The following is a 144,179-nucleotide window of genomic DNA, read 5'->3' as shown; positions in this document are numbered from 1 at the left end:
AGTATTTTGGGTTGAAGTTAGTTAGTTTCTACAGGCCTAAATACCTAGAAATTTGATTTTCTTTAATTTTCAGGTAGTGGCATTGCATACCATGCCAAGTTTATAATGTCTTTATACGATGTGGGCCTTCCTTCTGAACATCTCACTTAGCCTCACTTAACCTAACATGTCATGTTTTGATGTGATTCAGTCTCGAGTTCTAGAAATGTGTTTTGTTAGTTTCTTCTAGAGAGAGCAGGAAGAATATGATGCCAATTTTCAACTCTGAGCAACTAGTGTGATTAAAAAACATGCATACTTACAGTACCATTCTGGGGACACTAGTATGACCTTCATGCTATGCAAATTTGAGCTAGTTTTCACTGCTGTACTTCCCTTCTCCTTTTGTCTGTTGAGCAAAACTTGTAGGCATTTATAAACTTTATGGTGTTAAAGATTGTGGGGAGTACAAGTGCTAGTTTAGTTCTTTATCGTGCTGTGGGGGTTTCCCCTCTACATTTTGCTAGTTTTTTGAGACTTAAAAAGATGAGTATATGGTTCACAGCTGGAACCAGAGAAACGGATAAAGAGGGTGATTAACCTGGCATATCCCATCTCCTTTTGACAAATGAAAATGCACATCTACATGATAACAGGTTTTTGTTTTAACTGTCCTTCATTCAGAATGACTAAATACATCACCGGACTGCAGGGTGGTTTGTGGTTTTTTTCTGAAGATTCTGTTTTTCAAACCCTTATACATTACTCCTTTTTTTTGATTGTTGAGGGCATTCCAGTTAATTTTGCTTGGCTGCTGTATATTATTTAACTAGGTGACTGTCGAGGTCTGTCTGTTAGTTCTTCATATTTTTGTAGTTACATTCCAGATTCCATGATCTATAGACTTGAACCTGTCTAACTGGAAAATAAGACATGAAAGATACTATGTTACACCTTGCAAAATAGTCTTAAAATGTACATCTTTCAATTTGCTTTGTCAGTTATCTAGGTTTTCATTGGCTTTGCCTTTGTTGTGGGTATTCTGCTAATAAAGACTGGCATGCCCTTTTTTTGGTTGTCAACTTAAGACAGACACTAGCACAAGGCCAAAACCCCAGCGGCCTTCCTTGAGCAGGTAAAGTTGGCAAAGCTGAGCATTAGGTTCAAGATCTGAGGATCTGCCAATTTTCCCCGGTTAATACCTAACAACAAGCCAGGGATAATAGTCTTTTCTACCAGTGAGCTAGTAGAGACTGGCTGTCCACAGTACTGTTTTAGAGGTTAGCTTCTCTGGTAACCTGCATTTACACCAAATTAAGGTGAGCGTGAAGCCACACCTTCAGGCTGAACTACTCCTGTAAATGCACCCCTGTCCATTTCAGACAAAGTCATCCAGGTTAGCTGAGCTCTGTTTGCTTAATCTAACCTAGCTGACTTTACTTGAAACACAATGGGAAATGCTCTCTAAACAGACTGCATAGGCGAGGATTGGTGTTTTCCTTGATGAATATTTGAGGAAGACACACTGGGTAGTATGGTACAGCCGTTTTCAAAGGCATGTTTGTCTGTACTATGAATCACTGTGAGAAGAGGTGCATCTTGGGTTTTCTCCATCTGGAGACCACTGTGCTTACTGCACTGCTATGACTAAGTTTCTGTATCCAGCATGAAGGCTGCTTAGACTTGTGTTGTATTCTAATTGGTGGTTTTCAACCTGCTATAGAGTCATCCTTTGTCACTTTCCTAGAATGTGGCAATAAGCTTTACAGAAGGTCAGAACATCTCAGGACTTAGCTTTGAATGCTTTTCTCAGAGACCTGACTGTTGAAGAGTGCTCAGATTTTAAACTGGAAGATTTGGCCCACTTTAGAGAGGAAGAGTAACAAATAGAACTGGAAGTGGGAAGATCACCTTTAATAGCACATGAACTACTTCTTAACAAGCTTTACAATTGCTTTGTTTCTTCCTTTCCTAGTGCTGTAAACATGACTGGCCAAAGGAAGACCTTAGAAAACAACTCAAGGAAGCTACACGAATGCTGTTGAGAAAGCAAAGAAGCCAGCTGGACCGGTCAGTGTTAAACACATTTTCTAATAGTTGTAATGGATTGATTTCTCCCGATTTCTCAGTAGCTACACATCACATATTTTGAGCTGGTACAGTGAGGCAAGTGAGGGCATTCTCATACAGAAAGCTCACTTTTTAATGCATAATAATAAGCTAGGTTCTATCTGTAGTCTTTCTAAATCCCTGGTAAATAGACGGCTGCTTAGTACAAGGTTGAACAGAAGAGGAAGGTTTTAGCACATCCTTTTTTCACTTAGAATTTAGCTGCTGGGCTTTCTGTTAAAAGAGGTGCTCTCATTTTTCCTGGTTGGGGCACAGTTACTATAGCAAGCATATTTTTCAATGAACTGAGAAATGTGTGTGGTTTTTACGTAATGTCAGGATTCTGAACTTCATGCTTAGGAGGCTGTATTGTTTAGAGGTTTATTGCTTGTGGTTTGCAATATTCTATACTTGAAGAGTCAAGGAGATGGGATAATATTGACAAGTGAAAGGTTAAATCGCTTAGTGAGAATAAATTTGCACATGTCAAATTTAACTCTTCCTAGTTTGTGATGTCTGAAAGAGGTGTTGGGACTAGGAGGTATGATTGGCGAGTGCAGGTGGTATATCTCTGTCTGTAATTTGAAGTAACCATTATGTATTTCCAGACTACCTATTACCAAGGTTACTGTAAGGTTATGTGACATCCATGATCCCTGTCCTCCTGTTGTAATGGTGCATCAGTAGCAGGATGAGTTGTTCAAAAAATACTCAGTGCCTTTGTTGTCCAGGGTGGTCTGCACAACATTTGCACTATGTGCAGTGCACAGTGGAAGGACTTAGTATTTCCTGGTTCCCTGATCACTTTCCTTTCCCTTTCATTCCTCCACTGGGCAGCCCGTGTTGGTCTCCACAGTGTATTAAATCTTGCTTGCAGACAAACATGGTCATTTGGTACCTGTCAAAGAACAGCAGTAAGGGCAGGTGTTCCTCTGTCACTGTGTTCTACCTCTTTCCACTGTATTTAATCTCTCTTCCTCAGTATTTCACACTCCCATTTGAAGTCCAAGAGACATCTCTGATGTAAATCAAAGGATGTTTTATTTTCCTGTTGTGTCTTCAAGAGCCCAATTCTCCTTGCATACGCTAACTCCCATTTGTAAATAGTAACTCTGCCTCCATGGTTGGTTAGGTTATTGAACTACACTTCTCATTCTGCACTTCATTTTTATTTTCAGAAAAGCAACCTATGGCTCTTTACATTAGGAATCAAGGGAAGGTTTTGCTGGAATATGTTTTGCAAGCTGAAATGTTTCTGACAGTAAAACAGAATTCTCTTCTCTGTTAAAGGCTTGGATACATTTAGAATATAGTTTTATCCAGAAAAAATTATCTCAAATTGGAGGGAAATTTGAATTCTGAGGTGACACAAAAGTGAAGTTTAAGTCATATGTATGCACAGCATGAAAAAAAGGAAAAGGTTCTTTAAGAGAGAGAGTAAAACTGAGCAGGTAGGAAGAAGGAGAATGCAGATTTTGCAGAGGGAATGGGAAAGAAAAGCCTCCTGTGTAATCAGTGTAGCAAATCAATAATAATAACAGAGACTTAAATGTCGCAAACAAGAAAGGATTAAAAAATGTAGTTACACTTGCTGAACTGATTGGGTTAGAATTGCCTTTGTATTATCTACTGTGTTGCACTTTGAAACTGAAGAACATTAAACAACAAAAATAAGAAAAATGCCTAGTAAACTATTTTGACTTTGAACGTTTGAGCTGTGAAATGCCTTTGTTTCATGTATTTATTTGTGATGTTATCTACAAGCAGTGACTGATTTCTTCCTGTACAATATCCATTCACTACAACTAAAGAGGGATGGGACATTCAACCTTTGTCTTTGGAGTGAGAAAATAAATTGAACATGCAAAGAGAACGGATTATCTCTATTATTGCTATGTCTATCCCAGTGCTTCTGTATGAAGCTGTCAGCCTTTATAAGTTTTAAATGTCATATAACTTTTTCTAGATTACATTGAATAACATTTCAAATTATGGTCTAGTGATAAAAGTTAAAGCTGTAAACTGAGGTTGACCGTAGAAGAGTAAAGGAAAATGATCTCATTTTAACTTGCTCTGTAAGTTGTACAGTGCTCTGTAGAATCTCTGAGCCATTACTTGCTCTCTAATTGTCCTTCATTTTCTTGTGCTGAGAAGCTATTAGTGCAGGATATAAATTGTGTCTGTACTAGATTTCTGCAGCTAACTGGTAAGGAATCGAATTTTAAGAATGTCCCATAGAACTTCTCAGACACCTCTACAACTTCAGACAATAAAACATTCTAAAACTTAAGGGTTTTGGAATTGCCCATCCCCCCCCCCCCCCCCCCCCCGAGAGTGTTTCTATTTTAAAGGCTTTTTTGTTGATTCCAACTTAATGATACATTTTCTATCCAATATACTGTTACGAGCTCATGGATTTTTTAATTAGTACGGAAACCAAATTCATAAGGGCATTCACCATTTAAAGTATCACAGTTCAAGCTTAAATGACAGTTCTTTACAGCAATAATACTTCTTTATCTTCAATACAGTAACAAAAAGTGATTTTTACATGTTGTGCTTATTTGATTCAAGGGAAGCCATGGTCCCATCATGAATCCTGTAGCTTTCTTCTGTTCTGCTTGCTTGCTTGCTTGCTTTGTCACAAGCCACTTTCTGCTTAGGTGGTTAATTGTAGGTTTGCTTTGGAAGAGTGTTGGTTCTGGCTTATTGTCTCAAAAGCAGCAGTCTTAAACTGAACAGGATATAGCCTGGAATTGTTGAGATCCTATTGCTTCCAGTAACCTTGAGAGGGCTCATAAAAATATGTCATGAGCTCTGGAGAGAGAAATGGAGAGACAATTTTCTGGAAGAAAAATTTTCTGTCCAGAGCAGGTTACTAAGCTTCGTGTCTCCATTTCCAAAACCACCTCCAAATAAGATAAAAATGATCCCTAGGATTTGCTTTAGCTATTACAATCAGTGTTTTAGTTTGCTGTAATTTTTCATTGAATAGCAGAAAATGGTTTTGATATATTTACAAAATTATTCTTTTCCTTCATTGTGATCTTTTTGTATTCTCAGTTGGGTTTTTTCTTCTTTTCTCCTGTGTCTCTTTCTAGAAGTTCCCCTCTTGATTTTCTGAGTTTGTTTCTCGGGAATGCTGTCAGGCAAAAATTCACAATGGTACGAAGTCAAATAGATTATCTTAAAAAAAAAAAAAAAATTATTTAATATTTCTTATTCCCTTCATAGTCTTTATATGTTTTAGCCAGCTTGGAGAGGTATGGCATTTAAATGCATCATTAGTGAAGATCTGTGTGTACATCTGAGAGCAGAATTGGCTTAAAGACTGCTTCAAAAGGAAATTGAGTAGGATCCTGCAATCCCAACCTGTTTCCCTTCCCAATAGCAATGAGCTGAATCAGAAGGGAACTAATGAATTCTGGTCGATTTCCTTCAGTGCACCAAAGCTCTTTTAAGGCATACTGAAGAAGGGAAATGAAGTAGGATTAGTCCATTTCCCTTTGAAGCCAGCTGTCTGTTCACAGTGCAAGTACTGGAACATTATTTCACTTGCCACTTTCTGGCTATGGGCCAAACATATAGTATCATCTTGGACTGATGCAAGATCCGAAAATACGTAAACACATAGACTGCCTCTGGACAGGAGGAAATTGGTATCTGCATGGTGAATTGGCTCATGTTGTTATTCTTCAGTTCTTTACCTGTTTGGCAATGGATCACCTAATTTTTTATTTTTTTTTCCATTAGCTTTGCCATGGCCATAAGCAGTTATCGGGCCTTGTTTTCCCTTTTAAATTGACTTTAAATGGGAGTGTGAATTTTTAATGCAAAGTTAAGACATTTTGTTGGTTTTTTAGTGCTATTAAGTTGTGGTTTTGAGGGAGGAAAGTCCCACATGTTTCATCTTACACAGGGTGTGTTTGGGGAGGAGGGATGTTTGAGGAGTTGTATAATACTGGAAGTTGTATATATATGTGACTCATGCAAGTACTAACTGTTGTTCTGCCCAAATAGAGCACCTTTCTTTCCAGAAGGTCTCAAAACATTTTGCAAGTAATGTGATGATTGCCTAACACATGAAACACCCAGGGACCGAAATATCCCTTTTCACCAAAAGGATGAGACTTCATCACTATGTTTGTGTTTACTGTTGCAGAACTATGGCTACCACACAGTTGAACAGTTCTGATCTTTTGTGTAGGAGATAAGCAAAAAAAAAAAAGGGAAAAAAATAAGCAAAATCTTACCCACAGCAATATACACATAAAGTACACTGGAATGAAAGAAAAGTGGCTCCAATCTCCTAACTACTGTGCCATTGGGAAGAATTGAAACATTTGGGCTGGGACCTTTCTTCTACAGAGCTATGGGTCTCTGTGTCTTGCAGAGTCCTTATTGTAATGTGTCCACAGACATTGGCCCTGGTCTTACCTGTTACAGGGCATCTGTGATTTCTATGTTTGTCCAATGCCATTGTGGGTTTTGCTGTTTAATTACAGCACATTACCGAAGGCACAAACTAAGCTGACAAATGTGCTGTCCTGGTGGCACAATGGCATAAAGGAAGCTGAAGCAGGCATTTACTGGTACGGAGTCAGCTGGAGGTTACATGTTTTTCACAGTTTGTATTGACATAGCTATGCTGGCAGGAATTTGTCATGTAGTGCTGACTCTAGGGATCAGTGCATAAAGATTCTTGGCTGCCCTTAAAGTAGAGGAACACTAACCAAATTAGGGATTTGTAGATTAGGACTGGGACTCCAGACTTGGTCCAGAAGTGCGAGGAGGATCAGTGGAATACCCAAAGCACCATAGCAATATTGGACTCTGTCAGGCTGAATACAGTGCAGCTTTTCCCTGAGGTTCAGTTTTGCTTGCAGGTTGAATGAACTGCTGAGTTGGTACCAGAACTGACAAAAGGCAACTAACATAAGCAACCTTCATATTAAAAGCATGCTAACAATGAATTTAAGGAAGCTAGAAAGACATGTAAGGAAACTTGCTTTTAATTCTGACTGCTGTTTTTTTGCCTAATGACAATTCTGTCTGTAACAGACAGTGAAGGTTTGTGGTTGCAGAGCTGAGTTCAAACCACAAAATCTGAATCCATATGGGCCTGCCTTTTGAGAAGATTAGGCACTCCAAAACTAAATCCATGGATAAAACAGTGATCTTTCTTCAGGCTGTGTAAAAACCAAAGGAATTTCTTAACTTCGCTGTTCTTTGTTCTCAGGAAAGCACAGTGAAAGGAGGGAAAATAAGAAAGGCTATGTTTGCATTCCTAAAGAGGCTTTAAAAAAAAACCAAACACCCAGGCAGTAAAGAGTCAGGTAGGAAAAGATGAATGGCCTCGAGAATTTACATGCAAAACTGCCCTTATGGGAGAGCTACAGGAAAGCTTAACAGATCTCTGTAAGTACTATTAAGTCAGCCAAAAGCTAACAGAAAATTGTCGGAGTTCTGCAAAGCCCAGTGAACAGTCCCAAATGCATGCATTAGACACGCATGACTTCTGGGGGCCCTGAGGTGGAAAGGGATGCACCCGATCAGGAGAGTGGGGAAAAAATAAACAACAAAAAAGTGCAGATAATTCAGTACTCCCTAACCCTCTACTCTGGAGATGTTCCCTTTTGTATCTAATACAGGAGAGGTAGAAATTAGGCCACAGCATCACTGGAGCAGACGGGCACGCTCTGTCTGTGCAGCAACAGCATGTGCTTCTTTTCAGGGAGTTGCCCGGCAACGGAATGCTGTCCGCCCGAGCGGCTGCGGGAGCCCATTGACACCCGGCACGGCAGAGACGGGGAGAGAAAGCAGACAGGGAGGAGGAGGGGGCAGAGTGAGCTCACCAGCTTGGAAATTTCTGGCAGCAAAGCGAGGACGCTAAGAATGAAAGAGGAAAAACAAACTAGGAGAGGGGAGAAAAACTCTTGCTATTCAAGAGTAAATCTCTTCAGAGATGTCTAATTTTATTTCGTACATGTCAGAGAGGGATTTAATTTCACGGATTTTATAGAACATGTGAGGATGGTCACACCCAAAGAATATACTACTTCTAATATGTAGAATATGCATGCTTCTAAAAGCAAAAAGTGATTTGTGGAAAGCTGAATGAGCATACACAACCTTTCTGCAGGTAAGGAGAGGCATCCTCCACTGCAACTACTTCCCTTGTGTTCAGCTCCAGGTGACTGGGCTTTCAGACCAGTGAACTCAGCTGCTATTAGCCTGCCAGGACAGGACATGTGAACTCTTATAATGACACCATTAAATGCTGTTCTGGGGACTGAATCTATTATAGTGACCAACAATTAGATTGCATCATTGTGCCAAATGACTAATTTCTATTAGTGTGGGAATTAGTTAAATATCACTTCATCTGGGATTTTAAAGAACCTAAGGGAGTCAAGTGTTTAACTCTATGAATTTCAATTGCATATCTCCCAGGGAAAATTAATGAGCTGAGTCTAAGAAGCCTTGCTGTTTCCAAAGGAGCTTAAATGTATTGTTTGTTGTCCAAGTCTCTTTCCCTCCTCATTTATAGTTGTGGAGTATTCATATTTTACATGCAGGAATATTTATCAGAAATTTCCGTTATTAACAGTTTGGAAATTTGAAGTCCTTGCTTTTATGGACAAGCTTACAAATGATTCTAACTAAGTTCTGTCATCAGGGATGCGAAGTAAATAGTTGTGAAACTGATATCTTGACCACTCTAAGTGTTAGCATCTCACTGAACTAAATGGTTAATTCTCTCAGAAGTCAAGATCAGATTCAGGAAATGAGCAGTGAAACAGGCTTCACTGGAGGCTATTGCAGTATGCTTTCTTAGTGAAAACTCAAACCCTGGAGAAAATACTGGAATTAGGTAAATACCCAAACAGGAAATGCTGTATTAAATCAGACCAATGTTTCATCTGATATGAAGCCAATTTTTGATGGTTACCAGAAGCACAGGAAAGTGTATTATGAATAATTTTGAAAAGGATTGCCTGTAAAGGGAATCTCTTTCAAACTGTAATCTGTTGATGGTAGGATTATTTTTTTAAATGTAAAGGTTAAAGAAAATATATGTCAGTGTGATTGGTCATTATAAGAACTCTAGAGAGCTGTAAGTTCCTACAGACAAATGCATCTATTATAAATTTGAATTATTTTTCTACAGTGAACAATTTCTATGGTGCAAGCTGCCAGGAACTCTGCTCACACTAAATTGTTCAATCTTCTTTGGTTGTCCTCTAGGTATGTTTAGGAACAGTAGTATGAATGTGCTTAATATATCCAAATTAATTGGACAGTTATTATTGTATCTGAGAATGATGAGATGTTAGGGATTGAATGTACGCTCCAAGAATATGGATATGCTATTATACAGTCCTTTTTTGTGAAGGAAACTGTTCTGCAGCAGCCAACCACTTCTGAATTTCAGGAATGATATGAACAGACTCAGGTGGAAGCAGCACGTATCTTTTCTCAGTTACGTAATTGGTTGATGTTTTATGGTGAGTGCAGAGTAAACTTTATTTGCAAAAAATACCCAAAGAACTGGGAGTAGTATTTCCGTTATATCTGACAAATCCTGTCCTATGAGGTAACAAACCCAGACAGTTAGACTTTTCTTTTTTTTTTTTTTTTGCATCATAAGGCATGAAGAGGAGCTATAATAAAATAACATGTAGATAAAGAAAATAATTTTGTTTCATTTGGAAACCAGAATGTAAATTAGTGGGGTTTTGTTATCTCTTAATAACTGTAATGGTCTTTTTAGCAGCAACTTAGAATGTCTGCAGAGAATGAACTATGCAGGTAATGGATGGTTGTGACAGTTACAGATGTAGCTTACAGGGCACTGAAAGAAGCTAATCTATTGGGATCAAACATCCTGTATGCTGTCCCTATGACATTCATACTTTAATTCAGACATGCAGTGTTCTGGTTTATTTTTTAGATTCTGTGTTGCTGCTGTCATCAAGCATATCATTCCTGTTATTCTCAGTTCACTGAGTTGTGCAAGAAACAGTTTTTCTCCCAAAGCCCAGGAAATGAGCCATGTTGATTGTTCATCAGAGAATACAACTGAAGTTTGGCTTTGTGTGTGAGTGCAAGAGAATTTTCTGTAGTCAAAAACTGTGTATCCATTCTGTGTCTGAAAATGGGATCAGAAATTCCCAGGTTTTCCAGGATATGTAATTATTTCAGCCATTCTGATACAATAAGACTGGGCTCAGTCTTTGCCTTTCTCTTATCAGATTTGCCATACTCTACAATACAATAAACGCCCACACAAAAAACAATGTTAAAATAAGGTTAAGGTGAGGACATCTACTCACAAAGGAAGGAAGTTCTGAAATACTATTTTCATTAAAATCTTCACTCAACAAGCAGAATGTTATCAAAAGATGAAGGGTCTGTGGCTGAGGACTGAAAGTATTCTGAAATTTTTACTATTGCATATGATCTTTATTGTACAAAATAACGCTTCAGTGATCTGCCCCAGGTCGATAATCCCATCCACTATCAAAATGAATGAAATGTTATTGCAGTTGATTAGTTGCAATACTTACTGCTGTATATTTTTGTGCATGAGTAGTTTTCTTCTTCAGTGTCTAGAGACAACATTCAAAGCTGAGAGCCTATGTTCAATTCTGAAATTCTCCACGTTTTACAAACCTCCTGTGATCGTTCTGTTATGTCTTTTAAGCTCTGAGGTGCCAGCTGGAGTAGCTGATTTGGAGGTTGTGCTGTCAATTGTTAGTCGAACTTTCACAGACCCACACTGAGCTATTTAGTTTTGTCAAGACATAGGTTTCCAAGCATATTTACTCAATTTCACTTGGACATCACAAAAAATGCTTTGGATATGTATCCTGTTCACTTCGATGAGGTTTCCATAGATTCCACAAATATGATTTGACACCTAGATTTTTTTTCTTTATTGACTCCCTCTTATGCTTGCCTTTGTTTTGGCACAGTATCATTCCTAAATAGCATTTAAAAATCATCTAGATTAATTTGAGGAATTTCATGCTGTTTTTTTCTGAGATTACTTTAGTGGAAATCCATGATGTATTTGAACTACTATACCATATTCCAGTGGCAAAATACTATCAGAAATGTAAATAATAATTTTCCGTATATTTTTCCTATGGTATTTGCTATCAAGAAACAGAATTTTTCAATGAATTTAATATAATCACCCAGTAATTATATTGTGATGATAAAGAGAGTCAACTGGTAATAAAGACATGTCAAGCAAAAGCTACATTTTGTTAATTTCAGTAATGAGATAGTATGGAAGTATTGGGAGGAAACTATAATGACCATACTAGCATCAAAAAGTCACACCTTTTGCAAATGTTCAGTGCCTCCAAATGAACAATGAACAAAAATACGTGGGGTTTGTTGAGCTACTTGAACAGTGTAGGAGAAACTGTGATTTTTTTTTCAGAAGGTTCACACATACGGGAGACCTGGTTATCTGAGACATGGAGGAGGCTGAGGTACTCAATGACCATTTTGCCTTGGTCTTCACTGGCAAGTGCTCCAGCCACACCATCCAAGTCACAAAGACAAAGGCAGGGACTGGGAGAATGAAGAACTGCCTGCTGTAGGAGAAGATCAGGTTTGAGACCATCTAAGGAACCCGAAGGTGCACAGGTCCATGGGACCCGATGAAATGCATCCGTGGGTCCTGAGGGAGCTGACACACGAAAATAGCTAAGCCACTGGCCATCACGTTTGAGAAGTTGTGGCAGCCCAGTGGTGTTTGCACTGACTGGAAAAAGGGAAACATAACACCCATTTTTAAAAAGAGAAAAAAAGACTTGGGGAACTATAGTCTGGTCAGTCTCATATTGGTGCTCAGCAAGATCATGGAGCAGATCCTCCTGGAAACTGTGCTAAGGCACATGGAAAATAAGGAGGTGACAGTCAACATGGCTTCACTAAGGGCAAATCATGCCTGACAAATTTGGTACTTTATACACTGGTGTTACAGCATTGATGGATAAGGGAAAGGCAGCTCAGGTCATCTACCTGCACATGTGCAAAGCATTTGACACTGTGCTGCATTACATCCTGGTCTCTAAACTGGGGAGGCATAGATTTGACAGAGGGACAACTTGGTGGATTAGAATTGGCTGGATGTTTACACTTAAAGAGTTATGGTCAACAGCTCATGGTCCAAGTGGAGACCAGTGACGAGTGGTGTTCCTCAGGCATCAGCACTGGGCCCAGTGCCGTTAAACATCTGTCTCGGTGACATGGACAGTGGGATTGAGTGCACCCTCAGCAAGCTTGCCAACGACACCAAGTTGTGTGGTGCAGTCGACCTGCTGGAGGGAAGGGATGCCATCCAGAGGGGTCTTGACAGGCTGGAGAGGTGTGCCTGTGTGAACCCTATAAAGTTCAACAAGGCAAAGTGCAAGGTCCTGCATGTGGGCTGGGGCAATTCCAAACACAAATGCAGGCTGGGTAGAGAATGGATTGAGGACAGCCCCAAGGAGAAGGACTTGGGGATGTTGGTTGATGAGAAGCTCAACATGATCCGGCAGTGTGCGCTTGCAGCCTAGAAAGCCAACTGTATGCTGGGCTGCATCAAAAAGGAGTGTGGCCAGCAGGTTGAGGTGATTATCACTCTGCTCTCGTGAGACCCCACCTGGAGCTCTGCATCCAGCTCTGGGGCTCCCAAACATAAGAAGGATGTGGACCTGTTGGAGCGAGTCCAGAGGAGGGCCATGAATATGAGCAGAGAGCTATGAAGTCTCTATGAAGACAGGCTGTGAGAGCTGGGGTTATTCAGCCTGGAAAACAGAAGGCTCTGGGAGACCTTAGGACAGCCTTCCAGTATCTAAAGAAAGGGGCCTACGAAAAAGCTGAGAGGGACTTTTACAAGGGCATGTAGGAAAAGGACAAGGGGGAATTACTTTAAACTGAAAGAGGGTAGATTTAGATTAGAAAGAAATTCATTGTGAGGGTGGTGGAGTACTGGAACAAGTTGCCATAGGAAGTTGTGGATGTCCCTTCCCTGGAAGTCTTCAAGGCCAGGTTGGATGGGGCTTTGAGCAGCCTGGTCTAGTGGAAGGTATCCATGCTTACAGTAGGGAGATTGGAACTAGATGATCTTTAAGGTCCCTTTGAACCCAAACCATTCTGTGATTCTATGCAGGAGACAAACTATTAACTGTATTAAAACAATTTCTGAGGATTCGATTGGTACTGCCACTCTTGAGTGGGTTTATTCTGTAATGTCTATACACGGAGAGTTTGTATTTCTGGAATTTTTAAGTAATTGTTCTATTTCGAACATATGTCTTATTTCTATGAGGAAGTTTAGGCAAGGCCTTAGCTTTTATCAAGGTGCCATTCTAGTATATGCAGGTTTTTATTGCAAGTTGCTATGGAAAGTTATGGTGCAAGGTAGAATATATTCAATTTAAAAATTCTGTAGAAAAGACTGAGTTTGTATGTGTGTTTATAATCCTGTACTCAAGATACTGCTGCCGTGAGGAGGTCTGTATTTTTTCTCATTTTACTGTTGTTCTTGTTTTCTGTTTGTGTTTCTTTTTCCTACTCTGTTTTCAATTTTTTCTTCCTCATGTTAGACAATAACATCAGTAAATCAACAGGACAAAAACCCTTATAAGGTAAAATATTAACAGATTTTCAGTCATAGGGAGCATTTTTGTTATTGTGAATTGGGATGTGTTTCTTTAAATGAGCATAATGAACTGTCAAAATATGATGGCTATCAGATTAAGAACAAATCTGATTATCTGTATATACGTACAGATCCTTTACTGTCTAAGTTGTCATAGCTAATGGCTTGTTGAGTGTGATTTGTTACTCCAGCTGGGGAGTGGCCAGTGTAAGAATATTGATGGATCAATGGTTCCGGTTTTCTTTCATTTTATACTTTCCCCCCCTAGATTTTCCTTGATTTTACTCTCCTGTGTTTTCCTCTGTATTTTTCTCAGCCACATGGTTATTTAGGGAACAATCATAGTGCTTATAGGGTTGTTTAGTATAATACATGTTTTCACGTTTAGTTTGGTATAAAATTTATGTATGGTTGGCAGTGCTGTGTCAAATGGAAGTAAATCCTAAGGAGGTGCCCCTTACTTAACCCAGTGTCTTGTGTTATCCAAAGAATAACTTCAAAGCTGATTATTTTACCAAGAGGCACCACATAGGGCAACCCTTTGATTTTCTTTTTTACTGCTCACAAGCTCTGATAAAACAAATTAAAATAAAATTTCTCAAAGACTTCTTCCTTATATTTTTAGTTCCCCAATAAAAGAGATCACCTCCACATTTTTGCCTGTGCTGTAAAATGCTTTTCTGTTGAGCTAGTTTGATTACCATTTAGACATTCCTTAGTTTAAAGGAAAAAAGAAAGCTTTATAACATGGAGCCTGTATTACACAGCCCTGTCATTGTGTTTAATGTGATTCAGTACTGCAGCTGTTTATTCCCTTTTTTTCTTTTCTCCAGCAACAAACTAAGATTATTTTGGTTAAAGTGAAATCATGTTCTTGTTATTCACCTGTATTATAAGAATTTATCATATTTGAAAGTGTCATCAGTTCAGCAAATGTTTGAAATTGTGTTGAGAATGTAATAGATATGAGCAGATGGGTTCCCAGTTTCAATCCCTATAGTGAAAGATGTGTACTGCTAAGAACCTGCCTTTAAACAATGACTATACCATATGTTGTTGTAAAGAAATACATTAAGGTTTGGCAAACTGTTTAAAAAAATACTTCATATCATTCAACCTCTTATTTTAAGTTAAGATACTAAAGTTGTTTCAAAACATGGAACAAGTTATTTAAATTAAACACTTTAGTAGTGCTGATAAGCATTTAACCTGGTATGTCCTGAACAGCTATGTGGATAATTGAGAAAGACTTGGAAAATGCTAGTGCTGTATCAAATTGTATGTTGGCAAATCATTTAACTGGGCTGTCCTGAAGTTTTGTTTGATATGTGAGAACATAGCCATCTCACACTGGTTTTATTATGAATGCAGGAAGTAATGGTTATTAGGGCCTGGGAATCCTGTTAAAACATATACTTGAATTAACATGTTACCACTAATAGTAGGCTTAGCAAAGGAAAGAGCTTGAACTATTCCAGTAGTAGACATATTAAAAAAGAAAAAGGTGCAACAAAAAAATAATGTATTCAAAAGTAAAATAAAAGATCAAGTCAACAACCTATCCTTTAGTGCATTAGAAGTAGCCACACACTTAAGTTGTGAACTCAGTTAATTTACAACAGTTGGAAACAGCAAATAAGAGAACATGAAGTAAGTCAAGGCTTTTATGAAGAAGTAATATCTTTTACTAGACAAATTACTTAAGTGATATAACAGCTGGACTTTCTGGGGTATAAGCTGCTATTTAGGCCTGAAGTAAAGCAACTACTGAATATGTTATTTTGTCTAGTAATCCCATGAACTATCGCTATACAGCTTAAATAATTTCTATGCATAGGGTGTCATATTTGCAGCATTATTGCTACTAGAAACATAATATATTTATGAAATGATCTTTTTTTTTTTCCTAGTTAGCTCCATTCTGCTTCATAAAGTGATTCTTCTGCTTTCTGGGAGGGAACTCAGACACACAGAGTGCAGATTCAGTAGTAGTGCCATATGCTGTGCAATCTCAGTTAGAAGTGGTATGCTTTGAGATAGAGATCCTTAGATGCAGCTTGCATGGAATTACCATCGGATTCCATTAGATATGTTCCAAAGTTGTGGCCCCAGTGTTTGCTAGAGACTGTTCTGCTTCTGTAGTCTACAGCTGAACATTTATCCTCCAAGGCTGAACCCTGGATAACTCGATGCAGTTCTAAGTCACAATGTGTAGTCTTCACAGAGGGAAAACACCAGTTATAATTAATATTTGGTATTTTGAACCCTATTCTGAAGTCCTTAGTAAGTTCTTATATTTTACTTTTGAACATATCTAAGATACGTGGTGAGGTTTATGGTGTACCCTGGCAATCTTTTCAGATGGAGAATTGACTCCTTTGTTTAGGCTCAATGAGCAGTTGTGTTGAATCATGAAATCTAGTAGGAACATGCTGTCTGTACAGTTTTTGCATCCTGGCTAACTATGTAGGGGCACTTTAGATTTTGTCATTGCTTACTAAGATATTTAAAGCAAGGTAACTGTAGTATACAGTTTTGAAAGACTTAAATTGGTGGTGAAGGAATGCATGTTTAAGGATGTAATAGCGTGATGCAACATATGGATGGTACAAGCACATCCATTATTGGTAGTAGTGCTGTAGTTATAGTAATCTGAGAGTACAAAAGTACAAGCAAGGCCAGGCTTCTAGGAAGAAGCAGAATCTTATCATACCAGTTTTCAGCTGGAGAAATTTATAAGCTTTTGAGAATGAATGACAGGAAGAGACATGGAGTTGAAGCAGTAAATGTCAAACTGTATTCCATTTGTGAATAATTGCTTTGATAATTTAGATTACCTAATTATATTAAACAGTTTGAAGGAAAAAAGCTGGCAAACTGCTGTGGCACAGAGAGAGATGGAAGAGTCATTAGTCACTGGGAGACTGAAGGGTGATGACAGAAAACTACAATAAAGGGAAAGTTTAGAAGCAACTACAAGAAAGAAAAATACATAATCTACTGAGGTAGAGAGTTTAGTATAAACAAAACCACAGCTATGCTCTTCTAAAGTAATCCTGTGAATTTCAGTAATTCCTTGTGGGTTTGTGTCAGAACAGAAATTCTCCACCAGCATCCTTGCTAGACTGTAATTTAATGTAATTATCTTCATGTTTGTATTTAAAGTAACTAGGTTCTTTCTTTGTTCTTTCATTTCCTTAAATTGAATGTTTTCTCTCTGTAAGTGTGACACACTTGTTCTTTTATTTGGTGAGAGAATCAAAGCAACTGAGATTGCATAGCATTGTCTCTAATCAAATGAAAGGAGATAACTCTGTAGTTTGAAAGTGAAACCCAGCAGCAGTTCCAATGAAAACAAATCTCATTAAGTGTTTCTGTTTATTTATATTGCCTTGTTTTCTATCTCCTTGCAAATTGCTGTTTCTTCGTTCTTCTTTTGTAGTTCTAACAAACCAAAATGAAACTAAATGTGCTTTGATTGCATTTACAACATCATCCAAAAAAAGTCAGTGACTTTCATATCATATGAAAGGTACATGTTCTATTTTTTTAAAGACTCAGTTATGTGAACTTTGTAGAAAGTTTGTTGTTTGGTATTATCAATCAAGAACAAATTTGTCTGAAATGCTTTCAAAAGAAGATATCTTATAAAATTTCAGAAGAAGACATGGTTGGAGTCCTACTGAAGTGTTTCCCATAACAATATGATTCTCAAGCAAGTCTTGATTATTAAATGCCTTTGTTAGTGCATACAATTTCTTTTTAGTAGTGCTGAATGTAAATGTTTACAAAGCTTCTCTCTTTGCCTGTGGAGTGTTCTACCAAAATGGAATTACAGTTCTGCTGTGAAACAGAACAAGACTTATGGTTAGCATTGGTCACTTTTTACTGCAAAAATCCCACAGAAAGTCTTCTAAGAAATTGTATCTCACATTACTAATACTATACATTTTCTATTATGAAATTGATAGACAGATACTGGTCTGATTGGCAATATATATCATAACAGAGAACCAAATACCTAAACCAGTTTTCAGAATGGCGCTTGTAATCGTTTGTGAATGCTAGCATTTGCACACAACATAATTGCATATGCAAAACCAGAAATTTATGTCTTCTAATCAAACCTGTACCTGCAGAAGAGGTCTCATACGTAAATATGAAAGTAGATAATTTGGAAGGACTATTCCTTTTGTAGCTCAGTACTTCTAATATCAGCAGAAGGTGAGGACAATACGAATTGTGTCATGTTAATTCATTAAGCATTTCTGTGAAAAGTGTTTGTGGGAAAATAAAAGGGTTGTATATCTAATGGACTCCTAACATTGCATATTGAATGTACTTAGTTTACAGTAGGCATTCAAAGGCAGAAAGCCAAGTTTTTTGCTAATAGAAGTTAAGCTTTATTTTTTCAAAAATGTTTTCTTCTGAACAAACTGGATTCTTCTGGATCAGATGATGCATGAACTGCCGGCTCCTTAATAATGGCAGCAAAATATAAGATATACTAAAGTAATAATCTGTGATTTCAACCAGTGAAACATACACTTTTATAAGCAACTGTGTTCTTTAAAGTAGGATATAAAGAAGTGCTTACGAGAAAATATGCAGTAACGTTTTACAAAAAGATTGGTGAAATAAAAAATTGTCTTAGCAATTTGGAAGGGAAGGGATCATTCCAGACTGAAGATACTATAAATTAGAATAGGTCTATGCTCTGTTGACTTAAGGAGGGAAAGTTAAAAAGAGGACAGAATAGTGAGAGGATAAGTAAGATCAAAATTACAGCATGTCTTCATAACTAGTAAGCAGAAAACTTTGGAAATCAAAGCTACCATAGTTTCAAAAAAGATATGGAGATGACACTTAGACATCTGGTGCTGTTGAAAAAGAACTGATAATCAATGGAAATTAAAGAAAACTCCTCAACACTGGTATTTTCCACATTCACAGAATCACAGAATGGTTCATGCTCGAAGGGAGCTCTGGAGGTTTTCTAGTCCAAAGTCTCTGCTCAAAACAGTGTCAGCTAGAGCAGGTTGCCCAGGGCTGTGTCCAGTTGGGTTTTGCATATCTCCAAGGATGGAGCCTCCGGTACTTCCCTGTGCAGCCTGTTCCATTTCATTATCACATTCACAGTGAAAAATGTTTTTTTCTTATGGTTAAATGGAATTTCCTGTATTTCCATTTGTTCTCATCAAGAAACTAGGCACTAAACCAACTGACAGTCCTTAAGCACTTCATTTTCTGTAAGGAATGATTAATTTCTTTTTCCTGCACTGTCTTATATAATACTAGATTTTGAGCATAAAATTACTTTTTCCTTATGTAGAAGAGTTCGACCTTTTGAGGAAAAATCTGAAAGTTTCTGTACAGAAATGTATTTTGATCAGCTGCCACTGAATGACAGCAACCTTTTGAGTGACTGCTGCAGGATACTTCTTATAAGAGGAAAGCTACTGACCTACATAGAAGGTTGTACTTTCAAAATTCATACTAGTCTCACCTCTGTTAGTATTGCTAGGGTATAAGTGGCTAAGGGTAATCAGTGTCTCAAGATTCGGATCTCCTATCAATTTTATTTTGGATAATTGCTTGCTCTGGACATCTGGCATATGATTACTTCTATCACATTGCTTTTGTCTCTGTTTCCACCAGACATCTGCCATACAGACGTTGTTTTTGTTGCCAAAAAAGTCTAGAAAACCTTAGTCTCAGCTAGAGAACAGACTATAGACAAAATCTTAGTGAATATAAATTGGTTTGTGGTATTCATAGTGTTTTTAGCTTGTTATATTTCACCTGATAATTTAGCTACAATTGTGAATTTTGTCATGCTCACTAAGATTTCTCTCAAGCAAGAAGCGCTTGTTTTTTCTTAATTCTCTAGTTGTAAATTTTGCGAAATGCAACTCGTCACTAGGTTGTACTGTGAAACAACGAGAACTGTTTCTCTAACATTGACAAAAGGCCATCGTCACAAAGATGTTGCAAGAAGAGGACTTCAATTCTGAATACTGATAATAAGAATATTCCTTCATTTGCTGGGTACTGACCAGCTGATGATCACTTATATAATAATTTTCTGTTTCTGTTCTGTAGAATGCTACATTTGAAAGCTGTGTAAAACAAATCAACATATTGGTTCTGCTTTTATTTAAAATAATTTATTTAACTATCTACTGCAAAAATTAAAATAACATGTTATGAATTACGTGGCATCACAAGTCCAGATCTGGATTTAGGGAAATGCAGGTCTCTTCACAGTTCTAAATTAGTAACTGAAATAGACACTCAGACCTGAAATCTGTGCATATTAGCAATATGCAGTATTCCTTCCTCAATGTGGGTATTCAATTGGCTGGAATAAGTTGCTGAAAGAGGAAGAAAATCTCATTGTATTTTCGCATATCAAATTTACTTGACTATGTCTAATTATATTGTGCTTGACTGTCAGCAGAAAAAGTGCTTGGGTAATCTTTTCCAAGGGCATAATAAAAAGTAAAGAAAAAACCAGCAATACTGGGTTTTTTGGTTTTTTGTCTCTATTCTGTTTGCTGTGATAGTGATGTTTCCCTTTTAGGCAGTTCCAGTTGTTTCCATTTTTTTAATTGTAAATTTGAGCTAAAATGTTGCATTTTCTACCTTCCCCATTTTGCTCTACCCACTTAGAGTTTCCCATGCCAGACTGCTTTTACTAGGACAATCCCACACAGTTCAAATTCTAAAAGATACATTTATGGAATTTTGAAGGGATACATTTATAATCTGATCCTGAAATGTTGTAACTTCTTCCACTATCTCATGTAAGATATGTAAAATATAGCCTGCTTTTCCACTGTATTTACTTGAATCTGTATACTCCACAGTTGTTGCCTTCACAGTAGACCTTCCAAATAAAGTAGCTGCTCATATAATCTAGGAGCCACAGAATGTCTTCTTTTTTATATCAAAGATCTATATACCATAAATATACAGTATTTATTTTCTATCAAAAGAAGAAAAAAGGTTAGGGAGCCATCTCAGACTTTTGCTGAATGCTGTTATTATCAAATTCATGCTCAGAACAATAATGATAGTACTAATAACATTATTTCAAAGGGTTAATTCACTTTTCTCTCTTAGTCTTCATTTATTTCCACATTGTAACCCATTTAATAGGAAATGTCTTCACTTTGTTGCAGCCCAGTATCACTGTTTGCACAGGATTGTGCAGTTCAGTCTTTCTGCTATCTTGACAGTCAATATCAGAGGTTCTTGCAGTGGCAGTTGCTCATACTAAGTTATTTTCTATCCTTAATTTGGTAGCTGACAGGTGAAATGTTTTACAAACTCCACAGTCTATTTTGCACTTCTGAACTCTTTAAGACTCATGGTCAATATATAACAGTCTCTTCTGAAGCGCAGACCATGATGTGGTCTGCAACCCATTTTGATTTTATTTCTACCAGATCTTATGTGCCTGGAATCAATTCCAAATGGTGGGATCTATCCGTCAAAAGGTGGAGGCTTGTTCTTTCGTGTCACAGAAGACATACTAAGCCTTGGGAACCATTCCCTTCCCTTGAAAGTTTTCATTCCAAGCATAGAAATATGATACTGAACTGTGCACCTCCAGTGGACATGATGAACACAACATTGCTAGGAGTCAAAAGTTTTCACTAGGTAGTGGAAAAACCACACACTGTTAGCAAGGGAGTGTTTTGTTATCTTCAATCACTGCCTAGGTCATCAGCTGTGCACACTTCTCTTAGCTCTGGCATTTGGACAGTCTATTGACACAAGGTCTTTCCTGAGGATAGCAGTCTACATAGAGATTTTGTATGAAATTTGTAATATTTTCTCCATTTTACGAGGGGTTATAATAGTAACAGCAGATAGCACCACTAATGCATTTTGCATTAACATACAAAAATAGCTTGGGATCCCCTTTTCTCTGCCTGTAAATGTTTTGACATTGAATCTGACTTGTTCAATACCAGGATGCCTTGACTATTCTCTCAAGAATCTTAGACACATTACTGTACAACATGTGCTGCTGAAGTCTGATGAATTGCAAATGAGAGCTGTGGAGCAATTCTCAAAGTCTTCTTCCAGGATTTGTGGGTAACTTGAAAGTGATCTCCTTCCCTTCTCCTTTCCCTCCTGAAAGAAAAGCCACTCTTTCTTTGGCAGACTCAGACTGTCTTCTAATTTCTTGTTATGCATATTCCAGCTGCTGAGAGGGAAAGTATCTCAGATCTTCAGCTCTGTGTGATGATCATTTGGAAGATAAAGCACAATGCAAACAAACTAACTACAATAAGCTAGGGTTGGCCAAAGCTATTCTATTCCTGAATTTGTTCCAGATCTTCAAGGAGGCATGCAAAACCTTACCTTAGTTTCCAGACTTGCCTTCACACTATCTCCACCTGCACCTGAAGGTTGTGTGCCAATTGCTCTTAGGGTTATTGCATGCTGGTTCGTCTCTGGTAGGACCTAGTCTCCTTTCAGCTGTTATGAAGGATATCTGATAGGCATCTATGTTCCCAGGGTGCTGTGTTCCCCGTATGGAATTTAGCCAGGTCCAGTCTCAGCCAAGGACTCTGGCCAGCATAATTATGGATGATTTTCTGAATTTGAAAAACAGAGATAATCTCCATTAGTTGGTTTTCTAGCAGCTTTTTCTGCCATGTGTCTTCCTAAAAGATTCATAGTCTGTGTTCTTCCTTCCTGTAATCTCCATGTTTCTAATATTCTGGTTGTGGATTCCCAAAGTGAAAATAAAATGGATTTACATCCTTCATTGGGAGAGCTGTTTGAGCCGCGAGCTTGTGGACTTCTTTTTATGAACAACAATATTAATTGTGCCTTATACTTCCAGAAGTAATGGTAGAAATTTAAACCATGTTACTTCCTACTCAACTTTTCATCCTGGCAAAATCTCTCAAAATTCTTTTTTTGTTCAGGGTAAATCATTATTTTCAGTTAAGTCAAAAGATTATTTTGCTTGAGTTTCTTCCAAAAGTATGCACTTGAAAAGGTGAGGGACTGCTTCCTGCTGTAGACTTTGAATGCCACCTTTTTGTTTAAACAGACAAAAAATTGTCATCTCTTGGAGCACCTTTAAATTGTTGGAGCTGAAAGCAACTGAAGGAGGGAGAGTACAGTTTATGCTTTTGTGACTGTGTGTGCACAGAAAGCTGTCATTAAGTCAAGCACATTCTCCTGGTGTCATAAAGACAAAAAAAGCCTCTACTGTTTCAAAGATGGGGTGTTTACACAAATAATTTGAAGAAGTATTTGGGCAGTAGATGTAGAAGGAAACAAATGCCACTTACTAAGGAAGAGGTGGTGGAGGCCAAGCACATAGAAAAGTTGTCTTGCTTACTTACACGTAGGCAAGCTTGTTTTTCCTTTGCTTTCTCCCACTTGTGTAAAATGTTGCTGTATTAAAAAATGATAGTAAATGGAAGAATGTGATAATGCCCTTAGCACTTCTAAATGCATTGTCTTTGTATGGTGTCTCTAATCTTACTTGTGATAAGGTGTCGTGTTTTTAACTTTTATATGTAAAATAGCTAATTAAAGACACGCTTTCCTTTCTCCATTTGTATGCTAACATTTTCAGTTTTCACACTTACAAGTGTAACTGATTGTTTCTAACACTTTGATCATAAACTCCAAACAACACCTAATCTCTGTAAGTTAGTTTGTTTGTAGGAAGAACTATAAGAATAATTAGAAATTTACATGCTGCTGAAGTAAAATATTTTTGTGGTAAGTATAATGTACTGGTCACGACTGAAGTCTGTGGTACATTTTTTCCTGGGATAAAATGTCTTTTATCTCTCTGTCTCTGGTCCTGACAGTACTATTAATGTTGTTCTTTTTTTCACCTTCTTTTTTTCAGGACCAGAATATTTAAATTTATCTTCTCGTACTGGTCTTTTCATACCGGTTCCCCTTCTTGTTGGATAGTCTGCCTGTCATCATCCCTATGCTGTTAACTGTGGACACTGTGTGCTTCCACAATCAGTAGCTATGTTTTGTTCTTGGCTGTGATAACTATTGTAATTGAGGCTTTTGCATTTTCCTAAGTTGTTGATAATACATTTTTAGAAATGGCTAGTGATTGAGGGAGCATACACAAACATTTCTTTTAAAGGTGCTGAAATTATTGATGCTGAAAGTGAGACACAGTTGCCAGTCCAGAGAAGGGCCAAAGATGACCAGAGGGCTGGAGCACCTCTCCTGTGAAGACAGGCTGAGAGAGTTGGACTTGTTCAGCCTGGAAAGCAGAAGGCTTTGGGAAGACCTTAGAACAACCTTCCAAGTACTTAAAGGGGCCGACAAGAAAGCTGGAGAGGGACTTTTTACAAGGGCATGTAAGGATAGGACAAGGGGGAATGGCTTTAACCTGAAAGAGGGTAGATTTAGATTAGAAAGAAATTTCACTGTGAGGGTGGTGGGGTACTGGAACAGGTTGCCCTGGGAAGTCCCATCCCTGGCAGTGTTCAAGGCCAGGTTGGATGGGGCTTTGAGCAGCCTGGTCTAGGGGAAGGTGTCCCTGCCCATGGCAGGGGGTTGGAACTAGATGATCTTTAAGGGCCCTTCCAACCCAAACCGTTCTGTGATTCTGTGATTCTGTGATTTTGTGACTCTGGACAGTCCAAGTAAGTCTAAATAAATTAAAACCCCCTGATGCCCATTGTCCAAAGTAGGAGGGCAGCTATAATGCTACAGTCTCACTACAGGAACGCGTTCTGCCATCAGTCTCAGCTTCATTAGCTTTTCATCTAGTGCCAAATCTGAAGCAGAACTTTATTCCTGCTTTCTGTGCTTTCTTATGAGATTGCTTCATCCTCTCTCACAGAACTCACAAACGCAGTTTCTACATTGCTAACTTTTTCAGCTGTTAAAGTAAAAAAAAAAAATTAAAAAAAAAAGGCACTTCTGGTTTCATGAATCTCTGTGTTTCTAGAGTTACAATGGCTGAATCCTTATAAACATTTCATATTCCTAGTTTTCAAGCTAATTCTCTATTTTATTTGAATCTTTAAGCTTTTGGTCATAGTTCTTTTAATTTTTAAAACAATAATTACCTGCAGTTTATCATTTCAGTGTTCAACATTCAACAGATATATCAGGACAGAAATCAGGTGGACTCTCAAGAAAATACAAATGTTGCTAAGTATTAATATTTTCTTATCTCTGAACTCTCCAGTCTATGTATCTGCCTGGCTGGGGTTCCTCACCGCTTACCATACCTTTATCTCATTAATGTATTCAGCCATTACTCTCCCTTCTCTTATCCTGTGAGTTAGCTCTTTTAGTCTAGTACACTGGTTAGCCTCTTGACTAAGTGGTTTGTTAATATGCCACTCTTTTGTCTTGATAAACTGTTCTTGTGACTATGTGTGCATCATATGTAAATGTATGTAAAGCATCTCATGTAAAGCAACTCATATTTATTTGTGTTAAATAAAAGATGTCGCAAAATTATGTTTATTACACAGAAAAATTAATGCAGGGGGAGAGGAATGCACTTTCCTTAAAGGATCTGTAGACAGGAAAATTAATGTGTCATGTAGGCTGCAGCAGAGTAAGCACACAGGTGCTATCAGGTGCTTGTGGGAGGTTGCAAGCTGTTTGACTCATTTAGTATTCCAGACCAGTCATTGTACTTGAGTAAGCCACTGCAAAGCCCTTTGGAGACAAATACCTTGTCTATGTGATGGAGAATCAAATACTGCAGCAAAAAGTTCCCAAGAAAACATAAAGCTAGGAAAAAGAAAAAGAGAAAATTACAAAAATGTATTAATTGGAAGGAAGTTCCTTGGTTCTTTTTAAAAGAACTTCACTTTTTAGAGACTTGTGGCAGAATGTTTTTAGACAGTTCTAACATACTCTATTCTCCCTTCATCTCTTTGCTGACTATTCTTAATACATTTATTTTTTCACCTTTTCCTTTCTACTTTATTCTTTACTCTCCCCATCCAGCCTTTGATGGTTTATATTTACCTTTTCTTTGATTGAAATTATGCAACTACTTTTGATGTCTCATTAGCACTTTTGGAAGCTTTCTTCTTGCCTTCCACTTTCTGGTTACAGAAGCATGACAGTTGTTGTGAAACCATTACAGTATATATATAGTATGTTTGTGTATTTGATTAATAGCTAATATTAATTTCCCATAATTAAGTCAATTGAAAAGTTTTTTAGCATATAAATAAAACCGCACTGTCTGCAGTTTAAACTTAGGAAGCTGCACCCTGAAGCTGCACACAGGCATCTTCAGAACAGCCACAAGCAGAGGTGCCAACAACAGAATCAGATATCGCTGCTGGGAAGAAATACATTCCTGGGTTTGACATCTGGGTCCTGCAGCTGGAGTGACTAAAAGAAGAAAGGAAAACAGTACAGACTGTCATCAAAAGGAGGTGGTGGTGCCTAGTGAGCATGGAAATTACATACAGATGCCGCTTTTTTTTTACTTAAGCAAAGTAGCTCAACTGTATAAAAAACCAACAGCAATAACATCCAAAGATGTGCTTTGAAGTGCCTGTTGGGTAAACGAGCATTGCATTTTGTAAATATAGCTGGCTTATAACTGGAGATGTGAGATTTTGAAGTTGAGTTTATAGTTGGATACATTTTAGCGTTTGTACAAATATGCTCGAAAGCATTTTAATGTGTAAAAATGCAAAGAACAAACATAGTGTTTTCCAGCTGTTTTCTGAGTAACTCATTGTATTAGCTTTTTAGCCTCACACTTCACTTTGCAATCTATCACTCTTGCTCAGCGCATCAGTTAACCACACAGGGCGCACTGTAATGACTCTTCTGAAAAGCCCTAACCGTCTGACACAAAAATTAATCAGAATTACTTAGGTAGCTATGATGGCAGTAGAAAAGAATTCAGAAAGACAGCATGCAAGAGATCCTGCATTAGTGTCCGGATCCAAAGCATATCATTCTAGGGAGAGTCTCCACTGATTTTAGCAGGTGTTTGAGTAAAGTTCTAGTCTAATGTTCTTCATTTCTGTTGAAAAGGATGAGTGAGGGTATGGTATCTGGGTTGACTGGCTAATATGAGATGTGCTAAAGAGAAACATTGTACCTTAGTTCTGCCTTTTCTTTTTTAAGATTGCAGGAGAGTGGTACTTTAATTGGACCATTCTGTTCTGTCTCAAAAGCTTGATTATCAATAATTTTAATGAAAAAGTTATAGTGGGATCCATTTTATGCATATAATCTTCACTATACCTTGCTTTTACTTCTAAGTGATATATCATATCTGAATTCATAACACTATTTGCCTGTGTACAAAACCCTTGAAATAATTTATTGGATGGACTACCTTTTTTCATTTCTTTGTGGCTGGAGTTAGGTGACAGAAATACTTTCCTTTTTTTTTCTTTTTTTTGGTTGCAATTTTTTCCTATTTTATTTTAGTATGTCTCTTGTGTGCATATTAGTCATGCTCTGCTTTCTGTCTTTTCTTCAGTCAAAATACAACTTTCCTAGAACCATGCGATTTAAGTATCGCAACAGAGAAATAATGTATTTTCACAAATAAAATGGAAAAACTGATCTAGATTTAAGGTGTTTTAGGAGTTGCTTGGCTGATGAATATGATCTTCTGGGGAAGACAGATAATCAGGTATATCCACTACCATGTATGTAGTGCTGTGTGATGTGTGATACCTGCTGTGAATGCAAAAATACTGTGTGCCCTTTTTGTGGCGGAAACTGTGCACTAAGGGCAATAAGAAAACAACACAATAGCGTAAAAAATCATTAGGGATGCTCTGACTAGAAAAAGTACTAGCAACACCTTTAACTAGACTGTGACTGGAAAAGACACTAGATAGATAGATAATGCTGTAGAAATAAAGAAGAAGAAGGAGGAATATTGTTTGGCTCAGAAATTTTGTAATGGGATAATGAGCTACTTCTCTTTGAGATCCAAAAGTAATCTGTCTTGGAAATAGTTAACTGTCTTGAAATTAATGATCTAAATCTATTGTCCAATGGACACATTTTCATATCCTGGAAGCACTTATACACTGTTGATAACCTCAGCAGGAAAGCTGGATAATCTAGGGATCCTAAGGATTTTCCCTTGTTTACAGAGATAGTCCCAGGAAAGTTGTAACATCTTCAGTGCTGCAGTTTTTCTGTAAATGTGTACAGCTTGTACAGACTCCAGGAGCATTAAACCAGGGATCTTCTACAGAAAAAAAAAAATAAATCAACCTTTCTTAATAAAACTGTGTCATTGCCATGGTGTTTGATTTTAGAAGTAGAGTGAGGCTTCTCTTTCTGTTACCAGACCTTCAGCTTCTGAAGGAGATTTCAGGCTACTTTTCTAAGAAGAGTAAGTGGGAATGCTTATTTGGGGAGTAGGCAATTGTGTAGGTGGTTTCGAAATTCTATCTACTGAAATACTTGAGAAAAAAGGTGATGTAGTTTGGCAGCTAAATGTCTTGTTCACTGAAGGACACTTTACATAATATACTACAAATAGAAAGGAAAAAAGCTTGAACCCAAATCAATCCTATACAAACAAGACCCTTTCTTGTTTAGCTTGTATTATAACTTGCTGTCTTGGTGCTATGTGAAGCAGCATCAATGGGTCTTGCTACCATTTGGGAAACCTGCGTGTATTTCAGTCACACATTGTTCTTGCAGGATTTCCTTAGGCTAAGCTGCAGAAGTGAAAGAGCTCCATTTAAGAGAGTCCGTGAATAACTAGGAAATGAGCATCAAACTAGGCATTATCTGAAGATGTTTGTTAACATGCAGGATGTTCCTTAAGGCCTCTATCTTGAATGAGAAGAGTTTTTATACAGGATTGCTTTTTGAAAAAAGCAAGTTCTTTTGTATGCATGTCACTATAGGCCCTACTCAGGCAAAGAATGCTATTTGATGCTCTTGGCACATGTCTACCTCTCTAGTTTCCTTGGATATACTGCTATATGCAGCCTTATTTGGAAGAAGATTATACCTTTTCAGTAGTGAAAATGGGTACAATTTATGGCCTTGCATACTTGCCTATAAACTACTCATTTTCTATTGTAAAGTTGTAACAATCATAAATCAGAACAGGATTTCTACTGAGGGATCTCTAAAGGGGGAAAAAATTGTGGAGAGAAGACTCTGCACTTTCACTACATCAGCTGTTACCCTTCCCTTGTCTTGATAAAATACTACATATTGTATCGAGCTGAGAAAAAGGAAATACCTTTGTAAAGGCAGTAGGCTCCGCTTCCTAGGGAGTGCTTGGCAAAATGATTTTTTATTATAAAGTGGAATAACAAGCAGCTAGAGAAACAAGTTTTAGAAGGGTTCCAACTCAAAAGTACAGCTGTAGAGATAAATGAAATTGAAGTTTTCCTGTCAAAATATAAGATTATGACGCAAAGTATAATCCGTTGGATTTATATGTGTATGCCTGTGTGCTTGCATATAGGAATGAAGCAGACAAATGATGTATCTTTTCAAAACAGTGCTCTTACTTGAGGTGAGACCAAGCCATTAAGAGAGAAAAATTAACTTTAGACTGTGAAATCCTCAAACTGTGAAAGCCATCCACTAAAAGTTAAGAAGGCATAAAATGTTACCTCATTAATTCAATGACAAAAGGGATCCATTCATACATTCAGTCTTGCATTCTTTGTATAAACATTATCCTCCTCTCTAGGGAAGCAAAGACTTAGAAGAATATACATGCTATATTCATGTTTATCTAATTAATTTATAGAGAGATGCCTAACTCAGCAGACAGTTTTTGTATATCAAAGTCAAAGGTCCTAACATATGTCAGCCTTCTTACACAGATGTTATTCATTTGATATCTAATAAATAATTTAACACTGGATTCAGCAAAGCTACACAGAATATAGATATGGACTGTTTAATATTTGGAAAGCAACTTACCTTTTACAAAAAAATATAATTTAGATACAACAATGATTTTAATAATGCAAGGTGAGTTTGTTGACAAAATTAATTTTGGAGGCTATGTCAGTTTATGTTAATTCCGTGCAAAATCACATTAGGATAGCAAATACATTAACCATTTTCCGCTTTGTGCCCACTGACTTGTAAATCTTGAATTATTAGCTTTTTACTTCTGATGGTTTTATCAGTTGCCTATTTTAGATGGAAAAAAATCTTTAAAAAAAAGTTAGAACAGCGTAAACTGTCCAGTTACACAGTCTTCTCAGCTACTTTAAATTACAAGTGAAGCTGTCGTGTACTGTATATGAAGATACCTGCGGTTCAAACCCAATAGGAGTGTGGCTGAAGTGTGGCTACACCAGCATGTGTGAACTAATTTCTCATCCTTTCCAAGTTGTAAACAATTAACTGTTTCTTTTCCGTAAACCCTGACTATCTATTGTAATGTAATGGAACAAATACAATGCATCTGGAAAGAAAAGAATTATAATCAAATTAGTCCTTCCAATTAGAGAAAATTATGGGCCTTTCCTTTGATTCAGAATTATAATAATCATTTGTAATCTGATTTAAAAGGGGCTTATGGTTGCATTCATAAAACTGGGAAACATTGGGATTCACATGACCTCTTAGATATCTAAAGAGATTATAGGCCTACAGAGGTAAGAATATATCATTACGTCCTGAGCTGACAGCATTTTTTATTTCTACTGACCTTTAGTTGGATTAAGTCCAGTCATCAGAAAATAATTCCATTTTAAGCAGCTGAGAATTATTATTAGGTTTTGCTGATTCAGGATTAAGTGTACCTCAGCGGCTGAAGAGCTCATTAGGACGAGCTGTCCATTCGTTCATGGAGTTTGTGGAAAGAGTAAGGAGGAAAACATGTTATAGTTGCATTCTTTCTGTGTAGAGCTTGAATTACTGATGTATGAATATCATCTTCAGCTCTGTTTTGTTAATGTGGTAGAGTTCTGTAGTGTTCTAGACTCCACTTACTGACAGCTAGATTTACAAGACAAATTTAAATTTCTACAAATTATATGGACACTTAAATCTAAGCAGAAGTCTTAAAAAGCTTTTGTCGATTTCTAGCAGATCTAAATACCTAAATATCTAGTGCTACTAATGTACAGAATCATTTCGGACTTGACAGTGCCAAATGACGAAGTACTATCTGCCTAACTCCCAGCAGAAGTCATAAACAAAGCACTTCTCAGCTTTTTTCAAAGGACAGTGCTTACTCCTATAGGTGCTTTTTTAAACGTACACTTAATCCTATACAAAACAGTGACGAGCAGGGGGAGGAGCCCTCTTGCAAAAACAATGTCCCCTGTCAAGGGCTGTCGGTGCAAGAGCTCTGGTTTCGTTGTAGGCTGAGAGCACGCACTCTCTCCTGGGAGAGCGGTTAATCGCCACGCTGTTGTATTTGATGGGGTGCTTTTGTCTTGTGAGTCCTTCTGAAAATGTTTAACTTTGCATAAATAAATATTCACTGAGTCAGAGAGAGAGATTAATTCTATAGCCCAGTGGTCAGAACAGTCAAGATGGATAAAGGGACAGGTAATCACAGCTGCTTCTCTGGCTGCACTGATTTCTGAACTCGGTTAATACCACCAAACAGTACCACTGTCAGCTCAGTCAGTGTAACCTCAACTTTTCAATACCATGTTCCAGCTCAGGTAGATGTACCTTCATTTTCCTTGCAGGGCATGGCTTATAGTGGGCATAATGGGCCCCAGTTTGGCCAGCAACTGAAAGAGTACACGTAAAGTGTGTGGTACTAAGAACAGAGGATTTTAAAATGGATTACCTTTAGAAACTGAAAGTATTCTAAAAAGAAATAAAAATCTTTATTCTGATTTTTAATTGTTATGGATACTGGGGAATGAATGAACAGGATCTCTTTCAAACACCTGGCTATCAGAGTGGTTCTTAAATATCACAAAGGATCTTGCATCCTTCATCTGTCACAGTTTTTATTACAGAGCCCCCACAAAGTGCTTGATAAGGGGACAAAATTTCTTAAAAGTCCCTCTATATTAGCTTTTAGGAAAAAGCTAGAGTGAGTAGATTCAAGGATTTGTAGCTCTGTTGGCTGTTTATTCTCTGGCTCAAGTATGGTTTGACTGTTGGATTGGTGTACACTACTATGAATATTCATGCAGTTGCTAGGCTCCCCCATTCATTGCAGAATATTAGGAGAGTCATATAACTCCACACATTCAGACTATACAGTCTGAGCATATTTAGTTTGGCTTCAACACAACTGGGCTGACTACATTTTTTCAGTGGAACTAAGTTTGCATTTGAGGCAGGGATCTAATGTTTTTCCCTAAGCAGATTTCATACGAAGAAGCTATTTCTTCTTTCCTTAATTGACAGGTTAATTCTAAGGAGAGAGTCACAGCATAATACTTAAACTAAATATATATATATATATTTTTTTTTTTTCTTTAAATGATAGTCGAATAGGAGAAAACCTGCTCTGTACTTTTCAAGGATTCTCCTTTTAATAATCAAACAAACATCCATCACATTCAAAAAGTCCTGTGGACTATAGATATCAATGTAGATTTACAGTGTGTCTTAACAACTAGTAACATTAAATCTGATGAGCAATATAGGTTATAATCCAGAATATGATTAATCGTGCTATTACAGATCTCTTTAATTTAAAATACTGCTATTTGAGACCTCTTTCTTAAGCCTTGTTTCAGGTAAAGTCCTCTGCAGGACCATGGCCATATAGTCAACAGGTAATCATATTTTGGTTATGGAGGAAGCAGGGCTCACTTCCCTTAAAGAGAGGCATCTATTCTCTCCATACCTATTCAACCTCTTACCCTCCACCTGAGAATTGGTTTATGTTTATTAAACAGTTTGGGTGTTTACCTAAGGAAGTTTTGACAAGATAGCTAAACCGGTCTAACTTGCTGCTTCCAAAAGACAGAGTCCCGCTGCTTTGCTCCCCCCACAGTTCCTAGGTGCATGATTCCACCCTCGCTCTTGCAGTTGCTCTGTTTTTTGACTTCTTAGTGAGCCAGTTCGCTTCATTATGCTGGCTGAAATTTATTCACTTTAGTTGGTTCATTTTCTGTGGCTGGTGGACTTCACAAATACAGGGAGTCAAATTAAGAGCTCACTGCTGCTGAAAGAAAAAGTCTGTGTTAAAACTTTTCTTTCTTCACTGAGCCATGTGCCTGAGTGTTTAGTTTTTTCACATTGGATGTAGTCAGCCCTCTTTCTGAGCTGACTAATTTCATTAAAATAGAATAAAATAAATTAGGAAAAAAAAAATAGACACTGTCTATCTATTTAGTCAGTTAAGTCTGTTAAAAAAAAGTGTGACTGATTCAATAGATAATGCACAGCAGGAGACAGGTCCACAGGGCTAGGAATCAGAGACTATTGAAGGTATCAAATGAAAGGATTAGGAGAGGAAAGGAGGAAGGGAGGGCAGCTGAAGAACTTCCCAGCAGAGAAAGTTAGATTGCTTCAAATTCCTGTGAAACTCCAGTCTTCAAGAGCTGAACCCTGAACCGGCTTGCCATCACAGAAGCAGCAGAGGTTGAAGGGTATGCATAGTAAAGGAGAGAAGGAAGAGGACTGTGAGGTGTGAGACTATCCTTTCTGGTCCTGCTGATTAGTAGATCAGCTCAGTTGCCTTGTGTCAGCGCAGTAGTGCCCAGTGCCACACAGGATACCACAGATAAAGAATCACCACAATGAGGTTGGGAGAAAGAGAGCAAGAAAAGATGGGGGGGGGGGCATGACCTGAAAGGAAGGCAGTAAATACTAAGGAGTAAGGGAGGGCAGGAACTCATTAAATCTACTTTGTTGTCAAGTTAAATCTAACATGAAACCATGCCCTTGTACAATAATCCCTTCTTCCCATTTATTCATGTTAGACTCGAGCTTCTCTTACCAATGCATTCCTGTAGTGAGTTCCAACAGTGCACTTAACACTTGTACGAGAGATGTAATTCCTCCCCAGAAGAGCTGAAATAATAGATTTCAGGCTTGCAATGAACCTAATCCTGGCAAGACATATCTATTGCTGTCCCATTAAAACATGCCTATAAAAACCTGGAACTATTCTCTTACTTTCCACAGATTTTAGAGACGGAGTTGATCTGTGGAAACTAAGGTGTTAGTTTCATCTTCTACTATCAGGCATACCAAGATTTCCCTCTTTGGTGAACTCATGTAGACAGACTTGTCAGAATGAGTGTTTTTAAAGATATTTCAAATACTAAATATTTTCCCCGGGGGGGGGGGGGGGGGAAGCAAACATTAGCCTAAGCGGGAGCAATATTGAAAAGGAATACCCAAAAGAAAGATGACAAGTGGGATGTCCAATAAAAGGTTGAGTAGTTGTGAGAGGAGGGTTAAGGAAAGATGTTCTATCTGAACTTTCCAGGTTTATTTTGCGTTATGTCTGTTGAGGAGTGTCATGCTCACCTTTGGCAAGGTGATGTATCAGGAGTGTTACTGGTGATAATTATTGCTGTCTGGTCTTACTGTAGCCTTGCAGAGTGGATCAGTAGGGAGAGCAAATCTATGGACAGCCTGTGTTCTTGTAGATGCGTTGGCATCAGCAGTGACACTGACAAGCAGATGAGGGGTCCCCTCAGCCTTTCTTATTCAGACCTCTCTTGGGGAGATCACTTCTATTCAGAATGCTGAATAGAAAAGAATCATAGAATCATAGAATCATAGAATCGTAAGGGTTGGAAAGGACCTTAAGATCATCTAGTTCCAACCCCCCTGCAATGGGCAGGGACACCTTGCCCTAAACCACGTGGTCCAAGGCTCTGTCCAGCCTGGCCTTGAACACCGCCAGGGATGGAGCATCCACAACCTCCCTGGGCAACCCATTCCAGTGCTTCACCACCCTCACTGTAAAGAACTTCCTCCTTATATCTAGTCTAAACTTCCCCTGTTTAAGTTTGAACCCATTACCCCTTGTCCTACCACTACAGTCCCTAAGGAAGGGTCCCTCCCCAGCATCCTTGTAGACCCCCTTCAGGTACTGGAAGGCTGCTATGAGGTCTCCACGCAGCCTTCTCTTCTCCAGGCTGAACAGCCCCAACTCTCTCAGCCTGTCTTCATACGGGAGGTGCTCCACCCCTCTTATCATCCTCGTGGCCCTCCTCTGGACTCGCTCCAACAGCTCCATGTCCTTTTTATGTTGAGGACACCAGAACTGTACACAGTACTCCAAGTGAGGCCTCACAAGAGCAGAGTAGAGGGGCAGGATCACCTCCTTCGACCTGCTGGTCACGCTTCTTTTGATGCAGCCCAGGATACAGTTGGCTTTCTGGGCTGCAAGCGCACACTGCCGGCTCATGTTAAGCTTCTCGTCAACCAACACCCCCAAGTCCTTCTCTGCAGGGCTGCTCTGAATCTCTTCTCTGCCCAACCTGTAGCTGTGCCTGGGATTGCCCCGACCCAGGTGTAGGACCTTACACTTGGCTTGGTTAAACTTCATAAGGTTGGCATCGGCCCACCTCTCAAGCGTGTCAAGGTCCCTCTGGATGGCATCCCTTCCCTCCAGCGTATCAACCGAACCACACAGCTTGGTGTCGTCGGCAAACTTGCTGAGGGCGCGCTCAATCCCACTGTCCATGTCGCCGACAAAGATGTTGAACAGGACCGGTCCCAACACCGATCCCTGAGGGACACCACTCGTTACGGGTTTCCAACTGGACATGGAGCCATTGACCACAACTCTTTGCGTGCGGCCATCGAGCCAGTTTTTTATCCACTGAGTGGTCCATCCATCAAATTGATGTCTCTCCAATTTAGAGACAAGAACCAAGAAAGTAAACAAATGTGTGCTATGATTACGCTTCAAGAAACTTGAGAATAAACCCAACCTTTGAGTTCAAACTTTTCATAAGATATAGAAGTAATTTATCTTTTTGCTGAAGAAAAGCAGATGTTGGAAGGGAAATGCACATGAGAAGACATAGAAACTGTGATGAAGGCTGTATTTTTCATTTGAGCAGTCCCTTTAGTTTTTCTTACTTGTCCAGAGTGTTGCGTGTAGTCTTAACAGAACAGAGCCATTAAAAAATTCTATAATGGTATATTTTTGAAGGAAATGTCAAGTAAAATGGAAGGTTTGAGAAGAGGGTAGTAGAAACAAAAGGCAGCATCAACAGCAAAAAAATCCAAACCAAACCCAAACCAAAACAAAAGCCAAAGAACTCTTCACAATGTAACCATTCAAAAAATCCCTCATAATTTCTACTTAGACACGTTTGTGTGGTGAGAATCTGTTCCTGGTGTGAATTCCAGAAGATAAGGATATTTTAAATGTTGACATATTTCTTTCAAACTCTGACACTGAAGACAAATTACTGTCAGACTGGTGATAGCTGGGTATGCAAAGCTTACATGCCTTCAGTAAGGGAAAACCATTTTGCTGAAAAGTTATTTCTCTTATGTTCAGCAGAACAATTCCACCTGCTCCATACAGAAAGATTTCATTTCTTGTAGATCTCTGACTGCAGCTGAAATCAGAGGAACTTGTAATCATCATTTGTAATTGATTTGGGCTATAAGGTTATACACTTTAGGAATCATAATTCTCTAGGTACCCTGCTGCCTCTGAATTCAGTGGGAGTTTGTCACTGAAGCCACCTGTTCTTTTAAGAAAATAGTAATTTTAATCAATACCTACTACATCTGTAATGAATCCTGACTCCTCTGAAGTCAGTAGTAGCTGTGCTGGACCCTGGGTCGCTTGTATCAACAACTGAAAATGGTGCTTGTAATCTACATCCTTATATATATATGTAGATACAGTTATGTTAAAAATATATACAAATAAACACAAAGTATGTGTATAGTCAGATGCTATAAAAATATGTTTTAAAAAACAATAAGCATAGCATTGTTTTACTGTATGTCCTGTTAGAACTAGAATGGTGGGAAGATAGTAACAGAGCTGATGTTAAAACAAATTATCTTTAAACTTCATCCTATTAAAGATTAAAGATTTTCAGAGAAAATTAAAAGAGTGGCAGAAAATTTGTTGCCTAGAGAGAAAAAATCTTAAGAAATCTGTGCTTCTCTGTAAGAAATAATCCCAGTGCTCCTGTAATTTCAATTGAGACATGATTTATGGCTGTGAAAAAGAGTCTGTAAAAGAGTGCTTTCAAAACATAAAGTGAGGGAGTGGCATCCTTTGAGCAAAAACTCTGGTGCTCTATCTGCTTAAGTGTTTCCTAAGTTTCAGCACTATGAGAATATGAGAATACTCCATTGTTAAGGGATTTTGGAGGCATGCCTGGATCAAGGAAGTACTTCCTCGTCATGCTGTTTCCTTTCCCAAACAATGTAAAAAATGCCCTTTTCAACCAAACATCTAGAGGTGGTCACTTTGTACATTGTCAAACTAGAGCTGAACCATCGTAAGATAAACCATTCACTTGTATGAATGGCTTCATGTTATTACTGTTACTTCCTTTTTATTTTCATGGTGATTTTGTTTTGATTTATATATATATGCATAGAAGTTCAAGCCCCTGTATAATGATTGTGTCATAAGACTAGCCAAGAAAAGACAAGGAACTCCACCTTACTCACTGCCCTCTATAGCCTGCATACATTAGCTCCAACACCCGCATTACCACTCCTCATCTTTTCACATGCTCCTCTAATGTGGACTCTGTACAACCTGATTAGACAGAGTAAATATATACCGTACAAATAATGGATTATAGTGTCATTTTACCCCACTGCTGTAAGTATTCTAACTTTACTTCCAAACGGCATTTCAGAGGAAGCAAAAGTAAGCTCACATACATGTTCTGTTCTTGGTTTAGCCTTGCATGATCCAAAGGATTTCTAACTAATCTTAAACACTCAAAATGTGTGCATTATAGTATTAGGTGAATATTCGTGGTTTAGTCCAGTGTTGCTGTTAGCACTTTCTAACAACCATGGCAAAATACTTAGTGCCTGAATTCTGTGGAAAGAGTCTTTGTAAATACATTATAAATCTTTTAAATTACCGTGTAACAGTTTTAACTGGTTTGTAACCAATACTCACATTTGTTTTCTGTTCTGTATCTTGAGTTGCATGTTTAAAATTACTTGGGCACAGCTATTATTTTACAACTCTCGGGAAAAGGCTGAGACTATACCTTGAGTATGTCTTGAAGAATGTTGTTATGATCGTTCTGTATACTGGAGAGGAATAATTTGGAAAAATATTTGGAAAGTCTCTTCAAAAACTTTGGAAAGTTCTTGATCTATGTGGACTTGTCCTATGTGTAAATTACAAAATTAGGTCTATTCACCTTTGTTACTGAATTTACACTTTGAGAAATGCATTTACTGGGACTACTTCTGACTCACGAAGATGTAAAAGTCATAGGCTCAAGAAAAATCAGCTTAAAGGTGATTTTGTTTTAAAAGGGAATAAATTCATATTTTTTACCAGCATGGTATATTTGGAATAGCTCAGTGGCTTTAGAAGAAATATGCCTTATTTGCTCTCAGAGGTAAAAGGACAGAACTGGATTTGTAAGTTCTTACTATGTTCCGTCATGACAACTTCATTCAGTTTGCAAGTATTTGCTTTGTAAACAGTACAAATACATGTTATATTAATATTTTAGATAAATAAAGTTATTTTAAAAAAATACATTTTGCTTTTGACTAGTGTTCCTTGCTGGAGCAAAACCCTAATGATCTTGCAACTCCTTTTTAACAAGTTCTTCTGTCCAGTTTCATTAATTCTACTGAAAACAATGACAGTTTCATACAATTAATGTAGGTCTCATTCCTCTTGGGCCATGGGTTATGTTTTAATTTTGCTGATTTATTTTTTAAGCAAATGCTTTCTGTTCCTTGGTTAGTGTCCTTTTAGTGGTCTTTGGCAGTAACATGGACTGCTGAGTTTATTCTGTTTTACTCTTTTCTGCTAACTCTCTGCTTGAGGTAACAGTTGGCTGAGTGAAGAATAATGGGAATAATCTAAGTTAATGCTAAAAGGCTCTAAACATTTCCTCTACAAATAAGCAACAGTGTGTTGATAGCCAATAAGTATTTTATAAGTGCAATTAAATCACAGTGATTGATTGGGCTAGGTGAAAATCAGAATCATTTAGAACAACAAATTCTTCATGGGGAAAGCCTCACTAAATTAAGAAAACACACAAATGAACAACAAAAATAAACCACTTAAGAAGTTCTGCCCCTATACCATGTTTTCCTGATTTCTCAACTCTGTTAATGAGGAACAACTTGATGAAAGTGAGACCTTTTGTTTCTTGAGAATGCATCTTTTCTGTTGTTAATTTATGTTGAGTGAAGATACACATTAGAGGTAACTGAGCTAAAAGTTTAATTGATAAAAGGAGGTACCTGCTTCCTCTTCCTTTTATCTCACTTTTCTCTCCCTGTGCCTGGCTCCAGGTTACAGGGTCTTGCACTTTCGTAGTGCTTGTTGGGTTCAACTCACTAAATTGCTGGATTTTTTTTTTTCCCCGTCAGATTACTTTTGTGTTGGTTCAGCAACTGAATCAGCTCAACATAGAATCAGATGACTGCTACCATCATTGCGAAGGAAAGTGTGCAGGATGCAACCAATGTTGCAGTCTCCTTACGGGGGAGGGAAGTTGAAAACTGAAAGGTCTTATATTTATGAAAAGATCTAAAATAAACCATGCAATTTAATATACAGTTTAGTACAGTAGTACATGCTTCACAAAATCACTAGAGTGCTGTACTCTTAGCATATTCTTTCTGGGTAATATCACTGCAATACCCATGTTGTTTATTCCAGTTCTGTGTGACTAGTTGTCGTAGTTTAAGCCCAGCTCAAAAACACAGCACTGCACCAGCTACTAAGAAAGAGAAAAAATGACTGCTACTGCTGAATCCAGGACACTAGTAGGTTTTTTTCTTTTCTTTTTGCCTTCCAAACTGTTAATTATTTCTAAATCAGTAACAGTTGTTTGGTTTTTTTTTTTTTTAATATAGGAACATACAAGTATTCTCCATGGCTCTTCCTTCTTGGGTATTCATTGCTTTTGAATGCACTCTACTAGCAGCATAGAACTAACTTAAGACTTCAACAATTATTGGAAATTATAGTCTGGCTGATTCTTGGTTTAAAAAAAAAAAAAAAAGGAGAACTGGTACACATCCTGGATTTTTCAAAAGAATGTTAAGATTATATTAAGAAAATCTGGATGTAGACAGGATAGGGAAAGCTCTATAGAGAAAAAACTTATCTTTCACAGAGGAGATGGTGGTGAGGCACTGGAATGGGTTGCCCAAGGAAGTTGTGGATGCTCCATCCCTGGTGGTGTTCAAGGCCAGGCTGGACAGAGCCTTGGGTGACATGGTTTAGTGCGAGGTGTCCCTGCCCATGGCAGGGGGGTTGGAACTAGGTGATCTTAAGGTCCTTTCCAACCCTTACTATTCTATGATTCTATGAGATACACCAATAACCTAATTTCTAGTCCAAACACAACATCAAATAGCAGAATGGCTTGGATTCAACTACTTTTGATTGCTATTAACATGTGAAACTAAATTTGGAAGCACAGCAAAAGGCAGAAGAAATGCAGGATTGACTTCATATTCATGGCATAAAAGTTAGTCATAGGAAGTAATTTTAGTTAGATTCCTAAGAGGCTGTAAATTTTAGCAATTGCTTAATTAGATTGGTTTTCATTTCATGTTTTGCCCTCAGAAGGTTTCTGTTTAAAGTGATAGTTCAAGTCATTCTAAAGATAATGTTAACTAGATCAAATGTATTGTGGTGAAAAATGAATTACTCAGAACTCACAGGCGTCAACTGAATAATCCATATGTACTGAAATTAATTTTCCTGGTTTTCATACAAGAGCCATCAATTTTCAAAGAAATTATTGTGCATTGAGAATTGTAAATAAAAGCACTGAGAAGAACATTTAACCAGAAATGAAAATACCACTCAGAGTAACTTTTTGTCAAATATTTTTATTTACCTTGAACAGAAAGTTTTGCAAACCATCAATTACTGAGAATGGGGGAAAAAAACCCTAGCATATAACAGAAAAGGCTTTGGTTACAAGTGCCATTTCTACAGCAGAGTTAAGCTATTGTAAACCAAATGTCTTGTAGTAAGGTAAAAATACACAGCCAACTTTTTAAGAATTTAACAGCAACATTGAAAACATTTACATATAAACAACAGAGAAATATTTTCTAAACTTTTAACACTCACTTTGCTACAGTCCAGAAGTGTTTAGTTCACGTATCTATACATACAAACAAGCACTAAAACTTTTGTGAACTAACCACTTGTCCACAGGACCTGCCTAGACAGTTTATCATCAATATGAAAGGTTTTTTTTATATATATAAATAAGTCAATTAAACTTCACAGAAACTAAAAGAAACAAAATAAAATCCCAACTGTAAATAAATCTGTACATTATGGTCAGTCTTATTTTTCTGAAATCTTGCACAACTTTAAAGTGTCTATTTATAAAATCATGGCAAGGAGCAGCGTTAGCTGGAATGGAAACTTGAAGACTCGGACTCTGTAGAAACAGAAGAGTGTCCCCCACGTTTGCTTTTTGAAAGAATCTTGAGACTTGATCCTCTGCTAACTGATGTCAAGGCATTTTGTGCTGATGTTTTGAATTTGGCACCCAGGAAGGCATACAGAATTGGATTCAGGCAACAGTGGAAGAATGCCAGGGCTTCGGTAATGGAGATCCATTTATGCACTATTGTCTCCAAGCTGCAACGGTGTCTGATGACTCCTAGCAAGATGAATGTGTCAATGCTGATGCCAATATAATATGGCAGCCAGCACGCAAAGAAGGCGAGGATGAGGATAACCGTTGTCTTCAAGGCTTTGCGCTTCTGGTGGCCTTTTGAATGTGACAGCTTAGATATTATAATACAGTAGCAAGTCAGGATTATTAGACCAGGCAAGACAAGTCCTACCAAGATATGCTGAAATCTGAAAGAAATCAGCCAGTTTTCGTGAGGGTACATGCGATCACATAGATATTTTCCTTCTACTTCACTAGTACTGGCAAAAATTATATCAGGCACTGTCAAAAGCACAGCTGGTAGCCATACACCCACATATACCACCTTCTCAGCCAACAGCTTTCGTGGTCGTTGGCTGTTGGTAGCATGGACTATTGCCAGGTAACGATCTAAACTTATAAAAGCCAAAATCAAGACACTGCTATAGAGATTGACTGTGTAAATGACATGAACCGCCTTACAGAGAACATTTCCAAAGTACCAGCTGATGGCTGCATCCACAGACCAGAATGGCAAGGTGATGACGAAAAGGAGGTCAGCCACAGAGAGGTGCAGCCTGTATTTATCAGTCATGCTTCTTTGTTTCTTCTGGTAGCCCATAACGACAATAACCAATCCATTGCCGATTATTCCCGTTAGGAAGATGATGGAATAGATTGTTGGCAAGAAGATCCGGTTGAAATCGGCATTCTCATGCTGAAAGCATGGCTCTCCGTAGTCTCCATAGTCACCTGAACCAACCTCATCCGTGCCATTATCAGAAAATTCAATTATTAACCCAGAGGACAGCTAAAATATAAGAAAATAAAAAATATATTAGATGTTAGCTCCTTTGCAAAAGCATACTCTATATGACAGTATGTTTAGAGTTGCCTGAGAAGTCTCTATCATCATGATTAGACAAACTTTTTGAAAACCAGATGAAAAACCACAATTTATATATATACACACACATATATTTAAATTACACAGCAAATAAGAAGAAGGAAAAAAACTTCCTTTGTCTTTCTCTAAGGAGCAAGATCTTGTAACTAAGGACAGGAGGTGACATGGAAAAGAGAAGTAATGGCTACTCCCAGAAATATTGTTGTTTCTGGACAGTTCAGTGCTCTAATCAGACACGTACTACAAATGGAAAAGCCCAGAAGTGCCAGATGCAAGAGGTTAGTCTGCACAGAATATTACCAAGGATGTTTAACTCTTACAAGAGAGAGCTATAAAAAACATTAGTGAGAAATAAATGCTGCTGCTCCAAAGCCTCTTCTGATTAAGGCGATGGGATCAAGAAAAAATGCAGAAGGTACCCTTGGCTGATGTAATAAAAGATAAATAATAGCAAGAACTCCCTGCTGAGAAGCAATTGACAGCTTCACACATAGAGACAGGAAAAAAAAAAGGCCCCAAAGCCCATAAAGAAAAGAGAGGTGACCCTAGGCAGTGGAGCTCAAAACCCCATGGAGGGCCATCCCGATGGGCGCATTGCCTGCCCTTTCCGGTGCGGGGCAGGGGCGGAGCGGGCTTAAGTAAGTACGGCAGTGGAAAAAGGAAGCGAAATTCTGGTGAGGGCATGAAAGCACATCAGGAAACCACCAACGGTTTTGGCCACCGCGCTAAAAAGCAATGCAGGCGGGCGAGTGCCACCTGGCTATGTACAGTTCCTCAGGTTTTCAGACTGTAGTTTCCACGTGTGCCAGGAACTCCTGACCTCCGTGCAGGATGCACCCCGAGGACCCGCACACGCGGGAGCACCAGCTCCGCGCGGGCATCAACCGTGGATTAAAGTTGGGACTTGCCAGAGATCTCCGTTTACTCCTAACTACTCTCAAAGCCCCGTGGCAGAATAGCTGCCCCCAGAAGATCGGGAGATGGATGTTTCGGCCGGAGGGGACGGCCGCGCGCTGCCGCTGCTCGCGGCCCCACCGTGCCCGCGTTCAGGGCGGGCACCGGGCAGAGAGATGCCATTCCCTGGAGTCAAGATGACTTCGAACTTCATCGCTTGTTTCCCCCCTCCCTTATCGTTTCCACGTCTCTAACCGCTCTACTGGAGTGTTTCAGCCCACAGAGGCGCCGCATGTCATTTCAGCTGACGGCCAAGCAGAGAAGCCCGAGCAAAGAAGCGGGAGACCAGCAGTGGTTGCAGCTGTAGCAACGTCCGAAGCGCTACAGCAGAGGCAAGAGCTCAGGGACGACCCCTGTCCGTTTGCACCCACGGACCCCCGCCCTTACGCGGGCTGGAAGGCGGGAGGCGGCGCCCGGCTCCGCGCCCCCCGTTACCCGCCCGCCGACGCCCACGGTCCCTGCCGAGGGCACCTTTGTTTGCAAACAGCGCGCACATGTGCGGGCGCGGCGGGGCGCGGGGGCTACCGCTCCCGCGGAGCTGCGGCGTCGAGCAGCCACCAGCCGCGGCCCCGCCGGCTGGCCCGGCTCCCGGCACTTACATCCAGGCTGTCGAGGCTGTTGTCCATGCTCTGAGCCATCTAACGGTTCTGGGCTCTCGAGTTGTTGCCGCCGCGCCTCTCCGAGCGCCACCGCTCGCAGCCGGACCCAACACACGCCCCGGCTCCTGTGGCGGGACGCGGCTCTTATAAGTCCCCCCACTCCCCCCCCCGCCCCGGGGCAGCCCGTGGCTGGCTCCTCCCCGGCGGGTGTCACCGCGCACCCGTGCTCCGGCGGGCGCCTCGGTCCGCTCTTTGTCTGCCGCCCCAGGGCATGGGACCTGCACTTGCCCCAAGTGCCCGCGGGGGCATTGCTCCTCACAGGGGCGTTTGCCACCCTCCGATTGATGTGTTCATACAAGCAGGGTTTTGAATTTCCCCTCAAGAAAATTCTTTGAAGTGTGTTGCCGGGCCCTGCGTTGCCGTGGGTACGCCAGGAATTGGGATGGTGGAGGAGGAGAAGTCCTGTATACCCTTCAAAATATAGTCAAGTCAGACCTCAGAGTTGTCACTCATCCCTGCTGAGGAAAGAGTTTACTGGGAGAGGCAGGAAGAAGGGGATGGTACCTACCGAGGGAAGAGAGGTTCTACAGACTTTTCAGGGGCTGCAACGTGAGTAGGCTGCAGGCTGCCCACTGGACTCCTTCTGGCGTTTGTGGCTTTGGGTGAGAAGTCTGGTGAGGAGCTGTAGGTGCTTCGTCAGCATGTCTGAGATATGATGATGGATCATTATTCCAAAAAGCTTTGGAACACTGCAAGAAAGATATTAAGGAAACAATAGAAATCAGGAAGAAAATAAACCATTGCCAAAATAGTGATGCTGCCAACTTAATGTAAAACCAGGGATTTGCATGCTCAGTGTCTTCTCATCAAAAAATAGCAAACAGAGCTCTTGCTTGGTAAATCAGTTGTTGTTATTGTTGTGTTTTGTTTTCTGGTGGGTTTTTTTTTTTTTTCTTTTTTCTTTTTTTTTTTTTCTTTTTTAATGTGAAGGGGAAACCCAACCCAAATATAAAGAAAAATAAATCAGAATAATGCATTTCTTTTACATTTGTCTCTGGGTTCTTAGTACTGTTGATATTCACACAAGCAAACTAATTTGCAGAAAATATTTTTTTAGAATAGGGTGTTGTCATCTGTGTCCCCTCCTCAATCTCACAACTCACGCCATAGCAAATAATTATATTGGGAAGAATTGATTCAGTTACATAGATTTACCCTTGGAATTTAGAGTGGAAAGAAGAAGGAGGGAGAAGGGCATTCTTTATGTAATAACAATATGCTCAAATTACCCTGGAAGCCTCAAGGGATGAATAAAATGAAAGTTTGACAATAGTTTTATTCCTAAATGCCCCTATTACCAGTTTCTATGCTCCAAATTAGCCATCAGTTTTAGATGCAAAGATCATTTCCAGGTATTTGATAAGACTTACTCTCTTACTCTTCCCCTAAAAGCTTTAGAACCCCTTCTCATACACTGCAGTGAGTATGAGTTTGGTTATGATTAATAGCACTGATTATCTTTCTTCTTTGTTAAAAACATAGTATGTAAGGTATGACCTATAATGCAATTACGTACTTTAACTACATCTTAATTTGATAGTAATTCATATTTTGTTAGCAGGTCTGGAATATCACATACAAGTTGCATTAAAATCAAACTTTAATAACTCAGGAATTAGCAGTCTTCAGAAAATTCAGTATCTACTTTGAGTTTCTATCCACAAAAATTTGAGAGGGATGCCATGCTAGAATTCTACAGAAGGAATGTATCTTCTACTGAATCCCCATTGTCAGGTACTAATCCAAACCTTATGTTACCATAATTCTACTCTCCTGAATTTCTTTAAAAGCAAGTGTGACACAATCCTAATTATTGCTATTTGTTCCTTGTTTTCCATAGAAGCTGTGATGTGTTCGCTACTTATTAGACATACAAATATGAAAATACGTGCCCCAAGTAATCTGCAGCCCAACTATATTGGTCATCATTTATGAGCAGGCAGATAAATGAGCAGATAAGGGGTTTTTACATATGGATGAGTAGTATCATGTCCATATAATCATCTTTCACATTTTCACTTATGGAGGATGTCCAGCTCATGGCACCAGCAATTGCTGTGCAGTTTTCAGCGAGGGTATGTTGCTTGAAAGGCTCTCCAGCCTCCTGAACTTGCAAACATGTTTTTCAGAAATACGCATATTGAGTAGGTACTAAAAAACTAATCAGGACATGGAGCTGCATAGAGGGGAGGTGGCCTTTTAAATAGATTAGATCCTACCTTCCCAGAAATTCATATGGGTGACAGATGCATTTTTATGGAGATCTTATTCTCATCTCAGAGGGGCGTAGAAGATTAAACACTGCTCCTTCTCTGTGTATGCAGTGCAGGACATTAAAATATGCTTGTAGTGCAGGTGGCTTGTGGCCATGGTTGCAGATGAGCAAAACCAAACAAACAAAAGAAATAAAAAATATATACATGAACTCTAGAGCTATTTGACAAGTTAGAGAGTTGGTTATTTATTGGGATGGATAGTATGGAGTGCATTGACATGTGGGGTATCGATGCACAGAACTGCAAGTATAATTGCAGCCCAGGCAGTCAAGTTTTATCACACCTCAGTTTGCAGGGGCAGATAGACCTGTAACAGCAAAGTGTATTACATGAAAATAGATTTCATTAATTAATGGAATATGAGACGGTGACTCAGTTATTTGTGTTCAGAGATAACACAGGAAATCTGGAACTAAGGAATGATCTAGTTCCATGGGTTAGCCCTGAAGCATGGTAGCGCTGAGTGGTGGGAAATTTGGGAACCAATACCCTATCTGATGAGATGTCACTGAAATGTGTTTGGCTGAAGGTCCTCTAAAACTGTCATTCACACCACTATTTTGTTATCTACAATCTCTTTTGTTTCTTCTATTAGAAAATCCATGTGAAAACTTCCTTTGTTGCATGGAGGACCATCGAGGACAAGTTAATGATTTCCAAAGTGATAAAAGAAGGGAGCTGTTTCTGCAGTGTGTGTAATTCAGAGTTAGCTACAAACCTTCTTAAGACAGAGCTAGCAAATAGCAATTTCCAAGCTTATGTTTTGCATTACATGTTTTTCTGATCACAGAATTACTGTGAGAATCAGACCCTTTTGAACCCGTGTAATCCATATTTTTGTTACTGAAAACATGCTCTCTGAGATTCAAAATCCTACATGTTCTTAAACTATTACGCTAACAATACAATTCCTCAGGTTGTGAATCATTAACCAATATTTTTTGTCTTCTAAAAGGAGACAGAAGTGCTTGTCATGGAAGAGCAAAGTAGTTTCTAGTAAAGCTTTCTAATGGAAAAAATGCCCTTTTTATTCAGTACCTACGGGAGTAGAAAAATAAATTGTATTTTATTTAACTATGTTAAATAATTTACTTAATCAGAAGGCTTCACAAGTGCTTTTAGTAAAGTAAACTTGTGGCTAATAAAAGTTTGATGAGACCATTGTCTGTGGGTGACACCCAGCACAAAGGAGGTATGATCCCTGGTTTATGTAATATATAAATACTGCTGTAGTGTATTAATTACAATGGTGTATTATTCCTTACTTTTTTAGCATTAATGGAGCTATCCTTTCAGAACACATAGATGATGGTGTCTTAAAAATACATAGCCGCAATATGGCTGAAATTACTGTACTACCTAGTAGGGAATGAATAATTTTCAAATATTCACTGATTTTCTCTTTACGTGTCAATTCCTGTACTGGAAGGCTTCTGAAAGTGGGGGGTGTGTCTTCTATAAAAATAACAGAGAATGTGCTCAGGATTTGCAAGAATTAGCTTTGAGTAGTAGATTTTTCTTTTCCAAAAAAATACTCTGTGGAACTGATGTTGTAGACTTGCTTGCCACTAGATGAAAAGTGGTTTCTTTATAAAGTTCAAATGTTTATTACCATGCACTGGTTTGACTGAATGACAAATGGGTCTCCAAGTGGCGCAGAGTCGTATACAGAGAGAGGAAAAGGATATACTCTGCCTTGTCCATCTGATCTTTCTGTTGAAGTGGGAAAGGTATCAATCTTACGCCTGTTAGAATGGTTACAAGTGGTTTTCTGGAGTTGGGTTTCAGTTAATAGCTTGCTTTGCTCCTGATTCTTGAAGCTCCCCATCTCCATTTCTTTCTGTCTGGAACAAGCCTACCAACTGTTACCCTGATCATGGACAGAGAATGTCTGCCCACCTTATGGGCAGGGTGCCACCTAAACTTACTGGCTTGAAAGCAGCAAGACAAAACAAAATCTGCAAAGGAACAGGTATCTTTCAACTGGTAGCATGTTACATTACCACAGGAATAAATCCCTGTATGAAAGGAGTGATACTTGAATATCAGAACAAAATTAAAGGAAAAGCCTCACATCAGTGTAAGGCAGCTGAAATGTTATCAACACTGGCATAAAAGACAGATTTCTTTAAGGTTCCTTGCTTTTAACAAGAAGAATTTATGTTGTTTCCTTTACGATTGCCACAAGGCCAAGATGTCTAAAGTCCCCACAGGAAAGTCAGCAGGAAAAGAAAGTGCTGTCCTCTAAAAGGAATCATAGTGGCTCTAGTGTTTTAATCCCACCTCCATCTGTGGCCTGCAGGAAATCACTTAACCCTTCTGACTGTGTTCACCCAACTGTAAAATGGGGATAACAATACCTACTTACCTACCTCAGAGGAGAGTTGTAGGGATTAATTGGTTGATGTTCGCAAGGCACTTTGAAGACAGAAAGTGCTTATTTTAGAGCCTGTTGAAATTATTGGTGACACTGATCAGCTAAAATTCAAAGGGGACCAAACTCATTAAGGTTCTGATCTTCATCCTCCATTTGGCTATGTTTATGGGTTAGTAAATCTCACTGCATGCAGACAGTTTATTGTTTGTTTGGAAGCAGAGTAGACTAAAAAGATGCTTTGAACAACTTCGTTAATCCTTTCAACAAACATGTCTTCATTCGCATATCACTGAAGCTTAAGGTTTTATCTTTGATGATTATATAGCAGAACAGTTCTGGAGACATGCTGAAGTTTTGTTGTTTTGTTTTTGGTTTTTTTTTTTTTTTTCCCCAGAATTAGTCAGATCAGAATTACGAAAACAAACTAAATCCTACCTAATAATGTAATGAGTAATTTCCTTACTATAACCAGGTAGGATTTGGGATTTCATAGCATTCAGATAGATTTCTGTTTAGCTATGAGATATGTTTGTTATGATGTTCTTTTATGCTGTAAAATTCCATTAGAATCTTGCTTGCAGTTTAGTTTGGATTACTAAGGATGGGATTTGTTACTGTGGACCCATGCTACATTCCTGTCTTAAGAGCATATGGATAAAATTAGAAAATCTGGTTCAGATATTCATTTATACATTTATGCAGTTTCACAATGTCATGATTTCTTAGTACCTAGCTTTAGAGATACAGTTGTATCTGGGACTGTGCATTGCTACTCCTGCCAGTAAACAGAACATAGCTACTTGGAAATCAATAGACTGAACCTGTGTGACCTGGTCTAGCTTTGAATCCATCTTCTTTCCAACATGAATTATTCTACGACACAAAATAGGTCCACTCATAGACCATGTCCTCATACTTCTGCTACTAGCAGTGCCCAGAGTTACCTGGATCAAAATACATCTACTTACATTTGTGTATATTAAGCCTGTTTGCTCTGCACAATGGAAATAGCATTCTGATATTTTGTTTCCACCCTGACAGTTTTTGATCAACCTTTTATTGAAATGGCATCTGTGGGACTGTGTGCTTGGATTGTAGTAAAGTATGCTAGCATGTGCTGTGTTTTCTTTATCATTTTCACACATTTTTTCTAATTCCTTACTTTGGATGTGGTAGTAGATATCATTTTCTCACATGAGCTTCTGAGATTGCTGAAATAATTTCTTTAGCTCATTTGCCCACTTGTTCTGTGTCTAAAAAGTGACACTAAAAGCAGAGTAGGAGCAACAACTCTTCCTGTTTAGCTCAGCTTAGCAGTCTGAAGCTCACAAATGTTTTAGTTTTATTGCAACAGCTTTGAAGTAAAGTCTGTACATATGGGTGCTGAACCTCAGCTTGGATACTTGTTTTTGAATCTGCATGCCAGAGATTGCTCCTTTCTCTGCTTCCTCTCAAAACTGGTGACCGAATCTGTTGTTCAGCAAGTAGGGAGGTCACTCAAATTCAGCGATGTGAATTTCCATAGTTTCTTTCTTTCATTTCCTTAAAAATTCACTTTAGAATTCCAATTTTTTTTCTTTTAAGTTGTTTTTTTAACTTCTGGAAGCCAGCTTTGCCATATACTGTTGAGATATGGCCTTTTTTCTCACAGGAGGTGCAGGAGTAAAATTGGCTTTACATTTCTGAGTCAGTGCTTCCTACTTAGGTAATATAATTGATAGCATTTACTCAGTAGCTGTGCATCAGTTTGATGTCTGTTGAAAACATGACCCAACATTTCTAAAACAAAAAAAAAATTTCTGTTAAATGTTGCCAAATATTCAGTGCTGCAGACAAGCCCTTTATATACAGTGCTAGCTGAAATGGTGTGAGTAAATACACGTGTACAGCCTGCTATATCCATTTATTCATAGTCAAATATAAGGATGTCGATAAGAGAGCTGTAGGAGTATTTATGGCTGGTACGTTCCTTTCTCTGTTCATTAATTGCTAGTGAAATGAGATGGTATTACACTCGTATGATTTTTGAGCTGATTGGTTATGAATAGTGATATTTGCTCTTGATGTTTTGAAAATTTGGTAGGTAGGATTTGCGGCCTAATCTTTGTAAATAATCACTGAGGTCACATGGTATGATTTCTTCTGAGTCATTAGGTGACCAACCTCTATGAAAGCCTGAGAACTGCTTGAAGAAATGATTGGGATTTTGAATCTCTGTTTCTGATTTAATGGAGAGGTAAATCCAGTTTTCAGTGTATCTTTTATAGCATCAAGAGTGTTCCAGCCACATGATATAAACAGCTAATCTCTTACAATTGATCTTGCTAAGGTTTCATCTTGCTGGTTCAAATTCAATTTTAGAAAGTGGAACAGGCAACTTTGGATAAACTTTATGCTGAACCAGGTATCATCCACATCATTTCCATAATGGCTGAAATGAAGACTTTACAGACATCATGGCATGTGCTCTGGCTGATTAGACAGAAGAGTGATAGCGTGCTAAATGCCTGATCCAGGTCGGATCAATACAGTTGGGTGATTTAGCAACAGTCTGTTATGAGGAACTGTGGAGCCCTTACCTCTACAAGGGAAGGTGAGGCAGAATACTTAAGGAGCATAAAAAATAGAAGATGAGCATCCTAGAAAATAAAGGGGATTAAAAATATCTTCCTGCCTTTTTCTTTTTCACAAGAAGAACTGCATTTGCCTTGTACATGGACATGTACATGAAAGAGCTGTGTTCCTCTTGGCCCAGGAGAGAAGAATTTACCATCTAGACTCAGTTCAGCTCTCTTTTTTCACTGTCTCACCAAGTTATTGTGCACATAAGAGAAGCATCTAGAAAATTAATTGTTGTGAATATTTGTTCATGTGTGCATGTTTGTTCACACTTCAGTATACCTAGTTATGCATCAGCATACATTAAATCTTCCCCAAACATACATAAAACCAGAGAACAGGTGAGTTGTCAGTGAAGAAGTAAAAAAATGCCATTCAAACAAACCATCATCTATGTTTAACTATATCATTACCTACCAAGGTATAGCTGAACAGAAATACAGGAATGTAGAAGCTTCAAGGTATAGCTGAACAGAAGTACAGGAATGTAGAAGCTTCAACGTATAGCTGAACAGAAGTACAGGAATGTAGAAGCTTCCGTGATGGTTCCAATTGAGCTCAATTTACGCTTCAAACATTTTCCATTAAAAATTGTAGCCTATGATCTGTTCCTTCTTTCCTGAGTTCAGTGCAACTGAACATGGGAAGAAGGACTTCAGTTTTGCAATACTCGCTTTAGAAATGAATTTGTTATTCTAGGAATTTGCCATTATTTTAAGTAGAAGGTTCTATATTTCTGAGGTTATTTTTCAGTGCTGAGTGAATATTGTGAAAAACATACAGGAGGGGAATTCTAAAAATATTTCTAGGTTACAGTCTGTGTTCAGGACAGTCTGTACCAAGTGCTATTTTATCTTTTTTTTTTTAACTTATCTTTTTCTTTTTTTTTTTTTTTTTTTTTTAAACTTATAAAAACAGGAAGAAGCCTTGCTACTTCTGAGGACCCTGATAAATGTTTCTACCTGTCTTTTTCTAGAAAGATCTCTTCAGGTGCCAACAAGGGTCACTGTAACCATGGATACTGATACTCCATTTTCCCCTTGGGTTTCTGTGAAAACTTGGTATGATGCCCAGTTTAAACCACATTTTGTGTTAGGTAATCATAGGCTCAGTCTGCTCTTGGGTATTGTGGTTTTAAGTTTTCAACGGTTGCTCTGTGGTTTGAAAGCTGTGTTTTTTATTCTCTCTTCTTTTCTAAGCAAAGAAGATGTTAAAGCAAAGTTACTTGATACCAATTATTCCACCAAAATAAAGTCTTTTGGGAAGGATTGATTGCTGTGTGGTTTAAAACTGAAACCAGACTAAAAAACCACTTTATCATCATATCCAATGCAAAATATATCATGTTTTATTGAATTTGTAAAGAGACTTTTCAATTCCTGAAGTTTGCAAAAATGCACTTAGGAATTAGAAAATTCAGTCTCAAAATCAGTCTTAGAAAGATTTCTAAATGTATTTTAATGAAAAGTGGAATACTTACTTTCCACAAAGTAGCCTGTCAATCCTCCTCTGCTGCTTTGATATAGATCTACAAAGGATCTAAGTCTAGTTGAAGGAGCAGTGTAATTCAGCTGAGGGGAGAAACTTATTATTAAAGATTTTTCTCACCTTCCAAAAACATTGGAGGTGTTGAATAAGTGCACAAAGGTGAGCATACCTAATAAGAATGACAATGAATGAGTATATACAAATGAAAACTGCCCTATTGGATGTGGAAGCAAAGCTCAAGAAGTATCATGTGATTGGATCAGAAGAACCATATCAGCTCCATCAAATTCTGAAAGAAGTGTTAAATGAGAAGTCATGAAACAGTTTTTAATAAATCTATCAAAACCAGGACAAAGTCATGTGACTATTGAATGGCACATGCATGGCCTATGTTTAAAAAGAATAACATGGGCTACTATTGCTTTAGTTGTCTTATTAGCATGCAGAGCTTTAGAACAACCTCTGGTGGGAAGAATATTTCAAAGTGTGGAAGTAAATGGAAAATAGACCAGAAAGGAAGTTGGATTTATAAAGGTATGTTGTAGTAAGACTACTTAATAGCTTTCACTGATAATTTTCTGCAAAGGAAATAGATTCCACTTGTTTGGACTTCAGTAATAGAGTTTCATATGATGCTATTTGAGTGCTGATGAACTTAGTTTGTTAAGATAGACTCTGTGGGAATTAATACAGTATATCTAATGTGAATGAGGAAGTTTATAAAGGGAAATAACAGCGATGACACTGAAAGGGAAATAGGCTGCAGGAAGGTAATCAGTAGAGCTCTTCAAAGTTCATTGTTGGAACCAGTTACACTTACTCTTTTGCATTAGCTTTGGGACAAAACGTATTAAGCTACTGAAATGCACTACTAGTGAAAAATAAGGTGTCACTGTTGAAACTGGGATATCCTCAGATGTGATAGAATGTAGAAAAACATAAATATATTAGTTGTAGGATGAGACGGAATTTGTCATATACAGCTGAGAAACAGATGTCCTTGCTTATTAAATGTATCAAGTGTGCTATACTGAAGGGAGAAGGAAGTACTACAGAGCACTGGAAAGGTATCTTCTGAAATATTTTTTACAATTCTTAACAAGAAAAATTAATTCAAATGGAATAGATGCCAAGAAGGATGATCGGGGTGAAGTGTGGAATGGAGAGCTGTTCCAGTGAGAGGAGACTGAAAGAGCTTCTTTTCCTTAGTTCACAAAATGAATGTTGAAAGGGACAATGAAGCAAGATAGTAGACATCTGAAAAGGAAAAGAAATACTTGGACTAGTATTAACACACAAATGACTGGATGTAATATCGTGGCGAATACACATTGTAAAAACATGGAAAAGCTTTTAACTGTCAGAGAAACAAGCTTTAGGAACAGTTCCCCAGTAAAGGAATTTTAAGCAATTGACTGCTTTTTACAGTTTTGTTGAGACTTGTTGACCCTAGTTCAGTCCCATTATCCTAAGTTCTGATCTGAAATTGTGTTCCTTCAGTAGCTGCAATGTCTGTAAAGTTAAAATATCACCTACCTCATGATCTAAGTATCTAATATTAGTATTTGTGTAACTTTCATACTATGCTTTTTTGTTAAATTCAAAAGAATTTATGTCCCTTTCTTTAGGATTTCAGGTGCTATCAGGGTAGCAAGATCTATTTTATGTGAGATGGAAATAACTGCTGAGAAAGTACCCTTCCAGTGCCTAAAGATGAAGTAGTATGGAGTATTTAATAAAATCCCAATTTTTCTTTATGAGAGAAACAATTTTCAGCCACAAATGTCAGATTTTAGTGTCCGATCTATGCCAGAGCTGGTGAGTAAATCTCTGTTGACCATACAACAACTCTACAGCTTGTATCAAGTGTAAGTATAGGTACTTTTAAAATATGGATTTTAGAGTAGTGTATAATACAAGTCATGTACTGTACTGCTGTTTATCATAAAACCACAATCAAAATCATTAATTCAGTCGGTCCTGACTGACTGTGTAATGACCGCTATTTTAGAGAATATACAAGAAGAGCCAGTCATAACCAAAGTGTTAGTCTGAATAATAATCAAACACAAGCAATTTAAATCTTATGAATAAAGAGACAGAAGAGCCTTTTCATCATCTGACTGGTTGCCAATGGAAGGTGGTTTCCTATGAGAAAGGTAGCAATCAAAGGCAAGAAGAGGCAAGTAAAAGCAAAATAAGTGTGTTATGTTAGATATTAGGGAATACAACCACGATCACAAATCCATTTGAAAGTTTTTGGAGTTTTTTAATTATCAAAATGGTAGCTTGGATGCTAACAGAATATGTATTTTAATATTAAATGTTCTGTAGAATTTGAATGTGCATTTGTGTCTGAATTTATAAATTTTACACAATGAAATAGAAGTAATATAATAAAAAACAACAGGTTGTCTCTACTTTTAGATAATGTCTAGTTGATTGCAAAGCAAAACTTCTGCAACTTCTTACAATGCAGTCAGGGACAGATGGATAAGAAATGGCGTGAGTGAGTGTTTAACTGGCTTCATGCCCATTCTTTGTTCTAAAGTCCCTGAAAAGACAATTAGTTCTGGGTAACAAAACACTGGTAAATTTGCCTGTGATACCTTGTAATATTCATTACACTTTCCATTCAAATAAATTCCTTCTTAGAGAGATAGCTTGTGAGCAGGGCCCACAGAATAAAACAAAAAGGCAGTTAGCTTAGTGGTAAAGGATAAGAGGGAAACATGTAAAAAGAAGACTGTATGTACAATATTTGTACATGTAATAATGAAATAAAGTATTACGTACAATCATCCCAGAGTAGCTTGTCTGACAGAAAATATCATACATGAAATAGCAGAAGGATCAATATAAGCTCAATTATTTACTTGCAAGTGCTAGTAACAGAAATGTAATCTCCCTAGGAGCCAGTCTAACTTACACATCCAGCTTTTCAAAAAAGTAATGTGGTGAATTGTGAAGAGTATGGAGCTGAGCACAACCTGGTTCTTGGTGTTCTCAAGGTGGAGAAATCACCTTGAAGTTAACTTTTTATTTGTGACATGAGGGCTGCTTTGGGAAAAGATAGTTTAAACAGTGAAGAATAGAAGGAGAAGCAAAGAAGGAGAGATGAACAATAAGTTCTGAAGAAGCAAACAAATAGGAACAGAGACAGGAGGGTCACTGGGGGACAAAAGCATGAAATGATGGTGACAGATGAAGTTGATAGTCTCTCTTTTATACTTTCAGTTGTCACAAAACCATAGAAAAGCAACCTTATCCTGGTGGATAGGAAGAGGTGAAGATTTCTCAGTCAAGGAGCAGGTCTGTTTGAATTGCTGCAGGCTGAGCAGAATGACAAATGAAAATGCAGAGAAAAATGGGGGCCTTAGGGTAAATTTGTCCTAGCTCTGTAAGGACAGAGATAGTACCAGATTCATGGAGACTTATTTATCATCCAAGGAAAAAAGACAAAAGGAAGTAGAGAAAATAATAGACTTACTTAAACTTTATTTCTATGAGAAATATTTTAAATACAAATAGACACAAAGTTCTTTAATTATACATGTTGGTGCATTTGTTGTTCTGTCTACAAAGGAAGGAGTGCAATGCTTGTGAAAGTGTAAGTCTGGGGGCTTTCAAGACAGGAAAAAACTGTTTTAATGCTAGTGGAGGCAGAGCACAATGAGTAGAAATCAAATATGGATCATGTTATAATTTCCATCTCTTGCTGGTAAAGAGCAAATCTCTGTTTATCCACCATGTAATTATTAAAACATTTTAAATGTATTTTTATGTCTTTCATATTGCAATTTTCTTTCTCCTACTGTTAAACAGGATATCTTTGTGGATTATTCCTCTGGTTTCTTGCATGCATATGCAAGTACATGTACACACATATGTACATGTACACACATACATACATGCACACATTCTCTCCCCTTTGAGCTGTGAAATGTTGTGGAGGGGATAGCTCTCTTTCAGCTGTAACAGTGGACAGCCTGTAGCATATTCCCCATGGAAACACATGACGAAGATCCTCCAAGGACCAAAATAGTCACCACAACAGCACACCAAAATAGCGTTTTGTCTGTTCAGATTACAGGAGTTCTATAGATGGAGGCCTTTATTTTTTGCAGGGTTGTGCTATAGTAGCCCCGAGGGTCCCACCAGTCGTATTGCTAACCATGAGGACCTACCTACAGAAGAAGAAGAGTTTATTTAGTTCTTTCCCTGCACTAGTCAACAGGTGTCATTTAGGTCGAAGTGTAAGATGGGGCCACTTGTCCATTAGGAAGTGGAATGAAACCACTAATTCATTTTATGTAGACTACAGAACAGCTGCCAGACAGTAATAATTTTCAGTCAGTGCTGACCTGGGGTAGATTTAACAAGTGACCTAGAAATGAAAAACTTGGTAGGCAACTGCAAATCCCCAGAGTTATGTGAAAAGGCATGCTTCTAAAAGATTTAGAAATGTATAATTTAGTAAGGGACAGACAGTATGTTTTAATTGATATGCTTGTATTTTTCTAGGTCAGATTTTCTTTTCCAGTTCACATGTTGTGTCTGTCATTTATATCAGTAAAGAATGGATAGTAGATACTACTTCATGCGAATTGTTATGTTGTGTATCAATTTTGCAAGAAATTAACTCATGAACAGGAAAGTGATACAGCATCAAACTCTTGGAGTGCAGACTTGCATTTAGGAAAATGCAAGAGTGAAAATGCTAAGAGTAAATGCAGAGCATTTTGAAATCAGCAAATTATTTCTTTGGTTGTCCCTGTCAGGGGAGGTACCTAGGACTGGGTTAATGAGACTATTTCAGGACAGGGGCATGGGCAAAAAAGGCTCACACTGTTAGGTTTTGAACAAACGGGAATAACAGGGGGGTAAATTATAAAATAATGAATGGCCTAAAGAAAACAGAGAAGGAGTTTATTGTCTTCTAATTTTACAAGACTAAAATAAAGGGACAGTCAATGAACTTAAAATAGGGGTGACCTATTGCTCCTTTGGCTGAGGAAGCCACACAGCTGGTGTGCCTGTGTACCAGTAGCAAAGGGAGGTCACTGGCCAGACATGTTTGTGCTGCTGCAATTTTCAGACCACGGAAGCTAAAAATGTACAGGGATCCCAGAAAGGAGAAGATGCTTATATGAATATTGTATATATCCAGAGCTGTTACAATCAGTAATATCTGCTTCCATAGTAGTAAGTTTCAGGCAGAAAAGGGATAGTTGACTATTCACTTTCTTTTTTTTTTTTTTTTCCTGGTGGGGTTAATTTTCTGATGTTTTAGTTCCCTAAACTGGTTCATTGTGGAATTGGAACCCATACAAGGGAAGTCGTGGGATTATATTGCGAGGATCAAGACTGACATTAGTGGGGCAAGCTGTTAGATCTTTTTACCAGTAATGTGAAAATGCATTTTTAGAGATCCATGGAAAATATAAGAGCTGGCATGGGGGGAAAAGCAAAACATTTTTCAACTTGGCAGGGGGAGGAGAGGTGAGTTGCTTTTTTACTGCTGGCCATCGTCAAACAAAGGATATTGCTTAATATGCATTAGGGTCTAATGCAGTGTGGAAATTCCCATATTTCTATTGACATAAACCACAACATTTTAATTTACCTAGAGAGGAACTACACTCCAATCCTTGCTACGTAGAACTTGTCAGTTGAGACTCCAGGGTTTTATTAATGGCTCTATCTTTCCTGCTCTGGATGACTCCAGGCAAGCCATTTAACTGCCACTGCATCAGCTTAATGCTTTTTAAAAAGAAGATAACCGTGTGTACTTGAATCCAAGAAAACCTTGAATATTAGGTGATCTCATAGCACATGAACTGGGTTAGGAGATATGCATGGAAAGTTAATATTTCTTAAGTTAGGTTGTTGTGGGTTGTTGGGGTTTTTTGATTTTTTTTTTGTTGTTGTTTTGGTTTTGTTTTTCTTTTTGTTTTTGTTGTTTTGTTTTGTTTTGTTTGAAATAAAACAACAAAAACTTTGGGATTAATCTATTGATAAAGGTGACCTCAAATTACCTTACATTGATGGTGACAATACTGTGGCTAAGAATGGAGGAGAAATTTTTACTGTGGCCTTCTGTCACAGACACGAAGCTGCCTTATATTGCTTCACGTTTACTACCAGGCATTACTCCTCAAAAGCTGACCATGTACGCCTTTTACCTCTACTAAATCAAGGTGGTCTGTTGTCTTATGCTGTGGTACTATCTACTCATTTTCTGAAACTGTAATGTGTACAAAATATTTTGCTTTTACTTCCAGCCAGCAAGAAACTTTTAGCCACGTTATTTTGGGCTGTTTGATAGAAATACTGAGTTTTGCAGTTTTCCCCATAGGTGCTGAGGTTGTTGACCTCTATGGAAAGAGTTTGTGGGATAGCTGCTGAGCCATTTCTGTCTTCTGCACACCTAAATTTTGCTCTTGATGTTGACAGTTTCACAGTTCCTGTAGGATAGAGCTGTCATCAAGGGAAGTTGCGTTCACACAGCATGAAATGGTCCCTCATTTAAAAGACACTGAAGGAGAGTGCTGGACATGGCAAACAAATAATTTAACCTAGCCGAGTGCCCCTGATGAGAGGAATGAAGAGGACTGAACATGCAGATGATTATGGTCTTCCAGTGGTTTGCACTGGTTTGAAGATTTAATGTAATATGCTTCTGAACATTGAATACACATGTAGGCACAGAAAATTGGACTCTTCAGATCATATGTCTATGAATTTCTATAGTAAAATTCTAATGAATTGGTGAACATAATTCTTTTACTGCTCAAGGTAGAAAAGATTTTACCAGCCATGAATTCATAGATAGGACATACTACAGCTTTTACTTAGGTTTGTATTTTGGTTTTAGTGTAGAATCTCCGCAATCCAAATAGAAATGTCTTTATCTGGGATTAGAAGGAATGTTTGCTTGGACTAAGTTAATAAGCTAGGGGGAATAAATTTGTCGTATAGGTAGAAACCTTCTTTTTCTTCAGTATACATCCAAACTGAATAACTTCAGTATTAATAGTGCCCATCTACAGTTGTCTGTGAAGGGAATTGCCTATCAGTTGGTTATGAAAAAAAGTCTGAGGCTCGTCACTAAAAAGAAACTTGGGATATTCCCTCAAAAATATAAATTAATTAAAAAATAATGAGGACCAATAAACAGAGCAGGGGTTTGCAGAGTGAGGATTTTCAGATGGCAGAAATTGAGACAGAAATTTAGAAATGTATGTCAGTCATCCAGGGTAACTGCTATGCATAAATTTAGCACTTATTTCCCAGAAACAGTGAGCAATCAGGGAAAGCAGTAAGGAATCTTGACTTCTAATTCACTGACCTGAAAATTGTAACTAGTTCTGATATATGGTCATTAGGTAAGTACAGGGTAACCAAATACTTTAAATAAATATAAATATCAAATATTATTCAAATCTTCAGGTATTTAATGGTAATATTTAGGATTCTTAATCAGTACGAGATGCAGCAGAGATTATATTTAAACAGAAGGTACATGATCTTGGGGAACTTTCAGTGCATGAGTTAATATACTCTGTAAAACTCCATTTTATATTTTATGTTAAACTATCTTGGCATGAATACAAATGAATTCAGAATATAGTTTAATGAACTGAACCATGGGTTAACATCTCTTCTCTTACACCCTGAAAACTGAGAAACATGAAAACAATGACTTCTGATAATCCCCTCAAATAAGGCTTAAATTCCTGAAGTGATTCCTTTGCTGAAGTAGCTGCTTTGTGTAACAATGAGCCTTATACAAAGGCTCCCTACGGCAGGAAGATAGGCAGGATGCAGGTTTGAGAGTCTGCTGGCCCAGTCAAGATTTTTTACAGCCTTGGGCTACACAGCACCAGTTAATTTGTGGAACTGTTTAACTGACTTTTATTGTACAATGTTCCTCTCTCTGTGTTTAACTGAAAGCTCTTGACTACACAGTTGGTATAACTGTAGCACTTCTCAAATAAGCTGGAATCAGTGAATCAGTGTTGCAGGTACAAGTATGGGCAAATAGAATGAAAACAAAGAAGTGAACTTGAGGTTTTGATTAATTTTCCTTTTTCTCTTTCTACAGTTGGCATGATTTCTCTTCAAAGCAGTATCCACCTTTCAATGACTAAACACTGCAGCTCCACAATAAAACCCCCTGTTCCTACCCTTGTTCCTCCTCCTCGGTCCTCCATCCTGAAAAATCCCTTCCAACTTAACACTTCATTCTGAAAGCAGAAGGAACTACACGTTATACCAAAATGTTTTCTAAATGCCCAGTAATTAATAAACACATCTATATTGTTAAACAAATTTTTATATAGAACTGGGACCCACCAAAATATTTGGGATGTTGATGTGTTTGTATCTCTCAGAGGTCTGTAAGAACATGCTAGAGTGTGATGTTTGTATGCATCTTTTGTAATGGAGCTTTTGGAAGCTCACACCACATGTGACCAGTGACCATTTTACAAACACTCTGCAACTTGAATATGGCAAATGACCAGCCAGAAGGGATGGCTTATATCTTATGTTTCTAATTTAAGAGACTGTAACTCAAATCAGAAACGAGAGAGCAAAGTTAAAATGAAAAAAAAAAGAGTAACATCTTGCAAGACCATAAATAGTATATTGGATTTTATAAACATGCAAACAAATAATTCTGATCTTTAACACAACTTTAATCTTGCTAACTTTAGTCTTGCTAAAAGGAGGTCTGTTGCATTCTTGAGAGTAAAGATTTGAAAGTGGGAGAAGGCTGCAGTGAGCAGGTTCTACTTTCCTATCCTTAACAGTTGCAGATCCATGGGCCTTGCTCATCTCTAAAAACAAAGCCTTAACATGGTATGACAGGATACGAGAAAATGCCATCAAACTGCCACAGATCGTACCCCAGTTTCTGTGTTTCATGGAGAGTATCTTCTGTTCATCGATGTAATCAAAAGGCAGGTGCTGACATCAATTGATCCCAAATCTCCTGCACACTACTTTGGGACTTTTTCTTGTTCTTACCTCAAGGCCTTTCTGTGCTTGGCTTTGACTTTATATGAAAACTGATCTGGACTTACTTACCCCTTGAGCTGAGTATTTCTTGTTGTAATTTATATTAAAAATATTTATGTTTTGTTTTGGGGTTTTTTTTCTATGAACTATAGAAACAAAAATTTCATCCAAACAATTTTTTTGTCAGAGAGATCTTTGTTAAAATAACATTTCTTCTTTTCAAAAAGCTGCATTTTTGCCTCTGTTTTTCAAAGGCATATGAGGCATCTAGTCAAAACCAATCTGCTTTCTTATGGGAACACATCCAGCTCAGTCTTCTCACTGTATAATCCCTTCCTGTCACACTCTTGCTAGGAATGCTTTGAACCACATTATATATCTGTATGGTCATAGCAGATATTTTGAGCTCTAGCCTTTTCTTTACTTTCATGGAGACTACCAAAGAGGTGAATGGTCTAATTGATCCATTTGCTTGGGTTCCTGCAGAATTTCAGTGATGAATATATATTGCAAAGATAACTGAATGATAACTGGTGCGTTCATTAACTTTGCTTGCAACCTGAATTGATTGGTACTTTAGAGTTCCTTCAGTGTGGTTGTAGGCAGCATACACAATCTCACACAAATCACCTGGTTTCATACCTGTGAAATAAGTCCCCAGAGATCTTAGCATCATACATAAGCCAATGCAGTGTGAGTGAGAGCACAGCAGTTCAAGCAGTTTTTGTGGAGTAGGTGGTCTCTTTGAAGCTACTAGACTGATTAGAAGGAAGTAACTGAAGTCCAGAGAACTTGAATTACATGACAAGTCACACTTAAAAACAGATTTGGTGAGAGTACTTGCACAGCAAAGTATACAACTAATGCAAGTTCCACAAGCAAATCTTCTCCTTTTTTTCTCTCTTATTTAAAAAGTAAGAAATTCATAGCAGCCTTCCAGTATCTGGAGGGGGTCTACAAGGATGCTGGGGAGGGACTCTTCAACAGGGACTGTAGTGATAGGACAAGGGGAAATGGGCTCAAACTTAAACAGAGGAAGTTTAGGTTAGATATAAGGAAGCAGTTCTTTACTGTGGGGGTGGTGAGGCACTGGAATGTGTTGCCCAAGAAAGTTGTGAATGCTCCATCCCTGGCAGTGTTCAAGTCCAGGCTGGATGGAGTCTTTAGTGTGAGGTGTCCCTGCCCATGGCAGGGGGGTTGGAACTAGATGATCTTAAGATCCTTTCCAACCCTAACCATTCTATGATTCTATGATTCTATGAAATTTGATTCAAGAGGTGACACTGATTTTTACATAACTGAAAACTTTCTTAAAATTTTGAATTTTACAAAAAATATGTGTGTACTTAGCAAAGCCTTCTGTTTGCAGCAAATCCTTGGGGTTTTAGGACCAATGTTACGGTTTTCTAGTCTGTTTCGTTTCTTGTGAAGTCATAAGAATATTTTTTTAAATGCTTAAGATAACTCAGCTTGTCTATGTGGTGGATATAGTGTAGCTTTTGAACCATAAGATTTCTGTTATCTGACTTGGTAATGTTGACTTTACAACCTTAGTTTTCAACCTACACAGGCTTTTTATGTCTAACATTACATTTAACATACAGTCTAGGAAGTATGGTCTTCATGTATATAGTGGTTTAAGCTGTACTTTCTTCTTAAGGCATTTGTTCTCTGAGCTGTAGTATTCATGATTGCATCATTTATTGCATGCTTTATAGCAATTATTGCATTAACAATCAGAATAGCTAGTAGCTCCAGTGGGACAACAAGAATAATGAGGCATTAATAGAGAATTAAAAATATATTTTGTGTATCAAGAAAATTTTAAATAGTTAACTGTGTGTTTCAGGTACAGGCAGCAAATGGGACTGTGTACAATAATTATTGAAGCAGGTAAGAGATTGCAGATATCGCAGGCCTAACATTCAAGAGCTTTGAACCTACATTCCATCAACATTTCCTATTGCAAAATTTCTAAAATTTTGATGAGAGATCAGAACAAAAGCTGCTCTGTTCCTCCTTGGGTTTACATCAGCCAGTTGTCTTATTATTCCTGATACTTTGCCAGTCATATTGTACACTTTGAGAAAGGGATAAAAAAGAAGCTTTTCTCCTTTAAAGAGATTTAAACTTCAAACTACTACTACAGTGACTGTTAGTTGCAGAAGGGACAGGCTGAAATGCCAGGTATAGAGTACAGTAGAGGTACTGCTGACAACATTTTTACAAGGTTCCATATAATGGCATTTCTGTATGATGACCTTAAGGTTATAGATGTTCCCATAAATTTTGGATAATTCTTTTATTTGTTGTTGTTATGCGTAGGAGTTGAGTACAATGGATGGGAGGATGACATTAGAAACAAATCCAGTATGACAAGCAATTCAAGATTTCCTCCATTTTCTGGCATTTTGTGAACTTTGAGTGCTTGGACTTACAAAATTAGAGTTGCTTTTAACACATTTTTGATGCAAGTATATTTTATTTGGTCATTTGCAACAGCCTTAGACATTAAAGAAATGCAAAGAGAGAGAGTCTTCTATACATTAACTGTGCTCAAAGAGAGTATGCCTAAGGGCCTGAAGTCCTGAGAACTGCAGCCAGTTTTTTAGGGAATGTGCTTTTATACTTTTATCTGTGGAACAGCTTTGTCTTAGTAGAAATGCATTATTTATATTTGCATTGTATTGTATTTATCCTTTAACACAAGTTTCACAGTGCTACAGAATAATTTAGTTTGGAAACCTATTTCCAGCTCTTGATCTGCATTTTAAAGTTTAACTTCTAAACTAGTCCTGCAGTCTCTTTGCCAGGATGTTTCCCCAGAACATTTCCCAAAAAGCAACTGGGATTGTGTCCACAGGTGCACACTTACAAACAGTCCTTAAATTGCTAATGCATCGAGCCAAATAAGCTACCAAGAAAAGCAGCAGGATTCCCTGGCAGACAAATAGCCTGTACACTGTACGCCAAACACATTTATTTCTTGTCTTAAAAGTCATGGGTAAAACACATGTTTTGGAATGTTTGTCAAATAAAACAATAAACCTCTAACTTAATGGTAAAGAAGAGGTGCAAGTGCCCTTCGAATCTCTTTCACTAGTAGTTTTGCTTCTGTTTTCTGTGCTTCTGGAGTGACTGAGAAACCTTGATCTATCCATAGGCCATTGTTTGAGTTTTCCACAGGTTAAATTTCTCAGGATTTTGCAAGGTTATTTATTATGGACTCAGTATTTCCTTGAAAGATATTTTTGGCAGCCATTAACTAACTTTCATTTAATCAAGCCTTTTATTTAAAGAGTGTTTTGCAGAATAAAACTCCACTGATTTTTTCAATTTTTAAAATCAGCTTTTTAAGCCACTTCTGATAGCTTTATTGTGGCAAAACTGCCAACGAACATGCTCAATATAAAATGAGCAATCCTGGATTCAACTATTTTCTTAACTAAAGGCTTCAAAAGCGCATTTACTATTATCATTAATGCTGCCAGTCTTGATTATCCTGTAAGGTCACAATTTGCAACAAAAAATTATATTTCGAAAGCTCAAATACATGCATATCAGAAACTTGCAGAGATTTTGAAGTGATGCGAGAAACTTGTTCTCAAATTTTCTGCACATGGGCATTTAGAATTCTTAATATTTGTATTTTATTGTCTGAGACATGCTTGAAATGTTAGCGTGTTTCAGTGAGAAAACTATAAAATATAACAAAGGAACTTCCACTCAGTTTACATCAATTTTTTAAATTTGATTGCCAAATACAGTACTGTCCAGACTCAGAAATGAAACTGAAAGCTGGTTCATAGGAGAAACAGTCATACGGATTCTAGTCTCTTTTTCCCAGGACATGAACCAAAAGCATGCTGAAATGCTGAACTATGAAGATATTTTTCCCTAAGAGAAGTTTTATGGATAACAGGATGTGAGACAGATCCACAGACCACTAACAGAGCTGTATAGCAAGTATAGCCTTGGCCAAAGATGCTATCGCATCTGCTTGCTAATTTATGACAGTGTTTTCAGTAGCTGTTGCTTATTTACCACATACTCTATACATGCACTCATAGCATATTTTTCCTGTAGAGACTATGATCTTTTATAATATGCATCTTCTGTGTAACATATAGTAAGATCCCTCTTAATTAAGGAAGAGAGATTCTGAAAACTGTACAAAAGATTGTTTTACTATCTGATATACCAAAGCCCATAAGGATCAACAAAAATTAAACAAATCTCAGTGGGGTGTCCCACCAGTAGTCACAAGGTTGATATTTTCATAGCTGATAGCAAAATCATGTACATAAGGCCATGGAAGTATTAACAGAATTGTGAGGATAACTGAAGTCTTGATATGCTTTTCAAACCTTTACACTGTTATATAAAATACTAGAAGCAAGCAAAGAAATTGGTTTATTACTGCAATAAATTAACTTAAAGAAAGACTTAGAAGCCATGGGTCTGAATCATAATGTTGGTATTAATGCTACAGGAAGGCAGTGTTCCTTGTGTAATGCTTCAAGTTTCTAAAATACGAAATGTCATGCTTGTGGTATATTTCATAGATGGGAGATAAATGGAACTACATAGCATGAAATATGAGGGGCTAACAGAATCTGGTACAAGCACTTTGTAAAATTATAAAGGTTAAAAAATGTTATCACAGTAGAGAAGAGTAATCATAATTAAATCTAGGGAAAATGAGGTATCTGCAGTATATTTCATTACATTGACCTTTTTATCATATACTACTCAAAATGTGTTGTTGAGGACTGGCAGAGGGCATGTTGCAGCAAACAAGATCAAAGGGAAAGGTTTTGCTTTGAGACCTAATTTAGTGGAGAAGAATGGTATTGAACTCTGTCGTAGCATTTTATTTGTATATATCACAAATGCTTCAAGAAGAAAACCATTATCTCTGTTTTACAGATTATGAGATGGAGGCACAGAGATTTATCCTAACGGTGTCATATTGAAGACTATGAAGTCGGGAGCAGAACTGAGAGGAAACTCTAGATCTCTCTAACTCCATCTCAGGACTACACAAAAGGTATGTATTTATATATTTTTAAGTGGCTATGTTAACTACCATATACAACTCTCAAAAAATAAGTTCAGTTATCTCTTGGTTGCATGGCAATGCATCCTTTCTGATGTAAATTTTGATAGCATTAATTACATTGGTGCAATTAACTATGGGCAATTTTACTTAAGCAATAAGCTGGGTTACAATTCCATTGAGTTTGATAGGGGTCTTTAGGAGACTGCTGGTATGGGGTCAAGTAAACCTCCTCCTCCTCTTTTTGTTATTATTATAGTTACTCTTTGTTTGGGTAGTGTCTGCAATGTTCTGGGCAATTTCCCAACATAAAAGAAGGCAATATTTCCTTCCCTAACAGGTTACATGATAAAAAAAACAGACAAAAAGATAAAGAGTAGAAAAGGTCAGAATCAAACCCATTAGTATTTTAGCATCTTGTCACATTTAGTGAGTTTACTGAGCCACTGAGTAATCTCCAAGAACCCCAGTCTAGCCATAATCATCCTAAAAGAAGGCTCGTCCCATTTTTAATACCTTAACCTATTTTTGTGCAGATGGCTCTCGCCCGTTCTTAAGAAAGCAGTATTTTTTGCCCCAGCTGTTGGTCTGGGAGGGCACCATGCAAAATTATGTTTAAATAGAGTTTAGGCATGCAACTCCTACTGATGGTGAACCACTCTTACCTGCTACTTTGTGCAGCTATAATCTATACAAACTGGATAATTCTTTTAATGTGTGAACAGGTGATAATGTATTAAAAATACAGTTCAGTGCACAGAGGTAAAGCTACACATGTAAGCAATTGTTAATAATCCAGTTAACAATAACACTACAAAAGAATAACACATTAAGAAGTCAAACATTACAGAGATTAGTAATGGGACAGATTGTCTAAGGCTTTTAAGTCCCCGATTAAAATTGAGTTTAGGTATGTATCAACCAGATGCTACTGTTGGATTGTTTTTCACAATTCCTATAGTAAAGACATTTTTACTTGCCTTAATTTGTATGCCTACATCATGAAGATTATGACTGCCATAAAAATCTTGGTTTAGCAGACTTCATAGAGAGTCTTAATTAACTGTTGACTGCATGTGGAGACTTGGAAACTCTTAATAACTCTTTCTGGGGGATTCCACCTGCATATAGACTTCATCAGATAGGTTACCATCCTTACAAGCTCTATATTTAGATTTTTTAAAAAGTGTGTTTATAAAATGTAAGCATTTATAAAATATAAGCACTATAAGGGCCCAAACCAGCAATTTAGTTTCTGAGCTTGATGCTTTTTTTGAAATTCAGAACTCAGCCAAATATTTTTATATTATTAATTAATATATTTTTATCTAGGATGAAGTTAGTTATCCATATTACCTGTCTGTTCTCTAATGTAAACTTTAAAACCTCTTGATAATGATATAAGTTAATTAGAGCAACCTATTTTTTCCACATTATTCTACTGCTGTATCTTTAGCTGCCATAAAAGATGATATACTTTCTCTTGTTGCAACACACATTAGATGATAGATAAAACCAGAAGCAGCAAGAAATAAACATCAGAAAGGAACAGTATGCTTATTATCACCATACCCCACAGATAAAATCTAACAAACATGAAAGACTGGAAAAGGGGAAAGACGATCTTCCTAATTGCTTTGCAAGCAAGGTTAGCAAAAACTACCTTATAAAAAAATTTATAAATTAAAAACTCCAATGCCAGGTTAAAAATGCATTAAAATTCAAAACATTCAAGTAAGAAAAATAGTAAAGAAAAATTAAAAGGAAAATGTCAACATTTTAATGATGATTTTCCCCTTGGATTATGTTACTCATGTGAGCTAAGTGTTTGTGGATTTGAAATACATTTATAAAAATGACTGTTTTGTTGTAATTTGTTTCAATTTAATTGTTCACTTCTTGTATGTTAGGATCTGTGTAGACTAAGGTGTTTTCAAAGCTGGAATAAAAATTGTTCTTTTAAAATATTGTATTTGCCTGTAACAGTCTGCCAGGGTTTTTGTACTATCTTCTTGCTCAGTTATTAATAGCTTAATTATTAATAATTTTTCAGTTAGCTTTCTGTCTAATGCTGAGGCTTCACAAAAATTTATGTGAGGGTTAAGTGTAGATTGTCACAGGAAGGGGTGTTTTCAACTCTTTAGAAACTGGCTGAAAACTAAGTATTTTCAATAGGATCAGTGAGCTGATCTTGTTTATCCTTTGGCTGTATGGTCTGTAGAGCCCACACAAGGGAAGTGGTGGGAACACCCAGCTGGAGATAAAAGTTGGATTGCCCTGTTCTGGAGCAGTGCAGTCTTAGATCAGCTTAAATTGACTGTGAAATCTCACTTTTTGTGGAGAGGGAAATTTGCTGATTTACAGAGTAAGAGCATTCACTCTAATATCTGATATCTGTCTTACATGGGTTTAAATTTACACTAACTTTATTGACGTGAATAGATATGAAACAGTAGGGAAATGCTAGGAATATTTTTTAAATTAGGAAAATTGTCATACCCATCAAAAGAAACAAGTTAATTTGTCCAGTGATATGTAAAACAGCTTTTTGATTCCTTTCAGTTCAGCCTTTACTGGCTTCCCATTTATGCCCAGGTTCTGATGGAGCTGTGGCATCTGCCCAGGCTGACTTTTCCCTTTATTCATTTACTTAAAAAATTAAAAATCAAACATAGAAATGTGTGCAGCAACTTTTCCAGTGCCAGTCTGTAGATCTATCAAAACAGATCTTCTCATGACAGTTAGTCTGTCTTCTGCTGACTCCTCTTTGCCATAGAAACTTGTTGTTAGAGGTGAGCATTACTGTATTTTGGAAATTTCAGTAGATAGGTCTTACTGACTTACTGTCAGGGTACAGGAGGCACTAATAGCCCTTAATGGCCTTTACCAGTCTCCGTGGGACCTCTGCCACCCACCTGTGGCACAGGACCCCATTTCAGCCCCCCTGGGGCTGTGAGCCCTTGCACGCAGATGCAGTAAAGTTCCTTGCCTCCAGCCCTGCCACAGCCCTGCCCTGCCTCGCCACAGGCACCGCCAGGCCAGGTCCACTTGTGGGCCACTGTCCCAGCCTGATATTGGCCCTTGCCTCCACCAAACACTTGCCTGGAGCTCTGGGGTGTCCCAAGCTGCCCCCCAGCCTGCCCCGCTCCCTCATGGAGGTAGTAAGACAGGCCCTGGTTGGTGCTTTTAAGTACTTGTAACTGTTGTAAAGCAGGCAGTGGTTTCAGCTATTCAACTGTATTGTAAATGAGTGTTAATCACAGAAAAAAATGGATATCCTGCCAGTTGTCCCTTGTTTTTAATTTTGCCATCTCACACTTCATCTGGGGAGATCTGTTTTCACAGTAGTTTTGCATGAAACTTAATTTATATTTATTACATTTATTAAACGTCCCCCAAATTTTCATTAGCAAATCAATAACTATTTCATACAACTGTTTCTTGCAGAAAAGAAATTAAAATGATAAGTGGGCAATCTCTGTACTCAGCCAGGTTTAGTATTTAATTATATTATTGAAATGCTTTTACTGTGGTATTGGTTTTCTTATTAAGAGTTACTACTGGAAGTATAATTTATGCTATTTTCATTGGGTTTCTCTTTACACCCAAAATATATTTGTATACTTTATTTTGAAAAAATTTTGCACAACATTGATATTTCACGGAGATGTCTAGCTTGAGAAGTCTGAGATTTCTTTTTGTTGTTAAATGAGAGAAAATTGTTTGTCTGTCACTCATCTTTGAAACAGAAGCAACACTTGAGTGAGAGCTTCCCTGTCACCTTCTCGTGTCTCCTTTTGTTTATCTGACACCATTGTGAGACATTTGGAACCCTCCAGCTCAATATAAAACATTTGCTTGGCAGGTTGGGCCTCCTCTTCCTTTGATGGGTACAGCACATGTGAAGGAGAGTTGTTGGACACATCTGATCTTGTCCTATATGCCTAGGAAGCTTAGCTGTTCTGATTTAATAACTCATAAAAACTCTTCACCCTGTCCTTGAAAAAGAACAGCTCCACCTCTTGTTTACTGAAAGCATTTTAGTCTCAAATCAGAGCAAAATAACATACTGCTGCTGTTGTCTAAGCATTGATGTTAAATACTTAGTCCTTCACGTTTCTGCTCATTCTGTTTTCTGAGCAGTCTTCGCTGGGAAGCCAGCTGTGAAGTGTGCTTTGTGCCATACATATGCACAGGAATAGTCCATTCCATTTCAGATACAACAGCAGAAGCAAGACCTTTGCTGTTTTCTGTAGTTAACAGAGATTAGGTTTTGAATGTCGACACATTTTCATTATGAGGAAGGACACAGAGAGAAATAAAATAAGGAAGAATATTTGAGGTAAAAAACTTAAAAAAATTCAGTGGTGTATATATGTACTTGGATGTTTATTCATTTTATGAAGGGAAAAAGTTGGAGAAAGATGCTCAACTCATTAAAAATGCCACCAGATTTAATTCTCATCATGATTTATACAAATGCACACCTAAAACTTGAACTGTTGTTCAGTGCTTGGAAAAGTACCCATTCCCATTATTTTGAGCAGGCAAATCTATAGCTGGCATCTTGCGAATCACTTTTTTTTTTAAGATTTACATTTTGCCGGGGACTGTTCTTCAAGCTACAAGTAGCAAAACTGCTGTGATCCTAGTTCGTGGAGAGTGGCGTTTTGAGAGGCTGGGTAACATATCAGTAAAATGCGCTAAGAGCTTGTTTTCAGATTTGCTGATTACTGAATTGCTCCATTTGTCCAAGTGATGGACAGGCATGCTTTTATAGTTTGAAGATGCTGTGTTCAAATCATGCTGGCTTGTGGAAAAAAACGTGATTTTCCTTAAGAAACTCAAAAGGGGCTGTCTGCCTTGTTAGCACTGTCTTGCATGGGAAGTGTGTACAGAAGTGCAATTGCAACAAGACTGAGGTGAGACTTTTCCTGTATGAGTTAGCAGGTACCAAGATGTGGGTGTTGAGGTAGAAAGACTGGGTGCGGATGAATTTTTCTTGCCAGTGAATGGCCTAAGGCTTATAGTGAGAAGTAACTGCAAGTGGTCGGGTAGGGTTGTCTGCCACACACACTGAACTTGCTGCTAAGATGGGATTTGTTTTGATAGTTTGTACATTAGAAATAGCAAAATAATATTGATTGCCTTTTTGAAATATCACAAAAGCTGACAGGCACCAATGGTCTAAAGTAAGTGTATGTAAATACATGTGCATGGGTATGGATAAACAATAAACTGTACTGTATGTGCATGCCTGAGGATAGATAATAAATCATACTATAGGATGTAATTGTCTGTATGTGGTATCTCAATGTGTACGTGTATGTGCAAAAGCCTGCCTTAACTATACAGTAATACTGAATTATATCTAAGCCATTCTGCTTGTGTATGAGAGTAAATCAAACATTTATATTCATATAAAGTACTGAGACTCTTTGCAGTGTAATGTTGATACAACATTCACCTTTGAGTTATATGTCCTATGCACTTAGTGTGTACAGATCTCTAGAACTACAAAATCATGATTAGAAAATGATTAAAATACTATAACAGAATTAGAATTCCTAATTAATCTAGCAAAAAGCCTTTTTTTTCTTTCTTTTTCCTTGAAGTGATGTTTCATAACCTATCATCACTATCAAACAAAGAGGATAATAATTATTTTCCCTTCCTAAACACTTCTTATCTCTTTATGCCAAGCGAGGTAAGGTACAGAACATTCTTTATTAATTCTCACTGATCTAATCTGGCACACAGATAAGGCGTATTTGGCTTATTCTGTAAACCTTCACTATGAAGAGGAAAGATGAGTCTGAGGAGAAGAATGAGCAAGTTGAAATTGCAAATTCAGGAAACAGTATTGCAACTTAAATTACTTGAGTGAGGAAACGAATTGAAGTTGTGTCACAATTTAGGTTGCAAAATGTAAAAACACCAAGTGTAAGCAAAAATAAACCCATCATTAAATCCATTTATCCATTCTGACAATCCTTTTCCTTTTTTTTCCCTCAAGATTGTAGACTTATTTACCTTAAGTGGCATTGTCTAGAAGAAAGATTTAAAGCACTGTAAATATATCAGAAATGTTTTACAGAAACCATACAAACTCTACTAATTATATTTATTGAAGAATACAAAGCTTGCATTTGTAGATAAACAAAGACAAACGAAGTTGCATGGAATACTTTACTAAGGTATTTTCCAGCATATTTGTTTGCCTTAATACAGTGCAATAGATGTAGTTTTAGTCTGGGAGAACAAAATTCTGTCCCTAGATCTTCAATTTGTTTCACAATTTAAGCTCAGCCTGGTCACTTAGAGGTTTAAAATGACTGCTAGTCTTTGAATATCCAACTTAAGAATACTGTGGTTTTCAGAGATTTGCACATCTGTATTTCACTACAGTTCAATGTACATGCAGGTACAAGTTTCTCTCACACTTAGAATTGGCCTGCTACTGCCTTGTGTTTCTCTGCCATGCTATTGCAACACAGAAAAATGTGGTTCAGTTGTTGTCCTAACAAAATTAATAGTAAATAGTGGCCATAAAATTGCCTTTAAAGAATAGGTCCATCATCTTAAAATACATAATTTCAGAATGCAAAATGCTAGATTATCTTCAAAGTGCAGACTATCCTGTGGGCCTCTTAATTTTGTATTTGCAAAATATTGATGACAAAGGGAATTTCACTCATTGTTATTGTAGGTTTTGCATTTTCTTGAAGTACTTTGACATCTATTGTGAATAAAATTGTTAATAGTGACGGTGGCATGTGATAATGGCCTCTGCATAATCCAGTAACTATTACCAGAAAGAAAGCTTTTGGAAAAACTTCTACATTCATGTGGTTTGCAGTATTTGTAGCTGCCAGATGAATTAAAACTACTTTTCTAAGGTTTCAAATGTTAAACCTTTTTTTTTTTTAAACACAGAAATTGCCAAAACTAAGATGAAAAGAGTTATTCAATAAAAATGAAAGTTTTAAAATATTCCTGTATTTTATTTCAGTCTTTTCTGTTCAGTTTTCCTTTTTTCTTATGTTGCAATTTAAAAGAATTTATCCACATGCTTAAACAGAAATTAATTCAAGAAGACATGCTGTGTATGTATATGCTGAAGCCCCCTTGGCTTCAGTAGGTCATTAGTGCATGTGTAAGCTGAGCATTGATTTGGTACAGAATTTTAGAAAGATCGTCGCTCTTTAAACAGGGTATAATATTTTCTGAGATTCATTGCAATAAAGAAGGTAAGGGAAAAAACAGGAGAAGTTGGAAAGCAAAAAGGCAAATAAGATGAAAAAGGAACTTCAGAGAAAAAGTCCTCTGAGCAAGATTTGTGGAAAATACCAATGTTGTTTGTGTGTGTGGTAAAACAAAGTATTAGATCAACTGTGATCTGCTGCAGAAGTTTGACAATGCAGATTTTACATTCTGTGTCTGCAGACTGTAAAGCCTTTAGTTCTGCAGAGAAGAAGTATTTTATTTAGGATATATAGGCTTCAGTTGACATTACCCATTTTTTTTCTCTATAGACATAATGGGGATAATAGTTATTCTTGGAGAGAAAGAAGCAGAAATTACCTTTCAATTTTTTTGAGTGCAAGGCTGTGGGACAGACCATAGAAAATGGAAGGTGGTTACAGAACACAAGGATGCAGAGGAGTCATAAAATGCAGCTGGAATATATAGCAGATGATTAGACAGATTACCTTGTCATGAGTCTAGGGATGAATTATATTCCAGGAGAAATTAAATTTGCAAGAAATGAAATTAAAAACTTCCCTTAGTTCCTGCAGAGTGAAATTAGAAAAATTTAAGTGTAACTAACTGTTGTAACCCTGGTGCAGACTCAAGCTCCTGCTTTTAGGCACCTGTGTAGGTATCTAGATCATGGCTCAGGCCACCACCAGTTGCTGAGATGTAAATCTCTCAGGACTTCTTTTGCTTCAGTGGCATTATTCTTGGCTTGCAGAGCTAGTATCCATGTGAGGTGTTAGGCTTTCTTCTGTACTGACTTACTCTGTCCCTAAAATGAAAACTTCACTTGGCTGTAGGCAAATACACTTGTCTATATACAGTTTGTGTAGAAATGTAGTCCCCAGAATGTCACAGCAATAGACCAAGTATAGCTGCTGGGGAAATTGTTGGGGAGCTCTGATGCAAACAAGATGTGATAAGTTTCTGGATGTTGGTTATTAAAGCTTTCTGTGAGCCCATGGAAGACTGGAGAGATCAAAAGTGCTGAGAAGCAGGTCCCCAGAGAAGAAAAAGTGCTTTATGAGAGCGTGTCAGAGGACCAGAAAAAAAGAGCCTAGGGGAGCAGGGACTCTAGCAGTATCCTGGGAGCTGAGGGGGAGCTAAAATCAAGATTTAGGAAACCAAAGAATAAAGATAATCAAAACCCAGGGCTTTTGAATGGGCTAGTTAACAGAACTTTGGGCACTTAGGCATCCTGTTAGTATTCAGTTTAGAGTGTACATAGAGTGTTTATGAAAATGTATGCAGATGGATTAGCTCTTTGGAACACTGTTGGTAATTTATCAGCATTTCTTTGCTCTGTTTTTCTATAAACATTTATATTATCAGTTCTTTTATATTTTATGCCTCACAATGACATTTGGCTTTGCCAAATGTATCTCAGAGGAACTTTATTATTTTTGTATTGTTTGTGGTATGAGCATGAACTTTGACTTCCTGCCTTCCAATTTAGTTTGGTGTCTAGCTTTTTGCTGTCTGGGTCACTCATGTTACAGCTGGAGCTTCCTGTTTTCAAACCCGTATCAGCCAACCATGTAAACCTGAGGGTCAGCTCGTTCAGAAATGATGCATGATTCCAGTCACTTGTTTGCTGAAATAAATTAGATTTACGTAATGAAAGCTGTCAGGTGCTGTATCAATCTTCTGCACTAGTCAAAGTACTTCCTTATTTACAATTCTTGTTTCTTGATGCGCAACTCAGCCACTTAAAAATACTTACATTATTTCACTTAAAGGACAACTGAAAACTTCTTTCAGACAAAACTATTGAATTTTGTAAGCCTGATATAAAAAGTCATTAATAATGAAGTTTCATTTGGAGGCAAAGGGTATATTCTGTGTGCAAAATCTTGGGTGAAATAGTAATCATGTGGGTCTAATTGCATACTTTGTATCAGCAAGTAAGGCTGTCCATCTGTGTATGTGTATTATCCTCTCTATCTGGAAGAGGAAGGGAGAATGAAGGGACAACTCTGGGTCCGCACAACCTTGAAATCTAGGTCTCCCAAGAGAGTTTTTATTAGGAAATAGGAAATTCTGTATCCTGACTCTGAAAAGAAACTCCGTAGTTTCTGCAAGGATGACTCTTGAAGGCTAGTGTGAGCTCCCCTGATCTATTTCTACAGGAGTGGAAAATGCCAGGTCAGATGGCATTTTAGAGAAAGGGTCCCCACAGGGGCTCATCTGGAGATTTGCTCACTTTGTGCTCTTCTGAGGGTTCTGGAAGGCGAGGCACTTTGTCTCTCTGTGAGCTGTGAGTGCTAGATTTTCTCAAAGTAGCTTTCTGATGCTATTATTTCTAAAATAACAGCAGCACTGCCAACCACAAGTATAAGCTTCTCCTCCCTCGCCCGTAAGTCAGCCTTCAAGGCATCATGACATTTGCTTAAATCATGAGAATTTGAAGCTGCCATACTTAGGAAGTTCTTTTTGTTTGACTTCTTGTTTTTGTGTCTTCAGGATACACCCAAGTCACACTGACATGCTATCCTCCAATAAGGGTCACATGCCAACTCAGAATTACATCAGCCGAGGCCTGAATCAAAACACTAAGATATGTCAGGTGCAATAAGATCCTAGGAGTTTGCAACACTGTAGCAGACAGAGTGCAATCAAAACTGGCTTGCTCTTCCTTTTCTGAATCAGCATGTAGTTGGAATAACTTTTGTTAAACCTCAAGAGTGTTTATTCTGCAGCAAAAGAAAATATGTATTAATCTGTTTTCTGTTGCTTGATTAATTAGTTCCCCAGAAGAGATGATTAGTAATTTAAAAAGTTTTTGGAATATTTAGGTGTTGCTTTTATTTACAATTAAGGAACCTTTGCAGACCTTTAACGATGTAAATGGCCCTTAAGTGCATTAAGATTACAATTAAGCTACAGCAATGTAATAAGAATAATTTCCACTGAATTTTCTGTCCATTTAGGGTATCTGATCACAGCTAAGGAGATGCCTATGTTTGGCAAACAGGCCAACTATTTTGGTCACTGTCAACCTCAGATCTGAGTTTTATATTTTTATATTCATAACTTTTAAATTCCAGTAGTTTTCCTATGAGTTCATTTTGTTTGTGTGAACTTATAAGAAATTACAAAGTTGAATGTTATCTTATAACTTTTAGAAGAGAGTGTGTTGGCAGCACATGTAGGACATCATGGTAGGATTTTTCGTGACTGGAAGTGGTGGTGGTTTGTTCTAGCAAGACTCAGGTATTACCACTCATCTCTGAAGGCTCTTCCCATTATGTATTAAGCCAGATGCATTGAGTCTATTATCCAGGGCTCATTTTCTCTCTCAGAGAGTTCCCTGGGAGAAAGTGTGCACACAGTTAATTAATCTGTCAAGCTTTTAATATACAAACATGCACATATATCCATACACACACAAAAACAAAGAGATATGCAGACACACATGGGTATGCACAGTGATTTTTGTTTTAGAGAAAATAAAGTCAGACAAGTGCAACACAAACCTGGCAAGATAGCAAGATAGGACATTCTCCTTCTGAAGGGAATTCATTCTGTAGGCCTGTGTCAGCAATTCAGAATATTCTAACTCTAGTACAGATGAATAAATGTCATCATTATGATCAAGTTCTGAAGTTTCTAAGCAATGAAGCTGTTAATGACAGTCTTTACCCTAAAGATGCATAAAATAATTTATACATCTTGCTAGCAAACCAGGGAGCACCATATGATTAAAATAAATTATCTTGAACTTTATTCATCATTCTACTGGATGTCAAGGGAGGATGTGTTTGATACATTCACCACAGCCTGTGTTTCAGAGAACGTGTTGCTGTATTTTGAATTGCTACCAGTTCCTGGGGGTCACACCTTCATACTCAATGTACTGCATTGTTATAATCTATTATTTGATGGGTGACAAAGAGCAGCCTCTCGGGTCTGATCCTAGAGGAAGATCACATAGGGTATGTTTATATTTAGTGCACCGGAGGCATTCTCTTCAGCTGTGGGTTTTCTGTGCTGTACTTGAGTGGTGCAGCCTAGAGTGTCTGCACTACCGGCGTGCAGGAAGCAGTTTCACAACTGATAGAAACCAAGGTTAAGTTGCACACCAAGCACCATGCACCATGCAGAGAGCAATACTTATATTGTGGATGCAAGGTATCTCCTCAAGAGGAAAGTGCATCTACTCCCCCACCAGTTTTGTTTCTGCATGTGGGATTTTGTTAGTATGAGGAACATCACAGTGGTGAATTGATGAATTCAGGGTGGACTACAGTCCAGCTTATGGGTAGATACTGAAGTGTTCTAGGTCTTGGTCTTGGATGGCTTTTAAAGGAGATTTTACTAAATGCTTGTCAGGATCAAAGGCGAGGGTCTGACAGTCACATAATAATCATAGAATCATAGAGTGCTTTGGGTTGGAAGGGACCTTAAAGCTCATCCAGTTCCTACTGTCTGCCGTGGGCAGGCATACCTTCCACTAGACCAGATTGCTCAAAGCCTGGCCTTGAACACTTCCAGGAATGGAGCTCTGGGCAACCTGTTCCAGCGTCTCACCACTCCCACAGTTATGAACTTCTTCCTTATGTCTAATCTAAATCTACCCTCTTCCAGAGTCAAGCTGGTAAGAGCTAGACTGGCCCAAATGTCTATTTTTAGTGGATAGGACTGGGTGAGACTTACATTCTGTTATAGGGTACATGTAAGTATTGTATCCCATAGCAGAAATTGTTTTTCTCAAATGGGCACATCTTGTAAGTATTACCTCAGTTCTCTAGACTGCTGCTGAATTTGTGTTGATGGTAGACTAGCATTGGATTCCCCATCTCCCTTTTGTTTCGGTATTACAGTGGTCTCCCATGCAAGTTAAGTTTCAGCCCTTACCTAATTAAAGATCAAATTTAGAGACCTTCAAACTGCAGTGGTAACTTCCTAATGCTCCTACCTTACTACAGTAGGAATTATATATACTCTTAATTTTTCCTTCAAAAATCCTCACTAACCTATTTGAGCTCTATAACTCTACCATGAAGTTTCATTTGTATTTGTGGTGATTATTTGAAACACTGAGTCTTGCTTGTAATTCAAATAGATTAGGCTTCTCTTGTGACTTTACCTAAGTGATGTAGCTTCTCCGTGTACTGAATGAATGAAAGCATAAGCTCCAGTGGCTGCAGGAAATGTTCTGTGGTTAAATACTGTTTTTGTTTGCTTGTTTCTCTCTTCAGAGATTACATGAGATAACAAAGACTAAAAAAACCCTTTCCTTATTTCTTGGATAACCACAAGAAAGAAAGGGCACAGACACTTGAAAGGAATAGGAAATTAAAAGACCAGTGCTAGGTAACACCTAGTTCTAGATATTGATTTAACCCCACTTTAAGTCCAGCATTTGACTGCAGAAAGCCTGCTGCCAATTTCTGCTTGAAATAGATTCTCTACAAACTTCCTCATATTCAGAACATGTGAGGAGGGAAAACAGCTGGAACTTGTGTGGTTTACTGAGTAGACAAGTCCCATGTGCTGGAGCCAGGGTGTATCCTGGATTTAATCTGGGCTCAAGATTCTGACTCATTATGTGACCCTGAGCAAATCATTTGACCTTTTTGAGCTTCTGCCAGCTCAAATGGAAAATTAGGTAAAAAGCAAAGACTGCAGTGGAAATTTGGTTCTGTAACTGAACTGAATAAATGAAATGACATGAGTAAACATACAGGTGTTTCCCTGCACTTACACTATTGATACCAAGAACAAGGGGAGCTATAGCAGGGTTTAAACAAAAGACAGAAAATAGCAAATGTTCGGCATTTTTTCTGGCTGGGCATAGTCTTTCATAATATGTAGCTTCTCACTGGAAACAATCCATTACAAATATGTTAAAATAAAACAGTTCAATCTGCTGTGATTACTAAGGTGCCATCCACAAGGAACACTTGAGAGTCACAATAATTTTTTATGGTCATATATTTCTCCTTTGTCCTTGGCTTTGGCATGGCATTTGATAGCATTCACTGCCACTTGTCCTGGCTTGAACAGAATTGCCCTACAAGTTCATAAACTGCTCTGAAAGACTTTACAAAATGGGTAGAAAGGGTTCACACTGTGAGACTTGCAGGGTCTTATTCCTAATTCTGCCACTATCTCACACTGGGCCTCTGTTTTTATCTTACACGTCTATAAAATGTTTTCAATGAGACATTCTCTAATATATTGAAATTAGTAGTATTTTGAAATCCTAAGATCAAATACCCAGTTAATTTTTTTTTTTTTTTTTTTAAATATACTTACTTGTAACTGTGATGAAAGCAATGGCTGTGATAATGTTCAGACTGGCTTTTTAGTGCCTTCGTGAGGGAAGATCAGAGAAAGACATGGTATAATTAAAAAAGAGAAGGGAATAAAGTACATGCTATAGCCTGAGCAGGAATTGAACACAGATAAAAAGAAAAATTTTACGTTATATTCCTTCTCCACCCACATTCCCAAAGCTCCTTTAAAAACTGACATTCTGGAAAAAATTGTTACAGTTCTGGTTACATCACAGGCCACTTGATTAAGCTTGTTATGATGTCACCACGTCAAAGTTATTTTAAGTCTTATTACTCACATTGCTTTTATAACTTTTCCTAATGTATAACTGTTACATTAAAAACTGTAAACACCAACTGTAAGTTTGTTTGACCTTCCTCTAAGAATTCAAGAATGACTGACTTAGTCCTAGTCGTGTTTTATTGCATTTTTTTAGTTTTATTACCCTACCATAGAAAACATATTCATATTACTGAAATCCATCTGAGAGAGATCTTATTACCTGAAAAAATGGGGTTTTTTGATCTTCATACATCAAAGGCAATCCTTTTCAAGTCTACAATTGGTTTAGGGCCAGCCACGTGAATGCCACTTTTATACTTGTTTTCCAAGAACGGCTATGTCAGAAACCCCCTTCCTTCTCAGTGCCCTTTAGTTTACATGGTCTTTGTTTTTCTCTTCAAAAATGTATAAATAATAAATGATATTAATTATATTTTTTTTTTCCACTGGTGCAATGCAGAGTCCAGCCATCAATGCCTTAAAGCATTAACTGGGAGTAAGGAAATTTTATTTACATTGTTGTTAAGTCTGGGACATTCTCCCTATTTAACATTAAAGAATTATTTTCTCATGTATTTTTTCCAGTTAGTATGTAAGCTGAAATTATTTTGAGTTTTTTGGCTTCGAACATCTATTTTCTCTGGTGGACTTCAGCCTGATGTAAACTACCCACAGTATAGACAGATAAAGTCTGAACCTTGAACTAAATTCTATCCTACATAAACTCCTGTCTTTGAAATAGAAGTAAAACTTCTATGTGAGCTTCTGAGAGGAGTGTTTGAAAACAGGACTGAGATCTGAGTTTCATGGCCTGATCCTGTCTTGCCAATTTGAATTGTCCTATAGTTACACTGAAGTTATTTTGATTAGGGTAGTAAAAGAAACTCTTTCTGATTCAGTCTGATTCATCATGCCCAGACTTCTTTCTCATGACTGATTAAACAAAACACCATTTATTGTGTGTGCCGGTTACTATGGTAACCAAAAACACTGAACATCAATGAAACTGATTAGAAATTGTGATTCTTTATATTCAGAAACATATCTTTTGTGTGGAGACTTTCGTGTAAGTTTGGACTCATGAGTTAGCTTTGGGAAAGCAATCTCAAATACATAGGGACATAGGTGCACACTAGTAATTTGTATGTGCAAATTAGCATTTTCAGAAGAAGCAAACAAAGGCAAATCATTTGTTTAAGATGTGGATCTGGGAAGTCTGAATTCTTTCCCAGATTCAAACACAAACATCTTGTTTGGCCTTGGACTTTGTCACTTAAAGAACTTTTTTAAAGGCCTGTACTTTTGGGTGCTTCTGTTTTCAGGCAGAATAGGGACCTTAAGCCTGTAGGGGTTTCCTTTTTCAGATATTTTGTATATCTGTAATTTTAGTTGTCATATGTGAGAAACTTTAATTGTTTCTCACTCTAAAGATCATGTCTTAAAGCAAGGCAATATAGCATAAATACTTTGTTTTCATGTAATAGCCCACTGTGCGGAACATTTTTTCACTTCCGTTTTCTGGACCATTGATGAGATTTTCTTAATATAAGAAGGAAGTTTTGCTTTCTTCTACCAATAGGTTCCAATTGCTAGGTTTGTTTAGTGCTGTCTTTTTCAAACAAGTAACGTAAGAACTAATCAGACCATTTTCATTTATGAATGAAGATTATACATAATGAATGTCATTTGACACAAAGATTATAGCAGGGTGAATCTAACTTTAAAAATTAATCTAGCTTGGCCTGAATCAATTGTGTGGGAAAGAGAAGCAGATTTGATTTTGCCTTATGTAACAGTGTTCAGTGATTTTTACTATTCCTTGTGAGTGCACCTGCCTAGGCCTTGGAAGAGGATGCTAAATGTATGCAGAAGTTGTCTTTGCAGTTACTCTTTTACCTATGAAAGGGTATTTCCTTGTTTGTTATCCATGTCTGGAGTGAGGTTCCATTATTCTTCCCTCTGTTTACATGAATGTTTCAGGGACAGGCATTAGGAACTAATGCCTTAGCCCTTTTAAATTCCTTGTAGACAAGTTCAGATCTTAAATAAGAAAGTAGTCTGGCTAGACTGTGATGGAGAAACGCTTAACACTGCCAAAGTCTGAAATATTAATGTGGTGGGTTCAGTATGAGGTATCTGAAATTTTTTTTTTTATTATTTCCACAAGGAGACCCAAAATGAGGCAGCATGAAGACTACATTTACAAATTCCCTGTAGAATATGATTTGTCCTTGCCATGGGAAGGTCACTGGTAGGGCAGTGTAGGTAGGATTAAAGATACAGACTTGGCTTGATGATTTATTTTTAGTTTGAAACTAATATCACTTTTCTGTTAGAGTGCTCAGTTGCAGTCCATGACAGATGGGAAGAATCCACAGCCATTCGAACTGCTTATAATATTTCAGCATTTACCACTGAAACCCTGTAGTTCATTGTGTGTTATTTTAGAGAAACGTGATTAAAACAAAAAAATAACATAAATCAAATGCTCTTTTCGTCTTCTCTCTCTTCCCCCTCTTCTCTCTTTCTCTCTCTGTTCCCTTCTTTTCTTCTTTGGAAGGGCTCCAGGAGATACATTAGGAAATCTAATGCCAAATGCCAACAAAGACTGAACTACTATCAGGATAAGACTTTTAAATATTTTTTGTTAGAACATAAAAAGGGCATACAAACTAAAGACTTTTTTTTTTTTTCTATTTTACTGGACTACAGATAAAATGCTGAATACCCAGTCATCTCTATCAGACATCATTTTGAAAGAATTCCACTTGACTTTAATAGTTGTGTAACAGCTTTTTATCCAAAGGTTCGTTTAAAATAAAGCTCAGGAGTTTGACACCCAGATATGTTTCTTCCAATCAACTTGTAATAGAATTGTTTAGCACTCCTTAACTGCAGATGCCCATGAACTTTAAAAGGTGCTGAAGGATTGTTAAACACACACTGAGTCTCAAAGAAGTGATTTAATTTTATTTGAGAAAATTATCCAAAATATGGCAGAGGAGTTGACAGTAGAATTTAGGACTCTTGAATCCATTCAGCACCATAATTTTGGAAGATACTGCTTCATTATTCCTGTACACCATGGGAATATTAACTTCAGCAAAACTCTTGCAAGAGTAAACTTGTATTTGCCAACATTCCTTTGCTATTGATACTTACAAATGAATAAAAGCATTAACAGGTTACAGACTATTCTTTGTCATTGTCTCTAAGGTTAATCTCTCCCAGAAGATGATGAAAGCTGGAAGGACTGCCAGATAACTGTCTGGCACATGTTTGACTGTCCAGGAATGATAAATTCCTATATTCCTGTAATAAACATAAACTACAATGTGGTGAGTGAGGTACTACACGACAATGCTAAAATGCAGAAAGTGTTCAGGGAGGTGGGTTCAAGTCTCAGTCATGGAACTGGCACTTTTATGGCCTTCTGGATATGAAGCTATGTCATGTCCCACACAGTGGAAAGATTAGGTAGGAAAAGGTTATTTAGGAAAATCGGTTAATTTTTGTGTGCCAACAGCAACAACCATACAAGAATAAAAGTGGAATAAAGTTGCTGTCTCTTTTGTAAAACTACTTAGCTGACGGGCTGAGATTATAAGACTTAATTAGTATGGTAGGTATGGATGAAAACCTGAGACACTATATGATTCTTTGGAACAAGGCATGGTTGAATAGTCAAGTCACAGTGGGAATCCCGAAATCCACTGAAAACAGAGCAATTTAATGGTGCCACTAATGTGTCTAACTTCTGCTAATGCCACTAATAGTTTCTCTATAGGTCAACTATTCTCTCTGTGTCTTTCTCCAATATAGTGTACTGATGAGTGAGCTTAGGCTACGATATTCATTTGCTGGTGTTGGTGGTAATAGACTCAGCTGAATGCACCGATGAGTGTAAGATACTGCTGCCAAAGATACAGGGGAGAGATTTATCTTGTAAAACAAATTCTGCACATTTCATACAAAAATCTTCCTCTGCCAAAGGATTGTATAAACACCAAAGCTAATAAGTACTGCAAAACAAGTGGTCTTTAGTAGACAGCAATTAAGGAATTAGGGGGGGATTCTAAAAGGGAAAGTCCTTTGCAGTAAAAGAGGTGCCATGGAAGTGACAAAGTGATTATGTGGCTTCTTTGGTGTGGAAAGGAAATGCTAGTCAAACTGGCTCCAAGACCCAGCAGGTGGGTTCTCCACCTGAATGGTTCCTGAAACATGTGGCTGCATCTCAGAACAAAAGGAAGGTAAACAGTTTTGGATGGGCTCACAGACAGAGCCTGAGCCATGAGATAAAATCTTGAAAGAAAGAAACAAGGCTTAAGTACAGTTTTAAGGAGGAAGAGATTATGGACTAGGATGGAAAAAGCAAAACAGAATCGTCAAAAAGAACTGTAAATAAAAGAAGATGAGGATAATTTAAAGATTCACTGTTCACTGGCCTGTCATTTTTGTCTTGAAAGAAACCATTTCTCAAGTTGCTATGGACCAACTGATCAGTACAATAAGAATTCATTAGCAGAAACACAAAGCTTTCTTGTTATTAATGCTAACGCATTTTTTTGTTAGCCTGTTGTTCCAATGTCCTGTGCTTTGGGGCCACTTACAGGACGCAAGTCCATTAGTGACAGAAGGGAGGGAATTCATAAGAATGGGACAGAAAACAGGTGTGTGATGGACTGTGGAACAACGTCCTTCTTGTTGTAAATAATCTCATCTAATTTATTATACCCTTTTCTGGTCACTTTAATTCTGTTCACTTTTGTTCGTGTTAATTTAGTTTTCCTCGTCTCATTTTTTGCATTCTAGCTAAGACAAAGAATGATATCAGCCTGAATATCTGATCTGCTTGCTGTTGAATGTTGGAATGAGAGATAAACAAGAACCCTCCTCTGTCATAAACTATAATGAATTATATTGGGGTTTATGCTCTGCTTTTGCCTGCCTCATTTGATTCCCTATGTATCTGCTTCTCTATTTCACACCTCTGTATTCTTCTTCAATCAGTTTTTGTTTCTCCCCCTTTTTGCCACTCTCATTATGGTTGTGATTTCTGTATGGTGGAGAGCTGTTGAACTAGTTTCACTCCCCAATTTACTTCTCAGTTGCCCAGTTGTAGTGATTTTCAATCACTGGTGACCTGGATCCCATTTATACCTTTGACCTGAGTTCAATGCCCTTTTCTGTAATGGGCTCTGATTAGCTGCTGACAGGGGCAGGGAAGAGAAACTACAAATCCTTCTATTGTGAAATACAGTCTGACCTTCCATTCGCTGAAGTCAGTGATTCCCAGGGAATCAGGATTGGGTCCAAAGTCTTGAAAGAAGCTTAAACTCTTTAAATTTTCCTGTGCGGCAACAGAGATGGCATTCTTGGCTCTCTAAATTATAGCTTTCACAAGGCCAACACTGCTGTTTATTCTCTCTTGCCATACTATCTTAGTTATGAATTCATCATGTTTGAGACCCTAAAATACAGAGTCAAACAATGCCACTTACGATGATCCAGAGTCCTCATTACCTTACTTCTTTGGCTATGGGCAGCTAGTCTTGCATACATCATCTTAACAGTATTTACCCAAAGCCATGAAAACTGCTAGAATTGAGCTTTCCCTCTGCTATACAAAGTACGCTTTTTAATAGGCATGGGTCAAAAGAAAATTGACTTTTTAGAGCGAAACAGCCTGCTCCTCAAAAACTATTAGGGATTCTGTCATCTGGTATATCCCTACCCTGTTGACCTTATTTACAGATTTCATGAAAAAACCAGCATCATAACATTGATGTATAGACCCTTTAGCATTCAATTTCTTTAAAGGATGCCTCCGTATGAAATAAGGATGCTGGTCATGAATCCATGCATGCTGAGGCAATACTAATGAGACTAAGCACTGTGGAATATATTGCACACAAAGGCTTTTTAAAAATGTAGTCATACGGAAATATCATTCGGAAATAAAGCAATTTGGCATCTCACCATGGCTACAAATGAGGTAGTGTTATGGGAGGGGGAGTCAGGTAATAAAAGTGACAGCTGTGGAGTGTTATTGACAGCATTTTTGTAATTGCAGACTGGGTCTACATTTAGCCACATTGTCCAAGCTCTAGTCTTCTTTAGGAGTAAAACACAACCATAGATGGTAACATTTCATTGGGTCTACTTTATCATAAGCAATTAAACCATCTTTCATTATTATTATTATTATTATGTTTTTCATTATTATAGTCATGCTCAGAACCATAATTCAAATGCTTCAAGGACCATACCATGCAAGTAAGATACACACAAGACAGATGTTATACAAGTTGAAGGAACAATTTGAGTGCGAGAAAAAAGCTGGATTTTTTGAGGGGGGAAGCATGAAGCTTTCCATTAGAAGCATGAGTCTGCACAGTGGAAAGTGAAAGGAAAGGAACTGTGCAAGGGAGACAAATAAAAGAAGGGTATTTTAACAGCTATGGATGACGACCAAATCTGAGGTGTAGAAAAAGTGAGAGAGGCTGGAGGAAAGAATCAGCAAGAAGAAAGAAAAATCAGTAGAAACAGAGGGAGTTCTTTCTGGCTACCCAGACATCTCTATTTTGGCTGGTTTGGACCTGCTGTTTATCTGGCTGTTCTCTGGACTCTGTCACATGGTGCAAAGTGAGGGGCAGTGCCACCTACTCAGTGCCTGGTGCAGTTCTGGGCTGGGATTGCTGGCTGAGGCCTGGCACCAGTGTGGCCCAGCATGTGGTACTGAAGTGTTGTGCTGTCTGATGAGAGACTCAGCAATAGCAGAAAGTGACCCTGCTTTCCCTGATAATGGCTGCCTGCAGCAATCCAAATCATGGGTAAAGATGAGAACATTTCCCAAGCTCAAGCACTTACAGTGGCATGTTTATACCAAAGCCTGAACACAGATACCAGAAATGTTCTTTAGTATAAGTACAGAGATCGTACTCTGCAGGGATTACTAGATGGGGGCTACGAATCACCTATTAGGATTTATTAAGGAGTTGTTGAGCAAAGGGGAACTCAAGAATATGAAACATAGGGAAGGGAGGAACACAGACAAGAGCATAGCTGAGCACCGACAGTAGGCATGAGACTGAGCCTTCACGGATCACCAGTCAAAATTTAGAGTGGAGAGATCAGGATTCCTTAAAGATTCAGAGTGAACTCTAAGGAAGATTAAAGAGATGAAAACACTAAGCTTAGAAATGCAAGTAATAATGTGTTATTTTGTCTAGAACTGCAAATGGCAATTGCTTTTGGGAACCTGTTGGAGAGAAGAGACTTACTTGAAACAAACAGGCTTGGGATTCCTGGGCCTATTGCTGATAAGAGATGGCAAACTGAGAACCTGTAGTCCAAAAGATCAACTAAATAACAGGCGCCTACTGATGCTTAGGCAAATTTGAATGGACACTGGGGAAGCCTAGGGTGTGTCCAGTTAAGGGGGTTCTGCCAGTTTTGTGAATTCTCCATTTGTTTTTAGTGTCTCCATCTTCTCTCTTATTTAAACAAATTTAGCAGGAGAGCCTGGAAAGGCTGGAAGTGTTTATTCTGCTGATCTTCCCTGTAATTCCAGTGAATTCTGTGCTTGTCTGTAATGCTTTAATACTATTTGTCATCTTTGTGTCACAATACGATGACAATCTTTGTAAAATGATAGTATTTATGAATGTGAATGTATGGTCATCTGTACCATGTATGTATGTCATTAACAAAATACTACAGGAGTTATCTAATTATCTTTTCTCTGTTTTCTCTTAAGTTGAAATGTGTTTTTTTACTTAAAGTGGTATCAGTCTGTAAAAGCTATGCTGTACCTTGCAAAGAAAACAATTTATCGGTGACACAACTCATCATAATTCAGCATTCAAATATACAAGGGATCACGTATAGAAATACATTCCAAATGGCTTTCTAATAAAATAAAATATGTTTCTGTGATACAAAATGGTCTTTGCTTGTGAGGATAAAGTTATCAGGAATAGAGTTCTTTAGACTGAAAGAAGTACATTCATTTAGCTTTCATAACCTTGAACAGCAGTGCATTTTGTGTCTGGTATATAGAAATTTATAGCAAGTGTTGCACATATTTTTAGCCTGCATTTTTTGTGTGATCAATAGATCAGAATTGAATGATATTAGTAGCTTAGAGTCAGCAATTCAGTTTAATAGATAACTTATGAAATTATGCACAACCTTATAGGCCTTTAAAACAATGTTAAAAATCAATTTCATATTTGACAAACAGTCAGTGTAGCTGTGTCAATATGGAGTGACACTCTGAGGTCATACAGCAAAAAATTCTGCTCTCAGGTGGTCACATGATGAAAAAATAACACCATTAAAATCAGTGGGGTGACTAATTTTACAACAGTGCATAATGGGGCAGGATGTGACTTTTATGAGAAGAGTCTCTTCCCATCAGAGTTGAACAGTTAGGTGCCACATGTAGACTACTGACATGAATGGAGTTTAGATTTTCACTGGTGGATAGAGGCCTACCATTTTTGCTGACAAAGATGTCTAAGGACATATCTATATGTCATATCTATATATATCTATCTATATAATGACATATCTGTATGTCAACAGATACATATTGATTATATATGCTGATACATTAAGTTCTTAAATAACTAACATTCTTCTAACAAATGATAAAATTATGTTCTATACGATATTGCTTACTGAAAATTTGACACCTGACTCATTTGTCTCCTCCAAATTGTACATGACAATACAAATCCTTAAACATCAGGTGCTCTGTGCAGCATAAATATGCTGTTTCAAAGAAAAGAAACAAATGCTGGGACAAATCTCCGTCTTCCGTAAGCACTGTGCTGACATGTAATGGCATATTTTAAGCAGGTAAAATTATCTCTTTTTCCAGTCATGAAAGTTCACTTCTGCCCTCAATAACATATGTACTTTTCTATATATGTCAATAGAGTCAACTCACACGTGGTCATGTGAGTGCCTTAGTTAAAATGAATGTTATTTTTCGGAGCATTTGAATTATGGTTCTGAGCATGACTATAGTAATGAAAAACATAATAATAATAATAATAATGAAAGATGGTTTAATTGCTTATGATAAAATATTATTCCAACAGGCCAAATGAAATGTTACCATCTATGGTTGTGTTTTACTCCTAAAGACTAGAGCTTGGACAATGGATATGACTGCCAGCCATCCTCAACTTGTGGGATCAGAAAAGAAAGCAGAGGACCCAGGAGACATAGAGTCTGCCACAGAATTTCATCCTGAATGCCTGGTTGTTTTTCTTGGTGATTTTTTTCATGAAAGTCCTACATTTGATGAAAGTTTTGGGGCTTGAAAATTTCCAGCACTTTATTTTTATCTGGAGGAGTTTTAACAATTAGTGGATCAAAACTTCAAGGCTGTAACTGGCTAATGTCCTTTTTTTTTGGACATAATTTAGTTAAACTCAAGGCCTATGATAATTACAGCACATATGAAATGATATTTATGGGAGCTAATCTGTCTTAATCACTTGAAACAGAAGGCACTTCGTTGAGAGGATTGAGTAGGACTTCAGAACAGTTGATTTCACCTTCAGTTGTATAGAGAGGAAACCCAAGTAAGTTTCACATATTTCTGGTTTAGTTTTCTCCAAGACTGAAAACTAAATCATTATTGCTGCTATCAGAACACATTTATAGGTTGTTGTATAATGTCTGCAAGGGCCTGCTACCACTTAAGGGAAGGTGAGCCTGGTGCGGAGAGTGACCCATGTGGAGGCAGCACCCTCAATTGATCTCAGCACAGTCCTATGGGGTCTCACCATGGTGTCAGAGCCAAGAGCGGTGATAGGGTCTATCAACAGCCCCAGACAAGGCAAACAATAGACCAGGTCCAGGGTCCGTCCAGGAAGCCCAGTCAGAGATGAGAGGTGACAGTGACAGGACTAGAGACAAGGCTACAATATGGGTTCAAAGTCCAACCAGGAGATGAGGGCAAAGACAGGACTTAACAGACAATCTATAACATACATTTGAAGCAGGTGTACAGCCAACAAGCTGCCTACCATGGAGGTCCAAGGTCCAGCTAGGGGGCAGACCTGTAAGCAAGCATACTTACAAAACAGCTCAGACAAAGGCTGAAAGCCTGGACTTCAAAGGAGGCCCTAGTTCCAGAGGCAGGGGAGTTGGTCCCAGGTGAGGTGGGTCAGGGGCATTAAGGCCTATTAGAGCGTGCAGATCCCTGGCATTTTAGAAAAGATAGTCCTTTCATTGGAGAACTTTGTCTAGGAGTTAACAAAAGGAATCCTGCATTTCACTTTCTCAATGTGTCTCAATAGGGCAAGTTATCTCTGTCTTTGCAGAAGCAAAATTAAGTAATAATTTAACAAATATTTTGAATCTTTTTCATAGAGGGAATCACAGTGTAACAGGGGATTTGAAAGAATAACTGGGTAGCCTAAAATGGTGTTTTAAAATTTTGTACCTCTAATATATGGTCACTACCAAAGCTCTGAAAACAGATGACAGAATTCGAAGCTGCTCTATAGTAATTTTTGAATATTGTATATTAACCTGTATATGATTGGGGTATTGAATGCATTAACCCGGTGTGTTTGTCTAAAAGGCAGTGGAAGGACGAAGAAGCAGGAAAAAAGAAATTATTGCTGAGAAGTGCCTTATCTCAAGTCCACACTTGAGAGCTATCAAGGGACAATAGTTGAGCCATTGGGTTTGAGAACTTTGCCTTTATCTCCTGCTGAGTTTACAGTACTGGTTTTATCTAGGAAGGGGAAACCCTGAGAACACAGAAGAATAACCCCCTTGTGACTCTGAGTGTTTAAATGGGATTCTTCCTCAAAAGAGGGGTTAGTGTTTTGTTGGGGGAGACAGGCTGGCATGTGCAATGTTTGGAAAAGTAAGGCTTGCCCATCCTAATGGGTAATGGAGTGAGCCTTTGACAAAGATAAACCAGAAATGTCTCCAGCTTTTCATTTCTTTTAAATGGCTGCTTTGATTCTACAGTTAAATAATGAATGTTTTTACTTTCATGAGCTGTTTTGTGGATACATATGCCTGTCAGTATGTAATTGACTCTAAAGTGGGACTAAACAGGCTGTTAACAATGCACCTAATGCATATATCGCTGATTCCTGTTAAACTGTGTCTAACTGAATAATATTATCCATTCAAAATATCAGTCTCGTATTTACTGTAGTTTAGTAAATCAGGCCTGGGTAAAGACACATTGTGGCTATGAATGATGAGCTTTACCACAAATGGGGAGATTACAACTGTGTTGTGCCTTCTAGATCCACTTCCAAGTAAATCCTTCCATATAAACTTATTTCTGTTCTTGGTTGTTGTACTCCAGATTTAATGGTGTAATGAATCCTTCAATATATTCTTTCTGTGTTTTATATTGCAAACATTAGAAGTGAGAAGAAATTCACTGCAGCTTTTACCAAACACTGTTACCACACATGCAACCTGTTTAAGCCTAATTTATGAATTACTATGTGACAAATTTTGTAAAGCTGCAAAATTAAATGAAACAAATACAACTGTTTACTTGCTAATTATTTATCATATAATTTCCATACCACTCTATGGTACTACATTGCAACTAAGTGCTCAATAGTGACCATGAGTGCCAGGAGCACCCACGTTATAACTGTGGTCTGCAAATAATCTGTTATCAATGAAATAAACTAAACTGCACAGAAAATACTGAAGGTATCGATCCACACCACTGGTAGATAATTCAGAAAGATAATGCTGCTATTTCATTTACCAGGGCCTGTATGGTGAGAAGCCCACATAATATATGACATAGATAGATCAGTTCAAAAGAGAAACAAATTGTAGCTCTGAATCATGCTGTTTATATTCCCAGAGAATTCGGCTTTGTAACTCATTAGGAGGAGTCCTTGTTTCCAAAGTTATTCACTGAGAAATAAACAATTGGTGAGTTTCTTTGTCACAGAGCAGTGAAGTATAGGAGTTAGGGGCCTCTTGCACAGGCTTCACATGCCTGGTAGTGAATTCTCCTCTGCCTAGCTGTAGTACATGGGAAGCACTGATATTCCTGCTCTCCTATCAAGGAGAGATAGGTGGGGGTGGCAGAAGCTACTGCAGCTTTGTATTTGTGCAGCCATTGCACAGTAGAGGGTAAAAGCAGAATTTCTCATTCGATGTCCTGCTGGTTGTTGGATTCAGTCTTCACCCATTTACTACCTATCTCAGCAGTTCTTACTGTGGGAATGTGGCAGGTATGGTGACGTGGATTTTGCCCAAGATTTCCTCTGAATTAAAACTCAGGAAAAGATTCATCTGCAATCTCCTAGAAGGAAGCACAAAGATGGTAGTGTGCCAGCGAACTGAATCATAGCACTAGAGGTTATACTCAGAGTTTTGCTATTAAACTTTCATTGGAGTAGGACCAGGAGCCTTTCTAAGAAGTCTTACACTTTGTAGCATGGGGAGGCCAATGAAATATTTCTCCTGGCTAAAAACTGACTGAATATTTGGAATAAAGGGAATGGTAGCTTAGACGGAGAATTTCCATGGCTTTCAAACTGTACATCAGTGAGTTACTTGCGGTTTCTTCTTGTTGTTTACTTAGCTGGTATTTTCAAATGTCTCTCTTTGTTGATTTCTGGCATTGAAATATGAGTAGGGGCATGACAATAGAAAGTGAAAAGGCACATTCCCCAGTTTTGGGGTACATTATTCCATGAATCTCTTTTGTCATTGCACATGACCAATTGACCTTTGAAACTGTGTTAGAAATAACTCTGCATCTTGATGGATGACACTGACCTTAATAACAATAACGAAAAGAGAGTAAAAAATGCAGTCCCTTTTCTCTGTAATCACCATGGACTGCTGGCTGTCAGGCTCAGACTTTCCTTATTGTTCTTCTCATTTACAAGCCAGACAGCATTACAATGGTTTTTACTTTTTGGCTAGTACAAGACCTAATGTGAGGATGGGCAGTGTGAGTGCAGCAGCCAGAACTTCATGGTATTAACAGAGAGCGAAAGGAACTCCTCCAGAGCTGACTTTAGATATATGGCAGAGACTTTGCAGACAGGAGTGTTACAGTCTATTACGGTAAACTGAGACTCACTGTTGTTTTTCCAACTTTATTTCTCCTGAAAAAAAAAAAGAAAAAAAAAAAGGCTTTCAAACACTGTAGTGACAAACACAGCATTTACACCTAGAGGCATTCATAGATGAAGGTATTTTTGCCTGCTGATAGCACACAATAATATGTGTTATCACTATGTGCGTATTTCATTAAGAAAAAGACCTGGATTAGATTATTGTGGACAGATTATGGAATGTTTCCTTTGTATTCATGACTGAAAGAGACTAATAGGATTTACCTGATTCAGAGATCAGATCAGGCCTTGTTTAAAAGAACAGACAAACTAAGAATGGGAATAACTTTTTGTATCAATTCAAGAAGGGGAAAAAAAATGAAAAATTGAATGGCCCCAACTTCTATAATACTTTTGTCCTGATGTGGCATGATACAAACTACTTAGTACCATTTAAAAAAAAATAATCTTCTATGTAACTATTCAGTTGAAAATGCTGTTATTTAAAAATGTTGGTAAAAAAGAGGTAGGTAATGATACAATGTGTGGAGTTAAGAAGTGCTCTACTGGTTTGATACATCTTTTGTCCCTCTAAGTTTAGATATTTAGGGAATATTCACAGGACACATTTTACGAAACTTGTTTAAAGAAGTGAGCCTAACATGGTGAGCCTTTACACCAATGCTTTAACAAAGGCCATTGTGAATCTATTCCGATTGGGTACTTTTCCAGATTTCATGCCCATTAAAGCATCAATTACCTCTGACATTTCTATCAGCCTCCTATTAAGTTTGCACTTACTAAATTTCCAGAAATCATGAGCAAATTAATCCAGGCATTAATCAGATTGCAGAGGGAATAACTTGAAAAAGGAGAAAAAAAGATCAGTATAATTTATGATAATAGATTTTAAAATAAATTGCTTCCTTTAGTTAATAACTTGTTCTCTTGTGACTACATACTTAACATTACACTGGAAACAGTTGTTTTTCTGACTAGATCAATTAGTTAATGTTTACAGAGCATTTTGAAGATGAAAGGCTGCAGGTGCAGGCTTGTTGTTATTGTTAGATATTGCTAGTCCTCTTTGTAAAACATATTTAACAAATGTCCAGTTGCCTTTAACCATCCTGCAAAAGGGTTGTTTCTTCTTTCTTTTTCATGTTTTTAGAGGACCTTCAGTTGTGTTGGTGGATTTTCAGTTGGAGGGCTTCTTTTTTATAAAACTGAATAGCCACCTCATTGTACTGAAAAGACTCAGGAGGGAGACAGGCTAAAGTTGTTATTCATAGAATCATAGAATCATAGAATGGTTAGGGTTGGAAAGATCCTTAAGATCATCTAGTTCCAAACCCCTTGCCAGGGGCAGGGACACCTTCCACTAGAACATGTCGCCCAAGGCTCTGTCCAACCTGGCTTTGAATGCTGCCAGGGATGGAGCATTTACCACTTCTTTGGGGAACCAGTTCCAGTGCCTCACCACCCTCACAGTAAAGAACTTCTTCCTTATATCTAACCTGAACTTCTCCTGTTTAAGTTTAAACCCTTTACCCCTTGTCTTATCGCTATAGTCCCTGATGAAGAGTCCCTCTCCGGCATCCCTGTAGGCCCCCTTCAGATATTAAAAGGCTGCTATGAGGTCTCTATGCAGCCTTCTCTTCTCCAGGCTGAACAGCCCCAACTCTCTCAGCCTGTCTTCATACGGGAGGTGCTCCAGCCCCCTTATCATCCTCGTGGCCTTCCTCTGGACTTGCTCCAACAGCTCCATGTCCTTCTTTTGTTGAGGGCACCAGAACTGTATGCAGTACTCCAAGTGAGATCTCACGAGAGCAGAGTAGAGGGGCAGGATCACCTCCTTCGACCTGCTGGTCACGCTGCTTTTGATGCAGCCGAGGATATGGTTAGCTTTCTGGGCTGTGAGTGCACGCTGCCAGCTCATGTTAATCTTCATAATTTCTCATCAACCAACACCCCCAAGTCCTTCTCTGCAGGGCTGCTCTGAGTCTCTTCTCTGCCCAACCTGTAGCTGTGTCTGGGATTGCCTTGACCCAAGTGCAGGACCTTGCACTTTGTATTGTTGAACTTCATGAGGCTGGCATCGGCCCACCTCTCAAGCGTGTCAAGGTCCCTCTGGATGGCATCCCTTCCCTCCAGCATATCAACCAAACCACACAGCTTGGTGTCATCAGCAACCTTGCTGAGGGTGCATCAATCCCACTGTCCATGTCGCTGACAAAGATGTTGAACAGGACCGGTCCCAACACTGATCCCTGAGGGACACCACTCGTTACTGGTTTCCAACTGGACATTGAGCCATTGACCACAACTCTTTGCATGCGGCCATCGAGCCAGTTCTTTATCCACTGAGTGGTCCATCTATCAAATTGATGTCTGGCCAATTTAGAGACAAGGATGTCATGCGGGACAGTGTCGAACGCTTTGCACAAGTCCAGGTAGATGACGTCAACTGCTCTGCCCCTGTCCATCAGTTCTGTAGCCCTGTCATAGAAGGCCATCAAATTGGTCAGACAAGATTTCCCCTTAGTGAAGCCAAGTTGGCTGCCACCAACCACCTCATTGGTTTTCATGTGCCCCAGCATGGTTTCCAGGAGAATGTGCTCCAAGATTTTGCCAGGCACAGAGGTGAGACTGACTGGTCTGTAGTTCCCTGGGTCTTCCATTTTCCTCTTCTTGAAAATGGGGATTATAGTTTCCTTTTTCCAGTCATCAGGAACTTCACCTGACTGCCATTACTGCTTATTATCACCTCAATTAACAGGTTTCAAACCCCACTGGACCTGGAATCAATAAGATCAGAAATAGAGTAAATTAGTTACATTTACTCTGTTTATTTTCCTTCCTCTACATGATCGAATACCTGTCTCTTAACACAGGTGTAGGGGTACATCTCAGTGAATTTCAAAACTATTTGAGTTTTGAAATGATTAGGATTAACTGAATTGAAATCAACACTATTTTCAAAGGGGCTTGTTTTGGGGATGCACAGCAGGGGACAGTCTGCATTGTATGCTGAAGTCAAGTCAGATATGGAGACACACAATCAGTAAGTAGTTAAGCTTCAGCTGAATTTAGGGGCTTGAAATACTCAAAGCTGGTGGGTGTTTGGCTGTTTGCAAGGAAGTTCTCAGACACTAATCCAGTCATTCCTAACAAAGAGATGGAGTCGCTGAAATGCAATGCTTATTTTTCTCTCAGACTTTTTTATTTAACCTCACAAATATTTCAGCCTATTGCTGAGCTTTTATATGACGAAGTACTCTGTATGTCACATCCTTACTGTTCTTTCGGAACAAAATGAAAGCTAAGCAAAAAAAAGGGAAAGTGAGAATAGGGACATTGCAGACATAGACACCTAAGAAATTGTGATTAATACCACTCACCAGTTTTATAATGCTTTTGTCTGGTGGCACTGGCCTGGAACAAACAGTAACAAACCAACCATAATGTAACATCCCCTGAGAGCCATTTGGATCATGCAGGAGCTGGAAACCCAACAGCATGAGCTAGTGAAAACTGTTCTAATTACTTGTTAAGATACACTCTAAAATCTGGCAAAGGAATCTGTACTGAGTACCACAAATGGTGCAGCAGTGCCACCGCCCGAAAGAAAGGGACACTCTAAGGGTGGGGGAGAAAGCAGGGAGGATAATTACTATAAAATAAAAGACAATAAATGTCTGGTTTTAAAATCTAGCTGAAATCCTACCGCAGCCATTCCTAATGAGGCCAGCCTTTGGCCTTTCTCCCAGAAATTAGTTTGTTTTCAAGCAGTATATCCAAGACTACAGGGTATGATACACACATGAAACCTGAGCAGTAGAGAAAGGAAACTATAAGAGGAAGGGGTTCTCTTCTTGCATGTGGAGTAGGAAGGTGCAATGTAGGATCACTTTTTCCCTGAGCTCCTCCTGGAGAGTGATGTTCCTTTTGCATGCCTTCCACTTTCCTGTGAATCTTTGCACAGGAGTATTCCAGAGATATTGAAAAATGAAAAGGGAGGTAAGAAAGAACTACAGCCTTTTCACTCTCCTTTATATCAGTCTCATGTTTGATGACTGGGTGACAAGACGAAACAGTAAGAAGTATGCTCACTAAGAAACTGAGCAACCTTACCTTCAATTTCTTATGTATTAAAAGAGATACTTCTCTAGTGTGACGTCCCATAGCCTGCAGTATACCTGATCTATGTAAGGCCATCTTCACAGCCTTACATACATCAGGGCCAAGTAATTAAAGGAAAAAGGATTGTACTGCTTTCTGATTGCAACCTCTCTCTTTGCTCTATACTAGGGACTGTTATGACTTCATGTTAAATTAAATGTCCAAGGTTTGAAGATTTCTATAGGAAATCCCAATACTTATTGAGGAATCTTGAATGCTATGTTTATGACAAGATAGAACACCACAGAAAGAGGTGAAAGCTTTCTGTATAAATTTGTCAATTTAAAGCTTTAAAGGATTTAAGATTGTCAGCCTTCTCTGATTTGAAAGTCACGTATATTGTGGCTCCTGAAGACAAAGTGAGACTTAAATGTGCTGTTTAAATAATTTAAATTTTTAACCAGGAATCATTGTAAATATTTTCTGCGTGTGAAACAGTTTTGCATTCAGAATTTCAGGCTCAGTTGCCACTGTTAGTCCTCCGCAATGCTCATGTAGGTGAGTTGAAATTGTGGACTCTTTAACAATCAAGGTTCTGTTTTCATCAGGAACATTATATTCAATTTAATATCAGTTATGTGGATTCAAGTTATTTGATAATGTTTTGTTGGTTATACAGCATTCAGGCAAGTCTGCCCAAGCACACTGCACTAGCACCTTACCAATAGCAACGTGCGGCTGATCAGCCAGTCACATTCAGTGCTCTCAGTTGTGCCAGGTTTCCATTGTCATTTTTAGATACAGTTTTCTAATAAACAGTGTTCCTAAAAAGAAAAGAAAAAAAGTGTCCCAGTTGGGAAATAAGCTGCTGAAGTGTTTCTATCCATTTATTGTCAGCATGAATGATGAAAAAGCCAAACAGGTGCACGACAGAGAGCTAAAATCTTGTGTAAGCCTGTAGAAACAAATCCAAACCCCCCACTCATTTCTCCTGAGGTGAGTCTAAGAGGGAGATTTCCTGTTTGTTTTTTCCCAAACATGGAGGAAGCACTGAGCTTTATTTTCCTATATCTTGTTTAACCACCTTGGTTAGCGTCTATATTCAGGTCCCTTAGTGGACAGCGTATTATATAGGTTGTTTGAGGTTAAGTAACAATGGGTAGCATGGCTAGCACAGTTTCCCATGTCTCTAAATATAAACACAATAAGAATCCTGTTAAGACAATGAAGCAAGATAGAAACAGGCTTGCTGCTCAAGCTCATAGGTTCTTTTTCTTGTTCTCTGGCCATTATGTAAACTGACATTCTGTTTTTCCCATTTGAGAGCAGACCTCTGCCTTATCATCATCACAGCAGATGTGCCCAGAGAATGTTTACCAATAAGGAAAAGAGACATTGCCGTTGTCTGGGTTGTTATTTCCTAGAACAAAGAATAGAGGAGTTGGGGTGAAGGAGGAGGACGGAAGGCAGCCAGTGTTGAAACAGCGACAATGTAAGCAGAGACCCTGTTGTGTTGTTAAGGGCAAAGCTGTTGCATAGCTACCAACTTCATTCTGAAGTGTAGGTGTATAGAAGAAGTGTTAACCGCTACCCAAATCTGTACGTATGCATCCATATCCACGAGAAAAATGCTGCAGTGTCTTTTAATACAGTGCAAGCTTACTCCTCCCCCCCCCCCAGCAAAAGTTACACCAGATAAAACTCTCCCATGCAAACTTGTGACACCGGTGTGAATTGGGTTTCAAACCATGTAAGCTATATCTATGTCAGCTTCATTTTATTCTAGTGAAGGTCATTTACACCAAGATTAGCTGAATTATTAGTAATGTGACCTTGATGCAAAAGCTCCTGTATCAGTAAGGCCAACAAGTAATTTCTACAGATGGAGGGGAGGTTAGTTCCACTAGAAAACTGAATTTCTCTGAGAAAATAGAAAATGCCTGCTTTGGAGCAAAATCAAATTAAAGTATAAACGAAGGCAGAATATAACAACTTCTAGGCAGGTAGAATACTTGCGCAGCAATAGCAAAATTTTAACTGTTATATATTCATGAATAAATCTGAATTTAATAAAGACAAGAAAGTTAGAAGATTCAGCTTAGCTCTGGGTTTGAACTTCTCTCCTTGCTGAGATGCAAGATCTCTTTCTGCCCAGAGTGGCTGTGACTGCTAAAAAACAGTTTCTGAGAGCCATCAAGTATTCAGGCTTGGGTTTTTGGGTTGCATCTTCATCTAAAAAAGCAAGCTAAACGTCTATTGAAAGCGTAAGCAAACTCCAACAGCTACTAAACACTCCTTCTAACCAGACATGACCCTAAGCTGTCACTGCACTTGTGAGTTTGCAGTTTCTGCAAATACAAATTAAAATTTTCCCTAATTAAGATCTAACAGATCCTTGATGAAGATCTTGGAGCATGGGCAGTTAAAGAGAGTGAAGAGTTGAGAAGTGGTTTTGCAAGTAGTACAGCCTTCATGCTGTTTGTTTCTTAGTGAATCAAAAGGTCATTTAATTTTTTTTTTTTTCAGTGGTAATAATAGACTCAGAGTTCAGGTCTCACTTAGCTCACTAAAAGAAATATAAACCAGAGGTAAAAAGTGAAATATTGACCCTGTTAACAAGCAAATGTAGAGTGTCAGGACTTAAAGTCATTCTGATTTCTCCAAGCTATCAATGTTAAAAACCCAGTAGTGTCTACACTGAGTGAAAATGCATCAAATTCTGTGTTCAGTAAAACCAGCTTCATTCTCTCTGCCTGTAGCTGATGAAGAGATGTTCAGCTGCAGACCAGCACAGGTACAATCAAAAGCAGAATCTGCGTTGTTTGGATTGTTTAAAAAGGTTCAACCTTCAAGACAAAGTGTCACCATCTGTGAGTGAAGGTCTTGGCAGCTGTATTCCAGGTGGTCATTTAACTTGTATTAATATAACTTCACCCTCTGTGTTCATCCCTTTGTGACAGTTTGGAGATGCCATAGATATGGAAAGCAAGGGCACAAGGTTAGTTCTTCTGCACTGGAGTCGACACACAGTATATTTCAACCTCCTGGGATTTGTTGGAGTGGTTCATTAGTGCAGTGGAACTCATTCAATGCTCTAAGCTTTTTCTTCCAGGTATTTGTCTCTATAATTATGCTTTTTCTTGTTCTTATCAGAAGTACTTATTTCTAGAAAGCTATAGGGTTAATAAGCCTGGATTTTTAAAATAAGTCTGTGTAATTGTTATGGCACATCTTATATGCACTGCATCATCATACTCCTGTAGAGAAGAAAATCTATATTTCTCCATCATACTTTAAAGACTAATTCCCTGGAGTAATCTCCATTCTCTACTAGTTTATTCTAAATAAAATCGATTTTTTTTTTTTTTTTTTTTTGGGAGATTAAAACCTGCCTTGAAGATTTTGAATGGTTTTGTTGTGTAGGCCTTTATTAATAGATTCCCTGCAGCTTAATTCTATTTATATAACTTGAAAACAATAAAAAGAGTCGACAGTTTTGTCAGTTGTGTTTCCTTAAAAAAAGAAAAAAAAAAAAAAGGTAAACGCAGACACCTCCTCCCGCTGATGTAGCAAGTGCCATTGCTGTAAACAAACTTCAACGAAGTGTTTAGGAAGATCTGACTCATTACTCAGGGTAGAGTAGGTTGTTGAGTTTATCTATGAAGTGTTAAATCATGCAGAAAGTGAGCCATAGGACTTGGTGTGTGCTTTGTTAACCAGGAGATGATTGTTTATCATGATCAACAATAACTGATGTAGGAGTCTGTTCACAGAGAGATATCCTACTGTGCTCTTTTTCAGTGCACATAGCAGGTTTCACTGTGGTGTAACAGGCGCAGACATCAGACAAATGCAAAGATGCACTGTAAGTGGCTTGTGGGCAGTAGTTTCCTGTATAGAGATACTGAAACTGGTGTGCCTTTAATTTGGGGAAGGGGGACAAAAGATTATACCTCTTAAAAAAGTGGCATTTTTCATTGATTGGCCTTGCCTTGTGGAGGTGTCTGCCAGCAGGTAGCTCCTGCCTTTGACAGGTAAGGTAAATGTTGCACTGCTTGTTAACAAATGCAGTATTTAAATAGTAGATAGCAGCGCAAATTTACAGTTCCTAGTCTGTTGTCTTCGAAGTAAGACAGAGGAGCTGCGATCTAGCTGTTAATGCTGAAACATTTAATTCTAAATGTGGTTATCTTCACAGAACTGAGAAGTCACTTTGCAGGTGATCAGAGTCTTCTCAAGATTGGGTCAGTCAGTCACCTTTTTAATCGGCATTAGCCTAGGAACTGAACGAACCATGGCTTTCTCCCATGGCATAGGATCATAGTTTTTACTATTATAAAAGTAGGATGAAAGCACAATTTTTGTTCAAGATAATTTGACAAATACGATTTGCACTTGCCTATATTTCCCTCAGCTTAGTTTTGATGGAGGGCAGGCTACCACAACTGAGTTGTGCCCCACCCGTAAGTCCAATCACCAAAATCATTGTATCTTAAAATTCCGATGTGATGCTATTTATCAGTTTGCATTCACTTAAGATACCATCCAGTTTCACTCTAGATGTATTCTCTACTTTTAGTTTTTTTGGTGAATAAGTTCAAAATTTGGAATTTTTTACCTTAGCATGAAGAAGTATCATGAAGACATGTTTTTCTACATGAAACACAATGAAAACATCTTTCTTATTCATTCACTTAGTCCTTCAGCAGGCAAAATCTGTGCATATGCTCAGCATTAAGCACCTGTGTATTCCTACTGATTTGAATTTACACTGGTCTTAAATTTCACCAAATAATGCCCTGAAACTCATGATGGGCTTTAAATAGTTGTAAAGCAGAAGTAATTTCAAAACATGATATACTTTTAAACAGCCCAAATAATGACACCAGAGCCTCATGACATAAGACTGGCACAAGCACCTTGGAGGGTTCAACCCAAAATTTAAATCTGAACTCATAGCACTGGGGAGTTGGTATCTAAACTCTGCTGTGGTTCTGCCCTTTGCCCTTACACATTTTTGAATTGAGAGATTTTGCTCTTTTGAATAAAAATGTAGGAATAGAACTTTCAAGGTGCTAACACTTTATCTGTAGAAGTGTTAGATTTCACTCTGGCATGTTTTAATATATTTTCTCTATAAAAATTCAGGAAAGCAATCGCTAAGTCATGTAGACAGTACAGCCTTTAGAACAAATAGGAATGAATGGGTGTATTGGGAGTGCATAACTTTAATTAAGTCTTCACCACAGAAATGAAAAAATTTGAAACCTTTTATTAATTGGCCAGCAGACTGGTGGGGCAACGTCTGTGTGTGAACCAGGTAAAGGAATCCAAAGCAAAGTTACAGGGTGGACAGTATGAAACTAGGGAAAGAAAATGAGCTAAATAGCAGTGTTTCAGAACAACCCTGAGGTCCCTGTATTGGGAATACATGGAAGAAGTGGGCTGTCCTATCTTCCTTAAGTCAAAACTTAAAAAGTTTTGAACTGTAGTTATCTTCCGTGCTTTCAGCTTGATATGGGAATTATCTTCAAAGTGATTATCTAGAGTTTTCTATCTGAAGGAAAAAACCCCCACAACTTAAAAGGAATACTAAATGCAACTGGAAGCAGTAGAAAAATAACTGTTAAGTAAAAAATTATCCTTTTATCTATAAATAGATTATTGATTCTGATACAACCACATCACAGTACGGGTGGAAGAAGAGCTCTGGAAGCATTGATCATCTCAGAGAGAAAAAAAAAATTATTTTTGCTTCCCCAGGAATGATATTTAATTTTGTCTGGTCTTTTAAAGCATATTTATAGAAGACAGGATTTCTGTTGAGTTAGTCGTAATTCAAGAAACATGCTATTATAAATTCTTCACAATATATGTTCTTGAGATTTCATTTGTCACCCCCTGAAAATGTATTAATTAAACTAATAATGAATGGGGACTCCAGGCCTGTAAATAGAAATAGATAGAGTCAGAAAAGCTTAGCTTCCAATCTGTATTATGGAGAACTTGTTCAATTCCTTGCAGTGTTTTGATCTAGCTAGTGAGTACAATGTCATGGATATCCTTCCAGTGACACTGGAGCTCATTATAGGCTGCAGGATTAATTTGTGTAAGAAAGAGGGGAAAGTTGATGCTGCAGCCTTGTGCTTTGGCAAAAAAGAAAAAGAGATGATCACTTAAAGATTTGTTATCATGATAGCTGTAGTCTCACACAGTCTGATTGTTGTAATTTAAGATGTACACATTATGTTAGAATAAAAAATAGAAGAAAAACATACTTGCTATTCCAGTTTCTAGTTGCCATCTACACTTAGCATCCTTAGATGAAATACTGAATTGTTTTTTGAGTGATACTCCTGCTGCGTAGTATTTCTTGAGCTGTTAAACAAAACTGAATTCACCTGCTGGTCTTCTAAGAAAGATCATATTTTGTATAATTAGAAATGTCAGGAGTGAATGCAATAGTGGTGGAGATTTTCAGTAGAGATAGAGATATCATGGAAGAACAAGGTCACATTAAAACAAACAATCAAATAAACAAAACCCTTCAAAACTTAAGTCCAGTATTTTGTATGAAAACAAACTGATTCTTCTTGCGTATTGGATTGAGTGTAACCTTCTCATTAATTTAAATAATGCTGTTCTCAAAGCTCATCCAACAGCAAGATCTCAGTTCAACAATTTCCTTTGCAGTCCTCTTCACTGCCATCTGCCTTTTACCCAGCTTTCTAATCACCTCATACTGTGCTTATAGTTGTGCTGCTAATTTCCTGTGTAGCATTGTTTGAAGACTGTTGCTGAAGTCCACACACTGTTCACAGAAGCTACAAGTAAATTGGACTGAAAGAGGTTAATTATCACTAACAAACCTCTTGCATATACGTGAACCTGATGATATAGGACACTGAAGGCCTCTTGGAAATGCTAAACTTCTCCAATTTCTGTCAGCAGCAGTCTGCAGGAGACAATCAGCAGTATATATCAGTATATATCAGTAGTATATACCCTTGGAAGTGTGCGAGGCCAGGTTGGATGGGGCTTCGAGCAACCTGGTCTAGTGGAAGCTGTCCTTGCCTGTGGCAGGGGGATTGGAACAAGAGGAGCATTAAGGCCCCTTCCAACCCAAATAATTCTAGAATTCTATGATATATATATATTTATATAACATAATTCAATTTTTAGATGTGCCTTTATCCTTAAGATTATTACCAGGGAACTTTTCCAGCTGGTGACAAAAGGCTGAGAGAGTGCGCTAAATGAAATGTACATTTGATATATAAATGCTTCTTAAGTTTTGGTGAAAGGGGAATTATGTCATTTTGTTATCTTACGAAACATGTTTTGAGAAGCAACATCTATGAGACAACCAAATTAAAAAAAAGCAAAAAAAAAAACCCAAAAACTTGCTATGTCCTATTCTTAGTGTAAGCTGGGTAAAAAATAATTCAAGTGAATTTCCTCTTTACAGACCTTTGTAAAGCAATAGAATAATAATCACTGGACTCACTCCATTGTATTCCATTGTTTTTAGTCTTCCAGTGTTGCTCATACACTGAGATATCATGCCTACAGTTGCATAATAATTTTCAAATAAATGCTTCAGGCAAATGGTTGATGGAGTGCTGCCATCTCTTGGTTATGCAAATTATATGTTGCAAGATACCAGGCGCTTTTCTTAGATGGAAATGCCCTCCCTAAATAGCTTTACTCTGTTTGTTATGTGAAGGGTGATACTCAGCTCTCATATTCAATATATTTACAGACATTTTCCATTTAATATGTCCCTCAAGGTTATTAGCAATATTTGAGAGACACTGAGTTTGTCCTTCCTGTTAGAGAGGTTAGTTGCTCTTGAGAAAGTGGTTTAAAGTGGCTAAAGCATTAAAATGCTGTTCAGACATGTAAGCATGTGGACCCTTGTTCTGTAGCTAGCATTGTTGAGGAGATATTGCTCATGTGTAGCCTTGTAGCCCAATAAATAAGGTGCTGCCATCGCATGTTGCATGCCACAGACTTTGTGTTAAGACACCAGTTTGTTGTATGTATTTCTGAAACTAACAGGTAGTAATGACAAGTTGTCCTTTATGTAGATTGAGTTATCTAAGACCCTACAATAAAACATCGTGTATGAAAGTACAGGCAGGTGATGGTAGCAGATACCTTGGAAGTGTGGGCACAGGATTGTTGTGGCTTAAGCCCATTCAGTAATTCAGAACCACGCAGCCGTTTGCTCACCTCCCCTCTTCCCTCCCTCCCATCCCCCGGCAGGATGTAGAGGAGAATCGAAAGACTTTATTCTCTGCTGATGATCATGACAGCACCTATTTTCTTTTCAAAGACCAGAGTGGTGGAGATGGGCATTTAGCTGCGATAGAAGTGTTATAGAGCAGTCAACAGCATGTAATTGAGTTCATTGGCTGTTTTCATCCAAAATTAAATCTCCTTGAAGTACACACTGGACTTCCCCATCTTCCTGCATTACCTACGAAGTACATCCAGGACCCTGAGCAAAAGCAACCCCACGAGTGGTTTTGCCTTTACCCGAAGCAGGAATAACCCAGACTTCCCCAGCAAATTCTTTATGTGCACCACAGGAACTTTATCCCGCTCTACAGTACGTAAAAGTTATGATTGGGCTGGGCCAGCCCTGTTGGCAGATCCCCTAGTGTTGACCAACCAGGTGGCTTTTGGTAAATGTGTATCCCAGTGTTTGAAAGTCCCACCACCCATTGCTCTCAGTGTAGTTTTTAACAGCCCATTGTACCGTTTGATTTTCTCAGAGGCTGGTGCATGGTAGGGGATGTGATATACCCACTCAATACCATGCTCTTTGGCCCAAGTGTCTATAAGGTTATTCCAGAAATGAGTCCCATTGTCTGACTCAGTTCTTCCTGGGGTGTCACCACACAACTTGTCACCACACAACTTGTTTCTCAACGATAGTGTTCCGGGCAGTGGCATGGGGCATGGCAGATGTTTCCAGCCATCTCGTGGTTGCTTCCACCATGGTAAGCACAAGGCACTTGCCTTGGCGGGTCAGTGGGAGTGTGATATAGTCAATCTGCCAGGGATTGTTCGCAGTCTAAAGCCGAAACACAGCACTGCACCAGCTACTAGTGAAGGAGAAAAATAACTGTCATAGCTGAACCCGAGACAAGGATGACACCAGAGGCCTCAGGTCTATGGTCATCAGATGAAAGCAACTTAACACCCACTTGAAATGTTCAAGTACCTTTTCTATAATGCTGAAAATAGTGAGGATTTAATCAGAATCTCAGGCACATTCGTCCCTATGGAGCTACTGGTACTCCAGATGCTTGAGACTCAAATCACCCATGGTTTTCCAACATGCAGGTGCTCACCTACTGGCACCTATTGCCTACCCCAAGTCTGACCCAACCTTATAAAGCTATGACATGCTTCTTCATAGTACACTCGTCGTGCAGGTTTCCCTGTGAGAGTAGTATGATAGACACTGAGCTTTAACAGCCCGAATCCAAAGGATGAAAACTATGCATTCCTTTTACATGGCAGTTTCTTATACACTGTATTATGTATTCTCCCCTTGGTTATTATCTTTTATAATGCAACTTTAAATTGGTTATTTATCCTTGCTTAAACATACAGAGAATTCCACTTACTGGCAGCACTATTCAGTTTGTGACTGGCATCTTTAAATGCTCATGTTAGGTAGTTCCTGATCTGTACATCCTCGTATCATGCCATAGATATGCTGGGTTGATTTTCATTAATCCTTTGGTAGTTCACAGATATTCTGCTTTGTAGTCTATTTTCTGCCTGCTTATAAGTCACTTCCCACTTTCTGTTGTATTCAGATATAATAATTAGAACTCGTATCTTTCAGGCCTCCATAGGCTTTCAGCCATAGTCTAAAAAATGTTCCCATCTCAGCCTCACCTACTACAACTTTTTTGGTGTCATGTCTAAGTCTTTCAGTGTTGATCTCTTTTGGAACAGTTCTAGTTTTGCAAAGCTGTGAAATGTCAATTTGATTAAAGCGGCTATGTGCAAATAGGCTGCGTTTACATGAATACTTGTTACTTCTAGGTTATAAACACGACTGTCATTGTGTTTTAAAAAAGAATGGTTGAGAATATATGTCCAATGCTCTATTCAGGGAATATGGTGTTTCTAATTAGCAGAGTCAGGAAATGGCATGTCTGCTGTATCCTAGGGACAAGATACATGCATGGGCCTGAGTAGGAAAGGAAAAAAACCTAACTTCTTAATTAAGCTTTAGTTTACTTTTCCTAGTTCATCTTTCTTTACTCAGTTGTTTATAGCAGGTGACAGCAACAGTGGGAGACAAAATAATTAAATGAGATTTTTTTTTAATCCTTGTACTCTATCTCAGAAGCTGCTGCAGTCTACAAAACACCCTGACAGTTTGCATACTCTATTGCTCTTTAAATATTCTCAAATCCCCCATGTTAGTTACTTCTTCAGTAGAAGCATGAGATAAATAGTCTCACTAATTGCTTGATTCAGTTTCTGGTAACATCATCCTTACCAAATTCCTTGTTAAGTGGGTGAGAAAGAATCAAAGACTGCAAAACTCTTCAAATTTTCTTGTTTTGTGTGGCTGAGGATCAAATATTCATGGAGGAAATTAAAAATTTTCATGAAACTTAAAATTCAAAATGACTAAGTGCTTCTGAAACTACTGCCTAAGGACACATTTTGTAAAATTTGGAAAAAATGTTCTGTCTGTTCTTAACAGCTGTAATCTGTACGTGAGAAGTGTAGTAGGTCTACATTGAAAATTCTTTTCCCTTCCAGCCCACTTCAGCAACAGTGCAGCATTTTAAAGAATGGGTAGAAGGGGCTTCCAAATTTGTACTTGTTATTAGAAAGGTCAGGATACCATTTCTCCATTGCTGGGTTTCTGTATATTTAGATGGCCACTATGGATATCACATTTCAAACAGTGGTGTTTGTTAGAAAACCAAGGTATTACCTCCTTACCATGACAGCCAACCTGAAACTGCTGTTTAACTTTGGAACTCCTACATTCCGGGTGTCCTTCCAAAATGAGAATCTCCTCCTGCGTTGCCAGCAGTTATGAACAATGTCACTCTTCACTATATATCAGAATTGTGGATGTTTCTTTCAGAGCCCCCAACATAAGAAGGATGTGGACCTGTTGGTGTGAGTCCAGAGGAGGCCACCAAGATGACCTGAGGGCTGGAGCACCTCTCCTATAAAGACAGGCTGAGAGAGCTGGGGTAGTTCAGTCTGGAGAAGAGAAGCTCAGGGGAGACCTTCCAGTGCCTAAAGGGGCCAACAAGAAAGCTGGAGAGGGACTTTTACAAGGGCAGGTAGGGATAGGACAAGAGGGAATGGCTTTACACTGAAAGAGTGGAGATTTGGATTAGATATAAGGAAGAAGTTGTTCACTGTGAGGGTGGTGAGGCACTGAAGCAGGTCTACCTGAGAAGCTGTGGCTGCCCCATCCCTGGCAGTGTTCAAGGCCAGGTTGGACAGGGCTTTGAGCAACCTGGTCTAGTGTGAGATGTCCCTGCCCATGGCAGGGGGGTTGGAACCAGATGAGCTTTAAGGTCCCCTTCAACCCGAACCATTCTGTGATTCTGTGATACTATGATTCTATGATAGCTCTTGTGCTTCCTTGACCCACATAAGGACATAGCGTGCGGTTTGAAAATGCCTTACTTGAATTTTTTTTTTACTAGATTAATCAGGGGTGGTAATAAATTATTCTTGTTTTTACTTCTCCAAAAATAAAATGCTTAGCTTTTGATTCTTCTTTTTGCTGGTCATGAATCGTCTTTGTCAGTCACAGGCATTCAGAGAACACCACACATGAGTAGTTACATACTATTACGATTAGGAGGGCAGAACTAACTCCTTGGATGTGACAGTGACAATGTGCATATTCAGAGCATTGTTAGTGACTAAGGATATGCTTCCTTCTCTAAGGTCTGAATGGTTGGAGGGTGACAATCTCACAAAAAAGTGAGAGAGCAAATGAGCCAACTCACCTTTGAGAAGGTAGTCATCAGCTGCAAAGATTGCAGGAAACTGGCTATTTTCATTTTTTGTATTTGTGCTAGTAAAGGACTCTGTCAGTATGCATTCAAATACATAACTTTAAGTGCAACTGTCTTTGATCGATTACACTGCAAGGAGGCTGCTTGTAATTCTTTGTTTGTTCCAGTTTATATACTAGACCATTTTTTGGTCACCTTATTATTCTGATTCTTGGCTGAATATTTAATAGATAATAACATGTTTTTATAAATTATTTTTTCCAGCCTCATATGTTAAATCTAATCAATATTTATACTTTACTCAAATAAGGGATGATAATTTTTCTTCTACACTTTTGAGCTTGTATAAGACAGCAATCCTTTCTCTACTATAAAACTGGTATGTTTTCAATCACTTCTTTCTTTACGGATCTAGACACTGGCAGCAAGTTTTACAAGCTTTTGTTTTATTTCCCGCTCCTCTTAGATGCTCATTCACAAAGACATTTCAAACAATTGGCTATGAACTATCTATATTATTCTGATCCATGTGTCAGTGAAATTACATCAACAATATTTACTGCACTGAAAAGCTTTAACAACATCCAGCAGAACATCAGCTTTCCTGGTTATAATTCCCGAACTGAAATAGATTACATTTTTCATAGCTTAAGAAGAAAAGGCTAATACTGATTTGAAAAATTCATACACAGCTTTTTTTTTTTTTTGCATATTCAATAAAAGAAAAGCTGCGGAGGGTCAGTTTTTAAGAAAATATGAAAATGAAATAATATGACTAATACTGGTTAGTAAGATTTTTCTAGCATGTAGAAATATTTAAATCTCAACATCTTTTGGTTACATATTTTTCTGTTGCAGAGAGATTGTTGTGTTACAATTTCCAACTATTTAATGACAATTAATCAAGCTGTTCTAGAGAAACAAACTCTAGCATAAAATTGAAGTACTGTAGAGACTGTTACCTTTCTGCCATATGTGCGCAACATTTTCAGGAAGTTAACTGGAAGTCACTATTTTACAATCTTATTCTGCAATTGGCAGCAAAACTGTTTAAATGGTTCATATTTTGTATGCAGGTGAGTAAAGATTTCATATTATTATGCATCTTTGTGGGTCACGTAGCCTGAAACACGAGATGACAGCACTGTTCGTAGGCCTTTGGAAAGGAAGGCTGCTATCTCCTATTATTTTTAACAAAAGTTACAGAAAACAAGCAATAGTAATTAGGAATCAAATTCTGAAGTCCTCTTCTGATTTCCCATGGAATACAAGTTCAGTTTGCATGAGACAGAACAAAAACCTGAGCTAAACAGCAAAATAGAACATGAAAGAAATAAGGTTTATTAATAACACAATTAAAAAAAATAATCCTAGAAATTTAAATCCTAGAAAACAACACATGTCTGTGTTCCTGATCCAGTGAAAATACCTTTTATAGAAAAACTTCCAGGCATAGCACAGAACTTTGTCAGGGAGAAAATGTGAAAGTATGTTTAGAGTGAATTCTAAAGCAGACAAGCTATTTAGGGCAGACTGACTGGATTTGTGGAACAATCTTACAATGAAATGAGAAACCTGCTTTGGCGTGGCACTGTATGCTTTTTTTTATGTAACTTACACCATAAAGAGAATAAAATACACACCAAGTAGTTTTACAGTGAAGGCTGCAGCACCCTATTTTTTAAAAAAGCTCCTACAACTCTTTGTGCATGAAGAATAATTCAGGCAGAATGAGTACACAAGTCATAATGCAACTGAACACCCACTTGTTAAGTTGAAATGTTAAGGTTCTTTTTTGATGATGCCCAAATTAATGAGAATTTAATCAGAATCTCCTGATAATATGAGGTACAACTATAAAGCTCCAAATGAGAAATATTCTCTAACACATTCTTTGTAGAAGATTTGCTGGATACTTTGCAGGTATCATTTTGTTTCGTTACTTGTGAGCAATTCACCACATAAATCTGTGCTCCTGAAGGCAGAAGTGTTTTGAAGAGCAATGAAAATATGTCTTCACAATGAAGTGTTTTGCATGCTCATTTGAGGAGCTTGCAGAACAGACATAAAAAATTTATGTGTTATACCTTTAAGTATAATTTAACTAAAAAACAATTCCCCTCGTGTTAGGTCGCTCAGAGTCAATAACAGAATGACTAGTGTACCTTTCAAGCAAAGAGCGAATAGCAACCAGTCAGGAGGAATTTCTGTATTTACAGAATTTCAAATGATTAGGAACTTATATCCTAGCTTATTATAAAAACTAAAAAGGAAAAAGGTGAAACATTCTCAAGAACAATCATTAATTTGGCTCAGGCAGTTAGTTGCCTATGGGTCTTTCAGGGTCTAGATTGAGGGCATTATCTCATCGGAGACAAAAAGCCCCCATTCTTACTATGATTTTTTTTAAATTATTTGTTTTACATATTTTTAATCTACTGTGATATATTATGATATTTTACTCTTCTAATGGATCATTGAAGGATAATCTCATACTACTACTGATTTACCTTACTGCAAGCCATACCAGTGTTTGCATGACAATGTAAGGCAGAAGTCATTCAGATCTCTTTCAGCTAGTGGAATTAAGAAAATTCATGCATTACCCCCCTGTTCAGACCTTGAGAACTATTAACTGGTTTAAGTAGGAACAGAGTAGAACACTTAATCTTCTAACAGGTCTAAATCTTATTTGCATTCAGCTACAAGCTCTTTATTAAAAAAAATCTGCAACGAGAAGGTTTTAATCTTCCTGTTCTAAATTCTGAACCAGATTCTTGATTAGATTAAATCTGATCTAATAATCTAAATGTTAAACAGCTGATGATTTGCGTCAAACTCTTTGTGGTAGTTGCTTACGGTAGTGCTCGTAACATTTGCATCCAGGTTTGTGGTGTTGTGTACGAGTGACCTGTACATGAGTCTCCTCTATGTGACAGCCATATTCCTATTCACTCAATTTTTGTGAGATGCTTTTTAACCATCTCAGCACTGAGCGGGTCACACTTTCTCTCCTACTTCACATAGACATAGTGTAATTGAGTAAAGTGCTTCCTCATACCATTCATTTCCTTTGCAAACTGGCTGTCCCTTCCAATTTTGGATAGCACATGTACTTTGCCTTTTTAATACTGATGTTATGAAGACCCGGCATGGCACTGGACAGTTTCCTGCTGTTATAAGACAGCCAAGGTGAAACTATCAATGATGTTTTGAGCTCATAGGAGTTGAAACAACCTCCAGCATATTCTTATGAAACATCTCTGGACTGAGATCTGTACAGTACATGTGGCTTAGGTCACCTCGTGCAAAACACCAGCCTTTTGCAGAGGTTGCAAGATAATCATGGAGTTCCTGTACTCACCATCCTCTTAGAGATGCTCAGGTGATCTTCCACATAATTTTGTTGGAGAACAACCCTAGAATTCTCAGTCTGAAGGAAAATAAGGGCTTTACCAATACCAAACACAGAAAGTAAGATGTGTTGGCCTCGTCCCACTAGCTCTAGCCACTGTCCCAGGTGCGGCCTTTCTGCACTGCAACTGGTTTTGCTTGGTGAATACACAGTGACAAATTACTAGCAGCAAAAGGGAGCAGGCGAGGCCACTCCATAACTTCTTATAGCGGCACTTTGATTTCTTCCCAGAAAACTGATAGCTGCGGTTGGCTTGAGGCTGACAGCAACCATCTTCTCTGAAAATAAACATTAAGTATTTTCCATTCTACTTTGCTGTAATAACTAAAGGAAGCAATTTTTTCGTAGTGTGTAGAAACCGAATGCAATTATTACTTCTTTCCTCATACTGACGGAAGAGCCGTGGAGCGGTGCCCTGAGGAATCACTCGCAGGTACGCGGCGCCGGCTGTCCCCACAGCCGCACGGAGCACCAGCCGACGACAGAAATGACACACAAGCTGCCTCGCTGCAATTTAGATTTTTGTTTCAAAACTGCTGGAACTGATTATAAGAGATGAGAAAGAATATATTACCCTTTCCTTGATTTTGCTCCCTCTAGAGCGAGAGGCAGTGCCCCTCCAAGGGGAGGGAGCCCTGTCAGGAGACTTCGGGAGTCTGCCTCGTTCACAGGCAATTTTCCTGACCGCTTTCGGCCTCCCTTAGCTGCCTCTGCTCCCAAGCAGCTCTGCAGCCTGCCACGGCGCTTGAGGCGGCTGCAAGCCGGGTGTTGCGAGGTGGAGGAGCGGGGAGAAGCGAGGCGGGGAAAAACCCCCGACAGACCGACGAACGGAGCGGGGCGCGGGCGGGAGGGTGGGCGCCATACTCCAGCCGCCGCCAGGGGGCAGCATGCGCCCCGCACTGCACCGCGGGCTCGGCTCGGCTCGGCCCGGCGCCTGACGCTGGCTGTGGCGAGTAGCTCGGCACAGAGGGAGGTGGCGGCTCCTGGCCGCCGGGCTGGCAGTACCAGAGCCCCCGCGCGTGTTGTAAAGGAATTGCCGTGATTTGTTACGCCTTCACAACCTGCTTCGTCCCAGCTTTTCCAGGCTGGCCAGTGCATGAGCAGCAGTCGTTAGTTGTGCCGCCTAATCTGGTGACTCTGAGGTAGGAGCAGAGTGGGAAGGGTAAACAAGTAGCCACGTGTTGCTGATCACAAGATTTGTCCTCATTTGTGTGATTAGCCGGGCCCGGCCCTGCCCGCGGCCAGCCAGGGGTGGCTGAGGTAGGTCTTCTCTGGCAGGAGAAAATGGCTGCTGCACCCAAAATTCCCAAACTCCTTTCCGTTTTAAAAGAGAGGCCAGTCGCCAGCCACCCCAGAGACAGAAGGCTTCATGAAAAATGCTTCTATGGAAATGCTTGCTTCAAACCTGTAAGCCTGCCCATGGTTTTGCAGATAAAATTGCAATCCATACGCATTGTGGCGTGGGAAAAAGTGTCATTAATTGCCGGCTGGCTGCTTGGGGTCTCACTTTGGGGAAAATGCAAATCTTTAATCCCATCACCTTTCTCAGAACAATAGAGAACAGTGGGTCAGGCTCTGTTGCTGTGATTTCTGCAGTACTAGCACCTAAGCTGCATCTCTCTGGTGCATACAGGTGAGGAGATGAACATTGCCACTCAAAGGCTGTGATAGAAAATTAGATGTAATGCTAAAGCTGAAAGGAAAAGGGTAAAAGAAAAACTAGCTGCTCCCTAGTGTTTGGCATTACAAATTTGGGTATAATGCCAAATGCATTAACACTAGATTACATCAAAATGCCAAAGCAAAAACCCCATGAAAGCCTCTGATATTTATTTGCTGACACTTTTGCCTTTGAACTGTTATCCTATGTCTGTGTGACTGTAATTTATGCATGTAAGAGAGAATTTCACTAAATAAGCAGGGGAAGGTAAGTAAAATACTTTCAGAGGATCAAAAATCTGTTCTAAGAGGAAATTACTACCTTGTAGTAGGGAGAGCACTTATTTAGATTTTGGTGTTTGAAGCATTTCTTGCTCTGACCAGTACTAGAGAAAAAAGGCTTGGTTTCTGAATGCTGTTCTCCTACGCCCAGGCTTTGCAGCCAGCCAGCGATGCCACTGACACGTGCGGTTCACAGGATTCCTCAGGTCTGGAGGATGCTGGTGCAGGTCAGAGAAGCTGTGAGTGCCGCTTATGCAGCTGGAAGAATGGGGAGAGGAGGTAAATCTTTCTGTACTGCATGGAAACAACTACTGATCAAATCATCCATCTGTGAATTGCTTTAGGAGAAAACTAATCATGTGACAAGTTTAGTGCAAGCAGCAAAGGGAAGTTGGTTTCATTACAATTCAGGAAGGTGTCAAAGGATGACCTTCTATGAAGATGCTTTATGATACCCCTTAGGTGTGTTTTGTCTGATCTCTGCTGTATTGAGTTACACTTTGTAGAGAATACAGCTTTAAAAGTACCTATCAAATGTGCATGCTTTCGTGGTTTCTGTAATTGGAAGACTAAAATAAAATCCTATAAAGCATTCAAAGATACAATATTCAACAGGGATGGAACAGCCTGTCCCTTAATATCTTTTGAGAAAATTTAGATACAGATTAGGGTTTGGAGCAGAGCTGTAAGATTTGGGGATGAACATACAGGCTGTTGCTTAACATGAATGAAGTGTAATTCTAATGTGGTGTTCTCTCAAGTCTTTGGTCCTAAATATTCTAAGTCTTGGCAGGTTAGGGGGTCCAGGAAAAGGATATACTTCTATATATACTGGAAAATATCCTTTCCTAGTTGGGATCCAAACTAGAATTTAAAACCTAAGAATGAATTTGGATGTTAACATTTGTTGTTGGGGTTTCCTAAGTGCCTGTATAATTTATTAGTAGCCATTTAGATTTAACACCTCATACATTTTCTATGACATCTAAAAAGCTAAATTTCCCAATAGTTTATTTTATGTTCCAAGCACAGGTAAAATATTTTCGTTCTTTTGTGACTTGAAATGTTGTATGGAGTTTTTTAACTATTAAGACTTAGCCATAAAATGTTCAGTAAACAAGAAGATGAATTAAAAAAAAAAAATCAAAATGATTCAGTATTACCACCAGTATAGGGTGCTGATAAGATGAACAGCAATTTCCTGTGTTCATGGCTACAGGGACTTGTCAAAGAGACTAGACTTCTGGCATTCTACAGGCCAACTCAGAAGCCAGATGGAAAGACAGGGAGGAGGTCTGTAAACTCCTAGATGACAAAGCTGTCTTGTCACAACTATCCTCACAATGTTTTCTGAAAATGAAAGACTGGATATGGCTAAATAATATCAAAAGCTGTACAGTCTCAAGCTGGGATTCTCCTAACTGCTCACTTGAAGCATTTCAGCCACAGTGGTTACAAGCTGCACCCATGCTTAGAGCTGAACTCATGGAAGGAAGATCCAAGTAGTGCCTGAAAATACTCACTCTAATCATAGAACCTGGATTGGATGTAACACAAAATTGCATGATTAATCCTTGAATAAAGGCATAGCTATATAAATTGCAGCACTAGCAGGTCTTATGAACAGAACAAGGAAGAGGTTTCCTCTCACAGACTGCAGGGCAAGGATTTCTTCTAGTGATCTGATGGTGGTTTCAGCTAATGCTGGTTGGTTTTGTTTATCCAGTTTGAAGAATTTTTTCCAGTTCTCACAGAGGTTATTTTGTTTTCTGTAGCAGGGAATAGAGATTTACCAGATATGTGATTGCTGAGTTTATATGGAAGATACAGGTAGCTATAGCTTACACGGGTGAAGGAATCTTCTGAGAAGCCTTTGAAAAGAACATACTCTGGACAGTTCCTATGTGTACAAGATGAGAAAATGGGATACTTCTCTTAGTACCTCTGGTGAACATCAATCTTTTTGGGTGGGAAAAAGAAATTGTATAGGTTTTGATAAATTTATTTTGGTTTAGAACTTTGTGCAAGTGGGAGGAATATTCTGAAAAGTGAGTTTTATGATAAGTGAACAAAGCTGTGCCTGGAGTAACACAGTACCTTGTCCACATGCTTTTGAAAGCATGTGGCTGTTGAGTCACAAGAAAACTATTTCGTGTGCTCAGGAATAGCAAACCTCTCCTGTCCCTTAGAGAGTCTGTAAGTAGGTTACCTACTGTAACTCCATTACACCTACGGTAAGTGCTTGGTAATGAGCAATTACGTTTTTGGGACAAGTTCTCTGACAGTGGCAGGTTAGCAATGCTGTCCTCTGGGTAGTCATCCTAACAGGCTTGTACCACGAAGCTTGTGAGCTAATGGAATGTAGCACTTGCAGTGGTGCCCCTACATGACACTTTTCCCTCCTGTCCCTCATATTTCCATTTTGTTACAGTTGGTCTTTCCAATAGGCCAAGCAACCAAATGTGTAGGTTCCGCCTCATCAGGGTTCCTCTTGCTGTGCTGGAGAAAACCAGGTTGTGTACATATACTGGGATTTAGGAAGCTTGGAGGTATACACAGACTATGTTCCTTCCCAATCAATTTGGGTGAGCAGCTGGCATACATCCTGAGGCAAGAGAATTTACAACTGTGAGATTAAATAAAATGTGAAGATCTGCCATATAATTGACACTTGTGGGATTCTGGCTTCTTAGTGTCTCTCTGATTCTTTGAATATTTCCTTTGTAGCCGTAAAATAGGCTTGGGCTGGGATAAGCAGAGAAATCAAGCAGCCTCTACTTTTGCTTTCACATAGTGCTAGAGTTGGCATAATACACTCATTTGCTTAGGAAGAGTCTAAGTCCAAATTCAGAATACATACCCACTTGCGAATCCCTTTTCTCTCTCAGTAAAACTGAAAGAATGGCCAAGAACCAACTGAAGTAAAGTTTAATTTGACAAAAATAGGGAAATTATCTATTATTTATTCATTAGCTTAAATGGTGAATAACAGCACAGCACTAAAAGTGTGAATGAGGGAAATAACCCAGTGATTCCCATAAAAAGCCACAAATCTTGATGTAGGAAGAATGACTAGTTTGATGTGACACTGATATAGACAGGTAATTCAAACGTTTGGTGTATTATCTAAAATGCCATTAAAGTAATCAGTTTTGAAAGTACTACAGACTTAAATTTTTAAATATCCTTGGATGACTTGAATATAATGCTATGGATCTGAAGTGACATTATCCTTTAATGGATTTAAATCCATTGCACTGTATTTGAAGACTTGAAAAAAAAACAATTTTCAGGATTTTGACAGACCTATTGTGAGTTCTTTTAGGCTTAGAGGTCTCAATAGTATAGCTTTTCTTTTCTGCAATTTATATATAAAAGAGAAATTTTGCAATCATTTTGTGTCTTCAGCCTGTATCTTTGATTTCTTAAATAAGAAATGTAAGCATCATTCCAAAGACCTTTTCTGTTTCTTTTAAGATGTTTTATATGTAATTAAGTGTCTGTCAATACAGGATTGTGATGTCTGAAGAGGGAATCTAAGGGCAGAGGTTAACTGAAAAAAAATCCTCTTTAACAGTGTGAGTTATTTTAGAATGTGAGTTATTTCAAATGTGAGTATCAGTTGGACTGATTCAATCATGAGTGATTTGGGATATCTTGGGGTTGTACAGTGTTACAGTATACATCATTCTCCTCGTGCTTTGTTATGCACTGCAGACTCAGTGAGACATATCCTTGCTCTAAGTCCTCTATAAAGATTCATTTTAAGACCTGAATATAAGCTCTTTCATTAAAAATATTGTTTTCAATATTAAAACAATCCTCTTTTCTTGATCCTTGCAGTCCTAAGCAGGCAAGCCTTCATTGACAAGTTTTTATTAAATCCAGACTCTTCCTTTTTTTTAGAATTGTACAATTCAAGAGATATGCTCTTGCACGCATTTTTTTGAGATTCGGTCATTACCTCAGTAAGTTGGAAAGCAAGCTCTGGAAATACCAGTAATAATATATGACAAATATCCATGCATATTGCACAATGATTTCGTAATGGAGGCAGACATACAAATGAAGTAGACAACAAACATGCAGAATTACCTCCTGTGATTTCTTGGAAGAAAAGGCAATGATAGCCAACAGAGGGTGTTCCAGGCTGTTAATCAGCAGATGTAGCTGGCAATCTTCCATAACTTGTTCTTAAAATAAATCATTATATAAATAAAGCTTAATTTCTGATCTGCCTTTGGTGAGTTGTTAGTGAAATATGCACAAAAGGAAGCAGTCTATACTCCACCATTTATAAAGTTTCTTTAATGGTTATTTATGTATATGTCAGAAATGTGTGGTGCTGGTGAAAAGAGAATACATGAACAGCTGTAAAAGCAAAGCAGTATTTTGCAAGTTGTGTTATTTGTTCCTGCTCATTACCTTTGAATATATGTATTGTTTTGATGCTCATTCTTGGGGTCTTGATATAAGAAATTGCTAGTGACATTTTTTGGCAATGCCTCAATATTACTTTTTTCATATGCATTTAAAAAAGGTTCTTGATTTTGTCACATGCAGTTGTCACTTGCCAGAAGTACTGGTATTTCCTCACAATATAAGTAAAAAAAAAAAATTTTTATTTAATTATTTAGGTTCAAATTGTGGTGTATTTTTTTTTTTTTTAATTTCTTTTCACATCTGGAGAGCTCAGAAGATCATGGTATTGTGAAAACATTTGTCTAAGTCTTAATCTTTTTATTAGATCCAAAATGCTACATAGGAATGGAGTACAAGGACTTTTGAGAAGAACAAAAATCCGTAATGGACCATTTCAAGAGTCACATTAAACAAGATCTGATTTTTATGTTGTGAATCTTTGCAAATTAAAAGACATATATAGGAATTTACTGTTGTATGTTTCTCTCTAATCGGTCACCCATATTGATACAATTTTTGAAATATTACATATTTGAGGATGTACTTCCTCTGATTTTGTTTCTTACTTTACTTTTACATTTTACAAGGACTACTGTTTGCTTTTTCATCCAGAAAAGAGTTTGATAGCACAAGGTGGGTAAGAAGAGATTATTTACTCTCATTAAAATGTAAACCTCCTAGATGTAGCTTCTCTGAAGTAAGGAAGATAACAACTTCAGTCAGAGATGACTCCTCAGAACGTCTGCAGTAATGTGAAGCAGTCCCGGGAGATGTCGATGATGTCTAAGTGAAACTGTCCAAGGCTTTATCTGCATCTGGCTTCTCTTACATTATATTGTGTGTCATATTCCCCCCCCAGTCCTGCCCCACCCCTTGATTTATTAGCGTATATTTTATCGTACAGGAGGAGGAATCATCTTCCCAGGGTTGGAATAATATTTTCCCTTTGTAGAGAAAGCTCCACCCAAATAAAGACCTTTGTGCTTTGCCGACATTAAATACTGGCCCCTCAGTTCCCCACTTGGGGAAGGATGTAAGGCAGGTGATGCAAAAGATGATGCAGAAATGTTCTGAGAGATTTCACTGGTGAAGCAGCTAACCTAAGATGCACTATAGCAAGCCTGGTGCTCTTATGGGAGCTTAGCAGGAATGCCAGTTCATCACTAATGTGAAAAACAGATACAGGCTGGTTCAAGTTAAATGTGAAAATTAAAGTGTATATTACTCGATTGGCTGAAAATGTGGTTGTGTGTGGATTGCCCAAAGTCACCTAAGGATTCCACTATGCAGCTATGAACAGAACCCTGCTTGGTGTTTTTTTTTAGTCATGAAGCTTACTTACAAAGCTAAGCCCAGCCTTTTAGAACCAGATCTTGATGGAGAGCCAAGGTTCTTCAAGCACTTACTCAACGAATTACGTGCAAAAATGTTTTAGTGTCAGTGTGTTTCTCAATTATCCCTGTGTCTTGTGACAGACATACTTAACGAAGTTCTCAGCGACTTTTAATCCATGAAACTGTTGTAGAAGGGTGTAAAGATTTTCATGATTTTTTTTTTTTCTCCTGAAGAAAGGCTACTTGTAAAATTGCATTGCAGAGGGCTATCAGTATCCACAGCTTTAATAAATTTCTGACCAAAATAAATTAAAAAATGTAGGATGTGTAGATGGTCATTAGAAAAAATACTCTGTGACACCAAAAAGGAAGTAGTGACATGAATTGCCTGATGCTCATACATGTGCATGGTGGAAGACAGTTTTAGGGAAATTTAGGTCTCAGGAAATATTAATCAGAAAAGTATCAATAATGCTGAACAGACATCAGAAGAAACAACATGTTCTCAAGAACATGCTATGTTTTACACATACTAGCAATACTCAACTTTTATGATTGTATTCTTAAATTCCAGTCAGGTTGAGCTTTAAAAAATGGGCAGGTTGGAATTACTAAATACTCTGGAAACAAATATAGCCTCTTACTAGTTTTGGCTTTTGATTCCTAAAGGGTGCATGGAAGAAAACCCAGAGATCTGTGGCTTAGAAAAGCTGTTTTCAAAAGCACCTAAACTTTTAACAGGCAACAAGAGACACTCTCACCCAGGCTCAGCAGTCAGCAGAGCCCTCGTACAAGTCAACACATTAAATGTGCCATGTGTGTTAAATGTACTTAGCACCATCAATAAACAATCTTTTGGTTATCTGCACATGAACTGGGGAGAGAAGAAGGACAAAATAGTGAAGCCTGTATTTCACATCCTCTATAGGTGACTATAATAAAGTAAATGCATGTTGTAATTTTAAGCAAGGGGGACAGGATTTCGATGATTCTGAACTATAGGTAATCCAGAGATTTGGACTTGCATTTATACATAGTGTTAAGGTCTAAAATTCATGTGCTTTTGTACTGATGAAAGATGTGAACCCCATACATACATACACACACACAAGCTTATATGTTATAAATTGCGGCACTCTACCACTGCAGTTGAAATTACAGGATCTTACACCTACATATTGCTTTCCAGCAGTGAAGAAAAGCCCAAATATGAATAAAATTGCTTCTATGCAAGGGCATTACTCTCATACTGTGTTCATTTCTAAACTGATGTAGATCAGTATACGAAATGCACAGGCATGTTTGGTAATAGAGTAAGAGAAAATTTCCCAATATTTTTGCATCTAGAATGGATGAATTCTCTGTCGCGCTGTTTTTCTACACAAAATATTCTGACATAAAGGCTAGATAGTTTGTGCATAGCAGCACAAATGCCATTATCATGTTGATTGAAGTAAAGGGCAAAAGTATTGGTCATAGGGAAGCAGGAGAGAAGAAAAATCTGTTATTGCAAAACTAAAGCTTAAATCAATTTAAATGAAAAAACCTTGTACTGTCCAGGGAGGGAGTGACTCTCACAAAATCTGAGAAGGAACATTGAACTTGGTATTAACGAGCAGTGTAGAGGAAAAAACGTGATGGGAGAGAGAATAAATCAGCACAAAAGGGAAAACCACCCTGGAGAAAAATCTAAGTAGAGCAGAAGAGAAACATGAAAAGCAAATCGGCTCCTTTGTTTCACACTTAGCAGTGCTTCGGTGTGGATTGCAGCATCAGTGTCGGCTTGAAGTTAGAAAAACCCCACAACCTTGAGTCACACAAGTCGGGAAGCACCTGAGCACAACTTCAACCCTCTTTTGCCGATGTGTTGTTTTTATCTGGGCTGCTACAGCCTTTTCTTTTCTGGCCTTTAAGGACCCTTTATGGTCCATACCAAAGAGCTCCTTTTTACATTTTTCTTTCTCGCACCCCTCCTGTCACCCCTTTTCACCAACTCTGATAATTCCTTTTGCATCTACCCATACCTACTGCACTGCTCCTGGTCTCCCTGTTAAGCTACTGCTTATGTATGATCCTTGCCTTTCTCTTTCCTTTGCTGTTTCAGGATCTTGTGTTCCTTTAGCACCTCTTTTCCACAAACTGCATTTGTAGTGTTTGTCCTCCTCTTCACACTATCCATGTGCCAGACTTAATGCAACTTTCCTTCAGTCCATTGGTTTTTGTATGACTCTTGACAAAGCACTTCACCTCCTTTTACTTCAGATTTCACAACTGCAAAATGGTGATATCATTGACTTCCTTTGTAAAACGTTTTGAAATCTACTGGTGAAAGCTCTGCATAAAAGGTGAATATTATTGCTATTTAAATCAATAAGTACTAAGAGTAAGGTGAGCTATGGATGTCTCTTTCAGAGCTTTAATGTAAAATCCTGTTTGATCTTCCTCTGTCCAGCTGAGACAAAGTATATGCATGCTGTGTATCAAGTGCAGACTGCAGCCTAAGCTCTAGCTCAAATTTATTAATATACACAGTGTGTACGTAATGTCAAGATTATATTGTGGGCTTGAAAATCTAGTATCATATCTTGAGGAGGGATTGTAAACTGCATTTGTGGCTTCCTTCCTGCCTTGGACATAGGGACAGATGAGAGAGGAAGGGCTGCTATATGAACTTTGATCACTGGTCTGATGAATACATAGAAGTACATTGTTAAGTGCCTGATACACTTTCTAAACTTGCTAACTAAAACATGTGGTCATGGCTTTTCTTGAAATTTTCCCTCAAGAATCATTTATCTCTATGCTGAGAATAAGCATGAACAATTTTCCCCAGAAGGTGAAGTTCAAAGCTGCTAGTTCTGAAAACAGGGGCTTAGAAAGAAAATGCCACATCAATTTTGACTCTGGCATCTCATGAGCATTTCCAGATCTCTTTTAATTTACTCTTTTGTGGAATAAATAGTACATGTAAGAACAGAGCTGGCATACACTTAACCTTCATTTAAAATAAAGATTGCATTGAAATTATTGAGAGAGATTTTTGGTTTTACATGAATTGTGAGTCGTAAGCTTTACTTAGTGGAGACTTCATAAATGTTTACCTTGTTAAACTGTAATTGCAAATTTCTGAGTAGTTTTATGTGTTGGAGGATGATATGATGCTTCAGATATTGAAGTACAAGATATTCTGAAAAGTATATGAATACTTGTGTGAAAACCTATGTTTTCACAAACCATGACTGAAGTTTTTCTGAACCTGTTAATGCTAAGTGTCACACATTGGTATCGTATAGGATGCCAATGGGTGTGGCCAGGCGATTTCTTAAGGTAATTTCCAGACCTAGATTCTAGTGTTTATAGCATGATCATAAATAATCTGTCAATAAGTCATATGTCAATTTATATAATTATGTATATTTTTATCTTTGTTTTTCACTTGTTTAGGTTAATTTTCTTAAATACATTTAATACCGACATTCTTGCAAGAAAAGATTGTGTTCAAAGCTTTTGGGGATCTTTGGTAGAACTGCTCACCTATGATACCAATGTCTCCCTTTATTTGAACCCCCTTATTCCCACATTTTGCAACAAGCCTGTGTATAAGAGTGGTCTAGAGCTTAAGATTACATTGAATGTTGTAATTACTAGAACATCTCACCATCCTGAGGTGGCCTCACTTCATTAGGTGTTATTTCATGCCTTCTTCAGTGCTATTTTCTTTTTTCTTCCGGAATAGCCTGATGTGTAACACTTAAAAGGTCTGCAGACACTAAGAGATGAAAAGTAGAGTGATTCATCTTGGCAATGATCCAGCCTGTGGATTGAACAGTAGATTTCGTAACTGTCACTGTTGAGTGGAGTTCCTTGACCTGCTCCTGACATGATAACAGTCAACTGCACTACAAGCCTCTGGTCCCCTATGAGGAAAGCTGACTGTTAGCTCTGACTGTGGATATCTGCTCATAGCACCATAGAAGAACATCTAAAACTATGTCTAAACTAGGAAACAAATAATTTTAAACTACTTGAGTTTTATGACTCATATTTGCTGTTTCCAGTGTAGCCTTATACAGATATAAGAATATTCCTGGATATTCTCAATTAATCCAGAGAGTGTTTAGGAAGTGGAAAGCTTTGATAGCTGCTAGCTTGGTCCGCACAGTGCTTAGCCCTTTCCAGCCTGATCTTCATGGCTCACCCAAGCATGAACTCAGACCTCTTGTTAAAGGCAGAGAGGATGTTTAGGCTGCCTTCTGCTGAAGTGTTCCTGAGTTTGACAGTGAAGTGAGCAACAGGCCGTGTCGATGATGGGCAAATGTGATTTGGTAAGAGGGCTCAGTTCTGCGCTTACACGACAAGGCAGATATTGGCGAAATGACTATGCTTTCTTATGATACTTACCAGGTTGTTGAATCCTCCCTCTAATCTACCATTCTCTGAGGTAGCCTCTACCTACCATTTCTCTTCAGGAAGAAACATACAGTTTTCATGCTTTCTCTTCCAGAGTAGGGTAATTTGTCTTAATCTCAGACCTTGCAGTCTGTCTTTCTCTGAGAACAATAAGGTACAGTTTTTTAAAGCATAGCATTTATTTAAATGAAAGCATCTTTAAAACAGGTGGTGACATATGTAGTTTGCTTTAGGCTTTTCCTTTAGTCATACCATTCCCTGAACGTGAGGAAGATATAGCTTCTTTGGAATCTATCCTGGAATCTCTCTGTTGTTTACAAGCTGACCTCCATCCTCTCTTCGTATGAGATGTCCCTCTTAATTTGCTGGTCTTTGACTTCATACTCCTGCCTTTGACAAATCAAGTTGTGGAAGTGGAAATGGGATCCTTGATCGTGACTCGTTTGCCTGTTGTCTTCCAAGTATAGCCTGGACATCTGCTCTGTTGCATTCTTCTTTACTACTCCTCCTACTACAACGTAGTCACACAGGGGATTGTAATTATCTACCATAGTTAGTTATTTACCACTAAATAGTAATTTTCTGAATTAATTGTCCTACTTGTTCCTCATGTGCAACAGAGTGGCCTGAGGTAGCATTGTGGCCAGGTGCAATCCCTGTGACTATACAGTGTCAATAACTGATCAGCTAAGGTTGTTTGTTAATGTGTGTAAATAGCATTTTATTTGGTAAAAATACTTAAAGCATCATTTACTTCCACAAACAAGTGGTTCACTTTATTGACAGTAGAGGCATGTACCAAGACGATGGAGTTTTCTAACTTTTTATACTGAATTACTTCTTGGGAAAAGGAGAAAACTTATCTGAAGTGGAGATTAGGGAAAAAATTATTGTCTGAATTGATACCATCTTAAGTCTAAGGATGGTAGCTGCATAGGCAGAGGTCTCCAGATTAATTTCTTGTATATCCAGTAGAGTTAATCTAAGAATAGCATTCTTTTGGATCAGTGTGGTGTTGAGGTTAGAAAATCACTGGGAAAGAAAAGAATTATTTTTATTAGTAGCAGGGCTGAGTGGAGAATTACCTGAGCAGAAGAGATAGAAATGTCTGTTTGCACTTGATAAGCACTAAATCACTTTATTTGAAACATTTTCCATGCAATAAGTCACTATTGTCTTTTTAAGGTACTTCTCACATGTGTGGGCTGCAGTCCTACTATGCTATACGCTGTCCAAATATAAAAAAAGTAAAACTCATCCTCAAATAGTTGAAAACCTAGGTGAAAAGCAAACATAAAGATAAAGCAAATAGATAAAGGGAAGATGTAGGGAGTACAAATGGTTTGAGTGAGTGGATCTCAGCCTGGTGACTAGTACCTTCAAGAAATGTAGAGGTCATGTTGGTATGGAATTTTGTGAAACGTTTTGATACAACTGTTATTAAGGAATGAATCAAAATAGTTAAGGAACACATTATCTTTGCAGCCTATCAGAATTCTTTCATTACTTGAAGGGAGGAAATCTTGTAGCTACAGCTGTAAATACGGTTTATGTGGATAAAGCCACTCAAAAAAAAAAAAAATTACCTTAATGTAAGAAGGAAGTTCTCTTGTGGATTAGGAAGCTCTAAGAAGGTAAGAAATAAGGACTTGAGGAGAAGATTAATAGTTGAGTAATGTAAGGACCCACACTGGAACTAGTACTTCTTTTTTTTTTTTTTGGAAGATGAAATTACATGGGGCTTGTTAGCTATGAGGAGGTACAAAGCATGCAGAAGGATCAAACAGTGATTGAGCATTCAGTAATAAATGACAGGTGAGCTTCAGGGTAGACAGCTGATGGTAACTGATTCTGAAAGGACAATTGGAACTAATCATACTGCCTGATAGATTCTATATTAGCTGTAACAACTCTGAGAAAAATACTTGGTCATTGCAGGGAACAGCATAGAGCAGGCTGCAGCTCAGTGCAGTTTAGAAAGAAATTGAGATGTTAGATTGTATTAAGACAAAATGAGTATCATTACAGGAATTTATAGTACACTTTTGCCTGTATTTAAGGTGTTTGATCTCAGACATTCCATCTCAAAAGGCAGATGAAATAATAGAAAAGGTCTTAAAGCGAGCAACTAAATTGATGAAGAAGTACAAAAACAATTTCTGGAGAAGTAAACATGAGGATACTTAAGACAGTACTCAGCAGAAATTAATATGGAACAACATAATAGATGAATGATAGTTAGTACGCCGTAAAATGAAGTGAAAGGGATGCTTCAGTTTACTTAAGTGCACTTAAAAGACAGCAGACTCAAAATAATCACTAGAGCAAACTCAACATTCTGCTGAACTAGCTCAGTATTTTCGTTCTTAACACTTTGCTGAGAGAGATTCTAAGGTAAGGTTTTGAGAGTTGGCTGCTTCCCAGTGACTGCTGCTCTTACTGGCATGTGGCTGCTCTGGGTTTTCCAGGGGTCTTGGCACCCCAAGGTGTAGTGGGTCCCCAAAGTGCCACTGCTGGGCGTTCCAGCATCAGTTTCTGATGGTGTTTTTCAGGACCAGACTTAAAATTGTACCTTGTCCAGCTGCTGACTGTCTGAGCCCTGAGTATTCTTCTGAATGCAATGTGCTTTGTACAGATGACCAAACAGCACATGATGCTGTACAGCTTTCTGGCACCTTACATCCAAAGAATTTAAACTACCCCACGTTTCTACCTTTCTACCTTCAGGTCCTTATACGTTGTGTCATGGATCCTGTCATGAACCCTTTGGCAGGTAAATTACCTTTCATTGTGCAAAGCACTGTTGTTATCTAGCTTCACTGTCAGTACCATCTGTTTAGTTAATGTTTTATCTGCACAAGCTCTGGTCTAAGTTCCCTCCTTAATGTACCTTTGATATTTTGTGTAGATTTTTAAAATAGGCAGATAGATAACAATAAAATCATCAGAATATCTAGAATCTGTCATTCACTCCCTCAAACCTGTCATTGCTTCAGTTGCATAACTGCAGTAATTGCAATAATTTCCCTTTTTAGGTCTGTGTACCATTGTTTAGCCTAAAAAATGACAACCAATTCTGGGTAACTTAACATGGCATTTTCTGAAGTTCACCTAAAATAACTCTGGAATTTTTACCCTATTAATATAAATTTAAAAATAAATAATCACAGTGATCTTTTTGTTATTTTTCTTAGATTTTCATGGGCAGAATGAGCATGCATTTAATAGAGGTTTAAAAAAATAACATTGAGAAAACAAGGGCAGCAGATAGGATTGGAAGGTACTCTGAGAGACCCCTCATCCCACTTAAGATGGGATTAATTATGCCAAGTCATTCCTGACTAATGTTTGTTTAATTTTTCCTTAAATAGTCCTGCCTGCAATTTGAACATATTAGCAGAATGGATAGTAAAAGTAACTTCTTGCAAAACTTCTCTGTTATTTGAAGACTGCTGTTATGTCTCCTTTGTCAATCCTTGGCTAATTTAAACAAACCAAATTCTCTCAACCTTTCCTCGCAGAATTTGTTTTCAAACCTTTGATCATTCTTGCTGCTCTCAGCTGTCCAGCTGACTCATATCTTTCTTGATGTTTGGTGTATTAAACTCCATACAGTGCCCCAGCCTCAGGCTGTAGGCTGCTGAGGGCTACTTCATATGTCCTGTGTGTGACATCTTCATCGCACACCCAAGTAGGAGGGTAATTTTATTAGAGAAAATACTGACCAGTGTTCTGTTTGTAATCCTTTAGCCTCCACACCTTTTATCTAATGAATTGTTGCTGTAATTAGGTGTTCCCCATGTTGTATTTGTGCAGCTGATGATTCTACATAAACACAGTATTCTGCATTTGTCTTCATTGAATTATATCTTATTCATATCTTCAATTTGTTCAGATAAGTTTTGAATATTAATGGTGTCCTCCACAGTCTTCATGCATCCTTCCAGCTTGATATTATCTGCAAATTTAATTACTGTGTGTTTTATTTCATCATTCAAGTCTTTCATAAAAATGCTGAATAGCACTGAGCTCAGCTCAGGCTCTTGCAGGAGCTTTACTCTATGCATTGTTTTCTTTTAGCAGTAAACCAACAATTTTGCAGATTGTTTTTTAGTAGTTGTACAAGAATTTCATTGAGATAGTACCATTTTAGCTCATTTTTGACAATATCAGAAGAAACTGTGTAAAAAGCTTTTCTGAGGTTAATCTAAAACTAATTCTGAACTCAGAAGCCTATTAAACTGTCCTAGAAGAAAATCAGGCTGACTTTTATGAAGCCTACTGTTTTATAGGTGTTTATAGTTTTCGATTGTTTTCAGAATTATGGAGGAGTCAGCCCAACTTCAAATAGCCTGGGATTTCCTCACACTGCCCTTTAGAGACTGGTACTATTTTTGCCTTTTACAGTTGTTAGACACTTCCCTGCCAGTCTGATTTCAAAGGTAAATTACTAATGGATCTAGGTTTGAACCAAAACAGGAGAAAACATTTCTGTTACTTGATTTGTTTCCCTCTAGATGAACTCTTTCTACTTGTTACAAAGGTACTTAGAAAGTGCTTTCATGTTGCTGTTTCCTTGTGTATTTATAGTTGTACTTTGCCTTTTGTATTTTGCTTCTATGTTCCCGCAACTGCATGAAGACGTTAAATAGGATGCAACTGACTTTTATTTCAAAGCCAAGCCATTTTTCATCTTTAATAAGATGACCTAATGGTCACTGCTAGCCAATGACTTCTAAGCAGCCTGTTCACAGTTTTCTGCATTGTATGCCTTTGCATATTTTCCAGTCTATATACACTGGATACTGACTCCATTAAAAAAAGATGGTATAAGCTCTTCTTCTGTTGTGTCACTCCTGCACATTCCTTCCAATTCACACTCAAAGAAATAAACTCAGCTGTAAGAGAGCTGATTTCTGTTGGTTATATATATATATTTTTTGCTTCAGTTTGCCTATTACTTTCTCTTTCTGATGTGGCTAATAGTTGGTGATAAACAAAACACCTGGTGTGTATACTCACTGTAAAATAAAGCATATTTTGTTGCAAAAGTGGTGATTAGACATGAGCTGTCAGCATATCCCAGTGTTCTACAGTTACCTATGCATTAAAAGTATTAATAGGAATAATAGCTTCTATTATGCAGAATAGGGCTGCATAATGTACTCTGGAAATATAGCCCCCGCCTGGGGAACGTAACAGTCAAATTGCATAGACTATACCAGCTAAGTCTGGGAAAATGTCTGCAGAAACTCACTGAGGAATTAAAAAGAAATGGGAAATTTTGTTACAGCCAAAGATAAAACAAACAGTTCTGTTAATAGACTGGCTGGGGATATAGAGGACATCCTTTCTTGTCTGTGGGTTATGTGGGTAAAGGTTGAGTGGCTGCATTCTGGCCCACAAAGGTAATTTCCCATATGGCAGTCAATGACAGTCAAAGAGGATATCTGCTCTCTCTCACACAAGTGTAAACTTCTTTTAATATTCCTCTCTATATTCCTCATTTAACTGGCCTGTCTGCAGCACAGAAATGGTATGACTTAAAAATCAACTCTTAATGAAGTTGCTTCAGTAATGTGGACCCTTTCAAAAGGCCTGATTAAGCCAAATTGTGAATTTGTTTCAGATGAGTCCATTTGTTTGTTTGTGTTCACTTTCTGTTGTACTTTGGTGGCAATAATACTCATAAGCAATAATAGCTGATTTTTCTCTATGATCATTTGCATAAGAAGTTAGATGAGAAAAATAGTATTGCCCAGTGATCTGTGCATCATCATCATCTGTGCATCCAATCATCATTAGCCATGGAGCTTACATTCTGAGTTGTAATACCAAGAAAAGGAATGAGAACATGTAGCTGGGCTGTGATTAGTAAATCTGAAAGATGGGGTCTGATTGGAAAATCCCTACTCGCAAGAATGATTGAACTCATTCTCCTCCAGAGTGGAAGCTGCTTGTGGCAGTGATATGGATGTCTGTGTGCTATAACTTGGACCAAGGCCATCCTTTCTCTTCTGAAAGGTCACCAAAGAGCCATTAGCTTTCAGCTTCAGCTTTTAGCTTCGTGTCAGAAGTAGTTTGCCAGTCACAAGGCAGCACTTCACAAAGTTTTAAATTCACCGTGTTACATCAACAGCAATGTAATAAGCTCTGGTAGTCACGCAGGACATGAACTATCCTCTTGGAGAACATTTAATGCATGCTTTGTCATCCCTGAAACTCTACGGTCTTGTATAGTGCTGTTACACTTAAGGAAGAATATGTACCTGGTGAATCACTCCTACTAAATCTGATTTACTTGTAGCAAAGCCTAAAACAAACAGCCCAACACATTCACAGTTGTAAGATATACAGCTTCCTTTGCTATTCTATGCGCAGGACAATGACAATGAAAATAACAGCAAAAGGTACCAAAGCACCTTGAAAAAAAAGACTTGTAGTAGTGTCTGACCTCTGTCTTTGTCCGTCCTTTATATGTAATCTGTGGTGGAACCAATACGCATTATTAAAAAACAAAACCAATTCTGCAGCTATTGAATGATAGACAGGGTATGTATTTTTCAGATCTATTCTCTTGCCTCCTACCACCTTTCTTTTACTACCAAAAAAAGGGCAAAAGGAAACATTTATTTGTTTAAAAATGTGTACCTTGTATTTCTCTTCTGATAACAACAACAACAAAAGTGTTCCTATACTATTATTTATTACTGTGCATTGTCTGCTAAGGCTATGTTTTCTATCATGGGATTCAAATTGCTTCTTGTGCCATCAGCATTTTCCTTTTCCACATTTCTTTCAAGGCAAAATAGAAAATCTATTTCTCTGCAGTGGTGACAGTGATCTGGGAAAATTTTATTTAGGGTGAAAGGGAAAATAATGGAGTCAGAACAAGTATCTGCACTAAAAATATATTTAGAACATTGAAAACCACTGTATTCACAAGACAGCATTGTATCTGTTTTAAATTAAGCTAAGGAAAATACAGAAACATAGTGTGTAATGACCACTTGCCTGCCTATTTGCATTGTAGATTAAAAAACCTGAAGATGTAGTAATGAGGATTTGAAATGCAAGACAGTGTATTTATGGAGGACAGTATATTTATTCTGCAGAAAAGCAGTGTGAAGGCAGTGCCACTCTTGTAACAGTAAAACTTGGAATGCTTTTAAAAATAAACAAACATGTTTCCATTCAGGGTTATTGCACAGGAGACTACATAAATAAAAGTCCAAATACTGCTTTCTTAATTCACACATACAGTTATATTTAATGGCGATAGGACTTCCAACATGAGTAAAACCAGCAGGGTCTGGCCCATAAAAGTTATTCTTGTTTGCAGTCTGCCTGTTTTCTAAAGCTAAGTACTAAGATTTCATTTATGTCTTCTGTAGCAGCAGCTCTGATTTAAGGAGATGCTGAATTCTACCCTTGAGCTTTTCAGTCCTCTTCCATAGTACCTCTTCAGCTGTGCCAACACAAGCGTTAGTGGGCCATTTGGCTAACCAAATGTGGAAAAAAAATACAGCTAGTGCTCTGTGCTTTTTCCACAATGGCAATGCAGAAGAAGGGAAGATCTTGGGGTTTAGCAAGTGTACCTCATCCAAAGATAAATAAAAGCAGTAATTAGAGAATGACAGATACAGAAGCAGGGTCTGTTTTTGAGTGCCAGACCTCTCCTATAGTACAGTAAATCTTTTAGTGATACAGTAGTCAAAAAGAAAGTACTATTAAAGTTGATCATCTAGTTTAAAAGGCAATATTAAAATGTACATATTCCAGCATCTTCTTAGTTTCAGAGTGAGTCTGTTTGCGTAACTGAAGCACTTACAAAATTTAGCCATGACAGGAACTAACAGGTTTATGTCAGACAGCTTAAAGTTTCAAGTTTTCCCTTCTCTCCAGCTAATTAGAAAGGATAAGGAGTTATGCCAACAATGCAACAGAAGGAACATAAATTGTAGTTCGATTCGCTTCTTTTTTGTTTTTTCTCTGAATACACATGCTAATGGATATAATTCAAACTGTTTTGAGTCACAGACAGTGGTACAAGGCTCTGTTCTGAAATAATTTAACTATGTGCTTAACTTTAAAGATGTGAACGCTGTAAAAGCTGCAAATACGGAGACCACTTACACTTAATCTTTAGGATATGCTTAGTATTTTGCTGGATCAGGGCTAGAGTACTGAGCCTTTACGGGAATGAATGCAAGCTGATTTGCTTATGAGAAGGTTTAATAGTAATTTCATTTTTCTTTTAATTTAAAATTCTGTCAACGGTATATCCTTCCTGGCCCCTGGAGGAATAACTGTATCTAGATAATATTTCATTGGTACTGCAGCAAATGGGCTGTAAAGTAAATGTTATAATTAGGCTTTGAATCATTAGGTTGGGTATAACTAGTCAGACAGAATTGTAAGCTGGTGTGTAGAGATCCTTTTATTTGATTTGGACCATGCTGGAAAGAAAACGGAGCCCTTCTGCCTATCTTCTATAGTTTCTTTTTGCTTTTAGGTCTGTTGTGACTCAATAGTCACTCTTTTGCTACATGGTATCAAAGGGAGAATCCTTTAGGGAGAATCCTTTTTTTTTAATTTCATTTCCATACTTGCCATTTTTGACCTGAGAAGACAGGAGAAGGCAGCTGGTCTTCCAGAAAGTACATTTAGCTTTAATCTTTGCCTTGAGGATTTTGGGTGCAGTATATGCATCCTGCCTTAGATGATCATTTATGCAGATGAAAAGTATTATTTTTGCCTTCTAGTACCATCTTTAAATGGAGTATACTTCATGGGTATGTCTTAGTGTTTGTACAGACTTTTATGTGGGCCTTGAATAAATTAGTGCTGGTACCGACAACAATACAGGCATGCTGACATGAGTATGTCTTGTCCTCTAGAATCTCTACAGGAGACACTACTGTTTCATAGAGGAACTGTCTTACTTTGAGTACCCCACGAATCTCTAAGATGACATTAAAGTGGACAACGTTGAGGTGGCTTTCAAATAGAGAAGAAAGAAGCAAAGAATATTGTCCTGGGTTCAGCTGTAACAGAAAAACAGCTGTAACTGTTTTTCTCCTTCTTAGTAGTTAGTGCAGTGCTGTGTTTTCTACTTTAGTCTGAGAACAGTGCTGATACACACCGATGTTTTCAGTTGTTGCCAAGTAATGCTTACTCTGATCAAGGACTTTTCAGTCTCATGCTCTGCCAGGGAGGAGGGGAAACCGAGAGGAAACAGACACAGGACGCCTGACCCAACTGGCCAAAGGGGTATTCCATACCACAGCACGTCATGCCCAGTATATAAACTGGGGGGAGTTACCCGGAAGGCCAGGTCGCTGCCCGGGTCGGGCTGGGTATCTGTCGGCGGTGGTGAGCAATTGTATTGTGCATCACTTGTGTTTGTTTTCCTTTTCCCCTTTTAGTTTTATATTCTCTCCCCTTGTTATTTCCCTTATCATCATTATTATTATTGGTGGTAGCAGTAGTGGTTCTGTATTACACCTTAGTTACTGGACTGTTCTTATCTCAACCGTGGGAGTTACATTCTTTCGATTCTCCTCCCTGTCCTTCCAGGCGTGGGGGGAGAAAAAAGGGGGTGAGTGAGCCAGCAGCTGCGTGGTTCTGAGTTACCGGCTGGGCTTAAATCACGACAAATATATAAGAAGTGAAGGCCTGTGCGGAAAGAATTGCAAATGGAGTTTAGATGTCCATGATCCTCGATGTGTGAAATATCAAGGCCATTAGGAAGGCAAACACACTGTATTAAATCAAGGAAGGGAGAAAATAGGGAAGCTGAAATTCCTTAAGTTGGTCATTCCATGTTGATTTGGGTGTTTTACAATGAATTGCTTTGTGGCTTGAAAATACTTTGAGGCTCAAGTCTATTCTAGCATCATTTCCAATTAAAGAACTTATTGAAAATAAAGTGAAAACATACTCTCATGTACCATATTGGCTCTAGATTTGGTTAATTCTCCCCAGAAGGGAGAATGAAATACAGGCACATGAAATTCATTAAGAAACAGCCTGGCAAAGGATCTAGCCTTTACTGGCAGCTGTTAGTGTACTGTGTACTTGAGGAACTCGGACGTACATCTTCACTGAGAAACTGCAAAGAGGTTAAATAAACAGTCAAGCAAAACATAACTCCTTTACAGTAGAACCGCCTTTTGGTACAATAACACTAGTGGAATTCCTGCTCTGCCATTTCACTTTATCTATCAACATGTTTTCTTGGGTTTTATCTACACCTTGACAATTCTCCAACAATGCTGTGGGCAACCAGTGGTAGTGTAGAGTAATAGTAAGAGTGATCTGATCTGATCTGCCTGGGAAACAGAGTTGGCTCAGATGCAATGCTAATGTAGAACAACATTAAGAATGATCTGATTTACTGGCACAGACCCAGCATCAAGGTTGGCTTAATGGCAAAAATGACCCATCTGCAACTAGTACTGCTGAATGTGGTTGAGCTGCACCAAGCCTTAAGAATGTCTGGTGTGCTGTTCCTTTCTTGGTGCACATGATGGTGTGTGACAAGTCTATTACCATTTGTCGTGTAAATTTATATTTAGGGACCTTATAAAGCTGCCTGAATTGTTGCATTTGTAGACTAACTGCTCCTTGATATTGTTGGTGGCTTAGTTAAAAGGACTGTCTAAAATGCATGTCATTAACTTGACGGACTACAATAGCTGCAAGGGTTTATCATGCCGGTGCAGGTGTTGAACTTGAGTGTGGGAATAATTCTACTGGCTAGAGCAGAAGAATAGGAGGTTGGAAATGTCATGGAATCTCTCACTGGAGTATTCTGAGTCTCTCTTAACCTCATTTCTCACCCTTCTTACAGCAGTATTTGAAGAGAGAAATAAATGTCAGTGAAGGCTTTTAGAATCTTGGATTTCAGGTGCCTCAGACAAGCAAAGTATTTTACAAGCATTCAAAATGAAATGTCTCCATTCAGGAAATAACAGTTATTAATTCTTTCAATCAAACTATTCAAAGCTTTTAGTTTTTGTGTAAACTGGTAGTCTACAGCCTATTTAAGTTAAAAAACCCCACAAAACCAAAAACAAACCCAAACCCCCCAACAAACAAACCACAAACCGTCTTTATTAGGAGTTTATCATGGGAGCACCAGAAATCTTGCCACCAAAATTGCACTTCTGCAGAGAAAAATGGCAGCTAAATTCTTTCATTAAAGAGGTCATCTGGTCCAGCCTCCTCCCCCAGGCAGGATTAACATTAGATCAAGGATTCCTCAGGATTTTGTGCCACCAAATTCTGAAAATCTTCAAAGACTCAAATCTCTCCTTTAAAACAACAACAAAAAAGGTGCTAACATGTTTTAGATCTGACTCGTGCCTATGGAGTCATATGTTTAAAAGCTTAGGCTTCAGAGATCAGTGACCCACTGCTGATGGAAGGAAACAAGAAAATAAAAATGGCCTTCTTCTCCAGGCAGGAGGTGCAAGCTGTCTCTACACATCTGTAAATACTTTCTGAATAACTGTCCTTTAGTATGTAAATAGTAAAACAAACAAACAAACAAAGTTAAGCAACTTTTCTCCCTTATGTTTCATTTTCAAGCTAAATTTTAAACCACAGTACATTTTTATGAGTGTGATACATAAAATTTTTGAAGTTAGGACAAAAAATGGAAACACAGACAGAGCTTTTGTTATAGTGCTGCTAAGGATGTTGCTGTAGTAAATAAAGTACATTTAATATTTTAAGAATTGCATCCCTGAAGTATCTTATATGATATTTCTTCTTGACTGCCTTTCTTTAGCAGGACAAAGGAAAAACAGTTCTTATAAACACATGTGCCTCTACCTTATCAATTATGTATATATTTTTCAAGATAAAATTAAATTTAATTATATGAATTTTATATATCTAAATTAAATACTTATTTTAAAATATGAAATAAAAATTAAGAATCCCTGAATTGAATTAATTTACATACTTTTGAAATATTTTCTTTTAAGTGGACCTTTTCTGCTTTAGAATAATGGCCATAATTGTAAAATAATGCCCCCAAAAGACACAAATATGCTTAGAGTTGTTTATTCCAAACAGAAGGCTTGTATTTACAAGGCTTGGCTTATGCACACAGGTGGATCATGAAATTATTTATCAAATTATTTCAAATAATTAGAAAATTTTGAACTGTTCACAAATAATTAAAACAAACAGAGATTACATTAATCAAGTGAATAATTCATTGTGAACCATTTGTCCAGCTCAAGTCTAACCAAATTTTTACAGTGACAGGAAAATGAAAGAAAAGGATATTTGTAATAAACACAGATCATGTTCACATTGCTCCAGCATGAGCACTCGCTCACTAGTAGGGAGTATTTAAAAGAATTTTTCTGTAATTTCCCTAAATTGCTATGTGTGCATATTGTGTTAAATGGACTTCAGTCATAGAGAAAGTCATCTGAGAGTGGAAACTGGAGGTCACTTGAAAACTGTAAAACAAAAAATGCCTTAAAATAATTTAATACAAGGAGAAGTAAATATATGTACTATGTTATTTTAAAGGGGTTTTGAATCTGGGAACATTGTAATGAACTGTGGGGCCAATAAATGACTTTTTAAGTAGAAGGATGAATGGGGGGGGGGAGAAGAAATGGAACTGAAGAAATGAAATGGATCAGGTACAAGTAAAATTATTCTGTCATACTGTGAGAAGGAAGAGAGCAAGCCTCATGAGTGCCACTTCTTTCAGTGTTTTGGAAAAGGCACTATTTCTTCGCTGGGAAATGCAGGCCATTATCAGTCACTGACATTTCAAGTATAACATGGGGGGGGGGAAAAAGTCAGAAAATAAACTCAGGATCTATTTTCGCTTCCCTCTTCACTTGATAAATACAGGGACAAAACCTTCAGACTACTAAAAGATGCGTATATCTATTTATTTATTTACTATGTTAGCTAGCAAAAGTCAATGTACAGTTACATTTGGTAACTTATTTCACCATGAAACATGCAGGGATCTGTTTTCTGCCATGTAATACTTACTTAATGTTATATGAATCTCTACTCATAAACTAACCAAGAGGGATATTAGAATCATAGAATCATAGAATCGTAAGGGTTGGAAAGGACCTTAAGATCATCTAGTTCCAACCCCCCTGCCATGGGCAGGGACACCTTGCCCTAAACCACGTGGTCCAAGGCTCTGTCCAGCCTGGCCTTGAACACCGCCAGGGATGGAGCATCCACAACTTCCCTGGGCAACCCATTCCAGTGCTTCACCACCCTCACTGTAAAGAACTTCCTCCTTATATCTAATCTAAACTTCCCCTGTTTAAGTTTGAACCCATTACCCCTTGTCCTACCACTACAGTCCCTAAGGAAGAGTCCCTCCCCAGCATCCTTGTAGACCCCCTTCAGATACTGGAAGGCTGCTATGAGGTCTCCACGCAGCCTTCTCTTCTCCAGGCTGAACAGCCCCAACTCTCTCAGCCTGTCTTCATACGGGAGGTGCTCCAGCCCTCTTATCACCCTCATGGCCCTCCTCTGGACTCCCTCCAACAGCTCCACGTCCTTTTTATGTTGAGGACACCAGAACTTCGTGTTGACCATGATGCATATAATTTCAGGTAACACAAATGCATAGTTGAAATGCGTATCTCTTCTTATATCCATTCTAGCTCTATCTATTCGTAGGACATTGATCAAATAATTATGACAAAACAAGGGACACAGATGTAAGCAAGTCATCACGAAGTTTAATCCATGGCAAATGATTTTTCACTACAACTACCAGCAAAATAGCTTTCTTTTTCTCGCATGAAATGTCCAAGTCTAAGCTTGAAGAATTTCATCTTGTGCTCTGAGGTTTCCTGGAATTTGTACGCTAGCTGTTCAGTGCTTCACTTTCCCAGTAAACTGGCTGTTTGGATGTTCTCCTTTTGTATTGAAATCCCAGGTTTGACGCAGGACTAACCCAGCCATTCTGAAGAGGTCCTGGGTGGGGCACTTTGTTGAAAGCACCTTTGGATAAAAAGATTTTAGTTTTCAAGATAAAATGTTTGGTTTTGGTTTTTTCCCCCGTTTTTTCTTCAAGGAAACATGGACTTTTCCACAGAAAGCAAGTGACCACTTGTCATTTTTAAAAAAACAGGGTTGCAAATTTTTATTCACTCTTCTTAATTGGGACTTTGCTTTCACCGTCCTCTCCACCACGCTGGGGTTGCGTTGCTGCAATATGGCTGAGATGTACTGTTTTGTAGAGCTGTGGTAACCCGTTTCTTCAGTGGATTTTGGTGCAGTCTCTGTAGACCTGCAACAGTGTGAAAGAGCAAGGCTCAACTCCTGTTGTTTTACGTGTTGCGGGCTGCAAAACAGCATTTCAGCCACAACAATGTGACAAAATGCAAGCAACATAGCATATGCATAAGTGGATTACATATTCTTTTAGTTTTTTGAGGTTTTTTTTTTCAACTTTACTCTTGCTGCAGCAATTTAGGTATTAAAATTTCCAAATCATTTCTGCTAGCTGCGTTTAAACTAGAGATGGGGAAGGAGACTGAAGTTTTCACCTGGAACTCCATAAATGTTAACTGTGCTGCAGAAATGCAGATGAGAGCAGGAATTTGTCTTCCATTGTAAAATATACAGAGTAAAAATTATTTCAACAACCAGGAAGGAAGTTTAGCAAATCCTCCCTTAAATTTTGCTCTATATAAGTATGCACCAGTAAATGTTTTGACTTTAAACACCTTGATTGTTTAGCATGCAGAATTTTAGACATGTCAGCTTTGGTTGTTTGATTTATACCTTTGACCTATCTCTAATTATTTTAACCTTATAATTTGCATAAATCCAATCTCTGCTGTCAGACATGGAAGACAACAGAAATCCCCTTATGCATTGTGATTCACTAAAGAAATTAGAGGTGTGATGCTGGGTGGGCTTTTTTCATTTGACCCTTTACAACTTCTTCTAATTTTGAATTACTCTAGTGAATTTTTCTGCTCTTGAAAGTACATGTTCATGGAGAACAGATTACTGCTGAGTGCTGCCTCACATTATGGAAACTTTTTTTGCCTCCTTCTGACAAAGGGGATCGATGACTGCCTGCAACATCTGTGCTATATCTGAGCTGCCCAGCTCTGCAGGGAAGTTTGGACTGTGGCTCTTGGGAAATTCAGGTTGGAGTCACTGGTTTGCTTCATTATATCAGCTATCAAACTTGTAAACTTGGATTTGAATCCTGTTTTGAATTCCAGACACTGACTCATCAGGCCAAAGGGAATTCAGGGTTTTTAGGTCCAGAGTTTTGGTTCAAGCCCATTTTGAGCTGTGAGGATGCTGCCAGACTGCTGTTGCAACTTAGCAGTGTACGAAGTGGGAGATCGCTCTGAGGGGTTAATGATCCTTTCTGGCTTTTCTCAGCTCCCTGGAGCCAGACTGAGCATCTTTACTATGCAGGTGCGTATGTTTTGTAGTCGAATGTTTTGTGGGAAATGGCGGTTTTAAACTTCCAAAATTTATTTCTGTGAAAGAAAGTTATCTGTTTTGAAAAGGAACAGCACATTTCACTCCCTGTGCAGTGAATGAATGAGCACCTTGGCTGAGCAGAATGAAGCTGTAACGCTGCTTGCAGAGCTGGGAAGAAAGACTGTCTTTCCACAGATGATGCTGGTGTCAGACCATATGGTGGTATGATAGCTGGTATAAATGGTGGGACCTTACCCCTGTGACATGTGAAATCATTCTCCAGGGAGAGAAGAGTGTCCACCAGAAATGGTGGCCTTATCAGATACAGTTTTATACATAAAATTGAAAAGTTTATTTAGTTGGCATTTTCCTGGTGTTTAACCTATGTGCAAGAGGGTGCTTAGTACTTTCTTACCTCATAAAAAGTGGTGACAGGCATTCATATGTTAAAAGATGGGGAGCTGTTCTGATGTTGCAGTAATGAAGGCCATTACTATCTATTAGCTTAGATGGATTAAAAGGTTAAAACACTTTCTGGTGAAAATTAATTATCCTGAGAATTCAGTTAGAATTGTTCTTTGATGTCTGGCATTTGCATGCCTGTGATGAGGAATAGGTCACCTGCTATGTGCATAAGCTCTCAAGGCTTACAAGAAGAGGAGTAGCAAAGTGCCCTGCTAATCTACTTCTTCTGGTTAAGGATGATCTTTTTACCGACGTGGAGTAAGTTGCACCTCACTGATATGATTATCTGCAGGTTGACTAATACTGGACAGGAATTAGAAGTGTCTTTGTGGCTTTGATTAGTGATATTCTTACTATCCTCTGTAACTGGACCAAGAACTTTCCATCCTTTTTCATTCTGCTCTTGTGGTGATGCTGGGGAGAAAACTGATAGTAAAAAGTGGAAATGCCATGTATCTCATGTGACCAATAAGGCATTCATCAGTGTGGCCATGGGCTACATGACTCTTTCACATCCTGAGGTTTGATTACCTACTGACACTGACAGCACTGCTCACCAGATGGAGTTCACCTGGACACAAATACTTTTCTGGGTCAGTGCAAGAGAGCTTATCATTGTACTTTCTCTTAGCACTTTGGTTTATTCCTTCCCCTATCTTACTCTGCCTTTGTGTCTCTATTTGAAGGGGCAGTGTGACATGCTGTTGGCAGTGTCTAGCACAATTTGGGGGTGACCCAAGGCTTGGTAGTATCTTTATACACACACATTCCATTATGGAGAGAAGAAGAGGAATCGGGCTATGATGACCTGTAAAAATAAAAGTCATCATTTGAAAATGAGGTCAGGGAAGCATGGTTAGGAAATTACTTGCAGTGAAGATTCATAGCCCTCAAGGTTAGAAGTGTTACCAGTCTGTAGTTATTGCCTTCGTGATAAAGATGCTGTATGCCCATGAAGTGGCGAGGCCTTTCTCTTCGCAGGTCCTGACAGTCATGCAGCACCCTGGTTTCAGAGTAGCCTCAAAGATGTTAAAAATCTCCAGTGCAAACTTATACAGTCTGCTCACTTTCTCAACAGCCTTTGCTGGCTTCAGCATGAGGGTTATTCGTGGTCACAATTCTCAACCTCTCCACAATATCAAACTATGGTTAATAGTCTTTTTCTATCTACTTTTTAGTTGTTCAGGAAAGCCCGAATCTTTAACTTCATATCTGCTCTGTGGCCAGGCCTCATATGGAATATATTGTTTTCATTTAATTAGGGAAAAGAATCTGAGAAATCTGTTGAATCTTTAAATATTTTTCTCAAAAAATCACTTCAGCTCAGCAGTTGTCACATCTGGGGCCACTTCACATCGTTTCAAACCCTATCTAAGAGTTCACGTCACTATCTTATGCAGCCCACTATATGTTTTAAATAATGCACTTTAAATTAAATTGGAAGATTTAAGAATCACGGAATCATTTAGGATGGAAAAGACCTTTAAGAACATCAAATCCAACTTTAGATCATCAAATCTAACCATAAATGGATAAATTAGTCTTTTCAGTTTAGAGTGGCATGGTGGACTCAGCAGTGGGGCTTGCATTCTCTTACCAGCTGTAGATGAGAGCTGTGTGAATTCTTGGCAGTCTTGTATGCCTGAATTTATTTATTTTTAAGTTTTGCTAATGTCTATGGTAGTAGACATATTTATAGATTAGCAAAAGCTGCAGATGAGGAGTGAGTCATTGTGTGTTCTTTAGATTAGACTGCTTTTCAAAGTTTAGACTAAGGAGAGTGAGCAATGCATTAATTTTACTCTTACCAGTCTCTTTTCATACACTTCATGCATATAAATTTCTAAAAACCCCACAGTTCAAGCTGATTGATAAAAAGTCGGATACGGCTGCATGGCAATGGCAGCAGTATACAAAACTCCTTTCCACCAATGAATACAGTCTTTAATTAACTAATTATCTCAATTCACTCCATTGTCTTCTACTATACAGGAAGCCTGGCTGGGACTGAAGATCTTATTAGACGACCTGGTGATCAAGCTTTGAAGATGTAACTTCGAAAAATTTACTGAAGTGCACAGTATCAGAATAAAGGCAATAATTCATTACCCATGACTCATAACTCAGCTCTTGCCACTATCTCCTTTTGGTTAAGGGCTCTGGCTTCATGTATCTATTTTATTTCTAGCTCTTTGTAAATGTAACATACCCATCCACAGTGCTACTGTGGTGAGCTGTGGCTTGTAAATTGAATATCTTTGGATCAATGTTGCTTAGAATCCCTACTTCCTGTACAACTAATGAAAAGAGTTTATGCCTAAATTCATCCCTACTGTAATTCCAGTAAAGAAAATGAAGCCAGGCATGCATATACTGCTGAGGTTTTTTTCCCTTCTCTCCGTTATTCAAGTCTATGAGGTCACTGCAGAAGAGGGAAATAAAAGAGGCTGAGGAAGAAATAAGAATAAACAGACATCTGACTTTGTAATTCCACTTGTGCTGTGACAGAGCAGTGCAAGTATGCCAAAAAGAAAGCAGTACATCGTGAGGATTCTGGCTTTTGTCTGAAGAATATGTCTTATCCATAAAGATCATGAAGAGCTTTACACTTGTGGAAGTGTGAATAACACTGTTAGGTTCTTTCAGTCAGCAACGTGAAAAGGCAGTCATTGGGCTGGGAAAGGGTAATTGACTGATGCTTCTGTGACCCCACTGCTCAGAGAGAGAAGGACCTTGTCAGTCACACAAAAAATTACTGCTCAGGAACAAGCACAGAAATTTAGTCATATAGCTCCAATTACTAGTTAGGTCTGTGCATTTTAACCCTTCATGCAG

At 38.2% G+C, this 144,179-nt stretch overlaps 1 protein-coding gene and 1 long non-coding RNA gene across 3 annotated transcripts; one reads left to right on the top strand and one right to left on the bottom strand.

The window, feature by feature from the left end:
- Positions 1-40,672: 40,672 nt before the first annotated feature.
- Positions 40,673-44,094, bottom strand: CXCR4 (C-X-C motif chemokine receptor 4). The gene is made up of 2 exons (XM_030487808.1): positions 43,936-44,094; positions 40,673-42,286 (listed from the first exon to the last, which is right to left on the bottom strand). The coding sequence occupies exons 1-2, from the start codon at positions 43,972-43,974 to the stop codon at positions 41,225-41,227; spliced, it is 1,101 nt and encodes a 366-aa protein (XP_030343668.1). The 5' UTR covers positions 43,975-44,094; the 3' UTR covers positions 40,673-41,224.
- A 22,620-nt stretch (positions 44,095-66,714) lies between these two features.
- LOC115608650 lies at positions 66,715-143,808 on the top strand. Of its 2 annotated transcripts, none has more exons than XR_004389919.1 (3): positions 66,715-66,829; positions 115,403-115,530; positions 143,337-143,808. It is a non-coding gene; the product is annotated as an uncharacterized LOC115608650 (long non-coding RNA). The 2 variants fall into 2 exon arrangements; XR_003991625.1 differs by lacking the exon at positions 66,715-66,829 and adding an exon at positions 114,255-114,452.
- The last annotated feature ends 371 nt before the right edge of the window (positions 143,809-144,179 follow it).

This window comes from Strigops habroptila, chromosome 5, assembly GCF_004027225.2.
Source record: "Strigops habroptila isolate Jane chromosome 5, bStrHab1.2.pri, whole genome shotgun sequence".
Lineage (NCBI taxonomy): Eukaryota > Metazoa > Chordata > Aves > Psittaciformes > Psittacidae > Strigops > Strigops habroptila.
The sequence above is the reverse complement of the archived record's forward strand: the minus strand, read 5'-3'. Positions and strand labels throughout refer to the sequence as shown.

Bases quoted from the DNA above. Each gene is read 5' to 3' on its own strand.
- CXCR4 (XM_030487808.1), bottom strand. From the start codon at position 43,974: ATGGCTCAGAGCATGGACAACAGCCTCGACAGCCTGGAT. The intron at 42,287-43,935 runs GTAAGTGCCGGG...CTTATATTTTAG, and splicing joins ACAGCCTCGACAGCCTGGAT to CTGTCCTCTGGGTTAATAAT.